Genomic DNA, 144,179 nt, shown 5'->3' with positions numbered 1-144,179 from the left:
TCTGCTCTAATGTTTTCTTCTGGCTTGACCCAGAGATTTCCTTTCCTCCCAATGACTTATTATTGTATTGTATTTTTTAATTTATGTTTTTGTGTAATTACTACTTGAAAAAAAGTCCTATCCCTCTATTGTAGGGCTTCTGGCACAAGGGGAAGCTAAGCATGATTGCAGGCTAAATATGTGATCATATTATAATAAGGGTTTAATAATCAGGAATCCATTATAGATAGAGGTAGAATTTTATCATGATACAGTTAAAAATGTCCTGGTTTCAAAAAAAGCTTAAAAAGCAGACTAAGTTATCTGCTAGAATTTTATTTTGGATAATACTAATTTCCAATACCTCACAGCCAAGATCTACAGGCTCTTTTCATTTTGGGGAGCCATATAATAAAGGCTGCAGCAGTGAGTTATGTGTCCTCTGTGGTGGCAGGCTGTGATTAAGAGGAGCTGGATTTCCTCCTCTCACAACTGAGAGACCAGAAAAAAAGCCAGGCTTCTCACATGGAGCAATCTGATTTCTTGCTGTGCAGCACATTCATGACTAAGTAACCATTCCTGCTGATGCTGCAGTCACAGGGGAAACCCAAAATGAAACCCCAGCCAGCAATCAATGTAGCTAATTTTCTTTTTACTGGTTTTGTTCTTTTTTTTTTCTTCTTTTTGTTTTCCTTTTTTGCAGTGGAAACAAATAATTTTGCCATGGACAGCAGCTTGATCCAAGAGCTATATTTTTTTCTTCCCAATAAAGATAACAGTGAATCCCCTCCTTTTTAAAAAATCTTTTATTGAGCTGCTCTGTGGGAAGTTCTGAATCCTTCATGCAGTATTATGGAATTTATTCTAGTGAAAAATTTACCATTTCTAAGGACCAGAAGCGTAGCATTAAAAATCACTATAGCAGTGCTGTTTACTCAAGACAATGAGTGTAGTCAAGCTTTTCCTTCTCCTGCTGATGAGCAAATTCATGCAGAGAAGATAAGGGGCCTGTCTAGGGAGTCTTCAGTGGGGAACAAAGTCCCATGGACAACTAATTTCCCAAAAATAATGTTGCTCTCTGAAGATATTAATAAACAGGGAAAACTTCTTCATTCTGATGAGGGTTTATTATTATTATTTTTTTTTTTGTTACTGATACTTACTGTGAAAACCTCTATTCAAAGGTTCAGTGCCATTCTAGGCATGGGAAAAAGTTAATGAATGCTTCTAAACTGACTCAACATTTGGTTAAGGCCAGCCTGTCGACCAACAATCTGCCAATCTTTGGTAGGTCATTATCAAGTGATTTTTAAACTGATTTATAGTCTTGGCTCCTCCAGTGCTTGAAGAACTGGAAAATTCAGAACTCAAAGCTGGCTGATGAATCTGGCCTGCTGAGTTACTGAACTTTGAGGAGGATGGCAGTGGAGACTATTTCTTATTGTCATCTCACTAGAGGAGTTATGAGGGGATTTTGTAACAAAAGTCAAAATTACAAGTAGGAGTTTAAAATTAGGCATGAAAATTCAAATATATTATAAAAATGCAAAATTCAAGATAATAACCTGAGTGTAGGTTGGAGAGATTCTTCAATCTAAAAAAAACTGAACAATTTTAGACTGCTAAGGGTCCTTCAAAATAAAATATCTGGAAAAATAGTGGAAAGAATGAGGATGGGTTAAGAAAGGAGGATGGCAGTAAAGCTCAAAGAAAAAGATCATTTAAGCAGCATTTATTTTTTTTAATATCAGATAAGGTATAGAAGATTTATGAGAAGAAAATTGTTCCCTTTATAAGATTTTTCCAAACTCAGAAAATAGAAATGAGCATGAGACTTGTTCCACACAAGTAGCAGAGAACAGATTCCAGCCAGCTGTCCCAGCTGAGGAGCCCAACAGGGCTGTTTCCAAAAAGGAAATGAGAAAGGAAGTCTGAGGCATGATGGGAAAGTTGTATCTGGCAGTTAATTCCTTCAAATATGGCTCAAAAGTTGTTTTCCATAGGACAATATCCCAGACATGAGAATTGCAAATCTATTTTTATTTAAGAGGCAGTGAACTGGTCTGTGTGTAAAGTGTTCTGCCTGTCAGAAGGTAGGTCTGATGACAGAACACCAGGATTGTATTCATAGAGGATGTGGATAATTAGAAATGCAAATCGGGGAGTATCCTGTGTCTTGGGTGAATGCCCTTCCAACTGGCAATTGCCACCTCTGTGGTTTCCCTCTCCCTTTCTTGAATGTCAAATGATTTCTGTCCTAGACTTCAGCAGTGTTGTCAGTGAGTTTCATTAAAACCAATGTTACTGCAACAAGGGTCAGTTTTGACTTGTAATGCTTTTTTTCTTTATGAAAAATTTTTGATAGAAAATTCTCAAACCAGCTCTTATCTCAAATGTCAGTGTCATTCCTTCTATAAAGGAAAAGCTTTGTGGAAGCTGTTTTAACTTTTTGTTTTACCTTTTTCCTCCGAATATGCATTCCCAGAGACAGATCCCTTCAAATGAGAATGCTTATTCTGAGCCACTACAACCTTTATCCTAGATTTTTTTATGGCTGCCTTGTTTTGGAAACACAGAGCAGCTGCTGGTAATGATACATTAAAATTCAGACTTTGGCACAGCTGAACTCTGAGTTTAAAGTCTGAACCACGCTAAGGTAAAACTAAGAAACAGAAGTGCTTCAGGACAAACCCCTTGTATTCCTCTAGACACCGAGAAGGCAAAGAAGTGAGCAACCCTGGACCTCCCCCAGCTGGTACCCTCACATACTCTTCACATGCAGCACCAGGTAAAGAGGGTGTTTGCAGAGGGGTCACATGGATCAGGGTCACCGTGGGCAAATTCTCAAATGAGAGTTTAATCAGGGTTTCAAGACACACACACAAAAAAAAAAAAAAAAAAAAAAAAGCTGCCTGGTAATCTAGGCTTTGTTGGGTCAAATAGCAAATGTGCCTTGCAAGACTCAGCCATGTGGAGAGGTCAAGTGAATGTCTTCAGTGGTTCTCCAGTTTTCTCCTCCTCCTCCTCCTTTGATAACTGGCTTGTCAGCAAACTCACTTGAGCTCAGTGCTTTTCATTTAAAAGCTGACTTTTTGCAATCATCTTGACTTGTAAGGAATGGGATGGGACTTAAGCCTACAGACCTCTAGAAAGTTCATTTCTCCTATGAAATATCCTTTATTCTGGCAGAAATCCCTTGAACTGCTAGTAAAAGCAAACCTGAGAGTGTTGACTGTACAAATATCCTGCTTTAGAGAGAGCCTTGGTATGCAAACACTGTCACTCAGATCTGTAATGATAGTGAACTACTGAGGGGAGAGGTGGACAAAAGAAGATTTTATTAAAGACTGAAATAAAGATTGCTCTGCGTAGCTATCACAGGTAGAAACCTGAATTATTTTCCCCCTGAGTACTACAGCATCAGGTGTCTGACAGAGCACAGGAAGTAGATCTCCACATGGTACTTACATGGAAAACCCACCATGACTTGCAGCAGATGTTCATGTTTAATATAAAAAACCCCAAACAACACATGGCCTTAATATTTGTAATTTAGAGCAAATGTAGACAACAGCCCTAGCAGTTTCACCAATTCAAAGGACAGTGCTTGACTCATGGATGCTGCTGTGAGTGCACTCATAGATATGAAGGTGCCAGTTATATTTTAGGAACAGCTTGGGCAGAAATGGGAACCTGTTGTTGCAATCAGCAAAAGTCTGTCGGCGAATGCTGAAGTTCTGTGTGACAAAACACAATGTTTCAGTCACATATTCTCTTTCTGCTCCATCCTCAGCAATGAATCTGTCCTTAAGAGTGGTGTGTCTGTTTAGCATCCAGTGAATAGGGGTTGAGGAGTTTGGGCTTTTAGAATTTGTAATGTGGAGAACAGAAATAGAAAGCTTGGTAAATATTAAAAAATTTAAATGTACTGACATGTTCAATTGCTTTGAATTATGAAGTGTATCAGTCAGCAGGGTACACAACCAGTTGTTTAAACTTACTTTTTAGGGCAGAAATACAGACTGGAAGAGGAGGAGAATAGATTAAAGAATATTTAGGTAAGATGGATGTACTCCAGTCAGCAGGGACTGATGAAATTCACCCCAGAGTACTCAAAGGTGCTGTCTGAAGCAATCTGAGCCATTAGTGATTATCTTTAAGAACTCACAGAGGAGAGAGGAGGTCCCTGAAGACAAGAGAAGGGCAAACACAGTGTATTACATTTTAAAGAGAGGCAAAAGGAGGATCCAGGGAATTACAGACCTGTCAATCTAACTTAAGGCCTTGAAAGATTCAGGAACAAATCATTAAACAATCAATTTTGAAGTAGCCAGCTGATACAGGAAACCATAGGCTTGTCAGGAACGTTTGATGTCAAATCAATCTAATTTCCTTCTTTGTCACAGTAACATGTCTGTGAATAAAGAGTAAGCAGCAAATGCACTGGTGCTTGATTTTTAGTAATGCTTTTTGACATACATGACAGACTAAAGAATATGGTATAGATATAATTACAATGGGGTAGGTGCACAGCCTGTTGATAAATAGCTCCTCAGCAATAGCTATCACTGGATCGCTGTCAGGGAAGATATTTCAAGAAGGTCATTCAGCAGTTTCCTTATACTCAGTTCTTTTAAATAGTTTTTTTTATTGACAACTGAACAACAAGCAAACAAAGTCCATCTGTGGATGTGAAAACTAGGAGATGATAGAAGTCCTTGGAGGTCAGGATCTGAATTTGAAATGATCTTTACAACTTGGAGAAACTACTCCCAAATATTTAAATTAAATTCCTTCAGGAACAATCCCAAGTTCTGTGGTTGGGAAAGTGAGATGTAGATAGATAGGGGTGGGTGAAATGGGAGGAAATAACCAGGCAGCAGCATATTTGTAGAAGACTTGAGTATTGAAGGGAATAATGAATTAAATGTTCTGTGTTATGGTTCAGAATCATCATCCTCGAGATACAGACAATATTTATTTTCCTCTCTCCACTGGGGTACTGCAACCAGGTGCTCCCTTTCCCTGCAGATGAAGAGAAGGACAAAAAAAATCCAGGTAAATCAGACAGAACACAGGGCAATGAGAAGCACAAGCTGTGAAGAGATGCCAAGGGAATTGGTTTTGTTCACTTTAGCAAAGGGAAGGCTGACAGTAGCATGGCAGCAGATGTCCAGTGCAGAGGTGGGGGCTGTGAACAAAACAGAGAGCAATTGTTCTCCTTGGTCGTGGAGAGGACAGCAAGTAGAAATTGTCTAGATTTACCAGTTGATGTCAGGGGGAGAAGGGCTGGTGCAGTCATGCAAGGATGCTCCTTGCTGCTGTTTTCTTTTCTTTTCCTTAGGAAAAGTCAGACAGTCCCTGTTAGGAACTCCTGGCTTTGTGTCACAGTGGGGAACTCATGCCATGCAGTTTCTCCTACAGCTGCACATTTCTACTCAGAAAAAATATGAAAAAATGTTCTTATCTCTCAAGTTTCCATTTAAATGTTGCTTTGATTATGTGCCAGAAATTGTTTGATTTGATGGTTTTGCATTGCTCACCATGAAAATGTCAACATTTATTCCCCATTACCATCCTCTGCATTGAAGATACTGCAGAATTTAGTTCATAATAAGCCAGCTGGTCCATTACACGTACCCTCTTTGTAACATCAATTACCGCCTGCTTTAGACTCTCCTTCTTTCTCCATGGCAGCATCACTCCAAACCTTATTTCATGGAAGATAAGAGACAAAACAGGCTTATATAAATATTAATTGACAATGTTGTGAAAAAGATTATCTGAGAATCTGTCCCTTGGAGAGAGCAGCAGAGCAGGCTGTTGCATTAAAAAAACATCTTAATGCAGCTCTCCGGCAAAACACAGACACCCCTAATGCCATCACCTATTGCAACCCAGACAGTCCCTTCTTTAAATTATACATAGGCTGTGAGAAGTCCTTGATTATAGGGTACATGAGCAATAACCCCACAGTTAATGTCTGCTGGTTTGTTAAGAGTGGCAAACACCCTCAGATTTGCTTTCAGCTATTAATTAACCAACCAGTCATTAACTGCTACTAACAATTGATTTACAGGGAATTATTGCTTAAATAGCAGGAGGTATTTAAGAGGAAAATAAATTAAAACAAAGAACTGTTGGATCCTTGGGCATAAAAAGGACTCCTTGTAATATAGAGCATGGCTGCTACAGCACTGTAATTACAGAGTGATAAACAGTGATTGGGAAGTACGTTCCTTTCCAGAGACAATGACATTATGTCTCCTGGAAAGAGCCCTTTTGTCTACACTAATTGAATGATCTGAAATGAATGATGTTATCAGAAACCTAACTGAGGCAACTAATGTTATATTTATGGGTTATCAAAAATGTTTAATCGCAGCTGCGGTCTCCAAGATGTGTCATGGACACTGCAGCATCCAAAAATATGATTGAGGGCTGGCGTGGCACATTATCTTAATTAGAAAAGAGAATTACAAGTTCTTCCATTGGTTCTGCCTCCCTCCACACTGGCAGAAAAAATGAGACCTATTAACCTAAGCACAAGAAAACACTGCCTCCTAATGACAATTTTCCTCTCCGTGGACAGGGAGCGAACAAGTGGTGGCATAATTATTTTCCTAGGAAATCGTGACCCAAGTGAATTTACAGAGCTTGTGACACGTGAAACCCCACTCTTGAAACCCCACTGTTGAATTTGCCCGTTTGTGCTGCCAAGGTCAGCGTTTGGGTTGACTGAGCAGGCGCTGCAGAGCAGTTCATGATGCATCTGCCCTTTCCTGGACAAGTTAAACCAGGGCAGTATTTCACTGCCCTCTCCTGGAGTGAGAGGCTGCCTGCTCTGCTGCCATCGAGGCCTTTTTGGTACCCTCACACCAGCAAAAATGTATTTAGTACTGGGGGCAAACGGAGAGCACTGCTGCTTTTCCAGACCTGAGCCTGCGATTTCTCTTGCTCTGAGGCTCTGAGTGAGACAGATGGGAAAGGGATGGGAAGTATCACTGAAAAAATAGATCCTGTGCTTCAACTTTTGGGAATGCTTGCTTTCATTGAATGTATGTTTCTCCTTCACCTGCATTTTTGGGAGTTGGTTTCTTGTAAATAGGCTGGTAAAAGTGTGACCCATCCCATGGGGGCACTGAAGAATAATGCTGAAGGCATTTTGCTTGAGGATTAGGTTACTGAAGTAGATAGGAGCTAAGAAAAATATCTGACTTGCTGTGGTAAGAAAAGGCACATCTTGGTCATTTCTAGAAAATAAATTGGCAAAGCCCTGACTAGAGCCCCTTCTGATACCTCCTGCCAGCAGCTGTGTCCTAACCTGTAGTCTTGCCTCTCTCACTTTCATTTGCCTGGATAAATTAGTGGAAATTCTATACCTAAGATGTGGGGACATGGAATCCCCCCCAGGTTTCAAATCTTCAGTCAAAATCTCAGGTTTTGTATCCAAGGTTCATAAACGCTGCAAGAATTATTTCCTCAGTCCTGAAATGAATGCAGACATTTCTGAATAAAACTTTAAACTCACAAGCTTTCTCTTGTTCAGCTTCAGCTGGTTTGATGAGCATATATATACATTTCTTTTTTGGGTTTAGCTTTGTTATGGATATCCTGGAAAGGAAAATCCATGGTAACCTCTTCCCTTTGACAGCTCCCCTGCCCTTTCATTCAATACATATACCTACAAAAGTATTTCACTTTTTGATTTCCTGTAGGATAGACAGCTGTTTATAAAAGGCTGTAGAGAACAACAAATATTAAGCAGGAAGAGAGGGTTGGGATATTTTGTGTTTCTTCATCCTACCATTCCTGAGTGGCTGCATCTCGGTATGTTTCTGTACCAGGAGGTGGCACTGATAATTGCAGGGATCTGCAGCAGACCCAAACAGAAAACTGCTAAAACCTCTCTGTTGACAAAGTATGACTACAGTCATGGAAATCTTCAAAAAGGATGTACATGTGTGTTTTAGCTTTATTTAGCTGCCTGCAGAAGAATGGGAGACAGCCTGTCTCTAGCCAAAATTCTCAATTCAGCCTCAAAATGGCAGTGCAGGAGTTTTATGAGTTGTCATAGGATGTGCAAAAATGAGTAGCTGCTGACAAGGAGAGTGTCAGTAGCAGGGTTTCCTAATGCATTTACAGTATTTCAAAACCTCATCAAACATATCCAGTCAGACATACTTATTCCTTCCAAAATATGCCTGAGAAAGTTCTGGTGCTCCTGGGGGTGGCAGAAATCATACTGGTATGGGTTTTGGGCTGAAAATTCTTCTGTGATGGTTGTAGAACTAGAGCAAAAACCAGCCTAAATACCTTCAGGCACTGCAGTGCATGACTCCTAGATATCTGGGATAGGGTGTTTTTCATCTTGGTATGAATAAACAGATATCAGAGGAGGGAATCCTACTAAAGGTGTTTCTCAGGCTTTGATCCATGGATGGTGGTATTCTGTAAGATACCAGGAGGCATCCTGTGTAAAAATTGCAAAATTATTTTAAAACTCTCATATATGCGAGCAAGGAAAGGAACAAATTGGAGAATTATAGTAAGAAGTGAACAATCAGATGTCAGCATGCCCAAGTTAGGGTTCTGATTGAAAATGTTACAGTAACACTGCACAGAGTAGTCCTTGGGAAAAACAAATGTTTGGTTTTAATATCTACTATCACTCTTGTTTCCATGGTGTGTTCTCAGGACTGTGAGGAACAACAGCAGCTCCTGCCTCTCCTGAGGATGCAGCTTTCCCCCGCCCTGGGTCTCTGAGAAAGCAGAGAGGGCTTTTCTTGCCTTGCAAAATATGAAGGGGGCTTGTGGTAGCTCTTACTTGAAGGCATTTTGCAGATACTAGAAGTGTGTAATTCAAATCTCCTGCCAGCCTAAGAAATTTTAAAGCTGCACTTGTGATCTCCAAAGAGTTTTGTAATTGCAAAGCTGTAAGCATAAAAAGGGGATGTCTTCCTCAAAACTCATTCTGGAGCTTCCCTATTTAGATTCCTAAGCCTAATGGAAGCATAAGCACAAGGTGCTAAAATACAGCAGCTGTGCAATGCCCAGATATGAACCTCTCCTTGCACAAGACTTGTTTCCAGTTCTTGGCTGGGCATCTCAAGCACAGCCCTCTGAAGGCTTACCCTGGCATGCCTGAGAAAGTAAGGTATAGCGGGAAAACTAAATAAATTGTGCTCTGTTGGAGGACTCAATATTTTTAGGCAGTTGATATGGCTGGTTTTGGTGGGATATAAAGCCCAGTTCCTCTCATTAGACAGCCTGTCCAACTTGAAGTGCAAATTCCCTCAGGCCAGGGAGCAAGCAGACTCTGTTTTCCAATTTTAGCTCTGTGAGTGTGAAGGAGCCAATAAAACTAATAAAACAATGATTGATTTAGTTTGTATAGTGATGGTTGCCTCTGATTGTATCACCAGCTCCTCTCTAAACAGTTACCATAGTAATGAAAAATATCTGTAAGGATTTAGAGATTTTTAGGGACAACAAACGCATAATTTAGTCCAAGAAATATCCAAGAAAGAAGTGATTAGCAGGAGATCATACTGGATTACTTCTCTGGATGGTATTTCTCTGTGCACATCATGACATAGCCACAGTCTCTATCCATTTGCACACCTGTTCTTTGCTCTTATATCTACATCTCCCAAGATCAATAGGGATTGTTTATTGAACAAATTTGCTTCCTTCTTTAACTAGACTTAGACAAACTCAGAAGAAAATGCCTTGCCTAAACAGCACAGTTCACTTTTTATGCTGTAGGAATGAACCTGACATTTATTTAATGTCATCTCTTTTTTTCCACACATTTAATCAATATTAATTGATCTCTAGTGGTCTTAGTTCAACTTAATGAAGTATAGCATGTTTGAAACAACCATAAAGCTGATGAGTTAGATACAGTAACTGCTTTGTTGGGTTTTTTTCTCCCTGTTGTTATCTAATTAATGCTTTTTCTTCTTTTCCTTAATTTCATCTTTCTTTTGGAATACAAATTCAAGGGACTTAATGCAGGTAGAATGAGTCCATTGCTGTGATGTTGAAATAAAGTATTAGAAAAGTTGTTAAAATCCATGCCATTAGTAGCAGCATTTGAAATGAGCTTATTTTATGCTCTCTCCAGTCAAATGGGGTTCTTTTGGTGACTATTAGAGAATTTAGGTCAAACTACAGTAAAACGAGGCTCTGAATAGAGCCTATGAGTGATTTTAAGACCCTGATTAGTTTGTGGGTTTCAGGTACTTGAATGAGCTTTCTGTGAGGTGTTGCCTGCAGTCATGGATAATTCACAGACTGGTCATTATATCATCCCTTCTTATTTTTAAATTTGAGACACAGAAAAGCATTTATTCACCCTCTCAGTTTTTCTTAAAGGCTTGATGTGTCATTAAGTCCCTTTTTAAGAGTCCAGATAAATGTTTCAAGGGTTGAGTGTGAGCAGGAAAGGTCTGCAACAAGGACCCATGAGCGGCTCTAAAATTGCCTACAAAGGCTTTCCTTGCTCCAAGCTATGCAAAATATTTGAGCAGAGGAAAGAGGAGAAGGCTGACATTTGGATTAAGAATTGTTGAGCTCTGAGTGTTTTTGAGACTGAAGATCTGGCAGCAAATAAGGTGAACCGAAGTGCAGCTTATCTGTTTGGCTGGATTTCCAGGGCTAACAAGTCCCTCATCCAGGAAGTGTACAGATTCCCGAGGGAGGAGCAGGGATGGAAAAATATTTTTTCACTGAGAGTACTTTCACAGGTGTTCTTTCCTTTTGACAATTATTCCCAAATAGCTTCTTTCCTTCAGCTGTGTGCAAGGCTCACCTGCACCTGGGTGTCAGAATTTTGCACTTGAAGGGCCATTTCTTGATGAAATATCAGGGCAGGGAGCTTCACAATAGCCTTGAGATTGGTCTGTATCTGTCTGGACCTTTTATCCAGCACTTCTCACCAGAAGTTCATACTGTTTCACCCACAGGATTTTGTTCACATTGATTTAATCCAGAACATTTAAGGTATGACATTTAAGGTATTGACAAATAGTAAAGAATAACCCCATAGAATAGAATAACAACAAAGCACTGACTGAAAGCCTGAAAAAAGAGAAGAGTCTGGAATGACCTTATGGTGTCCTTTCAGGGGGCCTGCTGGAAAGCTTGAGAAGGACTTCTCACAAGGGCATTTAGTGATGTGACAAGGGGGAATGGATTCAAAGTGAGACAGTACATTTAGATTACACATTAGGAAGAAATTCTTTACTGCAAGGGTGGTGAGGCACTGGCACAGGTTGCCCAGAGCAGTTGTGGGTGGCCCCTCCTGGAAGCATTCACAGCCAGGTTGGATGAGGCTTTGAGCAACCTGTTCTAGTGGAAGGTGTCTCTGCCCATGGCGGGGGGTGGAAACTGGATGGTCTTTAAAGTCTCCTCCAATCCAAACCATTCTATGGTTCTGTGAAAGAGGAAATCTTTCTCTCAGCTGGTTTTATCTGAAACATCTGATGTTATTTCTGCTGAAGTTATGAAGAAAATACTTCTTAAAGAAAAAGAAGCATCACATGGCGTGAAAAGGAGCTTTCATTTGGTATCCATGTTGGAAGGAGAGTATAGATAAAAATACTGGCCTCTGTAAACTATTTATAGAAAAGTGCTCCTTAATTTCCTGGGCACAGAATGAAAGGCAGAGAGAAATTCAGATAAAGAGGGTTTAATAGACTGTAAAATATTTGTAGGAATTATTTCAACCTTTCAATCTTATGATATTCAGTTATGATGCTTTGAGGTTTAATTTCTGTATGCAAAAAATACCTTTCTTGGGAATGATAATTTGATTTCTGTAGCTTATTTCCACAATGGCTGAGGAGGTTTGTGACCAATCTGGCCATACCAGGTGAATTTGTTTCAGTTTAAATGGCTCCAAGACCACTGAAGGAATGAGGAGGAGCACCTCTCATGTCTTCCTCTATATCTGAAACCCATTTCCATATACAGGAACCTCTCCTTGGAGAATTAACACTGGCTGTTAAATACATAGAGGGAAAAGAGACCTTTTAAACACGATGTTCACCTCTTTGTGCACATTCTTTTCTCAAGATGTTTTGGCCTTGAGTGCAGGAAGCTTCTCCTGTAACTTTATGAGCAAGCTTAAAGTCCACGTAAATTCAGATGTGCTCCAGGAATGAAATCAAAAATAAAAATATGCAAGTGATAGGAGGCTGATTCAGGATAGGATCTGGGTACCTGCACTGGGACTTGTCTGAAATTGCTTTAATTACTCTAAGACAGTAGCCTGGGTTTCTGGATGGAGCCAGGGAAACTTGAAAGGCATTGTTTTGAAGGGCTGCTGGCTTTTCCTACAGTTCATCACAGATCTTGTTAGGAAATGAAGGAGAGGAAACTGGGCAACTGCACTGCTCAGCCATGAGGAAATGCACAATGAGAGTGATGAGGCCAGCAGCTGCAGGACAATGGGAACAGGCCGGGGCTATTTTTGTTAGATGTGAACAATCAATTGAACGTGTGAGACCTTATCATCTTCCCTTCTCGCCTTCTCCCCCCACTTTTCTTCAACACTGGAAATCTTCCCAAAGAGAAACAGCTTTCCTTTTCTCTTGGCAGAGTTGATTACCGTAATAATTTTCTCTTTCATCTCAGAGCAGGTTTCTTTTGGAAGCCTTTGATGGCTTCCTCTGAGCACAGTTATTGTCTTGCTGTGGCTGAGTGACTTGCAGCTGGGTCATACCTGGCACTGTGAAGCCTGGGAGAGCATTTATCAGTATTTACAAGTGGGTAAGGGTCCCCTCACCTCTCACTTGCTGGATGTAGAGGCTGGAAGCTTTTCTTCCAGAGTTATCTTCAGGGCAGAAATCTGAATTTGAACTGGGCGTAGCTTTCACAGATGGAAAATAAACAGCAAGTGTTTCCATTCTATAAGATGTAATGAGAAAAAATACATAATTAAGATGGTAATCAGTGCTCCAATAGCTGAATTCTGTTATTTTTATGACTCTTTTCTCAGAACAGTCCTTTTAAATGTCACAGCAATATTAGCTCCAACTTACAAAAAGAAAAATAGAAGGACATAAACACATGATTTATGGTGTTAAGTGAAAAATGAAAGAAAAAAAACATATTTTTTGCTCTCTCTAAACAGAATTGCATTCTTACTTTATATTCTGATATAAGTGAACCCTCACGGTATAGTTATGTCTAATTTATATCATTACAACGTTCTATGTACCAATACCAGATACAGTACCCTAGATTCTCATACTTCATAAATATGAAAAGAATATTAATTTGTAAATGAGTTTTTCCAAAATCTTGTGATATTTCAAGCATGCATTGAAGCAGCACTTCAGGTTTGCTAATAATTTTTTTTTAATCTTCAGTTGTTTGCTGTGTAAGACCTTCTCCCTGTGTTAAGCAGCCTATTAGTCATGGAAGATCAATACTTTTTGCTCTTCTATCAATTATCTTGGAATCACTGAGATTTAGCCAGAACTTTGTACCACTGTTCTTGCTACTACTTAAATTTCATTATAATGATATGTTTACATGAGTAACAGTTCGATCAAAATTGGATGTGTTTATAACACTTACCACAGTTTAGATTAACAGCTTACTTCCACTTTCCTACAAGGAAACTGCTAAATTGACTGTAATTCCTAATCAATATAGGTATGATTCTTAGAATTTAAATAGGTTCTTAAGTGTTGCCTGTGCTGCTAAAGGTGACATGGATGTCCTGCAATTTGTCACCCAGCTGCTGCAGAATCCATTTCCAAACAGTCGATTGTTTCATTCCAACTCCACTTACCAAACCCAGCAAGACTTAATTACTTGCTCTTTTTCTTTTTTTTTTTTTTTTCCCATTTCCCAGTGCCTTTCCTTCACCTAGGCTTGGTTTAATGAGCAGCAATGTTATATCATGAAAGAATCTCAAAATGTCTAATGACTCAATCCATCATCATTATAACACATCCATGCCTTCTGCAGAGGAGATACTGCTGGTGGGTACAGCTGTCTGATTCCTTCTTTAACCCCTGAGGATCATAAACTTTATCTTATCATCCCATTAGAGTGATATCTGAGGGTGATAACAACTCCTCACTTCACTACACTTGTCCAAATATTCTTCTCTGTTCCCCATTTATGTCTACCAGTTCACCATGATTTTTTTCAAAACCAAAGCTCAATTTCAGTGGGAAAAGCTGCAGCTCAAACTCAGTTCAGTTCTTAGAATGAAGATCATTCTCAGAGTATTGGAGTTGATTGTCTGCACCTTGAATAATCATTCTTTGTCAGTGTTTGACTGTGTTTCATGGGAAGACCCAAGCGTGTTCCTGAGCGTGTCTCAGGCACATGCTGCTCCCATATTAGAGGGCACCATTCCCTACTCACTATATCCTCCTTGCTCTCTTGTGGGAAGAAAATTCACCCACCTGGTACCAGGACATTTTTGGGATAGGTCACTCAATGAAACTGCCAGGCACTTTCTGAGCATACTGTGGGACTTGGTCACTGCTCAGCCCAAATGGACCCAAAAGAAGTTGGACCAACTTCTCTCCTTCTCACAAACCCTCCCTTGTTGCCTTCACAGCCATCACGTGAGAGGGAGTTTTGGATTCGCATGTTTGAGCAAAACCTTGGATACATAAACACCATGCCACTGATCAGAGGTAAGATGGCATCCTGAGGGAGACCAGCACTGTCGGCTAGGTAAAAGCTCTACTGAAAATAGATGCCTAATTCCTATTAGTTTAATTTCTCTTGCTGCTCAGATCGAGTGATGGAAACCTTAAAGAAGTTGTTGGGTCAAACCCTAACAGAGGTATTTTCTTTCTGGATGTAGCTCTACTGGACCAAACTGATATAATGACTAGGGAATAGGAGTTTCCAGACAAGTTAAGTGTCTAAGTGTTATAGCACCATGCTTTTTATTTCTTGCCTTTTTTATCTCCTGACTGACTCTTTCTGAACAGAATAAAATAAGATTCAGCAAAGCCTTTTAACAGCTTACATGGTTCCATAACTTGATTTCCCTGGTTTCAGGGAAAAAAGTAGCTTAAAAACCTCTTCTCTGAAGCAGCTGGAACTCACCTTATCTCTTGCCCCTGTGGCCCTTCCCTGGAAAGACTGCCACCCTCTGACTTTGGCTCTGAAATGCTCAGAAACTGGAACCAGGTTTGGTCAGTGCTTCTGCTTATTTAAGAGCTCTATCATCAAGACAAGAACTTTCTTTTCAAATCAACTCAGAGGAAAAAAAATACACAAGAGGAACAGAAAAGATAACCTCTCAGCTCACACAACACAAAGCTGATTGCAGTGTCATTGGAGACGGACAATATTTTTAATCTAATTCTCACAAGTGAGTCTGAGTTTAGTGAATCTGGGATCTGTTTCCACTCTCTCAGGTGTAGCAAATCAAAAGCAGTTTCTTAGCAAATCCTGAATACACTGGGCTCTCCATCTTATTGGAGTAAGCAAGACTGATTGACCCCAGCTATGTAACTATCACCAAACCTACTTCAGGGGTTCCATTGTGAGCAGATGGGTCCCTTCAAAAGCACCCATCTCTCTGCACTGCTCACTGCTTTCAGAGGCATGGACTGTGTGGGTATAAACGGTGCTCAGGCTGGGCTGGCTGGATCCTGTCCCATCTTCTAAGCCGCTTTCCTGTATCTAACGATGGAAAAAAATCTTTCCCCATTTCCAGTCCTTCTGCCTGAGATGGTAAATGTGAGTCCTTTTCCCAGTGAAGAAGTTTGACAGGTTAGCAATGGCAGGTTGTTAATACTTAGATGACTTCAAGTACAATATCAGATTTGTTGTCTGGCTTGGGGTTTGGCTAGATGAGTTGTTTTATTAGATAGCAGATGGTTTGGAAATTGTTTGCAGTGACAGGGCCAAGTAGAATTGGAATTCTCTGTTCCCAGATCAGAAGGAATGGGGTTGGGAAAGTGGAGAGCAAAACTCCCACTCAGATTGAAAAATGCATATAGATATAGATTTAGACACAGGTGTGTGTATGTGTGTGTGTTTGCATATTATTGAGGGAAATGAGGTTCACTCTGTTTGTCATGGATCCAACTCTGATAAATCACAGGACGAATTTCCTTGGTACACCCTTAGTGCCAATATTGGTATACGAATTTAAAATCTTTGAGAGTTCTTCCCTTTGACTCATTCTTTTCCTTTCTCCTTTGCCCTTCTCTGTCGTTCTCTGTCCCCATTCCACCCCCTCTGCCCATCTGTCTCTGCCCATTTCCTTTGGCTTTCATTCTCCTCTGCCCTTCTTTTTGTTCTCCCTCCTTTCTCTGCCTCCCTCCTGTCTCTGCCCTTCTTCAGCCTTCTCTGACCTTCTTCCTCCTTCATCAGGATTGTCCTTCTTCCTCCTTCATCTCCACCCCTCTTCTCTGGTGTTCTGTTCCATCTGCCCAGCTCTCTCTGACCTTCTCTGACATTCTTTGAACTTCTCTGCCTTCACTTCTGTTGTTTTCTCTGCCCTTCTTTAACCTCTGCCCATTGCCACTCTTTCTGCTTTTCTGACATTCTTCTCCTCCTTTTTCACCCTTCTTTGCCAATCTTTTGCCCTTTGCTCTTCTTTGCAGCACTCACCCCAGCTCTGCCCTATTTTACCCTTTCTTGACATTCTTTGATTTTATCGCCCTTCTTTCTACTCTTTCCACACCTTTTGGCCCCTTTGGTCACTGCCTGTCCATCTCTACACACTGCTCTCATCCCTTTTTTGTATTTCTCTGTCCTTCTTCACCTCCTCTAGCCTGCTCTCCCCTGTGTTATAAAACCATAACTATAAGCCATACCCCCAACTCCCTTTCCCTTCTTTTCTGCCATCTTCTCTGCTGTTCCCTGCCTTCCTGTGCCCCTCTCCACACCTTTCTTCCCCTTTTCACCTGCCTGTGTCATCAGGATACCTGGAGTTAACACTGTTAATTTATTTAGTGCTATTCCCCAGGATTAATAAATGTATTTTTTTCTGTACACTTGAAGCTAACGCTTGATGATAGCTGCACATCACCATGGAAACCAGGACAGGTTCTTCTGTAAGTCAAAGGTTAATTTATAATTATTTTTAAAATCGTCTTGCTCAGATGCATCAGTGTAGACAGGACTTGTCCAAAACCTTCTTCCTTACTAAATAATCTATCTTTCTATTCTAGCTCTTCCAAAAATACATTAACATGGCTCCTATTTTCTTAAGGCAGAGTCTCCATAAGGTGTTATACAAGAAAAAACTGTCTGGTTCTGAGTGTTTGTAGCTATGTTTGCAACTGACAGAGCTACTGACAGCCCCAGCTCTCTGTGGGATGGCTGTGGACCAGAGCTCAGATGACTCACTGTGTATGATGTTGTTTCACACCAAAGTGTTTGCTCTGTGTACTGAACATGTGTGCGAGTCAATAGCAAAAAGTTTGAGAACAAACACAGCTTAGATGGAAATAAATTCAAATTGACTGAAATCATTATTCCCAAGTCAGAAACAATATAAATGTCTTTTTAAAGGAGAAGTTTTACTTGGCATGGCTCTTGTGTCTTCTACCAGTGTTTGAGGGTTAGGCAGTGTGAAAAGAGGCCTTGGCATTTCCTTGCAGCAAAACTCTTTTCATTCCAGAGATGGGCAGAAGGGAGTTTGGGTCACTGCTCAGATTTCCACCATGCAGCAGCAATGCCCAATAATTGGGTGGTATTTTTCCCTTGGTAACAAAACTGTTTTTCTCCCCCACTTGTCTCCCCAGCTGCCTTTTCAGAGTTCAGCAGATATCTGAATAACAGGTTTTGTATTGGGAGCTATTTACTTGCCTTGCTGCCAATTAACTCTCCCCTAAAGCCCTTGCACATCTATAAGGTGTAGTTAATAAAGTCCTTTTGAAGTGTTAATGTCCTCCTAGGAGCAGCCTCAGTCTCAGGCTGGCTCAGTCACATGGAGGTGTCCCCTCAGCTGCCTCCTCTCTCCCCAGCTGAGCTCATACGGATCTCTGAGAACAGCACATTACCTCAGTCCCTCAGAATGCTTGACTGTACCTCTGGGCCAAATCTCCTTTTATTAAAAAGCCCCTCTACAAGGTATGGAAGATTTCCCATCTGCAGGACACTATACACATATAAAGGCAATCTCTTACTGTAGTGTCCCCTTTATGAAGACGTGGAAAAGGGCACAGGAATAATCCTGCAATCTGGTTGGCAGATAACAAATTGCTTTTGTGCTAGTGTAGGAGATTAAACTGTGTAATTTACTTATAAAGTCATGTTTCTCATGGAGTATGGGTATAAACCCACAAAGACTTCCAGAATCTTTACTGGGCTTTGAATGGGGTCCATAAGAACTTCTTGTGGGTGACAGCCTGGTTCAGAGAGTGCTGTCTCATGGGGATCACTAGGATGAGTCACCCTTACTTATGTGGAGGCTTCTCTATGTGGTAATGTGCTCAGGGAAGTGAGGAGCAAAGGAAATCCTCTCAGTCATTCCCCCAAAGTCTCTGGCAATGTCCCTTCTGCAAAGTATTTCCACAGCCTAGACCTGCTCTTGCAGCCTGTGTGTTTCTGGAGAGCAGTAGCCAATGAATTCAAGTTCACGCCCTCACACCCTCCTGAGACATGGCTGAGCTTTGTCAGCTGCAAGGCTCCAGATATGGCCAGGCTGGGACAGACAGGGAATTCCCATTTTCTTATGCTACAGACAAGCCACAAGGCTGCAGTACCATCCCTTTCTTTTCTGTGCTTTCAGAGGCTGAGCTGCAGTAATGTCAGCTCCACTGCAGGCAAGGAGCCACCTCCTGGGACCAGCCTGGGGGACAAATCCAACCTTGAAAAACAGCCAGCAGGATGACATGCAGATCAAAGGGGTATTGCAGAGCTCAGCTGCAAGAGATCCCTTAAAGAGTTTTTAAAGCATTTTAGCTCACCCTTAACTTCCCTGAAATGGAGCACAGGTTTTCTCTGGAAGAAAAGGAAGAGCAGAGTTTGGTACATGCCCTGAAATGCGCAGGCACCTGAGGAGTATTGCCATTTTCTCTACCTGTTTGCTCAGTGACTGTGTTGTTTGCAAGAGGTTTATTATTGCTGTTTGTACCTTTAGGAAAATTACTCCACAAATCTGAGGCTGGAAAAACTCTGTTTTGGTGGCATTTAAACTTTTTAACTGCCATCACAAAAATTTTAAATGTGATGTGTGTGTGTGTATCCAATGTACCACAAAGTGTGGGCAATGTGTATGGGTGTAAAAGAATTTTCCCAAGAGCAAGAGGTAGAGCAGTTATTTCAGTATTTCATGTGCCTTGGTAAATTTGTCTTTAATGAGAGAAAGTGGGGAGGGAGTTTGTTTTGTTCTCTTTTTTTCCCAGTTTCCGTGCTCTGGTATGATTTATCAGTCCGTCAATAGGCATAAACAGTGCAAGTGCATGAGAGTATCTGCATGCCAGTTCAGGTTTCCAAAAGTGTACAAGCTACAGCGAGCCATCTTACTTTGCAGTTAAATTCCATGTCTCTGATGGATTTCCCCACACTGTTGCTAGGAGATGAAGGTAATGCCTAACAAAGGATATATTGACAAAAAATTTTCCAGAACAAATCTATCTTGTTATGGTAAATAGAGACTCACATAAAATGCATATTGCCGGATTTATTTCCTTAGTGGTGGCACTGGCAAAATTGCATACATCAAGTGAAGGTGAAATTTCCCCATCACAAATGCAGTTTTGTTTTCTTTTGTTGACATAAAGACTTTCAGTGTGTTTAATGCCGAAAGCGCTGCTGCCTTCCAGTGTGTTTTGTTGCTAGGCTAATAGGATGAACACATCCTACATCAGCAATTTTCCTTCTTCCCTTCTCTGCTACTTCTCCCTTTCAGGAAGAAATGTGACTTATCAAACTGGTTCCCCTCTTTTCATTACTCTTCTGGGAAACATGGTTTCCTTCTTTTAAAGCAGGGAAAAAGTGTGCATGACTTGGGACATGTTGAGATTTGGCAAAGAAGCAGCTAAATGCAATGGAAAAGCAGATCAGTCTCTTGCTTTATAGCTCCAGGCACATCTGCATTAAAACAAAACAAAACACAAAGTTAAATGGAAATCTAATAAAGACAGGAACTTCAGGAATTCTCATGGAAAGATTAAATTTCTAGAGAATGACAAATTTTCTCCCTTTCTTCTGGTGACATAATGAACACAAATAGATTTGAACAGCAAAAGCCAACATGACTTGAGCCATATAAAATAAAAATTTTGCTGGAGAAAAAGTTTAGTTCTGATGTGACATTTATATTTTCCCATCCACTGCTATGCCAGCAGTTCCTATGCCACCACAGGAGTCTCTGGCTCTGAACACATGCAAGTAAACAACTTGCTGTCCAGAAAGATGAGGTCAAGGCTGAAAAGTAGATTGCCTCTTTCAGGGTAGGAAAGGAGTCAGGGAGAAACACATTCCCCTTCATTGTCCTATATGCATCATTGCACAGAGGGAACTGAGAATCTGAACTTTTTTGAGTTAAAGCTACTGTGTCCCTGACTCCACAACTGTGCAAATATTGGGCTGGTTTCATCTTGGGTGTGAATCTGTTCACACAGGCATGGCCATCTGCACAGACCAGTGGCAGGTGTGGTCCCCTCCTTCTCTGTTCACAAATAAATGGTGTGGAAGGGAATGAAGGCAGAAATTGTCATTTCTTATCATCTCACTCCTTGGCTGGTCCCCTCTTGGGATGCCTGTTTTCCTTCTGCCTTGCAGGGCACAGTGAAGGTGAACCCACCAGTTGGCCAGAAAAATGCAAGTGGGAAAGGAGGTGACAACATCATGGCTGAAGTCACTCGGTACCATCATTGCCATTCCCTGTTTTGGGGGGAGGGAGGGAAATGTGGTTTTGTGGTATTGATGAGAAAGTCTCAGAGAAGTACTCTTTCCACCACAGTTCTGAATGTCTGTGTCAACTTTTGTAGCACTGGTAATCACAAACAAAAGTTGCCACAAGTCAGAAATGTGCATTAAATTTGTCGATTCGCTTGCACAGGGTTTTAAGTAGACAGGAATGCACTGAGATGTTATCTCTATTTGTTTTTATGGGCAGGAGAGAGGGGACAGCTGGGAAGGGCCTTGCAGCTCCTACTGTTACTGCACTTATCCAGTTTTCTGCTGTAATATCCTGTTTTTAGATGCTTGCATTTTAGCCAAGCATTAACCATTTAGGATGAGACTGACCATGCTGGGATGGTGCAGGCCTGCACCTGTGAAATGTAAGTTTAAAAAAAAAAAGTGATGTAATTTTTTTCCAGATCAAAGCCAAGTGAGGGGGTGGGGGGCAATATTTTATTCTGTATTAAAAGATCACTGCAATTTCTTTGCTTTCAGATTTGGCGCGGTGGTAGCCATTAGGTGAAAAGGCTGTTTGCTGAACATATGGCAAACCAAGCACATTTAGCCAAAGTAAAAAAAATAGCAACAATAAGCCTTTAAAGCACAAGCAGACCACACTTGCATTCAGCAGAGACTTATTTCTCAAGACTGTATTGCTTAAGGATTTGTTTCTTATAGATGTGTCCTGCTGGTTTCCCCCAACTTACAGCTCTGCAGGGTGTGGATCTTTTCCACACAAACCTGTCCTCTGAGCCTGGAGTGCAGTGTAGGAGGCACCACTTGGTTATGTGCAGAGGTACAGCTAGAGAGTGGAAAATAGAGCAGAACTGGGAGCTTGGGCAGCCTCTACCAGAGCTGAAATGTGACTGCTCTGTGCTAGGTAGCGATGCCTCCTCTGAGCTGGGGCTGACTGCAGTGGGATGACAGACTGCAAACAAAGCACTGCACCAGTACAATACACCAGGCAACCGGGAGTGGGAGGTTTGGGAAACAATCTGTTTGGTGGGGAGAGATGGAGAAAAGACAGCAAAGATGACAAAGGAGATTTTGCGAGGAAGGGAGATTTGCTGGGTAAAATCTGAAGGCAGATTGTCAAAATCAGGGGCTCTGAAGAGAGCCAACAAGTTGCATATTAAAATAGGGCCATGGCACAGGGGCAATGACTGCTGGGACACAGTGAAGTAACAACATCAAGAAATTAACAGAACAGGAAAGGAAAAAGAGAAGAGAGAGCTTTTCCTTCTTCTTTTACATTTATGCCAAGTGTTTATTTTCTTTATCCAGCTCAGTGTAGTTCATATCCAAGGGTTGTTCATGGGGATGGTTAAAAATTAGAAGAAAGTTTTCTTCAGCCCTTTGCAGCTTTAGGCTGAGCACAGTACCCACTCTCTTTGCTAGACGCACTGGTGCAATCTTTGTGGCACTGGTGACTTCTTTTTGGAAAGATCAATAGGTAGGGTGTTGTTAAGCTCCCATTCTCCACTGTCTGATGTAGAACAGAAACTTGCAGCTGCTCCTGAAAGCCATACTCATACCATTGCTCAGCTTCAGAGAGCTCCAAGTGCTGTGAAAGGCAACACACTTTGTGACTTTTGGGTGTCAGACAAAAGTTGAACACGGACTTTCAAAGCACTCGAGTCCCTGTTAGTTTAAACAGAGCTTAGACCACCAGGTGTGATGGCCACGAAGTTTTGGGAAAATGTTGGTGACCACGGTGCACCCACAATGGAAAATTTTTGACTACCAAAGAATTCATCTGAAAAATGCTCTTGTGTGGCATTTACTCTGCATCACTGTCATTTGTCAGGTATTTACTGCACTGCAACAAATTGTCGTCAGCAGGCTTGAATCAGCATTCAATAAGTTGGTCAAATGTGACTGAACTCTGTGGCCTCTTAACTGTGAGGACACATTTAAGATGTTAAAGGTATTTTTGCTCCACTGAGTGTTTTTTGAAAAAAAAAAAAGCATTTTCCAGCATGTCCCCACTATTACAGGGGCTGTCATTACCCACATATTTATTTAGCTCATGCACTGGCAAATTAAAATGGAAAAAGCCTTTTCACAGAAGCTACAAATAGAAGAAAATCTTAGCTGTATGAAAAATTCTATTTCTTCTGTGGTCCTGCCCTTACAAGGAGCAGCCACAACTCTTTTCCTATCCATCCAAATTAGATATTTTTCAGTACTTGAACATAATATTCATCTGCCTTGAGTGGCTCCTGACTTTGTGAAGAGCAGATGGCCTGTGATAGCTGTGGGCTGCTGCACTAGGTGTCTCAAAGCTCACCAGAGTGACTTCAACTGGTTTAGTTTAGTTTAGTTCCTACATTCCTAACGCTGCTCTTCCGACATCTTAGTTTATTAAGTGTGCCTTGGGCTGTAGTCTTGTGTCCTTCTCTTCTATTTCCCTCTCTCCTCTGCTCACCTGTGAAGAGCGTTATTAATTCAAATATATTTCAGATACCTCTGTTCACTGAAACCATATATATGTATTATGGGGCTCTTTACAGAAATGGCTGGAGCTGGCTTCAGCTTTGCAGTCTGCTCTCAGAGAGCTGGTATCAAGTTTTCTGGGGTCTGTCCAGGTGTGTAGACATAAGAAAAGATTTCACAAATTTTATGGAATATGTAAAGAATATATAAAGCATAAGACAGGAAAAATCTGGAAACATAAACAATAGTTTATAGTTATCTGTAAACTGTGAAATACCAGATTATTTCCTGATTCAAGTATGAGCATATACACATGGTATGATAATCTTCATACTGAAATGATACTGAACTCTTAAAAAACCATTACAATGTCCCAAATTTTTTTTTTTTTTTTAGGAAAAAGATATCTCTATTAAGGTAACTTTGTTTTCCCTAACAGACATTATGAGTTAATTGCATTGAAAGGAAAATCTTTTCTAGTGTTCCTGCTTCACTCTGCATGAGAGACTGAAATGTTAATAATGATTAATGACTCAAAACAATCAGCCATTTGTGGAGGTGAGTAATTAGCTCACGTATGCTGACCTGAGAGCAGCTGTCATGTCTTAGAAGGGGTTGTAAACCACCAAAGACTCCCAAAGTGCCCACAGACTCCTTGCTGGGGCCTTTCATCCCCACCCCTGATGAATCAGGACTGCAGCCATCACTGTAACCAACAGCTCATCACAGGATCCATGTGTGGTGACATCTTTCTACCCTTATCCTTTCTTTCTCTTTCTTTCCTTTGTTTTTTACACATTTTCTTGTAGTTTCTATGCTCTTATATTGCTGTATTCCTACAGGTAATAACCAAAAAGGCTACAGATCTCCTTTCCATTGCAACCAATTTGTTCTAAAATAAACCCTACATATATTTATTTATGAACACTGATCATTCAGTGTTGTTTCAGTCTAATTCACCCCAAGGGATCTATTAAGGAGAACCTGAGTTACTCTTGCCTTCAGCTCAGGTCATAATGTGAAGATATGGGTTCTTTTTGAAGAAAAATTTATTTATGAGGTAGTAATTAGTTCTTAATTCTTCATTGCAGTTACCTCAGTCAATCTATTTGCATGAACTTCATAATGAATTAAACCTGCCCTGTTTTTCAAAGTACTAAGTCTAAAGACAAAAGTCTAAAAGCTCCTTTTGAAAGAAATATTGGTTGTGTTCAGTCACTAAAAAAATTTATTTGTTATTTTCTCTTCTACATTCAGAATGTCTTAGAAACTGCAAATGTACAGCCTTATTTAATGTAAAAAATAATTTCTAATAGTAGAACCTTAATGAAGACCTTCTAATAGAAGAATACAAATTTAACCTGATTGTGGGACTATATATTGCAAGCAGATGGAATGGGATGTAAAATGAAATTGCAGAGTTTCTTTGACAGCTAAGAAAAGATATTCAAAACCTTAGCAGAACCTTTAATTCTTATTGAGACATAACTGTGATAGCACTGTTGTGGTCTCATTCCAAATAGGGCTTTATAATTAATCACAAAGTCATTCAGATTGTAACAACATCATCATCATCATTATTATTATTATCATCATCATCATCATCTTGCTTTCTGCCTTTCATTTGTGTCCTGATGATGTGGTTTTCCCTCCATACAACTGCTGTTTAACTCATAAAATATACAGGATTAAGTCTTGTTTGGGTCCAAGTATGACATGCAGAGCAATCTAGCTGCAGTGCTGTTAATTAGACTACAGCTATTTTGCATATCAAATATATCTGTTCGAATTTCAGCAGGAGTTGATGTAATTTAGTTACAAAGACTGGAAAGACATGTGGAGGCCTTTGTGTGTAAAGATACCATTTAAATGTAAACCACTGTGCTTTGATACCAACTTCACGGGGTTTGATCAATAAATGGGGCTGGGGAGCACCAGCAGCTCCCAGTGGAGATGAAGTTGCTTGGATCCTCACTGAGGGGGAAGCATCTCTTCTCCTTTCCTCCCCAGGGCTTTGCTCAGGGCGCTGGGCTCAGGTTTCTCAGATCTGAGCAGTCTGGCAAAAGGACCTAAGGGATGAGCTAGTGATTTTTTTTTTTAATTAATTTTCTACTTAGGTTCCTCTCTTTACTTTGCACGCAGCCTTTGGTGTAACAGAAAGAAATCTGCCTTTCCAGCACACTTCCAAGTCCAGCCTTGGACACATCACTCAGTGGGCCCTCACACAAAGCCCCTGCTGCTGCAGCTGTGGCAAACGCTTGCTGTTTACGTAAGTATTAACCATGAGAAGTTTTATTTCTCATTTGCTATTTCCTTGCCAGGTTTTCAAGTGCAGAGACAAAGGATCTGGTGACTACACTCTTTTTAAACCTGCAAAAACTCAGAGGAGGAAAACATATCCACGATTCCAGGTGCACACTTCAGTAGAGCAACATTAAGGGAGAAGGTTTTTCTTACTCACTTGCTTTTCAATTTCTTTAATTTTTCCAAATAGTTTAATTAGTTCAGGTGATTTAATTAACAATTACGCTGCTTGGGTTTGCTCTGAAAAGGTTTGACTGAATCAAGGTTTGGCCTTCCTTTTGCATCACACTAACAATATAAGAATGGTTAAGCAGCAGGGAACTAAGAGCAGTAAGTTCATGGAAAATGAAGCCTGGAATCAGAGTTTGATCACCAGAGCTGCTGGCTTTGGCTCCCTTCACATTGCAAGGGAGAAGACAACATGTAGTCTTTAAAAAAAACCCCAGGATTTTCAGGTATAAGCAATGAATGTTTGGAGGTTTTAGTCTGGTGTGGGTTTTTGGGTTTTTGTTTTGGTTTTTTTTTTTTTGTTTGTTTGTTTGTTAGGTTTTTTGTTGTTGTTGTTGTTGGTTTGTTTTTTTGGGTTTTTTTTTTTGTTTGTTTGTTTGGGTTTTTTGTTGTTGTTGGGGTTTTTGTGGTTTTTTTTTTTTTTGGTTGGTTGGTTTTTTGGTGGGTTTTTGGGTTTGTTTTTGTTTGTTTGTTTGTTTGTTTGTTTGTTTGTTTTTTTAATATTACATTCACTTCAGAAGGCCTCATCGTAGGGCTCAGTGACCAGCGCCGGCTGGCCGCTGGGGCGAGCAGAAGCAGCCCGGCTGGAATCCTGGCTGGATTCCTGGTTGAATCCCGGCTGGAATCCTGGCTGAATCCCGGCTGGAATCCTGGCTGAATCCCGGCTGAATGCTGGTGCCACCTGGTGAGGGCCGGGGAAGTGACAGGGATCTTGTTTGTTAGGTTTTTTGTTGTTGTTGTTGTTGGTTTGTTTTTTTGGGTTTTTTTTTTTGTTTGTTTGTTTGGGTTTTTTGTTGTTGTTGGGGTTTTTGTGGTTTTTTTTTTTTTTGGTTGGTTGGTTTTTTGGTGGGTTTTTGGGTTTGTTTTTGTTTGTTTGTTTGTTTGTTTGTTTGTTTGTTTTTTTAATATTACATTCACTTCAGAAGGCCTCATCGTAGGGCTCAGTGACCAGCGCCGGCTGGCCGCTGGGGCGAGCAGAAGCAGCCCGGCTGGAATCCTGGCTGGATTCCTGGTTGAATCCCGGCTGGAATCCTGGCTGAATCCCGGCTGGAATCCTGGCTGAATCCCGGCTGGAATCCTGGCTGAATCCCGGCTGAATGCTGGTGCCACCTGGTGAGGGCCGGGGAAGTGACAGGGATCTCCCTGCGGGCAGGGATCTCCCTGCGCGCTGCCGTGAGGAGCCAGGAGCATCCCCTGCAGCTCGGCAGCCACGGTGTGTCACCGCCCGGGGTGGTCGCTGTCCCCTCTTCCCTCCCCTGGCAGCACAGGGACGGGGGAACAACGCCAGGCTCAGGCTCCTGGGATGGCTGGAAAGGCAGCAAGGCCTGGGCACTTCTGGTTATTCACAGCTTCCACCAGAGTTAGGGAGCGCTCCAGCACCACTAGGATTTATAACAAGGGTTGTTCTCGACCATGTAGGTATTTTGTGGTTTTGTTTCCCGAGGATTGGCTGAAGGCCGATGGGATGCCGGCTCCCACAGAGCCTTCCTCACCCAGCAGGGTCTGGGGTGAAGTCACCGACACCTGGCAGCGAGAGCAGAGGCCTCAGAGACAGGAACTCCTGAAGCATGAAATGAAAATTGGCGTCTGGAGAGAGGAGGGACATCCCCGAGTTGTGCCTCTGGTAAGGGTTACCCTCAAAGGGAAATTGTCACTATTGACCTGTGTTTTGCCCTCCCCATGGCCTGGCCAGGGCGTGTGCTTGGAAGCTGGGCTGAGGAGAGCAGCCCAGGCAGAAGGTAGTGCTGCTACAAGGGATATATCCTGGGAGCACGTGGGGAGGGGTTGGAATAGGGAAAATGAGAGCGTTCCAAGAGTGGGGGAAAGGAGAGAGAAGAGCTGCTCAAGCTCCTGAAAGACCAGGCTTTGCTAACACATCTCACAGTTTGGTGTGTTGGCTTCTCAGACCCGCACCATCCTCCCCTCTTGCTTGCCTAAATTGAGCATGGCTAAATTCCTGCAGCTGCAAACATGTGGTTATTGTTTAAGCTCCTTTTCCTCTTGACCTCTCTTTATCTCCTCTCTGAAAGTTTACTGGTATATCCACACATTACAGATTTTTGTTTGTTTGTTCTTAGGAATTATCATCCAGACAGTTTGGGATGTACCAGGAAGGCAGGGAGAGGCGTTGCTTTTATTTTGCTGACAGTTGTCATGATGGGTGGTGGCAGCACATTTTCCATCCACTGTGTGGATAGCTTAGTTATTTGAATGTGACATGACCTTCAGATTAGGTAATCATGGGCTGCTGCTTTATCAGATCCTCCAAGAAAAAAGATTACTTCCTTCAAAACTAAATTAGAATTCATTATTTTTCCCAAGGAAACTTCATACTTTTGGGGTAAATAGGGAGGTGGGGTTTTTTTGTGACCAAAATTCTTCTCATGTATGTATGAAGGAAGCAGAATAATAATATGACCTTGACATTTCTTAATGATGCTCTGTGCATGTGATGCTGTGCAAGACAGTGGTTCCTGGGATCCTGGAGCTTTAGATAATGTAGGCACAGGCTTGTACTTCATTTGATTTTTAATCCACTGGGCAGTATTACACAAGGAAAATATTTATTCCACAAAATAACTAAAGACCTGCTATTATTCAGGGATTATTGCAATTCATTCGTATGCAAAGAAAATATTCCAATAGTTGCTGTTCAGTGTTTTTTTGAACAACAGTCTGAAGTCTGTTAAGGTTGTGTGCCTAAGCCTTCTCCCTTCTGTACTGAACATTTTGGTGTAAGATTTGTCAAAAAATAAGAGCTTAGCCAGTTTGTCTGAACACTGAAGTCCCTTGCACATTGGGTTCAAACTATGGCAGGGTTTTCTTTGGGGAATATATGTTAACTGCTGCCAAATATTGTATTTACATCAGGAAGTGAGATTTCCGCCACTGGAAACGTGCATTGCCAAGTACAGCATTCCTAAGTAAATATGGAAGCACAGATCATTGTTTGTGGTCCACCTATTCACCCATCTGAACCTCTGTATCCTGATGTCCCAAAGCAAAAGGCAGTTTCAAAAGTACACAAGACCACTTTTCTCCTCATTTGACTTAGGCCCCGAGCAGACTTCTTGTGAAATCAGTGGGTGGAGATGCTACCCCTCTGTGGCAGGAACCCCTTCCAGAAACTTCATTCCTGATTTGGAAGTGGGATGCGATTTAGCACCAGTCTCAGGGTGACTGCATGAGAGGCAATTTTATATTATCCTAACTAATTCCACCAATTTGAGGCAAGTCACCTGAAAATTCTCAGTGTCATAGTTTTTTGGTCTGAAATTTTATGAAATATGAACCATGACAAAATGACTTGCAATTTTTACATACATCAGTGTGTCTATGCAGTGTGAAAGTCTTATTAATATAAAATTATTGATTTGATAGAACCTGAAACAGAGGAGAGCTTAACTGACTTAGCACTCAACTCAGTTCTTGTCCTGGGAGAAGCTCCCGCTAGCTTTGCTTGAGAAAAGAATGAGAAAGAAAAAAAGGAAAAAGGCTGTGCAAGGTAACACACCTCTAGTTAAACAAATAGCTTCACTGATTGTGAAGCCATGTCCAGTCTGAGACTATGTATTCTAGATTTATTCAGGCATTGTCCACCTGCCTCAATTGCCATAAACACTTCCCTTTAAATATGGAAGGAGCTTAGCCTAAAGAAGCTTATTTATTATATGTAGGGTAATGATTGCACCTGTGTGGGTGCTGTGAGATGCATTTGCTTTATTGATTCAGATGGACCTGTTCCTGCTTATACCTGCCAAGGAGTCCTGTGTTAAAATCTGGTGAAAAGAAGGAGGCATTTTTATATTCAGATGGTTTCTCCTTGCTGTTCTGGCCCATGAGGGCAGTGGGCATTCAGCGTGGTGCAGGGCAATGTCAGAACCACTCCTGCTACTACCAGCCAGCTCTAAGTGAAGGAAACTGTGTTACTGCCAGATTTGCTTGCTTTTCCCACTGTGATATGCACCCAGCACAGCTCTACTGCTCTAAAAGGTCTGGGACGTTATTTCAGTTTCTATCAGTGCCTCACAATTGCTAGCTAACGTCATTTGTTTGTTTGAGGAGATAGAGCATTGTGGCTGCTATGGTGTTTATATCCTTTTCAGGGATGTTGCAGAATGTCTTTAAACAAAAAGCATTGATGCTTTGGTTTTTAATTTGCCTGAAGAATGTATCTCTTGTACATTTAAACCTTGTGCTCACCAATGCTGCTCTTGCATCCACGTACTCATGTGCTTCTGCAAAAAGTGTTTTTCATCCTGTGCCTATTTTAACATGCTTAAATAGCCATGTTTCTATTATATATTTATTGCACCTAAACATATATGTACATAAATATGTAAAGCTATTAATGCCCTTCTCCTTTAGGGGCTGTTACAGTTGGCTTTTCAGTAGACATTTAGTACATTTTAAAGGTCCAATTAACCAGCTTTTTAACAGTCTGGAACTCCACAATGCAGTTATGCCACTCTTTCTGTGCAAAGGTTTGTGAGGGTTGGTGTTGCTGCATTGTGTGACTTGTTAAGTGCAGTTGAGTGTGGTGGGAGCCAGGGAGGCTGCATTTTGATCATTACATTTAATAGTGTCTGCTTGCTTTTCTTTTGGTGGAACTCAGATATATGCAGTCGCTTCTGCTATACATCATGTACCAAACATGTTTAAATCTCCAGTCTGTACTTAATGACAGGATGAAGAATGGTGTTTTTCTGCCTCTCCTAGGAGGAAAGCATATCAAAGATATTACTCGTGGTGGCAGCATGCTTACTATAGACACTATCTTAGAAATGACTTGAGATAATTATTAACTGTGATTTATACTTGTATGACTGGAAAGAAAGAAAATCAATTAGTGCTGGCCATTACATAGCCCTGAGCTAGTAATATATAGGCAACAGATCCTATCTGTTCTTTGGGGATTGCCAATTATCTAGTTTAGACAATACTAATACTATTAGTATTTGGAACACAATTCTGTTAAGAAAGTTCCTTCAGGACAGCTCGGCACCTCTGACTTTGGAATTGGAAGGGTTGCAACAAGAAAAGTGAATGAAAAAGAATGAAGCTTAACCAGCATTTTAAAATTTTTAATTGCCTTTGAAACTGAAAAGAATTACAGTATTTTGTATTTAAACATTAGTTTAATTAAGAATAGATTAACATTATTAAAATGATGCACATCCTCTCTACATGTGTTATAACATCCTGGACCACTTGCAATGAGAAAAGACGTGGATTTGAACATGAGTGAGATTTAAAGTGTGACTCACAACTTGCACCTTTAGGGATAGACAGTGTTGCTACCGGCTTGTTGAACAAGTTTTCCAAGGCTGGTTGTGTCAGTCTGACAGAAGAATAGAGCAAGGCATTCCTTCCCATAAGTGAGGAGTTTCAGCACCTGAAGTTGTGCAGTGCAGTAGGGTCTGTGTGCCCCCTTCAACAGCTCCAGGAGTATTGTCTTAAACCCTGCTGCTCTGCTGGATCCCAGATGGGCAGCAAGCCAGTTGTGAATCTTAGCAGCGGCTCCAATGTCCTGTTGCTGCTGTGTAAAATCCAGGGGTAAATGGCTCTTCCTTGTGTCCTACCCTCCTGTTCAGGCCAGGGCTGTAGCTGCTCTTTAACTTTCACAGCCATGAAAACACCCTCTCATGTATTGCTAATTCAGTATGCAGGATATTGATTTGGAGGAAAATATGAGGATATGATGCTTGTCAGTTTTGTGTGATCTGAAATCCACAGAATTACAGAGGACCAGAGGCACCACTCATGTATCCTGGCTTAGCAATTCCCATCTTCCTGACAACATCATTCCTGAGACCTCTGTTTGCAGAACATTGTGCCAATTTTTTTTTTTTCTCATTCACACTTTGCTCTGTCTAAAGAACCTTGAAGAGGTGCAGAGAGAAAAATCACTTTATCAGTTTTGTTTTGAAAGCTTTGGAAGGAAAAGCAGAGCAAATTCCTGAGAGCCTGTGGGAATTCAAGGCTAAAGAGCAGAGGGGCCGTGGAGGAAACCTCGGAGTTACGAACTTGTGTCTGATTCAGCTTGCAGGATGAAATGGAAATGATTTTACTGATTTTGCTGGGAGCTGAGCCAAGTCCTTTTACAAGATAGGGTGGCATCATGCCACTGCAAACTCGGACAGGACTCTGAAATTGAATATACAGAACTTTGATAGAGGGAAAAGTCTGGACAAGAACAGGTAATGAAATCCTGTTCAAGAGAGAGGAAAATAGAGCAGGTGAATCATTCTTGCAATGCAAAGAGAGAATGTAGGAACCTAATGGCAGCTCTAGCTTCCATTAAAATCTGTAGCTGTTTTGCCATGGCTCTCAATAGAGCAGGAGTTACAGCCATGAGAAATCAGGTTTTGCGCCTTTCCACATTACTGAGAAAACTCCAATTGACTTTAAAAAGTGGGGAATTATGCCACTTTGTTTGTAACACATAAATTATGTTTAGCCTATTTGTTTTGTGCAAAAGTTGCTACAAGAAAAGAGTCAAGATATATGAGGAATGACAAGTTGAAACATCAATTCAGTGAAACTGAAGAGCTGCTTTTAGCATTTTTATGTTAAAACTTCCTTTTGAAATAGTCCCACTGATCTTACATGGGCTCTTTGAAGATAAAAAGAAGACTAAGGATGGCCTTTTCAACAGGGATTTCCTTCTCAAGTCAATTGGATTTTCACACTGGCAGGTCAGGGAAATGCTTTATAGAGAGAACATAACTTAAATCAAAGCCCACTTACAGCCCCTAGTCCAGTGGAAGTCCTTCCCCAATGTCAATTCCTAATGGAAAAAGAAATTAAAGAAGGTTAGCATTTCTATATAAATTGTCTATGGTTGAATGCAGTGGTACATGTAATTACTGCTATTAGTCTGACCAGTAATAAAAACATGCTGCTAGTTAGACCTTACTGTTCAAAAAGCTTGATAAAAGTTATTCCAGCCACCTTGAAAGGCTCTTGACCTTCTTTTTTGAGGTTATCCTATAAAAATCAAGGAATCCCAAAAACACAGGTCAAAACGTAATTTAATTCCCTGCACACAGCTGGACTATCCAGCAGCCATTCAGCTGAGACATGAGGATCCTGGTGTGTTTCATGGTCATGAAATAGGCAAACATAACCTTGTCTGTTTTTTGGGGTGTTTTTTAAGAAGCATTGGGGTACAGTTGGAGAAATCAGTTTATTGCAGGACCTTTCCAGGACCCTTTGGAACACCATGTCCTTTATACCCCTGCAGACATCACAAACTCATGTAAGCCATGCCACACATTTGAGATCCCCCAGATTAAATTACTTATATTTTTAATTTTGGTTTGAAGAAAAAAATCAGGACTGAAGAGCTAATACTTGTACATAGTAACACCCTACCAGATATCTCTGATCTCACTGAAATAGCCAGATCTCTGTGGGAGGGTTTTACTGTGCTTATCTGAATCAGTGCAGCAAAGAGATGCCTTGGAGAAATCCTGCATGACAGCTGAGGGAAGAAAACACCTTCACATTTATTTAAAATTTATGTTTTTCTTATTTTACAACTTGCTTTTGTGGGAGATAGTGTGAGCTGGTGATCAATTCCCTTGTTTCTCAGGCACACAGGACGGAGAGGTCTGTCAGGCCACAAAAGCAAGACAGGGCTGGTGGCCACAGGCATGCTTGCCTGCTGCAGGGCTCACTGAAGGGGACTGCAGGGTACCCCTGGAAGTGAGAATTGTTCCTCAGAGAGCCCAGTGAGTCACCTGGAGACACTGGGAGTGTTTGTGGGACAGTGCTGGTGCTGCCACGGCTCTCCCTTGAAGGCAAGTGAGGAGCTGGTGAGTCTCTCTTGCACTGGGCATGACTTAGTGCAGCACCACACTGGTTACTGTGCAGACTTGTCCAGTGAAACAGTAGCTGGGGATGGAAGGAAGGAAGTCAATGAATCACCAGGAATCTGTGCACAGCCCTTCCTGCTTTCTTTTCATTAGAGACATTTCGTTAAGCCTTTGACTAATGATAGAGCTGAAAATGCATGAGACCCTGTTAATTACTGTGGGGCTATGCATTAAGCAGGTCATAGGTGGGATATTTTCATAATTGTCATAATGTTTGCTCTTATAGCTTCCTTTGCTGCAATACTGAATTACTCTTCAATCACAACCAAATCAGACACTTAGGAAAGAGCAAATCCAATTCTGCATTTCTGTTCCTGCAGATATCTACCACTAAACGGTTCTTATCAGTTTACTAACTTTATTTTACCAGCAAGAATGGTGAAAATAAAGCTAGGATTTGGCCATTCCTGAATTAATGAGCTGAGTCTTGCACACATGGCAGTGCTCCAAGTGGAAGCCCTTGAAAACTGGTCTGCAAAGTTTCTTGACATTGTACTTGAGCACAAGTGTGCACTAAAATCCCTGAAGCAACTGTACCTCGGTGAGCTCTTGAAAGTACAGCTTCGACGAGGCACTGCAATTGTTCACTCAATGTTATCACCCACTGCCACAGTCATAGAATGGTTTGGGTTAGAAGTCTTCTCAAAGATGATCTGTCTCCAACACTCCATCCCCATGGGCAGGGACACCTTCCATTAGACCAGGTTGCTCCAATCTCCATCCAGCCTGGCCTTAAACCTCTCCCAGGGATGGGAAATCCACAACATTTTTGGGCAACCTGTTCTAGTGTCTCGCTACCCTCACAGTAAAGAACTTCTTCCTCATATAAAATCTAAATCTACCCTATTTTAAAGCCATCCCACCTTGTCCTATCCATCCTTACTTAGTTTTTCACCCTGCTTTCTGCCCTTTTTCAGAGGGTTAGCAGTTCTAGAAGATAAACCCAAAGTCATTCTATAAAGTTGGAGATCCTGTAAAAGGATCTCCTGCAAAAATGTTTTCTTCTTTTATCCAGGGAATATTTTTATCCAGAGATTTTTAAGCTCGTCAGATTCACATGGCTTGCCTTTCTGATCTTTGTTTTCTCAGTGCTGTCAGTAAAAACGTTTGCCACCTTGCTCTACTCACTGATTAAGGTGGCTACAGTTTTAAGAAAGCTTCTTATTCATGCTATTTTTAGTGCCTCTTTGGATTAATTCCCTACTTGTATATGACCAGTCAACATTATAATCTTACAGTCTGTGTTGCAGTCCTGCAGAGGATGAGTTCTGTGAATTCATCTTACACTAAATTCAATTAAGAAGTTCAGAAAGATTTTTGCTCTATGTAAAATTATTCAAATGTACTCACTAAAAAAATTCAAAACAGAAAATGTGTAGTATGTGCACTCTGAGCATGTCAGAGACAAAAGCTGCCCTGTAAGGAATAAATTAAGACAAATCAGTGCAAGGTGTTCTGAGGATAACCAAAAGAATATAAAAGGGCTGCACTAATTAAAATAAAAATCAGTTTCTAAAAGGGGTTAGTAAAATGGTTACAGCTTTGTGTATAGGCGAGACACGACAAAATAAGAGCGTAATTACATTTTTATTTGAAAAGAGGACTTTCTAGGAATAGAGCAATATATTTGGTTTTGATTTGTGCCTCTGGTTTGGCTCTGGCTTCTGCTTAAGTTTAGCCTTGGTTTTGATTTCAAGCATACTCTGGAGTTAGGCTTTTTGTGTTCTGGAGGGTTTTGAGAAGGAATACAGAACCTCTTTAAAAAATATCTTATTTTGGGGTTTTTTCTTCCAATTCCTTATAGGGAATCCTGTTACCAGTTGCATAGCAGAGGCAAGTCCACTTCTTCAGCAGAAAAAGGCAGGTCATTTCAGCTGCTGGAGTGTAGGAGGTCCCTGGGACCTCAGGGGTCCCTTGTCCTGCAGAAGGTGGGAATGGTGCCACTGCACGGGCTGGAAGCTACGTGAGAGCCTGTGTAGCCCTGCCGGAGCCCTGGCAGGCAGATAAGCCACGAGTGCCTTTTGCACAGATAATGAGAGGAAAGGGAGGAAGCAACTGGGGCAAACACAGCAAGACCTGAGAGCACTTCACAAGAAGCCAGAAGGAGGAAGGGAAGCAAGGCTGTGGCACCAGAGTTGTTCTGGTGCTCAGTGTTCCTCCACAGGCCCTGCCATCACTCCTCTCGTCCACCTACAGAATATTATGGAAGTGGTGACATTTGGGGTTGTGTCTAAAGTGGAAGTAGACAATTAGCGCCCTTCTGATTTTGTGTCTGACCTGAAAGTAAAACTCTAATAGTAACTGAAAATCCTGGTGCTCTTATTTTAGAAGCTGAAATTAGGTTCAAAACCTGACATTTAGGTGCCTAAACGAGCTACTTTCCCAGAACCTGCTGGGCAATTACCAGTAGCAAAGATCAAACTACTAATCCCGGTGGCTAAGAAGGATTTAGGAGCCTAACATTAGACACTCATTTTTGGAGCATGCTGACACAGAGTTTTAGCTCATTCCTGATTTATGTATTTTTATTTCTGTGAAGTCCGGGGTTTTTTCCAAAATACAAGAAACTCTTTAATGTCTTGTGTTAATAGATAGTGTTGGCAATACATTTGCCCAAACCTATCCCAAAGACCATCACTGAATATTACAGGATTTCAGATTTACTGACTGAAGTCTGCCAGCAGTTCTCCCTGCTTTACAGACCAAGGAAATGCATTTGGCAAAAAGTGAAAACTGCATTAAACTGAAGGAGGATGTCAGCAGTAAAGTAGCCCCAGCTTTTGCACATCTGATATAATTCTCCTTAGTAACTTATGTAGGAATATCAGCCAGCTGCAGAAATGTGAACTCTATCTTCATTTTTTCTATCCTTGCCAATTATTTATCATATTTTCATGACCTCCAAGAGGATAATTTGGCTAGGGAGACCTTAGCTGTGTCAGTCTGCCAGGTAGTCATATGGTCAGAACCTACTCCAGCTGAGTATGAACTGTATTGCCTGTTGTATAAACATGGAAAAATATTGCTTATTTTCAATGCAAGTGCAAAGGGGAGAAGAATGTACAGAGGTGTAACAGAGTAGGGGAAAGCCAACAGAAGTAACATTTGTTACAGGGAAATGGAAAGCATGTCAAAACTGTTGAAAACTGTGAAACAAAACGTTAGAAGTCTTGCAAAAGTCAAAGCAAGAAAAAAGAGGTGTTCAGCCAAAGTTTTAGCTCCATGTTGCTATGGGAGGTATAGAAACCAGGAGAACTGGCCACCTTAGAGTGCTTTCTTTATTACCATGACAAGTCTATGTGCAAGGGGGTATATTTGGTTACATCTGGGCACTCGGGTATCTGCAGGTCACATTAGCAAGGTCACATGAGACAGAGCTGATTCCTGCACAAGGAGCAGCTGAGTTGCAGAAGGGCAATATCAGGTGCTTTATTGAGGTATAGATCACATCTGCCTCACTTTTCCAAGTGAATGGGATGTATGCTTCTCATTCCATGCCCTGATACTTAGAATTGCATATGCTTGCTTTTTTTCATGCCCAGTGAATGTCACAGGCTAATGGTTCATTGAGTTCACAAAAACCTCAGCCCTAGATCTGATTTGATAGAAAATTCCTGTTGTTATAGAAAATTCCTGTTGTTGTTGGTATTGTTTCTAACTTGCAGGTTCCATTCTGTCACATAAACTGGGCTAATGCCCAAAGGAAATAAGGATTATCCCTATTCCATATAATCCCCACCCTGAGTGAAGCCAACCTAGTAATGTGCATGGGAAAGCAATGAGACTGGAGTAGGATTCTGGAGATTTGCAGAAAATAGAAATACGGGACTGCTATTTGCATGCCACTGTTCCTTCTTCAGGGCCTATTTCTATGAACACTTGAATGTTTAACTTTCAGCATTAAGATGTCCAGCTGAATTTAATAGGAATAATGATTACACACTCAAAATATGGATTTGTTAACCTGTCATTGAAGTAAATATAGAATAGGCATGAGAAGATTTTTCCAAAGTAATCAGTCCTATTGCTGCTCACCAAAATTGTTGAAAGGATGGTTCTGGATTTTTTTCATTGATTTCACTGGGAGTACACTCTGGAAGGATCTGATAATTCTTCCCAGTAACTTTATCTAGAGAGCAAATCTGGCCTGGCTTGAGCACAGATCTGGTCTGGTTGGGCACCAGGAAACATTATTTTCAGTTAAATTCCTCAGCAAATACTGCTGTTTACTCCCCAAAACATGCATTGAAAGCATATATATCACCAGCTGTGAAGATGATCAAATATTTAAGGAATCCTTTATCAAACAGATCTTTTAGCAAAACGTAGAAAAACTCACTAAATTTTAAGCTTGATAAATAGTATTCCATCAGCCCTACTGTTTGAAAGGTTTGTGAAAAAAAAAAATCAATTTTAGAAGAGGGAATAAAATAAAAATAGGGTCTGAAAGAAGCATATTTCTAATGCAATTGCAAAAGTTGTCAGCAACCAGCAATCTAGCCTGGATGAAGACACCTCCCAGACACTGCTGTTCTTGAAGAATTTGTGACTCTTCCTGTTGTTTTGTGGTGGGTGGCTCAGTGACTCACCCAAGGGCCTCCCAGCCAAACAACAGGATCCCAGGGAAATGGAAGTACCTCTAACACCAGTTGCTACCAAGAGACCAAAGTGCAGGCGCTCTCCTTTCCCCTTCCCCCTCCAAAAGAACCCAAACAAACAAAGGGAAGGTATGATTGCTATAAAGATGTCCTCAAAAGTAAGGAAACCACAGAGCAGGGGCTGGCTGTGGCTGCAGTGAGGTGTTGCTCCTCTTGCCCCTTGCTCATTGGTGTTCTGCCAGAGCAGCTGGAATGTCTAGAAATTACTTCTCTAACATATATACTTTCCAATGCTTTTTTTGCTTCCAGGTACTGAGCTGATCTAGTCCTAGCTGCAAGCTGATCCAAATATCAGGTTATATAGTGGTTATACAGTGATTTCCAGCAGCTATCAGCTAGGTTGAAACAGTCTCTTCTCATAAAGCTCTGTTGTGCAGTGAGGATGACAGAAAATGGTTATACCAATTAAATGAAATAAAAATCTTAGGTTTCCTCAAAGAGTACTGAACAAGTGCCAATACTTTACAGTTCTCCTAATGCAGATGAAGATACTCTGCAAAAGTGAACTTTCTGTCAGTACAGTAATACTCCTGCAGAGGAGTTTTGTGCAGTCATTATGTCCACTTCAGTAAATGTGACAATACAGGATGTCATGTCACAGGTCTGGGCTGTTTCTACCCATCTTTTGCTAACACATGGATTTGACAGGCCATGTTGAAGGGCAGACAAAGGTAGACTTTGCACTACATCTTGTTACTGTCATGGACTAACCCCCAGGATCCCCAGCTATGGTCTGCAAATGCAGGCTGAAAATGGCTCTGCATATCTGTGGGTGATGACAGAAGTTAGATAAGTAGTGGATTAATAAATTGATAAATGATGCATTTTCCAGACTGAGATTCTACCTCAAGACTCTGAGAATAGCAAGAGCTCTATGGAAATACAAGTCAGATTTCTGCTTGAAACCATGGTGCTTTATCTCAGATAGACACTTAACCTGCTTTTACATGCTCCCAGTGATGGCAATTCTCCATCTTCAGCCAAACAATTCAGACAGCAGAAAGTCAGATGAAAACAATATGCTGTGCTTTTATTGAGTGCTTACTTCCTTCATTAACATGATGAGGGTACTCAGCCTGAAATGATGATTGTATTAATAGCACTGTCAAGGCCTTGACATTGTTCCTCCTTTCTTTGCCCATCCCTCAAGGAACAAAAATAACTGGTCTGCAGAAGTAATTGTTGTCCACCTGCTACTCCCAGCGCCGAACAAAAATGAAAGCTAAGTATTAACTTCAGTGTCCAAAGTGATGAACTTCTGAGTGTAACTCCTGTTTTACCAGAAGTCACTGGGGTTTTGCATTCCAGATGAGCCATAGGAATTAACAGTCTCCTAATCTAATCCAGCTGTAAAGAAAAATAAATTACCTTAACCTGCTGGAGCATAACTTGTAGGTTGTATGTGGTCATGGAGAGATGTAGGCAAGAAGCAATTTCTAAAAACTGTTCTTTGCCTAGCCATCTTCTCATGGTACCCCAAACTAATTTTTATAGGTCTTGACTGTAAATCAGCACTTTTGATTGTTAAATTGAGGTAGGGTGTTGTTGCTGCAAAGACCCATGATGTTAATGTCCCTGAGCATAGTTTTATAACTCCAGATATTTGCCAGTGTATACCAAAAAGTTCATTTTAAAAGGTGATTGGCATAATATATAGTGGTTTATTAACAGCTTTTTTTTACTACAGGCAGTTTTCATTGCTACTGGACAGCCTGAAGTGCAGTATGTGGAAGCACAGCATGCTGGTAATTCATTTATTTCTATTGTTTGGTGTAGGGGTTTTTCCCTTAAAAAAGTTGTATTCTTATCCCAGCTGTCTGGAGCAAAAGTTTAGATGAGTGTAAGCACAGATGAATGTCAGTCAGTGCATTCCTGATGACAAGCTGCCCAGTAGTATAAGAGATTTCCAAGAGCATGGAAGTGTGAAATATTTTTTGTGTGTTTTCCAGATATTTGTGGATGATCTAAAATACCTGCTTCTAGCAGGTGCCCAAGATGCTTTTATTTTCAGTTTGCTACTTACTGCCTAACTCTTAAATGCTGTGGAAAGCATTTATTCCCATCTGAATTGCTGAATGAATTGGAAACTAGAAATGCAGAGAACAGGAAAATATTTGATATCTGTGAAGGGGCAGATATGCAGTCTTCTAGGAAGCTGGAATGCTTTGGGTATATTTTGGCACAGGGATTTTACCTACTTTTCTTGGCAACGTTGTTTCCTTATCAGACCAGGCATGCATTGTATTTTGCATGTGTCAAAAAGTGCTTGCCAGCAGGACTCATTCTGATAGCAACAACAGGAAGTCTGAAATACACCAAAGGAACGAAGGCTTGGGAAGCCAGACGCAGAGGAGCAGCAGTAATAGCTGTTCTGGATAAGGAGGTTAAGCCACAAAGAGTTCAAGCCTATCAATGCTGGAAGTTGGTTGCAGGAGATTGTAGGTAGCTGCACAAAAAAAATACAAACCAAAAAAATTGCACGAGGAAAAATGCCAAGCAGAGAAGAGCTGTCTTAGTTTGAGAGTCTCTGTTAAAAAAAATGTCTGATAGATATTGCCTTGGAGTATAACTTAGATTCATGATATGTGAATTCTGGCTTTTTGCTCTAAGTTCCAGAAGAAGCTGTTCATTATGAAACATCTCTTTACCTCACTTTTTTTGATGGAAGAAGAGATGCAGGAAATGAGCATTCTGGCCCAGCTGTTCCTGCGTACTCTCTATCTGCCCAACATTTAATTCTGTGCAGCTGCCAAATCTCCTGTAACTCTCCCTTTTCCAGTCCCATGACCTGCAGCTCAGAAGCTCCCAGGGTCTTTTAAGTAGCCCAAGCCCTCCAAATCTCACCACATTTATGAACAGGAACAAAACTGAGCAATGGGGAATCTGGACACATTTTTATCAGTGACTCCTATAATGAGTGGATGAAAATTTAGGTATATAATACATGCTGGGATACTAACACAGTAATAGTGTTGGCTGCTAGGAAAGCTCTAAATGCTTGTATTTAAGTACAATAGGCTCTTTATAATCAGATATTTTATAATGTTCCAAGATGTTTCTGATGCTAGTGGCCTAAAAACAAAGCTGATACTGTTAGAAACTGTAGCTTAGACAGACCAGTGCACAGAGAATCCCCTCATAAGACTGATGAGAAATCTGATACATTTTTCCATTGCTTGTGCAGAGGAAACCAAATGGAAAAGAGAAACCACAGAAAGTCAGCTCAGCAGCTTAATGTCTAGCAACATTTTGCACAGTAAAAATGACAAGTACAACTGGAACAGAAAACACATCTTCCTTTTCAGTTCTGGGGTCCACTGCAGTCTCATACCACTGCCTGTTTTTTTAACCAGACTCAAGAGGAATGAGCTCATTGCAGTTTACCACAATAAAGATGAGCTATCTCTCTGGATAGATAGCAGTTGGATTTATCCATCCTTTTGGAAAATTAAGGCATGGCTCAAACACATATTTGTGTTTTGTTTCTTCTGAGACAGCCAGCCATAATAATCACTCCATGCGCTTCGAATAACATGAGAAACTGAGACTGACTCACTGTTTCCCATTTCATTAGCTCAGGACAGGATGCAGATCCTATAAACACATTCTGTGTGAGGCTTTACATGACATGAAGTTCCTTTCTCTAAGTTTGCAAACCTACTGTTTTTCATATCTCTGCAATAACTGTTTATGGTCTCTCTCTTCCAGCTCTTCTGACTGCCCATATCTAAGCATGAAAAATTACTTAGGACTGCAGTAAATTTTCCCTTTGTAACTTATTTCTTTCAGCCACAGTAGTCCTGCTTAAGCTTCCCTCTGACTAACAAAATCAAATATCTACCCACCTGTACCTCACCAATAGCGAAAGAACGGACCTTGGATGGTGCCTTTGGAAGGACCTTGGCTGTTAAGATGCTTATTGCTACTCCATTTCTACAAAATATGGGCCCGAGTTACAACTACTGCAAGTGAATAAACATTGAGCCACATCCTTCAAGCACGTTTTGAGTCCCCGTGGTGAATCAGTAGAGTTCCAGGTGTGTAAGACTGGGAAAGGCATGTAGTAGGAAAGAGCAGGAAAAACACGCTCTGTGGTAACGGATATTGTTACATAGTCTGTTGGTAGAGCAAATAAACAATCCTCTGAGAGCCAGAGATGCAGTAATTCTGTTGGCCTTGAAAAAATCTTTTGTTAAAAAAAAAGCCAACAGACTAAATGTGTTTTTGTCTTTAGTTGCCAACATAAAGGCACTTAGAGATTTAGTAGAATTTTTCACATTAGCAGCTGTCTCTAAATCAAGTCAATGAGATTGAAGCAGTTCCATCCTACAAAAAAAAGGTGACTAGCTTGGGTTTTTAAGCACCTAAATAAATTTATGAGCCTGGTCTTTAATATTTTTAATATTATTTTGTGCAGCAGGATTTGGATACTGACATTTCTAGTCCATGAAATATTCCAATGTTTCCATTAAAAAATTCTGAACAAAATATCTACATTTTAATATGTCCCACAGCATGAATTTTAGAGAAAGTTCTACACATAGCCATTAAAATATCTTGGTTTTCTACTGCTAAATTCAAGTTCTTTGAAGTTCTACTCTTATATAAAAATTTTAATATATGTAATAGGCTAAAACCCAAGTACTTTTAAAAACAATTTTTAAAATTACAGGAAGCATAGCTAAACAAAATATTCCTGCACTGTTACAACTGCATTTTTCAATGCAAATTTACCCTGTTTAGGGAAGTAAGTATAATGAAATATACAGGCAAGTCATAGGTAATTTCTGGTTTTAGCAAATTTCTGTATTTTAGCAAACACACCAAATATTACTTTGGGTGTGTTTGCTAAAATACAGATGGAGTAAAACAATAGAGTTTGTGGTTAGTTTGCTCTTTTTTATCATTCTGCTATAAGAGTCAAAATAACCATCAATGGACAGGATAGCAAGCATCAGTGGGAAAGGCTGAAAAACTTAGTGTGTTTGTTTCTTCACTTTAGTAAAACACCAAAGACTGTGTATTCTTTGTACCTTTTTACTTTTGCTTTTGTAAAGACTTTGACAAATTGACTCTTCACACACACACTGGAAATTGTCAGCAGCCCACAGCAAGGTACCACTTTGCTGTCCACATTATTACCTGTTTAATGCAGTGGTGCTTCAAGGATATTGAACAATATGTAAAATTTTTACTTTCTCTAAATCTGAAGGGGATTATTTGAACCTCATAGGAAAACCATGCATGAAAAGGCAGCTTTATGCTCCAAGCAGTGTGAACTAAGAAAGAATATATAAATACAGCCAGAGACCAATAAAGCTGTAACTGCAAATCCACTGTGGCTGTAAATGGTTTCCCTTCAATAATGGAATACCATACTGGCAAAAATGAATATATAACTCATGCTACCCCAACCCTTATTGGACTACAAAATAATGGTATTTTAAAACAGAGAGTCCTTTCATTCTCTAGAGTGGTCTTTGGTCATGTTTCAAGTTTTCTTCTGCAACTAGGAGGGCTAAAATCTTACATGAAAAGATGTAGAAACTGAGTCATACAGTCACTTGTTCTGGGGCTTGAAGTGAAACTCCAGATATCCCAACACTAGCAGTAACACCACAGCTGGCAGGAGTACCGATGACCAAATTTCTCTGTGAAACAAAGCACTCTGAAGCTAAGTTTAACAGTTTGAGGAAAGAAAGAAAAACATTTATTCAAGAAAGGAAAACTTACTAGCTGATAGGAAGGAAAAAAATAATTCATTTCAGTGAACACATAGAAGAACAGTCTTTTGCTGCAAAGATCTCTAGAAGCTTTTGAAACCTTAAATTATTTCTTGTTGAAGGAAAAAACTGTTTCCATTGACAAGAATTGTGAGAATCTCTTCTGCAGCTCAGATAATCCAAGCCAGAAGCTACAACTCGGTTTTAGCCAGAATTTTTTCTTTTGAGCTGTCCCTCTTCTGTTCCTATTATTTCTTACATGCATGCTCCTGCTGCTGCCCAAGTTTGATCTAGCAGAAGTTAGCTGCCTTTGAAACATGAGTATCTGAGAGGGACATTGTTCTCTCCATGTTCCAGGGAGCAGAAAGTTGTGTTAGGGCTCTCTGACGTAGAACCTGAATTGTATGACATAGAGCCAAGTGTCTTTGCCTCACACTTTCTTTCCCTCCCAACCCCTTGTGTGAGGCTGGGGAGGCTTTGCCACACTTTTACCTACAATATGGGTGGCTGCTGCATGGCTGCAAGACTTTGTGCCCTTTCTGCTTTCAGTGAGGTGCAAGGAACCACCACAGTCACCATCTTAAGCTGCAGCAACTCCTTGTGGTGCTGCTGTTCACATGAACAGCAAACCATTACTCATTTGGGCACTCAGACAGTTTCTCTGGGTCTCAAAACACAGGGAAGCGATTCTGTCCTCATACCTTCTTGCCTCTTAGATCTTGCAGAGATTTCATTTCAGTCAATAAAATAATATCCCTTTCTGTATCTTTCTTCAGCATTAACATTTCAGGTGGTAGCAATAAAAGGTTAGAGTCCCTCTTATTACATTAGGAACAGTACTAACCTGGGATGAATTCACTCTGTGTTCAGATTTGTCATCTTTATTGAAGGCTCTCTGCTGCAGCAGTTATTGCTTTCCTAGCCTGTTCTAACTTGAAGTCCTACGTTGGCAGAAAACGAGCATAAAAAGAGAGCACTGGCACAACTCCCTTGCATAAGCTCTGATGAACTTGGCGAAAGTGTCGTTGTGTGGCCCACCACTCTGTGGGTCAAGTTTTTTATTTCTGTGGGATCCTTTTCAATAATGCTGAGGACACTGTCCAGCTACGGAGAACTTACATGTTTGCGTCTCTCATGGGTGCGAATATGCATGTTTGTCCAAATGAAGGACCAGAAATTAGCTGTCTACCATCAGATTTTTATTGAGCACCAGCTTCTGTCACCTGCAGAGGATGTGTCAGTCTTAAGATGCAGCAATGTAATTTCTTTAAACAGAAGTTATGTCAGTCTTCTCCCAATTAACATGCAATAAGACAAGAGCCCTCAAGTTGTATCAGGGGAGGTTCAGGCTGAATATAAGAAAGATTTCAACACAGAAAGGGTTGTCAAGCATTGAAAAAGACTGCCCAGGGAAGCAGTTGATTCATCATCTCTGGCAATATTTAAAATATGTGTAGATGTGGCACTTTGGGACAGGGTTTAGTGGTGGCCTTGGCAATGTTGGGTTAGTGGTTGGGTGCAATGATCTTAAAGCTCTTTTCCAGCCTAAACAATTCTATGATTCCACACATAATGCCAAGCTGCTACCATTTTCCTCATCCCATGGATAAAACAGCAGTGTGGCTGGAATCACTGTGGATTAGCCCTTGGGAAGTTCCTGCATGTGAAGCTATTCCAAAATTTCCCCTTATAGCTAGAACCTGCAATGAAGAAAAAAAAAAGTTAATTACTGAAACAAGTAGAGTTGACTATTTAATTAGTCAGGCTGTTTATGAGGTCAGTTTTTCCAGAGTTTTTCCTGAGAGCTGACAAGCAGGGAGAATAGCAAACATACTGCGCTTCATTCTCATTGTGGTTGAAGGTTTGTGATTAATTGTCATCAGCTGCATTGAATCTTTAAGGGGCAGAGTACAGGACTATTACAAGATCATGTTTTAATAGCCTTTAACACTGCAGCTCTGCTAAGGTTTCTTCCACAGAAGTTGGAGAAATTGCTGTAAGAAGGAGGAATACCAAAATTTTGCAGTGTCCTGAGGAGAAGAGAGTCTGTGCTGGTTGATCAGACAGCTCAGGTAAGAGGCTTGCTTTGGGAGTCTGTATTCCCATCCCATGGCACAGCAAGTAGCTAAACAGAAGAATAAAAAAATTTTTCCATTAGTAATGGAGTAGATACACTCAAGGCTAGTTGCAGCTTCTCAAATCAAAAAAAAAAAAAAAAAAAAAAAAAAAAAAAAAAAAAAAAAGAAGGAAAATAATAAAAAGAGGGCGATTTTTATGTAAAGGAAACCCCCCCAACCCTTACTCTGCACAGCCCAGAGCCTCTTGCTGCTGGGGCACCTTATTGGAGCCACTTCCTCTCCCTATTCTGGTGGGTCTTGCATCCCGCTGGTTGCAGGATAGCAGCTCTCTCAGGGAGGCTCTCCACCTTTAACATGAAGCAGCTGTGATTTTCAGCAGGGCCACTTCACACAGCCCAGTAAAGAGCCAGATGAGGACTGTTGCTGCTTGTTTTGCTCCTCTGTTCCTTGCTGTGTTATCCCCCTATAACTGGGCTCGCTCACTGCTCACAGACATGTGCTTTAAAAGTATCCTGAGCTCTGGTATGAAAGCTGGTGATGTATAGCATATCCTAAGGAAAGATTTGCCTCTGTTCAGAAACCTTCCTGACCTCATGACTGAAGAAGAACAAAATAATGTATTAACAAAAACATGGTTCACTGCCAAAGAAAAGGAGTTCCTGTAAGGACTGAAACAATAAATCTCCTCTGTACTGAACTCCCAGAGGGAGTATGTTGTGTTTCCTCCTGTTCTTTATCAAAGTCCCCAAAATAAGCAGGAATGGGCAGTGACCAGGCACAGTTACCACACACCTTTTTCCATGGACTAATTAAGGCCTGCCCCAGAGTGAGAGAGCACTCCCTGCCCAGCTGCACAAGGGAGAGCTGGCAGCACTACCACCAAACATGAAGCTCCTGGGGACTGCCTTCTTTTTCCTTGCTGTACTCTGTATTTGCACAGTAGGAGGTAAGTTCTTTGGCTTTTTTGGATAGACTTGTCACATCTCTCAAGTGGTTTGTGAACAAAAGCTGAGCTGTCAGTTGCTGGGTGCTTTTTCTTCATTTCTACTGCAGTGATTGAAAGACTGTGTGTCGGAGGAGAAGGTACTAACTGGCAGCTGAGTTATATGTGTTCTGTGAAAAACTTTCCTGCCATTGTATTTTTGTGACAGCTTTCTTTCTAGGTGTCATGAAGCTTCTAAATCTGAGAGGAGTCAAAAGCAGAGGTGTATTTACAAAAGTTTGCAGTTCTGTTTTTCTTCTACATGTTAAAGCATTTTTTGCAAAGATGGCTTTAAGGGGACAATTGAAATGCCTGAAAGATTTTGCAAGTTTTGCTCTTGTAAATTAGATCTATCCAGATAGATTTCCCTGGCACTATTCCAGCAATAGGTTTGGCCAAGAATGTCTCTAAGAAATTAGTTTAGTTTTGGCCCCAAAGGTACAGGGGCTTACAACATTTGTCAAGTGTCAGATAATGAAGGGTGCAAGCCTAGGGGTCATATTGGTTATTGGGTGCAGTATCTTTTAGATATGGTTCTTAAATGCACAGATTTAATGTAACTTTTGGTGTTCAGGTGGTCACTGAACTGATGTTTTCATTATTCTTCAGTTTAAGAGATCATGCTTTTAAAATGGAATTAACTAGTAAAACCCGAAAAGGTGAAAGAACCTGCAACAAGGGCCAGAATCTGTCATCACCTTTGTCAAAATATATATTTGAAGTAAAATCTGTCTTTTATCTGTACTTTCATTTCCCATCTCTCTGGGCTCCAACGTCCACAAATGCCTATAAATTGCCTTAAAAGGATCTAATAACCAGAATTTTAAAATTTGATAACACTAGATTACCTGATCTAAATGAAGTTAATCAACTTTTGCTCAGGTTATGTGTTGAAATCTAGTCTTTTGTGGTATATCTAATGCTATTGCTTGGGCTGGTTGCTGTGAGGAAAACAAATCAATAAAGGAGATTAAAAATAAGCCTGTGCCACAGAAAGAACTGCTCTTAAAGTTATGTTAAGTAAGTACAAGCCCCAAAAGTCTGTGTTGAAGTACTATTTATTCTCTGTCTGCTACTCCTTGTAAAAATAGTCTTCCTGTCATTGTCAAAGCTTTAATTTCACAATTTCTGAAAAGCAAAGTGGAGTTGCATCAAAAAGAGCATATTTAACACAACAGTCCATAAAGCTTACCAGAAAGCAACATGCAAAGGTGGGAGGAATCCTGCTAATTTTGTACAGTTCTTTCTTTAGAAAGGATTTTTCCTCCTCTGCATGATATGAACATGGCAGAACCGATGACAGTGAATAAGCAGATTTTATATACGATACACTTGTTCTGAACAATTTTTGTTCTGTAAAAACAGAAAAAAATATATTTTTTAACACTTAATTGCAAGGTAGATGTGGTACTGAAATTCTGTTGGCAAATTCACATTAGAAAGTTAGGAAAATCTATGGGGATATTTGGAGTATATATTTTCTTACCTTGTGAAAATTAAGTTATATGCTCTGGTCAAGCTTGCTTCAGGCAGCCCCATGTTAAGACAGAAGTGGTTTTATTGTCTATTTTGCAAAGCTGGACCAAAGTATTTGAATTTCCACTTTTTGTGATCTCTAAAGTGCTCTGGTCATCTGGACTGCAACAGCAGACTCTTATAATCTGAAGCTGGGAAGTGATGGTGAGGACACTCACACTAGTCTTCATTTTTTGAGCATTGGAGACAGCAACAAGACTTCACTCCCGCTGTTTTTAGTATTTTAAAATGATAAATAATAATATAATTATTATGTATAATATAATTTTTAGAAAGGTCAAATCACACCCCAGTGTTTTAATACTCTCTCCCCCAGGTTTTGGAGTAGTTTGCTTTCAAAGCTCACCAAGACAAATGTATGGGCTTCCAACTTTTTCATGTGCTGCACACAAGATATTTGTCTGTGTATTTTTTGTATATCATACAGAAGTGGACTAGGACATTTCCACTGTGGTTAGTAAAGCACATACCTGGTCTCCTGTGGGGCTTTCAAATTTCATCCTTTTTCTTCAGCTGTATGCTCATAGTGGTTTTCTATGCAATTTTCTACCTTGTCTCGGGATCTTTCATCCTCAAAAGCCTGTAATGTTTTGGTGGAGTCTGCCCTCTGTCAGCACAATTCTAGAGGCTCAGTTACATACAGATGTGGGGGCTGATAGCCCCCTGACAACTTGTTCCTCCTACCTAGACTTCTCTCAACCCTCTGGGAGTTAAATGACATGCTTAGAACAGGAGTTCCTTCATGCTCATCTCAAGGTGTTCAGTTCTCCTGGCATATTGCCCTTTATTCTTACCTGCTCCAAAATGTATCTCGAATAAAAATGCTTTCTAGGTCGGTTCCTAGCATTTTCAGCTTTAAACAGGCAGCACTGGGATGTGTCAAAAAATACGATGTCAAATTATAGTAATCAAATATGAATGCTCTTGAGTCTGCCTCAGGATGTAATTACTTTAAAAATGTGTAAAGGTGAACTTGTTTCCTTCTAAAAGATGAGAAGAGAAGCCTTGGCATGTGCTTATAATGTAAGTGCTTAGATGTTGCATTTTCTTGTGCCTTGGTCTTGGAATACAGTGGCTGTGGCTGCACAGCACAGCAAGCATCCTCCACAGAGTGCTGGTAGCACAGCCCTGCATGCTTCTCACTGAGACACGCAGGCTGGCTTCTTGCAGAACTGGTGGCAGAGGGCAGTGGGCAGTGCTCCTCCTGGCATCGGGCTGGACGTGTCCAGGCTGTGCACCTGAGCAGAGAGGCTGGAATGAATCACCTTGTGTTGGACATGTCCAGGGGTGGGGTGAACTCCCGACTGCTGAGCCCTGTTGACAGCCAGAAGTAGCTTTATCCGAGTGCTCTGTCCATGTTGATGGCACTACAAAGAAACAAGGGTGTTTTTATTGTTTGAAAGGCAGGAGCAAATCTTGGCATTTAGAGTTTGGGCCAAATGCCCCTTAAGTAATTTGGAGCTGCTCCATTTCACTGTGGATCAGCCCTAAAATATGAGTTTCCACAGCCCCTTTCCTCATTATGGGGATGCTGTGCAGCATCCCAAACCTACAGCACAGCTGATTAATCCCGACTCCCAGGCTGATAGCTTGAGAAAAGCTCCACTAAGCCAGGACTCCTGTAGTTACTAGATACATTTGCAGCTGTCTGAATGGTGCTCTTGTTGATATAAATTAGAGGAGATGGATAGCCTTTTCCTTTTCCAGCTTCTGTGCTCTCCACTCACAAGCCCTCAAGTATTTTAAAAATTAAATTTTAAAATTAAATACTAACTAAACAGTTTTGAGTGAAAGCTTTTGAGAATGGTCTCACCTCACTCTGGGTTATTATTCATGTTTGTTCTCTGGACAACCAGCAAGGCACAGATGGTCCAAGTTGGATCATTGTCTCATTTCTGAAAATTTGAGAAATGTGAATAAGCTTTAGATATTACTTTCTTACACCTTTAACTTGCTTGAGCCAAAACTTTGAATGTCTTGAGAATTTGCCTGTTGTGAAAAAAAGTAATTGTATTTGGTGTCTTCACTGTTTCTAGGAGTTTGCCAAGATTAGCTTTGTGAAAAATCAAATTATAGTGCTGGAGCTTATGATAGCATTTAATGGAATATTGAATTTTTATTCTTCCTGTGCAGATTTTTTTTGTTCTTTTTTTTTCCCCTGCTGCCACATTCCTTTCATTCATTAGATCCTTTTCCTATTGGGGCAGCTTTTGAGTAATGGAGTTTAAAGGTGTATTTTTTTACTGGACAGAAGAAAACTGCATGTTGTATCCCCAAACCTGAAAGCAAGTTTACTGCATTTACTGAGGATAGAAGCAGATGGCTTGATACCTGCTTGGTTATGATTTACAGCCAAAATAAATGGAAACTGAGGATGAAGGGCAAGTTGCCTACAGCATTCAGCTCCAAACCTGGGAATACATAATGCTGTATAACATGCTCAAAAATTGGTTGTCTTTTCTGAAAATTTACCAGAATGTTTTCTCTTTTCTTTAGCTGACTCTTTTTATCTGTGTTCAAACCTCGAGTTCTTTTTAATCCTCACTAGTTTATAAATTAGGAAAAAAGATCTGCTGAGGTTTGGTTTGGTTTTGTGGGTTTTTTTTTTCCTATTTAGGAAAGTACCTCAAATTTGGACTCAGATTGTTTATACATCTGAGCCCTGTGTGGAAAAACCTGCTAAAGTGCTTGAACTTTTTTTTTTTTGGTACTGTAATTTGTACTGCAAATGTAAAATTGAAAATAACCTTTGAGAATCTCTTAACCTTGGGATGGGAGTACTTTTAACTGGTACTATTTGATAGCCAGACTAAGTTCAACTCGTAAAATTAGTAAAATATTATGGAAAACCATCATTTTTATTTATGGCACTTATGGAGGAGGCAGGTTGGGGGGAGAGGGTGGTGGTGTTTGTAATTTTTGCTGCAGCAGCTTAAGGAAGGCTCATTAATGGGTTTATTTTGCAATTCTGTAAAAAAAGAGACAAAGTTGGATTTGTGTGTATCAGGTGTTATTTCCAAATACAAGTCAAGAATTAAATACCTGGCTCCTTTGGAAGACAAACAACCACTTTTTGTTTCAACTAGCACTCTAAAAATAGGTTTCTCTTTTAAAATAGGTCACCCTTTAAAACAGAAGGGTCAAACCCCTGATTTGCACCACATCCTGCCCTGCAAGTCACTGTCATTGTTCCAGCAGCTGACGTACCAGGTAGCAATACTTTGGCACTCCTCTTGTGAAAATGGATCCTTGGATGCCTTAACAGTGGTATGTGGTATCAGCCACACCTCCCTGCCATAGGAAAAGGGGTGTGGCACAATTTAATATGATCTTATCTCCACACTCTGCCTTCTGGCCCTACTGCCCCATGAGAGAAGACTGAGCTGGTGATCACTTGCTGATATGATGACTTGGAATAAAATTCAGCAAGTGTGATCTGCTGGAGTGTTGTAGGAAGGGGTGGGAAGCCCTTTGCTGCCACCCACATGTGTATTAGAGGTTGGTCTAGAAGGGTCCAAATTAATTTCAAAGTACTTTTTTTCTCAGCAGTCAGAGTAACCAAGAACCCCTTTCAGGCCAGACTAACTAGCTGATTATGTTTCCAAAGGTTGTGTTTCAAACTAGGAACGGGGCAAGGATTTTCTGACTGCTTTTATGTGGAAGGTGGATACTTTCCTTTGGTACAATTCTATATTGTTTATCAGTATAGAAATTCTATACTGTTGATCAGTAGAGTAGTTTTATAACAATTTTGAATCCTTTCTATCCTTTTTTTTTTTTCAATGGCAGTAACGTGCTTCTGGATGTTAGCTGCATGTTGTAGACAGCAGTGCATCTCAGGTTTCTGAAACCACAGAGCAGGTGGCACATAATTTTGCGTCACAATTATCTGCTGTAAGCATTCTGCCTTGTCTAATGACTCTGACAAAATCATGTGTTTTGCTGGGATGGGAGTGCTACACCAGCCTTTCTGTCTGAAGAATTCTACAAGATAAGTAATCATTCTAAAAAGCACTCAGTTTGTCTTAATGGTGTGATTTCTCAGTGTGGTACTTGGTTTGAGGAGTGCCAGTGTAACTTTAGGGTTAAATCAATTAACATTATGATATTAATGAGATGTTTATTCTTCCTCCAGATTTCTTTTTTCATAATCTTTAGCAGGAGATTAATATTGGTTTTGGGCTTGAGAAATTCAGCTATTAAGCAACAACTGATAAGAATGGCAAAAGCTTTGGATTTTAGTTGGTCTGAGGAAAACAGTGCCAGGAGATTTTCTAGCCTTCCTGGGCAATTTGCATTATTTTCCTCTATAAAATACTTATTCGTTGAGGTGTCTTTCCTTTGCATATTAGTTACATGAAATGATCAGAACCCCATCTATTCCTTAATTTTTAATACTTTTCCTACTTTTTCCTCATGCTTAACATTGAGTCTAAGGTTTTATTTGAAATACAGTGTTGATAACCTTCTAAACACTATTATATGGTTTTATCTATCCCATTGTGAGGATAGCTTGAAATCATCTTTCCTAGCCAGATGAATTACTCCTCCTCATCTCAGCACGGGTTATATATCAGAACAATATAGATGATGTAAATATAGGTGTTTGCAAACTCATTTATTCTAGAAGCAAAAATATCACCAAATATTTCTATACAAAATGGCAAAAATAGATGCCTCATTTACCCCTAACTCCTACAGATGCTCATAAAGTCAGAAATGTGTGGTGTATTGAAGGAAGTGTTTGGGACCACTGTGGAATTCCACTGTTGTTACTCATTCTTTCAAAGGACTGTTAAAACCTCTTTCTGAAAACTACTGAATGCTTTGAATTGTGGAGCTTTCTGGACATTCTGTGGAGTCCAGATGGAGTCTGCACATCCTGTGTTTTGACTCAGATCACATAACCCTTGGAAGTTGTGCTAGACCAAAGGCTGGCTGCCCAGAAAGGCTCTTCCAGCAGAGCAATTTTAGGTTCTCTTTAGGACGGTTTTTTTCTTATAAGAGTAGTTTGTAAATATATTTGCTGTTATTCAGAAGATAGCAAATGTATTTAAGAAACTGTTGAGCTTGCAACAACTCACTAGTTTCTAACATGCCAACAACAATAAAAAGGGCTTACTTGAGGTCTATGCCAAATAACCTAGTCCCTGAGATGAGCAAGGGAAGGACATAGCACACATACTAGAGGCAAAAAAATCCTCCCAGTGCATGGCAGTTTTTTGGTTCTCTGCACATTTTATCCTGTCTAGTTCGAATGGCTCCAAAGGATTCTACTGCTTTTGCAAGTCATTCCCAGTGCTAATGGAGTCATGTGGCTGACATGCCTTAATGCTCTTGAATTTAGGTGAACTAGTGCACAATTCTTCTTACTGGCTTTGAGATGCTTTCTTGTAGTGCACTGTCTGCTTCTTCCCTAATTGCTTTCACCTTGCATTTCCAAGAGCTGGCAGAAACTGCTGTTTCCAGATGCAAAATGGAAAGTGGGGATTGATCATTCATGGGAGGAAAGGTTGAAGAAGAGCAGAAAGGTTTGTGTAGGAATGGAACAGCTTATTCACAATTGTAATGTAACAGTTGTAATTGTCATGGAAATACAATTGCTCTAATTGCCAATAAAAGTACAAGGGATGTCTATAGCTTTTCACCAGCATGATTGGGATCAGCTTACCATGGCTTCCCAGTGCACTAACTGGGAGCTGGGTTTTTGGCAGGCCTGAGCATCCTGAATGTGGGCCACTCTGTTCCCCTAGGAAGCTGTTTTTCAGTGGGAGCCGGGTGGCTAATGCACCAGTTCCCACCGCTCTTTGATAGGATAAGTCCTCAGTGCTGACACTCTGTTTCAAGTCCTCTTTGTAGTAACAACTGTGGTTTTAAATGGGAATATTTCGTTACATAAAGCTTGTAAGAAGAGTTTCAGTTTTGCCTCTGACCTTAGAAGTTGCATCAGATTGGTAGAAATTCAGAACAACATGAGTTATAATCAGCTTGGCAAGACAGAGACAGGCAAGAGAAGGTCTTCATCAGCTGTATGTGCCAATTAGAGGAATGAGATATTTTCGAAGTATACTCTTCATCCTTGCATATAAAGCAACTCCAGTGAGGCTGTACTGCACTCAGGGCTTGCAAAGCCCATTTGGGGCCTTCCCTTTGGGATATTCTGTACCATTTAACCTGTGTTCCAGGCAGTGTGGAAAAGATGAAGAGAGTCTCAACGGACCACTGAGCATGGAATTACATTAATTATAGAAGCAATTTACAGTGTTTCCACAGAGTTTTCGGACAGGAACTGCTTTTTGATGTTCCAGAGGCTTTCAGAGCTTTGTCAGGAACAGAGTGGCATGGGCGGGTGTGGCTAAAATGGGTGTCTAGGCTGATCCCGGATGTTCTAAAAATAAATACATCATAGCAGACACTGCAGTGACCCTTTCCTGAATTATACAATTAGTCATGCTGCTGGAGATGCACTTGGGTCACAAACATAGCACAGAGCTATATGACTTTCCTAACTTCTGCAGTATATTGAAAAGGAGAGCTGCTGATTGACCCAGGCTCAGCTTCCGCTCTGGCTGGTTTGTATCTGCCCTACCCAAACGTGCTCTTTCATGGGAAACAAAAATAGGCTTGCCAATAGCATGTTAAGGAAAAAGAATTGTAAGCATTACCATTTTCTCTCTGCCTTCTGGGTGGGAGTGACTTGCACCAGCACTTATTCCTTCCTGTTGCAAGGAAAGGGGCTCTCCTTTTTTTCTTTTTCTTCTGCTCAGCAATGCACAATATGTATAAAGCTTTCTATACAAAATTGCACCCTCTAAGGGAATTTTTCAAATGTATTTAGCTTGACTAGCACAAGGGTGGGGGGGGGCGGGGTGGCAGCAGTTCATTTTCTGTACTATAATACAGTCCTTAGGAACTCCTACCTTTTATCTTACACATGGACAAACAAATATATCACAATCAAAGTGTGGCAATCTGGTGGTTTAAATAGCTTTAAAGGGTTTAATTGCAACCTATTACATACTTTTAACAGGTTGAAATAAAGAAAAGTGCAGAGCTTGGAGACTTAATTCAAGGAAGGCAGAAGTGCTGATGAGCATGCTGGGCACATTTATTGTTCTGTGGAGTGCAAACAATGTACTGATCCCTCTGTAGTACACAGTAATAGAGATATCCACCAACCTTCACGTGAGCAGAAGGTACACTGAGAAAACTTGTGACTAAAAACCTTTCATAGGGAATTTTTTTTCTTCTAAGGCAGTAAAAAAATCCCTTAAAACTGGCTACCTAAGTGCCCAGATTTCTGTGTCCACACATGCAGAGAGGCAAATACTCAGTAACACAGGGGCACTCATCCAACATTTCTCATTAATATTTTGAGGAGGGGAGCCCTCATCAACCTACAGCCACGTTGGCTGTGGCTGGTCCTTGGCATCTGCCTTGTCAATATTTCTCTATGCAGCAGGTCCCTGAGCAGGAGCTGTTTGCTGGGTGCTGTGAGGAGGCTTTGTGGGAGTCTTTTGCTGGGGATTGGTGATTGCCAGGAGCTCTCTGCTAGTGCTTAGAGTTGGGACATGCTAGCCCCATGCCTGGGTGAGCAGGAGGAGCTCTGGGGTAGTGCTGGCACCAAGCTGCATTTCCTGCCTTCTCTCTGTTCCCTGCTGGAAAAATTGTGGCAGCTACCTCCCTTTCCTTCCTTCCCTCAGCTCTTGCTGCCGGCTGCCTCCAGTCCACCCAGTTTATGTTTCCTCTGCAGAAACCAAATCCCACATTGCCCCACTTGCTGCTGCCCATTCCCATGCAATGCAGGAGGAGCCCTGTCCCTGTCTCCTTTTGCAGCTATGGGGCTTTACATTTATGCTCTCCCTTCCCTAATATCCACCTCTTTCAGCTGTTTTAAGGTGCTTTTGCCCTTTGTGGGGAGAATGTTCCATGTCTCTGGCCTGGGAACTTCTCCCTGCCATTGTGTCCTCCCCTATGCTCATGCCTATAAGTTTTCCCCACTCCTGTGCAGCAGGCTGTCTCTGTCATGTGCCTGCAAACCAGGACCAGCAGCTACAGAGAAGAAGTAGAAAGCTGACCTTAAGTGTAAAATCTCCCCACACAGGATTTGTATAGTTTTTTTAGTTTGTTGCTGAAGAGAGACATGACTGGAAGGATGGTAACAGCTTGGCAAACTCCCTAGGCAGTGGGAAGGAATCACAGGCTTCCAGCTGGCTGGCATCAGGCAGCAAAGGATGTGGCCTTTTTCCATGCTTTATGGTTTTAGGATTGCCTGTAGCATCTAAATACACCTCACAGGGATTCACCTTCAGCATGGCCATTGTAACTTTGTTCAGAGTCTGCATTGTCCTTCCAGCTGCCAATGTGAGAATTTCACAGCAGAGGAAATCCTGAGGTGCAAAATGCCTTATGTTGCAGGACGTTGTGTTAAGAGCTCTTGCAGCAGTGCAAAGCCATTGTGAGACCAGGCTGGGAAAACACTGTGCAATTCTGGCTTTTGGTGATAGTGAAGTGGCAGTGACCAGCATGGGGCTGTTACAGGGGACACAGCTTTCCTTTCACCAGGGCTGTCACAGCCTCAGTGGCTGTGCACACCTCCTGTTACACCCAAATGCGGGTGTGAGGCATGCCACACTTTGGGTATTGCTTTGCATACTAAAGAAATATGAAAACACAGAGTTTGTGGGGGTTTTTGAGTTTGCTTCAAATTAATGAAATTTGCAAATGGCTTTGTTTAATTTAGTATCCTTCTGTACACTTATCTGCTGTGTCAGCTGCTATCAGCTTTGGTCATTCACAGGATCACATCAGAACCTTGGTTCCCATTTAAAATCTAGTTCATGTGACTATAGAAGGAAAATCTTAAGTAGGAGTCCTTAAGGATGAAATGCTAGAAACTATTAAATACTAGAAACAGTATTACTGCTGTAAGATTAATTCTCTCAGAAAAAATATCTGGGGGGGGTTATTCCCTTTTTTCTAAAAAATTATTTCTGGAGTATTTAATTAATGGTTTTTTTAATTTTTGATCCTTGAATAACAAGAAAGGAGTTGATGGTTCCAAACAGCGCTGTTAAAATTGCACTTAAACCTCTTCTATTAGTACATCTGTATTTTTGTTCTTTGGATAGTGTATGAACCTTTACACAAAATGCACTACAAACAAAAAATAAATGTATCGCAAGGTTTAGGGTAAATGGTCATGCACTGGAAAGAAAGACAAATGAGTAGTGAAAGCAGAAATAGGGGAAGTGCAAGGACTGTACTGGGCCTGGGGAAAGATCAGATAAGAGAATATAGAGATGAAGCAGCATTAAATGAAAGAGAAAACGTAACAGACAACAGAGCTCCAAGGTAAGAGTAAACAAGTTGTTTACTTGGTGTCAGGCAGCAGCTATTTCTTGGGACCTCTGAGTTCCCAGATCAGTACCAGATTTTCTACAAGGACAGCTATCACTTTTTTTTTTTTTTTTTTTTTTTTTTTAATGAACTATCCAATCTTTACATGGGTACTATTGGAACAGTGGTTACAGGAGGCTCTTGCATGGTCATGAGGGCTGGCAGAATTATCATGGGCTAGAAAGGGATCACTATTTATTCCTGATGGTGTGGGAAAACAGAAATCAAAAAAGCAACTTTGACATCTCTATGACTTGTATATAGTTGCATAGGCCACTCAAAAAACCCATCATATAACATCCTGACAGAGAGTAGGTTTAGATCAGCTATTAGGAAGAATTTTTTACTAGAATTAGAGTAGAATTAGTTAGGATGGTGAGGTATTGGAACAGGTTGCCTGGGGAAGCCGTGGATGCATTTTCCCTGGAAGTGTTCAAGACCAGACTGGATGAGCTCTGAGCAAACTGGTCTAGTGGAAGATATCCCTGCCAACAGCAGGGAGATTGGACCTAGATAATCTTTAAGATCCCTTCCAACCCAAACCATTCTGTGATTCTATAATACATAATAGACAAACATAATATAAACACCTGTAGATTCTGCTTTATAACCTTGAAGAAAGGAATTATCCTGTGCAGGTTTCCTCAGGACACCTCTTTGGTAATTGTTCCCAAGAAGAGCCTATAGAGCATTGGTCAGGTTTTGGGTGGGAATATATCACATCCTCACCAGCAAAATGGTGAAAACACCAGCTGCTGACTATTACACCAACAGTTTGACACAGGCACTGAAACACCTGCAGAGTTTATAGTCCAAATTTCCCTTGTCCATTACCTCTCATTCAGACTTCAGTGGACATATGTTTATTCCTTTGTCTTGGTTGCAGCTCCGCACCTACTGACTGCTGTTGTTGTGCCTTCCATTAATCCTTCCCTCTCTAGGCTGAGCAAATGCAATTTTTGCAATCCTTCCTGAGAGGTCATTTTTCTCTAGACTCCTGATGATTTTTATGGTTCTCCACTAACTCCCCACCTCCAGGAATCCACATTCTTTTTCACACGCTTCTGAACCTGGACCAAGTATTTCATCTGAATGAAAGGATTTTAGCCACGTGGTTTTGTAATGTCAAGTGAAAGAAATATCAAACAGGCCATTTCACTTGTTATCTGTAACAAGAGCGACTTTTCCATAAAAATATTTTCTTTTAAAAGTTAGATACTGATGCCAAACCAGACAGCACTTAAATTTAGTGATTCATGTAATGAATATAATCAATTCTATTTTGAACTAACTATTATCTTTAAACATGTTTTTGCTTTGACATTCAGTTTTGTATTATCTGTTTCATGTGGAGTTTTAAACTTTGTGGTTTGTAACCTGTGGTATCCTGTATGGTGTAAACAGATATATAACAGATATAACATGCAATCGTTCCCTTTTTTTAATATCTTGACTATAGCAATAACAGGCACCTAATTAACATGAGGTCAGAACCTATCTATCTTTCCAGTATAAAGGTAAAAAGAATAAGAGAGAGAGAGAAAAGGTTTTGAGAACTCCAGGCTCAGATCTTAGAGACTGAAGCTGATATCAAAAGCTGCAGTCTGAGGACGACTGTAGCCATCAGTCAGTCCTGTCTAAATTCAAGGACTCCTGAATTTAAAAGAAGAAAGTAAGTTCAGTGTTTTGGTTCATCCATTTCAAAATCTGAAGACCATTGCTTTCCTTTTAGAACAAATATATCATTTAAATCCAACCTAGAAAAGACAATAAATAGAAATTCTATGAACCTGGGGGAAAAAAAAACAAACAAGCCACAACAGTTACTTTCTTTTCAGTTTGATCTTGTGGCCATGTGTCACATGTTCTTGGATCTTAATTCCTTCGTATTTTTCCCAGTGACCCTGTCTTACTGTCTCTAGACCTTTCTACCCATCTCTTCTTCCTCTCTTGTTATGTTTCTCCCAATCTGAATTTCTTCTTGCCCTATTACCTCCTTTAAGACATGGGTTTTTTTGGGGTTTTTTTGGGGTTTTTTTTGTTGTTTTGGTTTTTTGTTTGTTTTTTTTCTTTTTGGATCTTACCACCACCAGCATCCTCTCTTTACTCAGAGCAGTGTTGTGTCTGAGAGCCTTTTAGCTCCCCGTGTGTTCTCCAGACACAAGGGTGCTGCATCACGGGTTGCCCATGCTCCTTTAGCTGGGTTTATTGCCAGCAAACACAGCAAATGACAATGGTTTCTGTGTGGAAACAGTGGCTGAGTAGAGTAGATTTTGGCTACTCCTGTGTCAGAGTACATCCATGTGCTCTCCTATTAAAGGGATCACTGCATTCAAATCTGCTAAAAAACTAGGCTGTTGTAACTTTACTTAATTGTCCATCATCTGAGCCTGCAGCCAACCTGACATGAGCAGAAAAATGAAGATTTCTGTCCCTCTTTTTGTCTATCAGCCATCTCTAATGGTGAAAATTATTTTCCCTATCATGTTTTTGATCTTGCTTTTATCCCTGTAAGATTTTCCTTAGTTACAATTTAACATTGCAAATAAGAGCATAATAAGCCACCAGTTCTATCATATCTTTTAATCAAACAGTTCACCCCACAATCCTGTCAAGTTTTAAACATTTTTTCATGATGTTTTCAACTTATTTTTAAAGTATAGTTAATTATTCACCATTTTAAAAAAACAATTAATTCATAAAACTCTATTGTCCGCTGTTAATTGAATTTATCTTAGTTTATCTCTAACCTGTGATAAAATCAACAAATAGTGAGTCATAATAAAACTATGACTTATATTCACTTTTTTTTTTAGTTTTGAGGAAACCTCGGCCTATCAACACGGTTATTAAATGGAACACCTTTAAAGGATGAATAATCTAAGTATTGCAATGAGCTTCCTACAAAGTCCTGCTGAGTTAGAGGAAGAGTTTTGGGAAGAGTGAGTTTGGGAACGAGCTGATTGGCCAGCTAGTACGTTTAGCTGGCATTACAGACAATGGTAGCTACTGAGATATATTAAAACAAAACCATATGAAATGTAGGCACTGTTGAAAAAACATTCTGTTCTAGTGCTGTGGTCTTGTGGTGTGGGGGATTACAGAAGCTTTGTCAGCAGTACATAATGAGAATGAAGAGATGGAAAAATGCTTGCCATTAGGGCAACGAGATTGCCTTTAGGTCTCTCTGGATAAAATTTGTTTTCCCAGTTTTTCAAGTGTGGGCTATGAAGCATTACTCTGACTGGGTAACCACATGGCAAGAAAACCTGTGTTTTAAATGCAGTCTATGCATGGTGTTGCTGTGTCCACGTGTTCTGGGGAGTAGAGCTGGGGCAGCAGCAGGCCAGCAGGGGACTCATTTAATTCTATATAGGATATGCCCATGTCAAACTGAGCCAGCATGTGCTCTGACAAGGCATTTTGGAGGCAGCAGCATACCTAGAAAAGATGCCCAAGAAAGTGGGGCTCGCTGGGAAAGGTCTGAGACCTGTTAGAAACATGCAGGTGCCAAGAGGACTGATAACACACTGCTTGGAGAGGAATTGTAAGGGCTTATATTGTTGGACCTTAATACATTTCTGCAAAGCCCCTGCAGTAGTATTACGTTGTTTGGGGGGTTTTTTCCAGGTTAGATCTGTGGCTCTCGCAGGCTTCGGGTGGTGCTCATGAAATTTTAATCGGAGTGCAGTACACTGAGCAAAGGGAACAAAACTGACTGTTCTGCCCTGTAGCCAAAAAAGAGAGAATGCCAGCAGATATTACCATGAATGGAGTCACATAGGAATACTGACATGCTGTCCTGACTCAGTTTAGCATGTCTGTATTACAGCATGCTAATGCAGCCTGGCAGGATGTCACGCTTCAAACCTGACAGCACATGGGGATTAGCCTGTGCCATTTTCCTCTCCCATTCAGTTACAGACTTGATCTATTCCTCCACAAATGTACCCATACTTGTCTCATAGCAGTCTAAAATGGTTGAGAAATGCCTGTTTCTGAGTCAGTGCAGCTTTTTGACCCCTTTCAACACCCCCTAACTTCTTTCAGTAGAAAAATATGAACACCGCAGCAATAAGACTGAAAATCTTGTTTTGAAGCCAAAACACTTTTTGAGTTGTGATGTTACCACCTTGCAGCACAGTAAGAAGAGACATTATTTTGCTTTTTGTTTGTTGAGGTTTCTTTTTTGGATTATTTATTTGTTTTGTAATATTGAAGTGCTTTTAAGACTGGCATCATTTATGGCAGTGAAACCCCAATAGCTGGAGCACTGCATTGAGGGCAGCGGGAAAAGTCAGTCTTTCGATGTGGTGCTTCTCGAGCCATGTTCTGGGAATTCTTCTCTTCCTCTCATATTTAGGCATCAGGGTGATGCTGAAAAGCCCTCCTGAAGTGCTTGCACTAGCCAGAGAGCTAGTACAGTTTTGTTACTTAAAGGCAGGAGAAGGGCTGCTTACTCCTGTGGCTAGTTATTTTAGTTAATCCTCCACCCTGAAGACTCAGAGCAAACTGTGGTTGTATTCAAGGAGAGGAGGAGATAGCAAAAACCACTTTGTCTCCATTTCCCCCCTCCCAACTAGTATGGGAAAAGAGCATGCAGTCCAAGATGGGAGGCAGCAGCAGATGCTTCCCATTAGAGTAGTCAGGGCAAAATGAAGATATTTAGGCTATAGCTTGAAAATGTTGCTAGCAGAGTTATATGATTTGGTTGCTTCTGCTGATAAGCTTCTGAACTTGATTTTCCAGGAAGGTCCATGGTGCTCTCTACTATTATGACTATGTGGTGCTAAGTAGATCTGGAAGGTACAGAAGTGATGTGATTCTTTCTGTGTTTCTTTCAGAAGATGGGATTCAAACCACTACTGTCAAGACAACCACTTCTGCAGTAACATCAAAAGCTGGTAAGACTTCCAATTTGCTGTTATCTGGTGTTCTGAAGATCCTGTTGTCTTTCTAGCTTTCAGCTTTTCCAGCTTCTAGGAGAAACCAGCTGAATTATTTCATCCAGTGTGATCATAGAACAATGTATTTCCCCGAATCTCTTATGAAACTCTGTTGCAAAGAAAGGATTGAAGTATCTTAGTATGGAGACGCTTAATTTGAACAGGCTGCACTTTTTGTTTCAGGTGAAAAAGGTTCTCTGAGTTCCTGTGCTCTCAAGGAGTGGTTCAGATGAGATCAGATATTGATAAATTACCAAAGATTTCCAGTTCAAGAGGACTTAATGGAGAAAATACATGCTTCAGATGTTAAAAGTCTGTGATTCTGGTCTACATCTTTGACTGTCACATTCAGTTCTCTTTATTGTGCATCTTTGTTATGAAAATGTATGAAAAATCAATATTGACCATATTTCAATCATGTGAACTCCTTTATTAGTCTGAATATTGAAGACTGCTGCATTTAATTAGTTATACATATGAGAGAAGAAAACATGGACACAGTGTTCTGGTTTTTGATAACTGGGGGTACTAATGAGTCTGCTGTGGAGATGAAAGCACTGAGATTATGAAGTATACACTTGAAGTGCTAGTAATGGAGGTGAATAAATTGCAGCCAGGTGAAATATTTGTATATTATGTTTGTTACAGCAAAGGTTTTGACCTATTCAAATTGTGTTGCAGCTCTTTTATGCAGTTCTCAAAAATCCTAATGTTTATGTCTGTTTAAAAGACACTTCATAAATGTACCTCACAGTGAGTTAATTCTTGGAATGTTTCACTGAAATTTTTCTTGCAGCTTTTTTTCATGGAAGAGAAAGCAGTGCTGATATTTATGCCACTATGAGAAAATCTTTAGAAACCCAATATGAGATTAAAACAATTTGTGAGTGTGGAACAAGGAGGCCCATTCCTTGAGGCATTGCTATTCCAGGTGAACAGCCAGAAAACTGAGAGCACAGAAAGAAAGTATATTTCAAAAGTTCTAGTGTGAACACTGCATTTAGAAATACTTGAGTCTTATGAGAGAAAATTACACAGGGTGCAATGATTTATTCCCATTCTTTCACATATGTCATCCATTAAAAATGCCAGAAGAGGTAGTATGTAGGTAGAGATGGTAGTCAGGTGTTTATTTGAGCTTCCGTAGCTGACAGTAGCACTTCCTGTTTGCATTAGATCACAGAATTGAAAGCTGAACTCATAAATTGGTTGGTTATAGGGTTTTTTAGTCTGGGTTCCCTTGCTGTAATTTGGTAAGTCCATTCCTTTGAGCAAGTGCTGGGGGACCTGCAGTAGGCCATCTATGCACAGCAAGACAAGATGATTTAAACCTTGCTATTGCTTTAGTGATGTTTGGGCAACTCTGCTCCCATCTCTCCAGACCAGCAGTGGCTGGGAAGGGATCCCTGCTGCCTGCAGGAGGCCTTTCCCCTCTCCTTAGCCTCCAACTCTTACTCCTCTTGAGGACAGAACTAGGAGTCACCTTACAAAGGGCACTCAGTTCACCCCAAGGAATATAATTTACTAGAGAATACTATTCATATAATCCACAATGTCCTAAGCTTTACTGTACTCCAAAGAGGAGGGCCTGCTGGGTACTCCTTTTTTTCCCAGAAATCTGGGTGCAGAGGAAGAAGGTCTGGGAAAGCTGGCCAATGAAGAAAACTCAAATGTGTCTCAAAGTGGGCAAACACAGAGAAAAATTGCCCAAAGGCTAGTGGAGTCTGTTCCCATTCAGCTCTTTACCTATGATCTATAAGCTGTGTTCCCGTGTGTCACTCACACTTCTTTATGGGCATTTTACATCCCTCTTCCTCCTAAACAAGTATGCAGCAAAGTGCTGCTCAGAGGGGCAGCACATTGAACCCATCCATCCACACCAGGCTCTGTTCCCCTCACTTCTTCCCTTGGAAGTCAAGCCAAGCACTTCTGTATAATCCCCAAAGACCATGTGCCTCTCCTTTAGGGGCTGCCTGGAAGGTGCAATTGCAGGTTGTTCACAGGCCAAACCTCCCCTCTGAAACCAACCATATGTACTTTGAATCCTCTTTCAAAATGTGTGGGTAATAAAGCCCTGTGAGGGCCAGCTTTTAAACAGAAATTCACTGCCTTGGTAAGAGAACACAGCTAGAGCACTGAGATCTTTATTTAGGCACGATAAAATAAATCCATAATGATGTGAATGCCTTTCTTGCAGAAGGGGAACCTGTGACTACAACAACTTCACAGACAGCAACATTGGCAGCATCAGTGCTGACAACAGCTATAGTCAGAGCTACAAATGAAATCATCACAAGCAGTAAGTGAAAATCTCCAAGTTAATTGATGCTGTTCTGGTGGTCTTTGAGGAAATTAGGCAGCAGTGCCTCTTGGTGTGGGAATTTGTTTTACAGGGAGTATACTCTTTGATGAAACCTTACAGGTGTGTGCAGGAGCTCCCTTCTGGTCAGGCTTAAAAGCAGCTCCGAGCTGTGCCTTCCAACTGCATTGTCACAGGCTTGTCTGCAGTGGGATGACACACCTATGGGAGAGGGAATGGCTTTCCCTGCAGTCAGTGGGGCCCTGCCCCTATTGATCTTGAATTTCAATTAAATATCCTTTTGATAATTTAAAATTAGTCTGCAAGCAGGGCAGTAGATGTATTTTATGAGTGTTCACAAAATCAAGGAAATAAATTGAATGTCTTTCCTGTGTTAGGTCCCACGTCTTCTACACCTAATGCTACATCACAAACAGCACAAGGTACAACAGAAAAACCACAAGCTGTGACTTCAGCAGCAAGTACAAGTCTCAGCACAACAAACAGTAAGTGATGATTTCATTGAACAATTTCTGAGTCATTCTATGCTACATTTCTGTAAAACTCTGCAAAACAGTAAAAGGAGGTCAAAAAGAGTAGTTTAGGGAAGCAGAGCTGTTCATCCTATCATATTATTTATCTTAAATGAAGCTTGCCCTGGAATACTCCACAAAGAATATTATACCTTTAATTTATAATGGAGGTGATCTGAAGCCATTACACAGGATGTTCATCTCCCTGTAACTGGGAGAGATGTATTTGGAAGGGTTTTAATTTTTTACATTGTTCTTTGTTTGGGATTTTTTCAATAAGTATGAAATAAGAAAGAAATTATTTTATGTGATCAGAATGCTATCAGAACAACATCCCTTCGTTTCTTATTTTTGTATGTGTTAGAACACTATGCTTATTATGTTTCATTGCTAGCCATAGTACTGAAAGAGAGGTGATACTAATTATTCTGTATCAATCTAAAGAAATACTTTTATTTTCCATAAATCTTCAGAATAGCATGTGCCTGGAATATCAGATTGGATTTTAGAAAAAAATAATAATAAGGAAAAAAAAACTCTATAAAAACAAAAAACAAAACAAAACAAAAAAAAAACCAAAAAAAACCCCCCAAAAAAAAACAAAACAACAAAAAAAAAAACCAAAACAAACGAAAAAAAACCACAAAACCCTAACCAAACAAAAAATTAAACCCACATATCCAACAAGTAGTTGGGTTAATTTTAAATAGTATAATAACATGCCAAAGGAATTCAGTAAACTTAAGATGAAATTCATTCTCTCTTGCCTATGATATACACTGTAAATATTTGCTCCAGTCTTCTGATGAACCAAAGCTTTGGAACACTCCATTTTTTTATTTTTAATTGACTAAAAAAATAAAATTCTCCAGATATTTACCTCAGCAGTCAGTGATACACCAATGTACTCAGAATTGATCTTTACAGCATACTAAACTGTTATAAATTATTAGACTGTGACTTCTCTTCCTTTGGTGTATTTGTCTGAAAAGGTACTCCTGTGAAGCAGTCTGCATGCTTTTTTTGTGAAAATTTTCCTTTCAAACCACCCCTCATGGATCCAAGCCTGCCAAGCTTCCTGGAGAACTATTCCCCTTTCACTTCATGGTTTCATTTTCTACTGATGCAGCTTTTCCACTGCATGTTGTGTAAGGAGTGATCTGATTGTCAGCCCAAAATCTTTGGGGTTTTGGCTTGGCTTTTAAATGCCACTGTCAATGACTCACAACACAGAATACACACAGCCTGGCCAATGCACGAACTGCTCAAAGTGATGCCAAAGGCCCCAAAAAATCTCTTAAAACTTGCAATTGTGGCACTGCAAGTCTGTCAGAAGCCCACAGCATGGCACATTGCATTATGGATGTAATTCCTGCTCCTTTCAATTTGGCAGAGATTCCTGGCTTGTGGCTACCAGAGCAGCACAGCCACCTGGAACTAAACCTTGGTGACAGGTAGAGCTCCCAGCAGGGGAAGGAAAGCTAATGAGGAAAGGCGTGCCTGCCAGTGCAGCTTAGCTCCAGCCACTGCTCTGCGCTGAAAAACTGCTGCTGGAGGTGTGATGGGCTTGGGCAGGAAGATTTTTTTGCTTCCCTGCCTTTCCTCTTGCATTCTCTTCCCATCAGGTAGAGTTCAGTCCCTAGCTGCTTGTGTTGTGGTTTGGTTTTAAAACTCCTCATTTTAGCTAAGCCCTCGTCCCCCTCCAAACTTGTGGTAAAATTTTTTTTTGGTAAATTAACCTAAAAACACGGCCTTCCTGCCTCTCAGTCCCCTTTGTAAGAAAATCATAGCCTTGGCTTCAGCAGAAAGGAGTGGGAAGGGGCACACGGTGCTGGTGCTGGGACAGGGTGTGGCACCAGGGCTCTGTGTGTGTGACCAGCCTTGCAGAAAACACTCAGACCCCCTGGCCACCATCCAGCTGCTGGCTACAGCCACCCCTGCGTTCCCACCCAGCACGGGCACAGCCGGGTGGCCCTGGCTTCATTCCCTGCATCCTCCCGGCCCCTGCCGCACCCGCGGGGTGAAGCCAGCGCAGGCACAGCAACACTCCTGCTCTCAGAATGGACAGGAGGGAAAAGCTGGCTGCTGTCACTTTTTCTTTTTCACTAGCACTCGTTTCTCCCCGTTTTTGTACTGGGTGTGTGAGGCAGAAATTGGCGGTGCCTTTATGACGCTTGGAAATTTACTTTTGCTACACCTGATTTTTAATAAAAAGCAGGCACCTTTGTCATTTTGTAATGGAAGACATCCCTTTCTCTGCCTCAATCCCTGCTAAAAGCTCCAGCAAACCATTGCATTCACACAACTGAGATTTGACAGGGCTTCCTGTCACTGCTGCAATTTCTGTGGCTGCTGTCACCTTTTATTATAGATTCAGGAAAAGCCCCCAGTGCTCCATGCACTGAAATCATGCAAACATCTTTGTCCTTTATTTTTTTCCAAGACTTCAGTGTTCTTTTCCTCTGCAGGCAACAAGTACAATCTCTCCTGCTTGCCTTCCTGCCCTGTTTATTGCATTAGAAGCCAACATCAGACTGGTCTCCTTAGCCTTCTTATTTATCAATGTAAGGTGTCAAATGCAAGAGTTCACATTTAGTCAGTGACCTCGCTTGTGTGGTTCAGACCCTTAAAACAAGAATTTGTGTGGTGTCACACCATAGAAAATTGCATCTGCAATCAGGATTGCTTATCCTGGGACACTTGAAGTTATCAAATAGAATAAGAAATTAAATGCAACAAAAATTTCTGTTCTTCTTCCCTTGGATATAGAGCAAGTATCTTATGTAATTTCAGTATTCAAGGTGTTATGTGACAAATAGGAGTGGATTTTTGACTGTTGTCTTTCTGAGTTATGCCATTCTCCTGGATGCTGATACATTATGGTGCAGTAGTATAATAAATATTGAAAAGTGACAAAAGGAACCAGTGGAGGCTTTTTTTTTAAAAATCAAACTACTGGTAATTGAAAAATAAGTTTTACCTCAGGAGCACTACCAGAAAAGCATTCTTGTAACAGGTATTGCACAGTTTTCCCCAGTTTGTTAGCACATGCTATAGGTGAACACTGGCTGCTGAGACATTTTATGCAGAGAGAAGTTTAAAAATATGTATTTTGAAATACTATGGGGTTTTGCTTACCAGAAAACAAAACTGCAGACAGCACTTGCAATCAGCTATGGATATAAACATTAAAACTGAGATCTGTTTGGTTACCTCCCTAGCCAGGTTTCATTCCTCTGAATGGGCAAAAATGTCATTGGGATTACTGCAATGGGATTTTTCAAAGCTTTTGTGCACTCACTCATGCAAATGGCTTTTCAGGCCACTGATTATGGGGGCAAGGCCTATATGTGTGTTAATGCTAAAAATACAAGCTCAAAAGAAAAGCTTTAGTTTTCCGTTTTAAAAAGCTTTTGTGTTGGCATTTTAACATGGTTTAGGTGGAGTTCATTTTGCCCCTTCAAAGTGTTTCGTTAATTGATTTATTGGTCAAGGAAGGTTTCAACACACAAAGTGATGTCCATGTTCTTTGCAGAGCACAGAGTATATGCAGGGTGTTTGTGGGTTACTTGAAGCATCTTAAAATGTCAAAACTAATTAGGTAGCAGCTTACTGTAAAGAAAATTTAAAGTACTGTTGGGAAAAGCCAAAATATATGTGGATTATACATAGGTTAAGCAGAAAACCATGCTAAGATCAAGTGAGGATATGTGTCCAATTTCAGCTGGTTAAAGAAAATGAAGGGTTTTCAAAGCATAGAGAGTAAGCAAATTCCTGAAGCTCAGACAGCAGCTTTGCAAGGCAGCTTCAGGTTCCCTGTTGTTGATTATCCCTTTGCCAAATATGTGTTAGCACACTGTCATTTATCTTATGAAAATATCAGCAGGGAGAGTTACATCACCACCAGAGAGTTCTGCCGGCACAGCCATCATCCCCATTTGGACAGCTATTTTACTCTCTGTACTGCTTTACCATTTCTATTCGTAATCAGCTGTTAACAACAAATCCATGAACCGATGATGCGAGCGCTTCTGCAGCAGCAGCAGCCGCCCTTGTGCTGCTTTTCTGCAAGGCCAGGCCTCCCCCTGGCAGCGGGCAGGGATCAGGGATCGGTGCTGCAGCTGGCGGAGGCGAGGCGTGATGGATTGCTGCAGCGATGTGTCAGCGGGGCTGGCAGGGCTGAGTCACCGCGCCGCGTCCCCCGCCTGTCCCCGCGCGGAGCACGGGCACCGCGGCGAGGGCTTGCGCTGTCTCCTGCCGCCGAGACCGAATTAAAGCTCGCAGGGGTATGAGTTAGGGGATTCAGCGAAAAGGCACATCTTTGTTGAGTACACGAGCAGTGGCTGGGTATGGATGCTTCTGTTCCCACAGGCTTTTGGTGCAGAAGCTGTCTCATCTGCTGAATGTGTTGGTGGTAGAGCCTCTGCTGTGCATTAGGCGTGAGGCTTGGATGCTGCTTCAAAGCCGCAAGTCAGCAGAGAATTGGGTTGCTAGGATTTAATCTTGCAGTGGAATTAAGGGAGCCTTACCCGCCAGGTCATGTTTTCCATCTTGGAAGTGGTGAAAACTGGCACACGGATTTTTGCCCTGTAGTACATCTATTTTGCCCCTTGACGTAGGGAGCACTGAGCCTGTTCTGCAGTCTAGCAAAATAAATGCAACAAGCTTTGTGCCAAGCCCTAGGTAAAGGTGTAAGTCATACCTGGTGCTACCTGGGTCACTGGGAGAATCTCATCCTGGCTAAATTTAAAAAATAAAATAAAATGGAAATGCCATCATCCCTCCTCTCCCGATCCCCTGCCAAGGCATATCCAGCGCACAGCCCGTGTTCCTGAGAACAATCTGTTCTCACAGCTCCCAAACACAAGAGGAGCACCCGAGGCTGGGTTGCTGCCAGGACTGATAGGATGTGTGGAACGAGTGATCCCCATGGGAAAACAGCCCTCTGTGGGGTTACAGGGTAACTGGCTGCCTCCCTCCTCCTCTCTCCCACACACCTGATTGTTTCGCAGTGTTCACAAAGCATATTTGTGTTTGAGAATCTCTGCGCTGTTATTCTGAGTTTCTTTTCATTTTCCCATGCAATCCTTTTCTAACCTATGACAAGGGAGCCACAAGATGGTTGCTGGTACTGCTACAAGACTGTGCATCTTATAGGAAGAGGGAGGTAGCTCAGTTTGGGGTTTTTTCCTTTTTTAAAAATTGATCTCAGAATAAAATTCAACATACAAAATTTGAAGCCACGACAATAAGAATCAAATGTGAAAAAAGTTTGCTTCTAAAGATTGATTCAAAGCTGCCATGGAGAGAATGTAGGAATTGTTAATGCTATCAGATCGTTGCACTATACCATAGTATAAAATGAGGTAGAGGGGCTTTTTACACTCCTCTCTACTGCAGGCAGACCTGTGTATTGAAGGGGTACAATGCTGAAGTTCCTCAAAGAAGCTGACATGAAATTCTGCTTCTCCTCACTAGAATCCCAGTGAAAGTTTTAGGCACTAAAGTTATTTTGCATCATTTTCATGCCTCAACCTTGAAAGACACCATCCCTGGCTGCCCAGTTTCTCTCAGTTTCCAGAATTACATGAATCCCCTGACTCCAGTGGCTTTGGCTCACTCTTTCTTTTCTTATTGATTTTTGGAGCTTGCCTTTCTAAAATACTGCACTTGCTGAACAAGAGGGGAAGGGAAAAGCCCAGGTAAAGGTGTATAGTTGTAGAATAAGGAGCTTTGGGTTCTTTGATTACCAAACTGGTAATCAGTTTCTAGATAAAGTGTGTGATGAAGCATTCCTCAAGATTTACATATTGCATGTGTGTGATGTTGCTCACTGACTGAAACATGTCTTAAAGTTGTTTTAGTTCCAGTGTTTAAAATTCATATGAAGAAGCACTAAAAACAATTTACATCTCAGTAGCCTCTCTGATTTATATCAGACAGGAAGTAGAAGGTTACTCTTGGGCACCTCTATGTTTTATTCAGTAAGCACTCTCTTGCCTGGTGTTATTCTGAGGTTTGAGTACAGACGTAGGAATTATGGGCAGTGCTGGAATATCTTACATTTTTTCTGGTCATTCCACGACCTTCAGTTCCATGGGATCATGTCATGTCCTGCACCATTGTCTTGGCCTTAGGCTGCAAATCTTGTGACACAGTAGCCTTGATCTCCTGTTGACTGAGTGAGAGGAGAAATAAGACAATTTATTTTTCATGTGTTAATATTCAGGGATATGTTATTTCCTAGGGCTTAATGGCACAGAATTAAATAATTCATTCTTTTCTTAATTACAATCCCTAAAATTTATACAGTATCACATTATGTGACAGTTGTAACTGAAGCTTGATTGATTGATTTTAAAATGAAGGAAAATATAGAGGGCAGCAAGTTGAGCTTCTCTCTTCTGCTCATGTTGCTTTTTGTGCAACAATGTCTATGCTAGGGTCCCAATTCAGAGCTCTGGGTTGACTTCTACATAGATATGAGGCTGTTTCTCTTGCTACAATGTGCTTTGAAGGTGCCTCAGCTATGCCAGTAGTAACAATTCCATAGGGATGGTTTGTTCCTTGAGAGGCAGTACCAGAACATGTAGTGCTTTCTTACATTTAGTCTTTTCTGTAATGGCCAGGGCATATGTCTGAGGGATGGTCTGCAATCTAAGACAATGCTTGTGCACATGCCTCTTACCTGAACATCTCTCTCATTTCCAGCTACACAAGCAAGTGGAGCACAATCAGCACAAAATGAGAGTTTGGATGCTGCATCTACTACGGGACGCTCTTTTTCTTCTACGGTCTCTCCTAAAACAAACACTTCTGCTTCTGGAACCTCAGGTAAGTCTTGAAAACATGCACTTTCTTCCTCTATACAAGCAGTTGAAAGGATGCAAATAATTTTGAGTGTTTTCTTCATTTGCTGTGCATTGTGATGGAATGAGGACCACATCTCCTTATTCATGCAGGGTACACTGTGTCCATGTCACCTAGCCTTGAAGTCCTGTTGAGTGATGGGTGAACTTCCAAACATTCAGCTGAGATACATGGTGTCATTACAGAAATATTTAAATTTCAAGTGCTAATAGTAATCTTATATGCTGTGTGAGGTCATTGTGTAGCATTGGCTGTCAGAGGAGGTCATCAAGATAAATTCCCTGGCTGCAAGGCAGAGGAGACAAAGGAGAAAACAGCTATAATTTTTACAGGTGTTAAAAAATCTGGAGAAAAATTTTATACGTGTTACCAATTAAATGATGTTGTTCAAAGTACAGCATGGTCGCATGCAAGGTCAAAAATGTATCAATTCTTCTCAACTCCAGTCTGATCTTACTGTTTTTCTGAGTGTGTTTTGGTGTATGTATTCACTAAGAAACACTGTGGCGAATGCAGATGCCTGGTCATATGAATGATAATTTATTATACTTCTAGCTGGCTTAACTTTCCTAGGTTTTGAAGAATCAGTTATTCAGGTTTGCTTAAGGTCTCTTGGGCCTTCCCTTCATTTAGTACATACTCTTAGCTACATGTGTGTAAATCCAACAAGGACACTGTCTTTGTTTGCATATCCCTGTTATTAATAGTAATGCTTAACATCCCCCAAGGGATACAAGACCCTTTTTGCCAACCTTTGAATTGTGTTTGTGGGAGATAAGCACATGTGTGTACTGTGATTTTTCCTCATAAAGGATAGGATTGGATATAAAAGTGGAGCAATATGCTCACTATACACTGAAATGCTTGGGAGCACGCAAAAAAAAAGATTATAAGCATTTTAAGGAAGTTAAAGTCAACCCAAGGCCACTGATTCAGAGAGAAGTCTTTGCAATTAATTCAATAAGCCCATTCCACATAAAGCATACTGTGACCTGTGGTTACTTGACTTTCCTGTTAGGTTTCATGTGTTTTGGCAAATACAGGCATAGTATGGAAACCTCACCATTGCTATACTGCAATAAAACAGTAAATTACAACATTTTTAATGAAAAGGTCTCTCACTCAGGTAAATTCTCCAAGTTAATATTAAATTGTAATGCATATCTGACTGAGCATCATGTGTATTGAATTACCTACTATGCTGTGTATGTAATTACATCTTACACTTAAAATTTGTCAAGAAAGTTTTACAACCTTCCTGGGGTCTGTTTGCAAAAGTCATCATCTTACACAGCTTACTCTGCTGCAAAACCAATAAATCTTCTTGAGCTCAGAGACTACCCAAGATGCCAGAACTATAATTGCCTGGCTGGGACAGAAAGAACCCATCCATCCAGGGGCAGTCAGTCTAGGTATCATTGGCATAGCCAGAGCTCCGAGTTCCCATAAAACTGCCGTTTCAAAATCACTTCTGCCCACACCAGGATTTCCACACTATCACCTTTCCTGTCTCCTCACAGCACCAGCCCCTGGCTTCTTTCTTGAAGGTTGTGTATGCAAGAAATCCCTTCTCACCCTGATGTGTTAGGTAGCTTATCCCAAATGGTTAAGCCTTAGACCACCCTTGCTCCCTTATTCTCTGTATGTGTTAAAAGCTTAAAGAAAAATGTCTTGGTTCCTTCTAAACAGATTTTTTCTCCTCTCTGCTCAGGCCTAGGGAAAGCCATATGCTGCACCCTAATGACTATAAGGCAAAGCAACTGTGAAGCCAGTTGTTTCATCCTGTGCTGAGACTAGAGGAAATGCCACCTCTCTCTCTGCCATTAGGTTATTTATTCCTAGGTCTCCAGAATTTCACATTCAGGGGCTGGGTGCCTTTTGTTCACCAGAGCAGGGGCTGGTGTGTGCCAAGGCTGCAGCCCATGGGGGATAGAATAGCTTGCAAGCTGGAGGTGTCTGAGCCACGTCTTCTGCGTGGGAGCTCAGGGGAAGACAAATTAATGTGAAATGGATGCAAACCAGAACATTTCTATTTGGTATGCCCAACCAAAATAATCCAACTGGCTAAATATGTTTAATTTTGAGACCATTTTCCATTTTTAAAAAAAAATGCCATTTTGGTGAAAGTTTCCTTTCTTGATGCAGAAAAAGAAGAAAGCACATTTTAGAGAAAAATTTCCAATCAGCCATATCAAAAGATCAGGGTGTGGGAGGAGTGCTACAGAGAGCTGGAGAGCGACTGAGATGAGTGGGGGAGCCTGGGAAAGAACGTGTAGGAACATCAGAGAACAGTATTGCTGTATTAAAGGAGATTGAAAGCACCAGCCACAGAGGAGGTGCTGCGTAGTGCTCACCCAGGCTAGAGGAGGCAATGAGGACTGTTTTTAGCAAAGAGAGCCACCTGCATGCGTGCCATTGACACATGCACTTCTTTAACTTTGGCTGTCGTGCAGAATATACCTCCCACTCCTCCTCCACCTCCACAGAGGATTGCTTGCTAATATTTCATTTTCTCCTTTTGTTTAAATAATGAAAAATTGGAGATTAAAGTCTAAATACATCTGAGAAACTGCAAGTATTGTGGCTTTTTATTCTGTGATCTAAACAACGAAAAAATCTATAAAGCAGTATGAGCTTAAGTTCACCCAGCAGGGTGGTAAGATTAAATGATCTATTATAATAAACTGTCAGATGAATCAACCTGCTTCATCTATTGATATCTTTATTGCACTCCTCCAATTATAAATCCTACTCACTTGATTCACAGGAGGCATCTCCCTAAGAAAAATTTGTATGAGTAAGACTGGTAGGGTTTGACTCTTTCTGTACACAAACTGCAGGAACTCTGGATACTGATATTAGATAAAAATTACCCACTGTATCTTCAGCTCTTTCACAAAGAGAGAGACACAAAACCAGAAGTTCCTGGGAGATGGAAAACATAGCAAAGCCTCAGTTAACACTATTACAGATCTATGGTGTGGTCAAGGCAAGAAAGGCTTTTTCAAGTTTTTAATTTTGCTTTGATTTATATTGTGGTATATCCCCTCTGAGTAATCAGCCAAATGTATTCATTTGTTTTGCCAGTGAACACAGTTGGATGTGGCTGCACTCCAAAAAACAGAAGTAGCAAACTGCAGGGTATCCAGGCTGCTTAGGTAGTGGCTGTTGGAGAACAGAATGGGGAGAGTTTAGTTATTGGTCTCTTCCTCCATCTGTCGACCTTCTCACCAGTGCTGAACTGACTCAGACAGGTAATTTCAAATCAAACCGTGGTCATGTGCCAAAATTTTTATCCTTGTCGTCCTTACTGCACAAGGAGGAACCCAGCACAGCCAGTGTTGCACACCTCACTTTTCATGATGAATCTGGAAATCTTCCCAGATTATTTATGCAGAGCATCTTGCTAGCAGCCCCAAAGGAGGTAGCAAGCACTGTACAGGCAGCTAGAGCAACTACAGTAACAGTTACCAAGTGAAATGCTGCTTTTCCTTCTCTTCTCTTTCTGGAGAACAGCAGCAGGTGAGCCCACACCAAAAAGGGCACTGGATGGTTATTTGGAAAATGCAAACTGAAAGCACCTGCTGAATCACTCAGATAAGCACTGCTTTGTTTGTGTGGCAGGACTGATATCTGAACAGAGGGTGAACTGGTGCCTTGCTTACATACTGAAGACAGGGAGAGAGAGGAAGGCATGAGATTTTTCCAATTTAATTTTTCATGCTCTAGCAAAATCTGGGTGAGATACCTTCTGGAAAGATGCTGGTATATTATTGTGTGTAGGTGTGTGCAGTTCTTAAAAAATAACAGAGGCCCAGAAAGAAAGGGCAGGTGGCTGCTGTCATATTTCCCTCCGGGATCATTTCTGCTCTCTGGGTTTATCAAAGAGGCAAGGCCAGGACAGCTACATGGCTTTTAGTTGTGCCAGTGGGTACTGAAGCACATGTCCCCCTGCCCTTCCTGCTTGCAGAGACTAATGTCACCTGTGCTTATGTCACCTGCATTCAGGTTTGAAAAGCTGTTAAATCTTTGAGGTGAATTTGCATATCAGTCTTGGGCTTCATATGCTTTTTCTATTTATTTATTTGTTTTAATTTGAGCCAAGATGTTTGATGCTTCATCTTGTTTGTAAGAGTGAATATAAGGGAAAATGTTCAATTATGTTATAATGTTGGAGCTCTTTCAAAGAAAGCTCCACAGCCTTGAGAGACAAGATTCAAAGTGACTTCATAGAGAAGTGACCTATTTGTAACACTTGACAAAGTCTTCTGCCTTTCTTCAAGAATATGCACACATAGGGCCTTACAGTTTGCTAGTTTGCCCACGTGCTGTGTGATCACATGGTGTTTTTGTCATGGCATCCCACACCAGACTGAAGGAAAGGCAGTATTCTGGTAATAAGCAATCAAATCATATTTGGATGTTTCCTTAATGCCAGGTATGTGTCCTCCTGCATTGTGTACTGTGTGTTGCTCCTTTGACAAGTGATTTATTAACTTCCTGAAGGCATTTGCTTGGTAATGTTGTCCAACCATGCTATAAACATTGCCTAATGATTCATCACAGAGATCCTCTTAGAGCACAGTGATATTGCTGTTTGCAGATGGATTGATGAGACGACAACAAGCTTAGGAAAACAATCTCCTTTGCATTCTAGGAAGCCAGGGTGAGGTAACTGTATACATTTGGGACACTTAGCATTACAAATATTTAGTATGTTCAAGAAGAGCTCTTACTGTTGACTTTTAAGTACTTAGCTTTTCAACCTAAACATACTTTTCATGAACGCTTGTGATTAAAATGCAGTTTAAGTTTTGTCATATGTACCATTAGCAAAAGCGGTTATTTGCAGCCCAGCAGCTGAAGTGATCCATGGTTTTAATTGCATTTAGAGAGAAGGAAAAACAAGAGCAGCATTCTGGTTTTCAAAGAGTATGTTCACAGCAATAGAACAATGTGTGTTACAGCTCTGCTGGTAGGAGGTGTCTTTGTGCGCAGCACAGAAGGTGTAGGGAAGGGTATAAGAATGGATTTGTGCTCCCTGGGGAAACTGATTTAGATGAGCACGGCAACCTGGGCAGGCAGGGGACAGGCTTAATGCCTGCCTGGAGTTACAGCTGCCTTCATGATGTTGCCTCTGTCATCCCCCACCCTGGGCACAGCTGGGACACAGAGGACACAGCCACTCTAATTTCCAAGCCTGCTACAGTCTAAACACGCAGGAACAGCAGCATGGTAACAGCAACAACCAAAAAAAATGTTGTGCACCAAAAACTTCTGAAGTAGCTGGGGGAAGCTGACAGTAGAGCCAGTAAGCATTGTGCCCAGTGCTCTGTAAGGTCAATTTCTTCCTCATTAGCAGTGCCTCTTGCTTCTGCTGCTTGGCAGTCTGCTAACCAAAAGCACCAAGATAATAAACAAAGATTTCTTTTTAAAAGGTTTTGGGACTCTTGAAGATGTATCTCAATTGGGTTTTTTTTTTATTAAAAGACTTACTTGGCAGTTATATGTCAGCTATTCATTCCCAGACTTTTTTTTCAATTTTGGAAGGAGGAATTTTTAAGGAATGTATCAATTAACTCAGGATTTTATTCTCTTGAGCAGAGTAATAACCTAGTATAGACTTTGGATTCTGCTCCCATCTATAAGGGATGGCTGGAGACTTTTACAATTTAGTCTTCCTAGGCTTGGGAACAGTGTTAGCATGTACCTTCTGGGGCAGCATTTGTTGTGGGTGTTACTGAGCATCTTCCTAGAGTCTGCCAGTTTGCATGATATGAAAACTCTGGACATCTAAAACAGATACTAACAAACCTATTTTTCTGTTTCATTGCAGGCCTTCCCACGAGCTCTCCTACAAATTCAGCAAGTAAGAGCAATAGAAGAGGTTGCTTTATACACACTGATGAGAAAGGCTGGTGTGGGGCAGGAGAAGGACAGCCTGAGGAAAGGGAATGTTCAGGGAGCAAGAAGGATCTAGGGGAATAATGTACCTGAAACACAGTACAGAGGAAGAGTGATTTCAGCTTGTAGCATTGAGTAATTTGCTGTGAATTCAGCTGAATACCATGTTGGAGTGGCAGACACTGGAAAGAAAACAGGGTGGGACTGCAGAAAAAATCCGGCCTGGTATATTACATGATGCAATGGTAAGCTGTTGTAAATAGAGTGTTTACGAAGGAGCTTGTTCTTGTCAGTGGCTCTCATTCCTCCTCCTGTAGTGAGAAGCAGCAAGTCCCAGAGTAAGGCAAGTTTCCTGTGCTAATGAACCTGTATTGTCCTATTTTCCTTTCTCCGGGCTCATCAGGAAACAGTCTCTTCTGCACTGGTCCCTGCAGTTCTTGCTGCTGCCTGCAAAATCTTGGCCCTCCTGTTACCATGATGGATGTATTTTTCCAATTCATTTTTATTCTGATCCCAGATTATTCCATAACTGGAAAATACCTTCCAGATCTAGACAAACTAGACAGGAGGGGCTGACTTGTGAGAAACTTTAATGAAAAAAGTGGGGAAATGAGCTTAAGGTTTTAGTTCCTTACTCTGTTTTATTCAGTAATGTTTTTTTCAGCTGTCATATTTCTTACTGATGGTCACAAGTAGTTTAAATGTTAACCTATGGATTTTTTTCTTTCTTTTATTACTCACATCTTGGTCAATTAACAGATAAACAATTAAAAAAACCCAAACAAACAAACAAAAAAAACCCAAAAAAACAAACAAAAAAACAAACAAAACAAAAAAAAAAAAAAGTGGATTTCAGTCCTCAGTTTTTCTCCTGAGGAGAGGCACACATCTCCTGCACAAATGTGGGGATACACATTCCTGTATTTCAGTGCCATTTGTTTCTGTTGACATTTCCAGTCAGTATCCAGGGTAACTCATTGCCGTGATAATTGCCTGCTTGCCCTGGCAATGGGTAGTATACCAGATAAGGTAACAAAAAGGCAGTAGTAGTTCCTTGGGAAATCTGAAGCAATCACATGGAATTAAGAATGCATAGGAAATATTTTAGTCACTTGGTGATGGCTCAGTTTCCAACCTTGTGCTATCACCCCTCAGCAGACAGGCACCAAGGGAAAGAACTTCTGCTTTAAAGAAACAGTGATTTTTCGGAGATAAAGTCTTGGACAATGATTGTTTCCTGCACTCTAGCATCAGAATGTCTCAGCTATGACTGTATTGTTTAGGAACCGCACAAGCACTTAGTAAGTGATCATTTTTCCCCAGGAGGCTTCTGTCTGTGTCCAGACAAATGAAGGTAGAAGAGTGGGGAAGGGAGAAAGAAAACAACCACCAAAACATTTTTGAATAGTGGGTGTGAGTTTAAAATCCATTTTGCGAGGAAGAGGAATTCCTACGTGGTTAGGACAAACAAACCTTATTTGTTACTGTAACTCCATGGATTAGAGTCACAAGTACTGCCTACATAAAAGTTTCTGTAAAAATTGGGACATGTCTTTCAGAGACTTAGTAGAACAAAATTGTATTCTAGACCTCAAAATGGCCATAGGTTATTTGTTTTAATGACTTAACTAATTTCATAGCTTCCACCCTACAATTTGACCCCTCTTCCATTCTTGGGAAGAGAAACCATGTAATCCTACAGGTGTGGATTGTAAGTACCTGACCAACAAAACTTCAGTGATTGCCACCATGTTCTCACTATATATATATGGAGCTATAGCTTCTGCTAGGACCCTTTTTTAACAGATCACTTTCCCCAGACACCTTTGTTTGAGAGCACTTCTGATGTTTAGCCAGTCAATGGAAATGCTTGACCTTGCATCATGTCTGTCCAGCCAGACATCTCCTTCAGAGACAGTGAGCACTTGTCTACTCAAGCCTCCATCCAACATGGAATGCAATCCCATGTGCTATATAATGTACCTAGGGAAATGCCAATGTTTGCATTTTCTGTTTTCTCTCTGGAAGTTCAGTGATTGTTTTTTCATAGGCTGTATGCAGCAAGGTAATAAATATTTTGCGGTGTTGATACCTGACTCAAATTCAGATTAGCACCTGAAGGTAGAAATGCATTCCTTTAAACCTAGCCCTAAAAAGTGCCCCAGAGGCTCACAACATTGCTCGCTCCAAATGGGGCAGAGAACAGGCAGACCCCTCTATAACAACACTCAAGAAAATTTGCTATCTACTAATATAGCACCTCAGACTTCTTCATCTACTATTAGCACTTTTTTTTTTTTTTTTAATTAGCAGTGAAATATTTTGGTCTTTATTCTCTTGGAGACAGGTCTAATTTTCACCCTCTTTCTGGTTTATTTACTTGTTAAAAATTCTCTTGTAATGTTGAACAGTACCATAACCTCCTAAAGTGAAAAAGTTTGTAGCTCATAACCTGTAAGTAGACAAGCAGAGGATCTTAGGGAAATCTGCACCCATACAAAGTGCCTGTTTCTTTAGGCCATGCTAGATGAACTTTTCCACTCCTCTTGCCAAGTTATCCAAGTGTTATTGAGGAGAAATATAGATGGGAAGCACCAAGTGAAGCTCCAGAGCTGGGGACACAGAAGTTGGTTTGTGAGAGTAATTTTTCAGAGGGAGTTGTTTGGGGAATTCTGGCAATGCATTTTTACCTGAAAGGCACTATTTCTTTTGCAGAGCCAACTTCTGAAAGCCCTAAAAGCAGTTCTGGAAACCAGACTCATACAGGGAGTAATATCAGCTATTCTAGTGAGTATTCTTACTTAATTGTCTGGCTTTTGAGTTTTCAGTTGATCAGTTTTGCTTTTGATGAGTGATTGGAGTAGCAGACAAATGAAACTGGCAGTTTTATTTCCAGCCTTACCAGACTTAGGCCCTATTACAAACCAAATATTAATGCTGGTTATAAAACTCCTCTCAAAGAGAAACATAGCTCAATAAGCTGACACTGCTGTCACTGTAGAGCAGCACAATTATTCCCAAGAACTGATTCAAAGTGGTGATATTGAAAAAAAAACCCAAAAATAGTCATCCCCTGTGAGAGAAGACACAAGGGAACATAAGAAAAAGTTGCTCATGTACATGTTGTACATATTATATGAATGTATTGTTGTGAATGTATGATCTGAATATATTATTCATATTGTCATGGGAGAGAAGGCCTAGGAGGCAGTCTTCTGCAGACTCTTTAAGCACTTGATATTTGCATGATGCATGCTGCTTAATCTTTCATTTTAATATTATGCCTCTCTGGGGCAAGAGTGGTGCTGCAGCTTTGCCATTTCCAAGCCGGAGTACTGACTAAGCAAAGTATGTTTGATGTTTTCCCACTGTAAACTGTCTCCCTCTAGTTCCATAGATGCAAGGATGCATCTATATTAACATTAAATATTAATTGCATCAAGAGCCATTGAATACAGCCTCCCCCTGACACAGGGCTTAGGCCAGCAGGCAGGAGGGTGCCTCCTGAATTTGAATGTGGCCAGTTGCTGCCAGAGAAATGATAAAAAGGGAGAAGCTGGACTTATATATTTCCTAAGGAAAGCTGCTCTTCATTACATAATTCTTTCCTTTTTTTGCTTCTTGGCTGGGAAACACCTGTCAGGAAATGACAGATGGTGGGAAATAATAAAAGGAAAGAAATGTCCTCATTTTGAAAGGAGATCTTGCATTTTCTATCCCTGGTTTAAGTGCTGTGGGGAATGTTACTGAATTATGTAATTCCTTGGTGTCTTTCTGGGTGCACAATGTTAAAAGCAAAATAATCGCTTCAGTTGCTGAATTTCAGACTGCTCTTTTTTTTTTTTTTTTTTTTTTTCAAAAAAGAGGAAAAAATAAATTTCATGTTCAAAAAAACTATTTCTAGAACACGAGTTTCTCACAAAACCTTTGGAGGCCATCAGCATTGGGTTGAATGATGAGACAGATTTCAATTTTCATTGAAATTAAGGTGGGCCCAGGGGATCAGGTGCTGAAACCTTGTTCTTTTACTGAAAAATGGGTGAAACCAGTTCCGCAGGGCAGCATGAGTGTTAGGGAAGGAGTAAAGGTGGGAGAAGGAGCAAGCCTGTCTTCCCTCCACAAAGCACCCAAGCCTGAGGCTCAGTGGTTGCAGGAAGAATAGCAGGAGCAGTAGGTTATCCTCTCCAGAAAAATGGGTAATGTTTGGTGAAGTGGAGCTGGAGGTGCCTCTCACCTTAGTGTGTGCAAGCACCTGTACACAGAGGCAATTTAAGTCAGAGGCAGCAGCCAAAATGATGTTCTCCCTCTTTTGCAGATGTTATCTTGCCAATTGTCATCACCCTGATAGTCATTACCCTCTCTGTCTTCTCACTGGTGGCTTTGTACAAAATGTGCCAGAAGAAAACTCCAGGTATTTGGTTTTCTTTCTCTGCAGGGAGCAGGGGGAAATCAATGCGCTTTTTATTATTAAAAGATCTCTTTTGAATTACCTTAACCATCACTGTTGTGCTAGTCTGATGGGAAAGCTTTTTGTATTTTGTGTTTTGCCTGAAGCGGGAAACTAACACTTCATTTTCAAAATCAGTAGGAAGACCAGAGTGAGCCAAAATGATTTTTGGAGAATAAATAATGCTGTAAAGCTTTTTGTTCATGCTTTTGCAGCTACAAAGAGCTAACAAACACCTGTGCTAACACAATCAAACAGATAGAAATGGACAGTGAAAACTAAATTCTAAGATATTCAACAAAATTATTTATTTTATCTTTCTTCTAGATACAGGCAAAGAAATATCAGTGTGGTTTTTAGGGATATATCTGATACATACATACACACACACAGGCACATGATGCATGAGTAACATTTTCCAGTTACAGTAAAATGTGCATGGAGCAAAATCCGTGAGCAAACAGTATTTTCAGAAATAGTCATTTTGACAAAGCAGCTAAAGTCAGTATCTGTTTCTCTGCTGTCCATTAAATACTCAAGATAATGGGTTATAGTCCATCAAAGTCCATTTGCCAAGTGTTTCAGGATCACCCAAGTAGGCCAAAGGTAAGTGTAAATTTCCATTAATTTACAGATCTGATCCAGACTGTGGTTTTTCTTTCCCTGTGAGCTGGCATGAGTTAGGAGACCTGTGCAGAACTGTGAAATCGCCAGGCCTTGGAAATACAAAATCACAACAGGGTGTTGAAGCTGTAAACCAAGACAAACAGTGTGTCACAACCAATTTAGCCAATGACATGGAAAAACAGACCCAGATAAACAGAGGAAGGTGTGATCCTTACTTAGGAAATTACGGAATATTCAGAGTCAGGAGATAAAGACGTGAGATGAAGAACATTTCCTTACTAGCCTCCCCTGTGCACAAATGTCATCAGGCACTCTATTTGCAAATTCATTTGGAAGATAGAATAGATATCTGCAGTGCTTCCTGTAGGATTTGCCCAGGTCTATCCAGTGCACTTCCCCTGTGCTTGGTGCCATGGAGTTGGCTCCATATCTCTGATGTAACCCCCTGGCCCCTTCCATCTGCCCACACTTGCACATAAGCATAAAATACATTCAGCATATGATTTATTTTGGAGACAAACCTGTTCCTCATCGATGGGGATGACAAACTGTTCCCAGACATTGTGCCAGGCTGTACCCCCATGGGGTACAGCCTCAGGAACACCCTTGTTCCCTCAGTCGCCTTACCCTGCATCTTTTAGCTCAGTTATTGTGTACTTGAGAACCATGGCATGCTCACATCCTCTGTGCCAGCTACCCAGGGATTTGGGAGCTGCAGGGAAAAACATGCTTCTGTTGTGCTCTTGGACAAGTCAAATGTCATTCTCTCTGGTTTCCAGAAGTGTTGGTACAAGCAGCATCAGTTCACTTCCATAGATGACCAGAAAAATAACAATTACTATTCAAGCTGGTTGATTGTGTTTATGAACTTAATGCAATACTGCAAAATTACAACTGAACCTCCTGCCAGCAACTGCAATAGCCATATCTAAATATTTGGGGTTTGAGTTCCAGCAATCAAAATGAAATTAACTTCTTTTCTTCTTCCAGAGAGACAAGAGAATGGCTCTGAACAGTAGGTTGAATCTTTTCTTTGCTTTGAGATCTATCAGAGGGCACTTGTAAATGTAACAGATTTTGCATAGGATTTTCTTTGATCTTCTTCTGTTTAAATATCTTAATCAGTTGCCACCCCAAAAAGAAATATCCTGTTGAAAGTGCTGCACTTGCAGTTATTGTAGACCTGTATGCATGATAAGCAGCTCTTCCATCATGGATAGAGACGTGGTGACTCTCAACTGTTTTGCAACTGGTACTTTTGAAATGGATAGACAGCTTCTGCTGTTCCACAGGACTCACTGGTCCAGTCTTTTATCCTTCTTTTTTTACTTTTTACTCCATTGATCCCTCTCCTTTACCCCCTCATCTTTTCCCACTCTGCTTCTTTTGTTCATGTTTTCTCTCTTTTTAACGTGTTTCCTTTTTATTCTGGATCATTTATATCTGTATTTCACTTGTTCCCCATTATATTATGTTCCTCTGTCCCATCTTGTTTCCACTAGACCATTTGCAGAGTTGAAATAGTAGTGGCTTAAGGAGTGTGAGGAGAGGGAAGCTGAGAAAGATCCATTAGAAGATAGAAACTAAAGGCCATTGAGCCTGGCAGTGGCTGCTTGCATGACCAAAAACAACATTTAGGCTGCTGGTTTACTTGGTAGCCCTGACTCCCTGGATGTCTGAAGTGGTCCTTCTTTGCAATTCAACACAGCTAAAAGGTTTGCATGACAGAAAAAAATATTCCTCCTTTTCCCTCCTCTTCTGTGAAGTCCTAGATTAAACCTGGAGTAATGAAACCTGATTTATTACATACTTTAAGAGAAAGATATTTTCAGAGATGTTGTCATATGGTATTTTCCACCACCTGACCCTATGCAAAGCCCATTTTAAGCCTGCCAGTTTAGACTGGAGTAGGTCCTGCCTCCTCAGGACCAAAATCCTAGAGTTTTGTTTGGACATGACCCACATGTGTGCTTAAATGTTTTCTGACTTCAACAGGGCCCAGTCAGATAAAGAAGGAGTCAAACTTCTTTCTGTGAAGACAACTTCTTCTGAGACTGGTGAGTGTTTCATTTGTGTGTATATCTGTTTCCCTGTCTGAGCTCAGAGAAGAGCAGTTTTGGGATGTGATTTCCAATAGCAAAACCATCTTCAGTTCCTGTCAGGTAAAAGTCACTGCAAACAATTCTTCTACAGAGCAAATCCCCAGACTGTGATCCTGTAGAGCTGCTGTTCAGTTGTACTGTGTGTGCTGTCAGTATTTGGGAGTGAGAAGTATGACTGCTTTAGGAAAATGTTTTATTTAAATCATTGATGGTAAGCGATCTAGCTAAGGATGTTCAGGAATAACAGTGACCATGATATTTATCAGCTAGATCTGGCTGTACAAGGAAGTTTGAAGACTGGTAATATCAGAATCACAGCATGTTCTGAGTTGGAAGGGACCCTCAGGTGAACTTAAGTGAATGGCCCATGTGAAGACCAAACCTACAACCTTGGTGTTATTATTACCATGCTCCAAGCAACTGAGCTAATATCCCAGGGATCAAAAGGTTTGGGAGCCAGGGCTGTATGCAATCAGGATTCTGTTGGAGTTGGTGTCAGCAGTGTTCAGTCAGCCCCACACTCAGTCACCCTTTGCATTCAAAATCCTGCTCTCATTGCAAATCCCTCTGTCCTGTGCTTCAGGTTCTTACAAAATCTGTGGTAATAAAGCCTAAAGGAACAAAGGTTACTGGTAACATACACAAAAGAAAGAAAAATCACAAAGCAAAGAGATGGATGCAGTTATAGGTTCTGCAAAAAAATGGAGTGGCACAAAATAAGACTGAGGCAGAACAGAATTCTGACTAAACAACCAAAACCCCTAAATCTCTCATGGTAGAGCTAGTTGTGGTGAAACTTCACACCTTCACCCAATGCTTTCTCAGTCATGTAGGTCCCACCTCACCTGCAAAAGTCCTTCCAGAAAAACTGTCTTACTTTCTACTTTTTAGGTATAATACTCTTAATTTGTTTTTAAGCTTTTTGGCCATCTGTTTCTCCTACTGACATTTCTTAGCCTGACCAATAGCTGCTCTCTCCTTTTGTCCAAATCCTTGGGAAGTCCTCTGAAATACAGCACTTCATCTGAACTATCCTCTGCTCGCTAGAGAGGCACAGTTTGGTCTCTCCAGCCTTCCCTGTAACTCCCAGGAGCTTTGGTGCAATCCAAAACACTCACAGGGCATCTCTGGCATCCCTTGCAGCAAAACAGAGTTGTGCAAGGTCCCCACCCTCTTGACACAGAGCTAGGGGCTAGAGGGGGAGAGGAAGGGCCTGCTCCATCACAGGACACATCAGTTCTGTCCCACTGCTGCTGGGTAAAGGCAAACTACACTTTGGCACTTTAGAGGCTGCTCTTCAGAGCTTCATGATTTGGGATTTTTTTGGTTTTTTTTAGAGAATGTCTTTGGGACTGGACTTTTAGCTTTATTTGGAGTATGCAGTTGTGTGTATGTTTTCTTAAAGTTGCACTTTTTTGTTTGTTTGTTTGTTTTGAAAGCTGAATGAAGTTAGAAACTAATTAATGGACTTTTTTATTGATTCTGCCCTCATGCCATTTCAAAAACAAAGTGACTTCATTGACAGTAGCAGAATTGTTTGTGGTTTAAAGCAAGGTAAATGGGAAAAGACACAGGCTCAGGGTTTTTTTTCCTTTTTCCACAAGATAAGCTCTGTTGCCTGTTAATCAGCTGCTGGTTCACCAAATATCTGAGCATCTTCCATCCAGAGGATGCTTGATATTCTTTTTTACTGAACTATGATGTATGCATGCTATAATTAGAAGGTTTAAGTCATAACCACTTAAAAGGCAAGATTCTTGCCCTCCTCTCATTAATACAATTCATATTTAAACTAGCTGCCATTTTCTCTTGAATTCTTACATCATTAGTGTTTAAAATTAAACATGCTTTCACAGAAATTGAAGTCCTGCTTTTGCCTGGGTTTTTAGAGTCACTTTACTTCTTAAATTAAAAGCACTCTGCCAGAGAGGTCTGTTTCTTCCAGAAATATTTGTCACTCGTACAGGAATTAAAATATGTGAGGATGCCTCTCCATTTGAATCAGATTTGCTTGCTTTATTAAAAGCTCAGGCATAAAGGAGATGCTTCTCATGGTATAGACACAAGAATGTCTGACTCTTGGGCCGTCTCACAACTACTGACAACAATTGCCCTGCATAAAACTTCTTTACAAGTGTTCTTCTTTTTCCTTGGTCCAGTTGTTTAGAAAGTGTATGTTGTGGCTGTCTCTGTACGTACCAACAAAACTACAAAAAGCAGTGAGTAGAAAGGCTGAAATTAGAAAGATCTAAAGAGCAGCCTTAACTTCACAGGCAGGGCTACATCATCCTCTCACTATCAATAGGCAGCTCCTCCCTAAGGTCAAACATATCTACAATGAAGTTCTGCTTTGATATGTATTTAAATTAAGCTTTATTTGAAATATACATTCTATTTTTTCCCTTTCATTTTTGCTTTTCATTCCAAACAGAAGATTTTGAGGTTGTATAATTTTGCAAAATATATGCAGGACAACTAAGGACCTACAAACTTTTAAAGCAAGCAACACTGATCCTGTGTCAGTGCTGTGCATAGATCTTGATCAAAAGTTATGGTGAGTTTAATCTTGCCTTCTTTTATCTGTCTAAAAACATGCTAGCTGCACATAGTTGAAATAGATGTATGTGTCCAGAGGGCTGTTTATCCCATCTGCCTTGGACATCTATCTTGTGCTGGAATGGGCTGACCTGTGGCAGTCCATTGACTCCTGAAGGATCCTATTTTAGGACTTCTAAAATTAGGCTGTGAATTTCAAATGAAAGAAAAAGGAAAGACTCCTTTTTCAGAGGCACAGCTGAATTAAATTTAATCAAGAATATTATTTCAAATACCTACAATTAATGTGAAAGAATGCAGGAAAAGTATAGTTATCAATTAAACCTGGACTAAAGTAATGCTTTTAATGGGGTAGTATCATCAGGAGAACTAGGTGAAATGGAGCTTTAATATTGTCATTTTTTATAACTCTTCTTAGAAAGATGGAATTGCTAATGGCCTTGAGCTCTAAGGCACAACTGGTGTAGATTGGATGTAAAGTATAATACTAGAGAAAACTAAACTAGAAAATTTTTCATGCATGCTTATCAGTGAGCTGCAACACCTGATGCAAGATAAGTGCCTGTTCTTGCATCTTACTTGAAAACTCAGCTAGGATAAAAATCATCTCGAAAGTTTCACACTAATGTACAAATGCAGGATTTTTGGCAGCCATTTCATGTTGATGGTACAGGCAAATTTAGGGTGGCTCCCCCTGGGGAGAATAAATGGTCTTTTACAATACAGCATTCTAGAAAATCTACCTGCAAAAATATTTATTTGTGACTCAACACAGCCCACAGAACTGCACACTTAGCTTGTCAGTGATAGTTATATTTCCTGAGAATATAAGATGAAGGGTTTTAATTGATGACTAAGAGATCAATACCATCAGCCACGAGGTTAAAGTATTGCCTGTCTTGAAAAGGGACCTAACTTTTTCTGTAAGGGTTCTTGTGTATTACACTGAAAAACAGCAAATGTATTGATCACCTCTTTAGGACTCATGAAAAATGTTGAGGGATGAAAATTTCTCAGTTACAGAAAGGTTGGTGAATAGAAATTTGGGTAAGACTTCTACATACAGGTGAATGATGTGTGATAGGAGCATTGATACCTGACTTCAGAATTTTCTTTCATGGCCCTAGCCTGGAATAATTATTTTAGAGCAGGCAAAATGTGTGAAAGGCCTTTTTAGTAGAAGCACACCATTTTCAATAGTCAATGTAAAGTCTCATAGGGATGTTCAGGTGACATAATATCTCAGACATGTTAGGTATAATCATGGCACCTAAGCATAAGCTGATCCAATAAAGCATGATTTATAACCAGACTGAGCTGTTTTGAGGTGAAAGGGTAGGATATGACTTACTTGGCTTGTAGAGATATTGCCTGCTCTGCACTGAATTTGCTGAAAGGGTGTTAAATGTGGCAGAGCTGAGGTAGCTCAGATTTTGGTGAGGCACCTGAAATGGAAGGTGACTGGAGATGGATTTGTAGCACGTGTCTGCATTAGGGCTTCCCGAGATGCCCACTGTGGACAAAAAAAAAAAAAAAAAATAAAAAAAAAAAATTCAAGTGCTGTTGCTAAACAGAAATGGGAAAATGTATCAGGCAAAGATGGGTGTTTGGGAGACACCTAACCTTTTCCATTTGAAACCCCTTTAACTTACTGCAATCACACTGGAGAAAGAGATCAGTAAATACCTAGAGGTGCTCTCTGGTGGCAGTGCAGTGCAAAGATAGCATGAACCAAGGAGGCAGGAAAATTTGCATTCTCCATATGCTCCACATCTCTTCCAAAAGCTGCTGCTGTTCAACAGTAATGATGGCCTTAGAGCTATTACCTGCTGCTTCAGCTGAATGTACCTCAAGACAACCCACTGCAGGGCTAGGGCTTGGACATGGAAAATCCTGTGGTGTTCTGAAACTGTCTGGTCAGATGACAATGTCTTCATCACTGCTTTCCATAACCCTCCAAGTGCTGAGACTAGTTGTTCTGTCTCACTCATCAAACCAGAAATGTGGTTTTGGTACAATGGGACAAATCAGGAGCTGGTGCAGACCTTGTTTGCTGTTATGCAGAGTACGTCTGAGCATGGGCCATGGCATATAAGAAGGTAAGAAATCTTTGGGGTTTACCTCATTAGGAATCCTAGCCCAGGGAAATTTACCTCTGTGAGGGAGCATGACTCCATAGTGGGCCATGAGGTTTCTTAACAGGCACTGGGACTTTGACCCCTTTCTCATTATGTCTAGGATCTGTATGGATGTTTCTAGGAGCAGGTGAAGAATCTGAATCACTAGATGAGTCACTCTGTCAATGGAAATTCCCTTCCCTCTTCCACTTCCTTGCAGGATAAGCAGTGTAGGTCAGTGAAGAGCAGTCTGCTGGCACACTGCATGCTTAGGAGTGGTAAGAGCAGGTGCTCCTGCTAATGTAGGGTATGATACTGATTATTTCTGTTTCCTGGTCTGAGATGTAGTTTCAGGGTCTTATGGGTTTTTTTTTCCCTGCATGTAGAACACCTAGAAGGTGCTTTATAAAAAAGGGTCCCCTTGCAACAAAGTAAGATACTGAGTACCTCCTTCCCTCTCCTTTTCTTTCTCATTTGCTAATACTCTATTTTTTTAGCCTTGTGTTTTATAATAGCCTAAAGTTCTGTTTCTTCTTCACAGGAAGTGTAGAATAAACTTTATTAGCTTGTGGTTGGACTCTGTGTTTGCTCACACCACAAAGTTCTGACTGCACACACTTCCAGCTGAAACTTTTGGACAAAAATATTGTCAAAAATGTAGTCAAACTGTAGTCAAAATAGCATATGTTTCCTTCTGTATTTCTAATTTGGTTTGTGAGCTGTGCATATTTTCAAGGGTTTTTTAATCAGTCTCTTACACTCAGCCTGCTGAGGGTCAGGTGATGTTTTCCCCTGTGAAGCACTTCCTGACTTTCCAGCCTGCAGTTTTCTGAGATGCTCCTTGTGAGGGAGCCACCTCCTGCCTGTTGAGCAGGAATTGCCTTCCCGTCCTTCACCTGAACGTTTCCACACACCCTCTCTGCCATGATGAATTGTTCAGATCCTTCTATCCTGCTGGCAGAGGCGAGGAGCAGTTTGCAGGGAAATGGTGAAGTGTGCGGCAGGGGAGCTGCAGCACATTGCAGGTGCTGGACCCACCAAACCCAGCCACTGGTTCCCACTTAATGCTGCTCTCCAGCATCTTTCTTTTAGTTCAGTGTGGTAAAAACAGACATTTTGATTCCTGTGTCTGCAGAGGTAGTTTTATACTTTTATGAAAGATAGCCTTCTGCAATCAGATTTTATTAAAACCTTGCTTTAATTCTTTGCTCCAAATCTGATTGCCACTTACAAGCAATTTCTCAGATATTACAGTGAAATAACAGCACAACTAATTTCTTCTTACAGACAATGTAATCTGAGATGCAGTACAGCCTATTTTTTATATGAAAGACTGTTTTTACATCCTTCTTCTTTCAGCTTTCCCAGTAATGTCAGAGGTCTTTACCCAGGTCAAAGACTTTCTGTACTCATAGTACTCAGTCTGTACTCTCTTTTATGTCATGATGTTCTGCAGTGTGTGTGTATTCTGAATAATATATTCAGATTCTGAATCAAATGTGGAGGGGCAGGAGGAGAGAGAAAAATGCAGTGAGATTAATACAATATCCTTCTACAACAGTGAGACAAAGTAATGTTTGTTTCAGAGCTTCAAAATTCATCTTATTGCAATCTGTAATTTCAGCTATTGTACCCATTACTTATTCACATATGCTGGCATCAGAATGCAACATTAATGGTTGGAAATGAGTATATTTGTGAGTGAAAAATAAAAACAAATACTGCACAAGTGAAATTTTAATTAGGAAGAAAACACTGCATTTTCACTGCACTACTCTTTCTTTTCTGGTTATCTTTCCGCTTGGAAGAGCCCTCAGTAGCTGGGTAGTAAGTCTACTTTCCATACACTTAAAACAAATATGTTGAAGGATGAGGATTTATGAGTACAATTCTTTTTTTCTTGTACATCTTCCTTGTCTTTATCCTTTTGAACATGACCATGTTTTAGAGGAGGAAGTGTGCAGGGCATATTGGATCAGACCCAGTGCCTACACTGCCAATTTCTTTGGGTGGATCAGTGACTAGGGCTCTGGCAGAAGTGTTCAAAGGGTGCCACATGGAGGCTGTGTGTATGAAAGACCAGTGCTGTATTGTGCAAGCTGTCTCCTTTAGTATTGAGACTAAGGAACCGTCAGCTGAGCCAGCTGTACCTGCTGGAACCCTGGATCTCTGTAGCCTCAAATCCAGTCAAAGAGGATTTGTCAGAAGGTGGATCACATGAGGTGAAATGAAGTGTGACAAACAGGAAAGGGGTCCAATAACATGTCCTACACCATAGTCTTCCAGCAGCATGTGGCTAGGAGACATCCTTAATCAGGCTAGTTATCCTTGGTGTTTCATACTTTTTCAGTAGCTTTTAATTCCACAAATTTATCTTGTTTGCTGTGGTATCTGCAGCCTCCTGCAGCAATAAACCTGACAGTTTAACTACAGATCTGCCTGTTATATGACAGTAATAGAGACTTAATGATGCTTATGTCTTGGTTTTTGCAATCCAATTTCAGACCAAAATCAACAAAGAGATGCAACAGTGGAAGAGTTTACACCCTATATTCTCTTGCAAAGAGAGTATAGGATGTAAAGGCAGGCTTGGCATGTCACCTAAAACTTCCATGTCAGTATCTGATTTTTTCTGATTTTCCTTTTCACAAAAGGGAATGAAATCTTGCAATTTCCATGAGGATCAATTGGGCAAGCTTCAGGCCATATTCCTGCACTTCAGGTCATCCCATTGACTTTCCTTCTTTTCATGTCACATCAGGTTTTGGTTTTTTTCTTTTGAAATTTCAATTCTCTTTCTCTTCTGTCTCTGTGTTTCCCTTTCTTTCCTGATTGTAGGGATTTCAAAGGGAATAATTTGGGCAAGTTTTGGTCCTTTTGCCTGCACCACATTTCATCTCAGTACAATTAGTTGTAGTCACTCAATTTCAAATTTTCTGGATTTTTCAATTCTTCCTTTCAGGAAAGGCATTGAAATCTTGCAATTTCAATGAGGATCAATTGAGCAAGCTTTGGGCCATATTCCTGCACTTCAGGTCATCCCATTGGCTTTCCTTGTTTTCACGTCATATCAGGGGATTTTGGTTTTTTCATTTGAAATTTCGATTATTCTGTTTCTCTTCAATTTCATTTTTGATTGACCACATCTCCTTTCTGGAGTGTTTGTCAACTCTGTCCTCCGATTTCAAGATTTCATTCCCTTTTGGAAATGTATTGCCACAGCAGTCATCAGATTGGATCAACTAGTACCTTATGCAAGATACTGAATGCCTATATCATGAGAAGCTGATGGTTCAAGTTTCTCCTGATATCTTCCATCTCCTGGTGCATAACAATAGAGTTTGTTTGTCATCCTTCTCTAAGTGCATAATCCAGAATAAATAAAATCCCAGTTTTTTATTGATGATGTTGCTTTTGTTGGTATATTTTGCTCTTGTTGATATATTTTGTGGAACTATAGCCTTTCTCTTTCAATGATAGCCTCAGGTTGTGCCAAGGGAGTTTAGACTGGATATTAGGGAATATTTCTTCACAAAAAGGGTTTTTAAGCATTGGAACATCATGTCTAGGACAATGGTAAAGTCATCATTACTGGAAGTGTTCAAAAAATGTGTGCATGTGGCACTTGAGGGCATGGTTCAGTGGTGAACATGGAGATGTTGCTGGGTTGACAGGTGGACTTGATGATCTTAAAGGTCTTTTCCAAACCAAACAATTCTATGATCCTGTGACAGCATTCCAGGCCTTGCAATGTATCTGGACTGGTTGAGCACCTCCACTGCACACTGTATTTTCTCTATCAGAAAAAAAATTCAGTGTGAAATGATTTCTTCAATCTATTAAAATGCCATCTGTTCTAACAAACTACTAAACACAAGTACTTGTTTTCCATTTCCCTTATGGGAGACAAGGTTCAGTCCATTTGTTTTGGTGGGTGATGGTTTGGGGACAAGTTTGCGTCTTGGAATCCCAGTCTTGGAATCTATTTGTGTCAGTTAAGGCTGTTTTGAGATCAAATAAATGTCTTCTTACTTGCAGCTAACCTGAATGTTCTTCTTGGTTTGCCCTTTGAGTTGCAACTGGGTATTCAGCAGAATATCAAACTGCTGAACCATTGAACTCCAAAATGGATCTGGACACTTCTCTGTGCAGTCTCCAGGTGTACTGCAGCCCTGTATCTAAACCTACCCACTACTCTTTTATCTCTTGAACAGAGAGCATCTGTGACCCCTCCTTCTCCAGTGCATCATCATTGTCTCTTCATCATTGAATTGTTGGCTGGCACTAACCATTACAGACCTTACCATGCAATTATCTTCAGGCACTTTTGCAACTATGGAACAGCCATAACTTCCTTTTGTTTCCCAAGGCTTGAAGGCTCCTGCCCTCCTGGAAGTGCAGTAGCAAAGCAACGCAATGCTTGCATCCATCCCTCAGCAGACACTACTGTTGTAGGGGGACATTGCCCCAGGCAATACCTGGGGGCAGTTCACTGTTCCAGGGATAAGGGGTTTAGCACCAGGACATCTGGATAGGGCGTGTGAGTGTGTGTGTGCTGCAGTCCCAGGGTCTGCAGAAGGGCAGAGTCACCCCTCTGGCCCGGCCACCACTGTTGGCAGGTGCCTCTCAAGCACTCTGCCTTCTGCAGCCAGTGCTGCTGCCCCACTCCATACTCTGATCCAAGGTCTATTGGCACAAATGGGATGTTATCCAGGGAGCTGAGTTACTCTGGAGCGTGCCCTTAGACATGTTATTTTCCTGGGTTGCTTCCATGTAAATCTGTCTGCAGAACAGCCAGCTGAGAGTGGAACTGATAACAATGTGTGATATTTATTACTGCTATTGGATTTTATTTTCTGCATCATAATATATTTCACAATTCATTTCTCCAACACCTTCTTTTTTAAACAGTTTTGCTGATTTCTCTCTTCTGTCCCCTATTTAATCTTCTATTTTTGTATATTAAAGAAGGAAAGTAGAAACATGGACAAGGAAAAATAAAGATTTTTAAAAACCAGAGTTCTTGAAAATCTAATTCATTTGCTGGTCTAAAACTGTGCAATATTTGAACTGGTTCAATTTATTTTAACTTTTCAGTACAAGATTTTTATCTAGCAAAAACTATTCACCTACCAAAAATATGTCTTGTTAAGATGTTCCAGTTTTTTCCTAGCAGAAACTTGTGCTTTCTTTGCCCTACCTGAAATTTGACATTATAAGAGCTTCTGAAACTCCATGTTAGCAACACTTCAAAATTATTTTAATTTTTTTTTTCCAAAATTGAACACTTGGGAAGTGAACACCATTCCAGGTCACTATTGTTGAACAATTTTTAGCAGATACCAAATCTTCTACTTATCTTCAAAAAGCTGCACTAAATTAAAGTCTTTTTTTGCTGTGAAGCAAAGCTGTCTGAAAACTATTGATAAGTCTTTTCCATTCTCTTCAGGAGTGCAACTGTTTAATTTGACTGCTAATTATTTAAATGCCTAATCAGTGAATTTTTTTCATAATCCTAATTTGTATTACAATTTGAAACCCTAGGCCATTGATAATTTGTAAGTTTTGAGTACATATTCGCTTCTTCTGGAGTGTAATATATCACTTCCTTGCCTCTCATGTGGGCATGAGGAATTAAATTGTCTCCTGCAGGTGAGCAAGGAGGCAGAAGGAGATATTTGGGTTTTTCTGTCCTCCTGCCTGTTTCCATGTGGCTCTGGCTCCTCCAGGGAAGGAATATTGAGAACTGTGTCAAGTTCTTAAATGTTCATCCTTCTGCTTTGGAGAAATTGAGCTGATGTCAGTGTTACTGGCAAAAATTAATTTTATAGATCTATCTTCTTATTTTTATAATTCAGTGCTCTGATCATAGCTATAAATTAATTAAACTCTTATTCCTCTTCAACCCCCTTGAGAATTGTCTTGAAAAATACTTTGTGGTAGTAACCCAGCCTTAATGAGCAAATCACAGGGGAAATAATCTATAAAATAGGAAGAGTGGTAAAAATCTATTTTGTGGACAGTTTTTGCTGTGAAGTAAATCTGACAAGGAGTCTGGATGGTTTGTACACTGGTCAGTGATGTGTTCCTGCTAGACTCATTTCCATGTTTATCTGATGCAAATGTATTTTCTGTTTCTTAGGAGAGCACTCATCTCACGGGAAGAATAAAACTCGGCAACTCTTCACATCTCAGCAATAAATATGTAAGTTTATAGCCTTTGTTTTCCATCCTGTAACATTAGTGTTTGTTAATCCTTTTAATACTTTTTAGTCTCAGTATTGTGCCATGTAACTAAAAAAAAGGGTTAAAAATGCAAGCCAAAAAGAGAAATTACTTTAGCTGGCAGCAGCCTCAAGGAAAAATGGCTTAAACAAAGCTCAGCTGGAGCACCCCATTGTGACCAGATTCACAGGCAAACTGAGGGGCTGAAGAAGCTGCCAACTCACACAGCTTTATAGGGAAGAGCATGTGACTTTAACTGTTCAGCATTTCCTGGATGTAAACCCCTGGGTGATTTTTTTTTTTCTGTTTGTGTGAGAAATAATAGATTTTTAAGGGCAGATACTTATTTTAAAAAAGAAATTTGGTACCCAGAATTTTTTAATCCTTTTTTTTTTCATCAGAAATCTGAATCTTTTTCACTTCATGCAAAAGCCAGGAGTTTTATTGAGGTGGTTTATTATGGCTTGAAATCCTAGGTGGTTAAATTATAGCAAGTACTGGATGGTATTTTTATGTATGAGAGGGCAGAGACCATCAGAGCACTCTGAAATACAGTTATTGATGTGGGTGCTGAATTTTCCTATGTATATGAAGCTTTCTCAGGCACCACAATATCCACTTCTCACAGAGCTGCTTTTCTCATTTGTGGAGAGCTGTGGAAAGCTGTGGTCCTTTGCTGAGGGTGGGAGAAGGAAGGGCCCTTGTCACCAGGGTGGAGCAGGAGGCAGGGGACAAGGATGTCCTGAGGAACTGGGTGTCACAGCATGCGTGGGATGGACCTGACAGAGGTTCTGGCAAAGCCCAGACTCCCACCAGTGCTGTAGAATAAACCCCCTCTAGAATGGGTCTCACCAGATTCCACTGAGAAATGCCTGGTTGACCAGAAATGTGAAGAACATCTTTGATGGTTTTGACCAATTCTCATTTCCCCTAGGCAGAGACTGAGCTTTCCTGATGCCAATAGTAAGGACAAAATGACCTCCTTTGTTCCTTGAATTAGAGCAGCAGAATACAGTTTTGCCTACATTACTAAAACCCAGAAATGGTTCAATTTGTGTGGACCCAAGACAAGGGCCTGGACAATAAATTTAATCCGTATTGTCTATCCCATACTGGATTTATTCTGTCTTCCATTTTAGCTTACTCTTATGTTCCTGAACAACCTTACCTGGAATAATAATCTTGAGATGCTCTTGTCATTTCAGATGTGAAGCAGCCTGTTTTATCACAATATGGAGGAACATCTCACCAAAGTTGTGTTTCAATGGGAAATGTGGAGAAGCTGAAGCTTTTTACCATCAGAACACTTGTGTTAATGACCAGGTTTTGACTTCTAAATCTCAAGCATCTCCTTTCCCTTCTGGAATGACATGTAATTTTTTTGATGGCTTAATAACTGGTATACCACGTATATTTATTATTTTCACGTATAGTAAAAGCAGGGAAACAAGGTTGAAGAGAATGTAAAAACAAGATGAATGAAGATGATGTAAAAATTTGGTGATGTTTGCATAGTAGCTACTAAAAATGTTTTCTGCACACACAGGAAGGAATATGTCAGCATACTTTGTTGAACTTATGATACCTAGGGATATTTTAGTTGTATGTAGCAGAATACAAACAAGACCAGACCCTTGAAACAGGACTGGGCAAACAGCCACTATGAAAATTAATTCAGTGATTTACATGAGACTCCTCACTGTAGCACATGCTTTGCTTGTCATAAGTGTTTACAGGGTGGGATGCCTGGCTGAGATGCTGAAGTGTGTGCTTCTTTTCTGTGAAGGGAGGAATATACCTTGCACTGAGGCTCTGTGAAATTCTGTAAATTACTGAACATAATCCTTGCAATGCAGCAGGCAATAGCTGGTTTTCACTTGTTCCTTGGCTAATTGGATTATGTGTGCTGCAGATATGACTCCCATATAGCCTGGCAGTTCCAAAATATCAAGTAGTGCTTCTGCCTGCATGTACCCTACCTTTCTAGAGCTATAAATGTTTGAAAGTTGTATTACTGTGAGCATCTGCTCAGTCTCAATCCACTGACTGTAGCATTCCAAGAATTACCTTTTTTAAATTGGGAAATGGAAAGAAGACAACTGGTGGTCTAAGTGCAGGGCCAAGATCTGGGACAATCATCTAAGTTTTGATACCTATTGATACAATGCTTTTGAGAAACTTTTCTCTCCTATTTACTTCTCTGAAATATTAAAACTTGCCTAGCATGATAGTGAGAGATTGAGCAGATTTTTTACTTCATGTCTATAGACAAATCTGAAAAGTGTTTCTTTCCCTGTGCTTGGCTGTTGCTCTTACTTAAGCTTTGGTGGGTCTGATAATCTTCTTTCTTGGTGGCACCATGAGAGACTTTTGGTGAAGCTCAATAAAAGATGGGAAACTAACAAGTGTCCATGCTGCAGCTGAACTTACATGGTTCATTCAGGTATTCCTGGATCGCTTGTGTTCCTCAGGAGCAGAGAAGTCTTGGATGCCTACTTTGGAAAGGTCAGGCCATCTAAAATATGCTAGTTGGCATCTGCAACTATTCTGGTTCCTGACTGATGAGGTTTCCTTCAAAAAAAGCCATTGTGGATTTTCATGTTGTTTAAAAACCTAAGGTATTTTGTAGTGTATTGTATCATAGTGAAAGGACAGTAGAGAAAAGCAGAGAAATATTGTGAAATATGTTTGTGGTTTTGTTCAAAATCTGTTCATAAACTACCATGTTGTGTCAAGAAAAAAAAATTACTGCCTATTAAAATTTATTATCTTTATTAAGTAGCTATCCTTTTCTGTTTACAGAAGTGCAATCCATTGCACATGTCTAGCACAGCTATTGTCCATTGCTGTGCATTCCTGTTTCACAGAATGAGGTGGACCCTTTATGACCAGCCTGGAGAGCAGACATTAGATATTCTGGGCATGGTGGTGGCAGGGGCTCCATGAAACCTTGCAAAAGGCATGCTGGAGGTGGCAAGTGGAAACTCCTCCTCATTACAATCAGTGATGGGGAGAGGACAGGCCTCTCTGCAAATCCTGATACTGGAAAAGTGAAAAACAAAAAAAAACAGGAAAGGTGTTTGGGCTCTTCATGATAAGGGGCATGGCAGACAACTAAGCACTCATCGGAAGGCTGGGAAACATCTCTCAAAGAGACTGGCTGGTGCTGAGCGTGTTTGAAGTAAAAGAGGTGAGTTCACTGGACAGCAGAAATAAGAGCCCGAGATCCTCTTAACTCCTGAAATGACAAAACTTGTGGTAAAGGGAGACAATATGAACTTCCATTCTTGTTAAGAATCACGAGGAAATTGATGTTTGTATGAAGGAGAGAATACAGCTTTGCTTGAAGGGTATCTGTAAAGCACAGAAAGGATTTGGAATATTTGGGGTGCTTTTCTTCTGCAGAGTTGGAGATGCTGGAATTGCCTTTAATGGGAGGTGATGAACTGTCTGCAGAGAGAACTCAGTATTAAAAGAAGTTACATGCAATGGCTTAGGTAGATGAAAAAGAAATGAAAAATCCTTCCAGGTTGTCTGGCTCAACAGCTCCGCTATTAATACGTGTCTAAAAGAGCCACCAGAGTTTTTCTAGTCACTAGTATGTCAAAAAAAAAAAAAAATCCCAAAACTTTAAGTTGATCCTCCACTGTGAGGTTTGTCTATATGAGAATACTAGGAAAATGGATCTACATTTGTAAAAGTCTTCTTACCAAAGTTTGACTAAATCTTCTGTGGACAGTCCCATCTAAATATAATGTTCTTCGATTTTTGTGTCCTAATTTGCTAAAGAAGTGAATGACATCCACTTCACTGTGGAATGAACATGCCCACGGAAATGTAATTAAGCTGGATCTGCTTACAAATTAGTTCAGCTCATGAGTTACTTGTTAAACAAGTTTGTAGGTCGAGTATATGATTCTGATCTACATGTTACAATCCAAGACTACAGAACGTATTTGGCTGGCAAAGACTTTGGGGTATCATTAATCACTGCCAGCAAAGTGTGCAGGGCTCAATTTTGCCAGGAGAAAGTGTTTTCAGCACTGCTTATCTCAGGCTTAACTTGAGAAGGCAAGTCACTGCCTTCAAGCACAGAAAATTTCCCTGAGCTCTTCCCAGAGTCTAATCTGGCTCAGTACAAAGATTTGCAATATTTTGGGAGTGACCAATTGCAGCATGCAAGGGATTTTAGACGCAGTCCCAAACAAGACAAGTGGACACTGAAGAAAAATAGCCAATGAAGGACAAAAAAAGGTGTGCCCAGTCTACTGACAATTGGGTTTCTACTCTAAGATGCTTTATCAAGTAAGTTATTTGACTCACAGAAAGAAAAATACTTTCATCACTGTTTACGGGGAAAAGGTCTAGAAATGAGAAAAACAATGTAGAAAAGTTGAAAATAATTATTTCTAAAAGGTAAATGTTGACAAGGAAGGCATTAAGGGCTTTTCAAGCACAAGCAGCTTATTAGCCTTGTCACACGTTTGGCTGAGGGCCTCATGGTGGCTGCTCATGAATGGGCCAGTCTTTTGGGGTTTATTTTGCTTATTGGATCACAGGAATCATTCTGGCCCTTGACACTCCATTGTCTGTGGACAGAATTGTTTTAGAGGCACTGCTTAGAAAGCAGTTTAAATGAAAAATGTTCCTTGGTCTGTTTGTTGTGGGAAAGTTGTATGGCCTGCTGGCAAGGCTGTTGCAAGGGAGAGCGGTAGCACTGTCAGGATACTTCACCTTCCAAAACCCCCAGAGGCTGTGGTTTTGGAATGACTCCATCCCTGCTGAAGAGGGGCAAATCATTTCACTGCATACCAGTGCACAGTAGACTTAGAGAAAGGCATAAAGCACATCAAGTCTCTGGCTTGGGACAGGGAGGCCATCGGCAGCATCTGTGGGACTCCTTGGTTGTCAGCAGCCCAGGATTTGGCTTTTCTGCTTTGCCCTGTGGTGGCAGCACTGCCATCACAGCCTTCCCTTCAATTTTTGGGCAGAGTGCTGGCTATTGATTTCTGCAGTGCTCCTGGGAGCTCACTCACCAGAGCGTTCCCCAGCCTCAGTGGTGTGCTCCAGCACACTGCCTACAGCAAAGCACTCTCCTCAGGAAGCTTTAAACATATATCTCAGGACCTTTCTGGCACCATTAATTATGACTTCTCAATTTCTTCAAATTAGAACCCTATATCTAATAAAATAAAAGAGCTTAAAGATTACTCTATTGATTTCCAATTGAGGCAGCTTTTCTGCTTATGGCCAAGGGCAATCTATAAAACACAGACTTTAATTAACCCTGGTGAATGCAGCTGACATGAAATGTCAATACCCTCAAGATTTTCAGCATAGACAGCTGGAGGATCTTCTCAGCTCCCTCGCATCCACTTTGCACATTCCCTGGGTGGACAGCCACAGCAGAGACACTTCCCTGTCAGGCTGCACTGGGACAGGGACAGACACCTCTCTGCTGCCACAACCATCTCTATTGCTGGCATCACTGGCTGTACCTGTTGATGTTCCTCTCTCTTTGCCTTGATCTTGAGGGTTGGACTAGACCTTAGAGGTCACTTACAACACAAATTATTCTGTGATCTTCTCCTCCCATGGCTTTGCAGGTAGGCAGGACAAAGACCCATGAGCAGCCTGCTGGTGGCCTACAAGGGACACCCAGCAGGTCCTGCTGTGTCCTGGGGACCCCGTGCCATGGTGGGCAGCTCTAATGCTGTTCTTCAGGCATCCACAGGTAACCTTTCATTCTGTGGCTGTATCGTGCTGGGCCTGTTCCTTGGAACAGTGTCCTGTAGTTTCAGGGTGTTAAGCTGCACAGAGCTTAGTCAGTTATTTGAGGTCAAAGCTACTGAGGTGCCTCAGCAGGGCAAACCCACCGAGAGCTCTGTTACATTTCAGGACCCTCACAGGTGGCAAAATTCCAGAGAGGAGCAGCACTCAGGACCTCTGGCTGGCCAAGGGTGAAACATAAACCTCCTGTGGGAAAGTGCTTCACTGCCTCACATGGCAGGGCTTCTGTAGCAGCAATGCCAGCTTCTGGGGCCACAACACAGCACTCAAGGGAGCAGCACTAAACAGAGCAGCTACAGAACTCACTACCATAAAAAAAAATACACTAAATAAAACTGGAAGGAAAGAAAGGGCTATGTGGGCAAGGAGTATTTCATCAGTTTTCACCTCTGCTTTCCACAGAGCATTTATTTTCTCCAGATTTGGTTCTTTCTGATAGAAAAGCAACTGTGTTACTGTGTTCTTTATTATTATTAACAACTTTCACCTTTCTCATTACATCAGTAGGACGCTTCCCTGGTCAGGGCTGCTGTTTTTCTAATGAATGTGGCTCATTTGTCTGTTTCCCTCCCTCCCTGCTCTGCTTTTTGTCTGCTTGCTCTTTGGGTAGTAATTTGATGTATTGAGCTCTCACCACCTCCGCTGCCCCTGGGGCTGAAGTTCTGACGATGCTAAACAGTTAAAATGCAATGCAATTACAGGCAGTACAGAACAGCAGAGAATAAGCCAGCAAAAATTCAGTCATGCATAACGCTGTGGAGACTGTGTGGCTGTCAGTTTCCAACTCCAGGAGATAATTTGGGCTTTTTAAGAAGCAATAATTGAGCCTTTTGCATATGCTGCGGTTATGAACTAGTCAAAAGCCTGTTTGCTCTGCACCCTGGAGCACCAGATGGATTGGATAGTCCCTGCAGGTCTTTGGGGACTGCCAGCTTTACACTTCAGGACTTTTCTAGCTGCTATACTTGTAAGTTATTCTTTTGACAGCTCTTATGCAAACAGGCACCTTGTCTGAATTTAGCTGGCAAAGTGAGGAAGGAAGGGTGGAGAAGAGCATAAAATCCACATAACTTGGGGGAGTTCAGAGCCAGAGCTGAACTCTGCTGCTCACCTCAGCCCAAGAAAAAACCATTTGAGGGAGAACACCATATCAGACCTTCAGCCCTCAGAGTATGGTAAGTGCTGTGTGCCGCAGGTCAGGCTGTGGCTGCAGGTGTGCCGTGCCAGCCAGTCTGATCACGCTCACTTTCAGTCCTATCTTTACGACTCCCATGTGCAAATTTCCAAAGAAGACTCAGTACTAGGAAGCTCAGCAAAGAGGTGATACTAGAAAAAAAGTAATTGGAGGGAGATGTTTTTTCCCCAGGATTTAGTAGCCAACTGCATTGGAGCACACACCTGATGGAAAGGGCAGAGAGGAGGTGATTGTGGGTACCGGAGCTGCTCTGCTGACCATCAGGGCTTTGCATTGGACTTGCAGGTCAAATTTCAGAGGTGAGCTACAGAAATGTCTAAACGCTCCCCCCTTGCAGTCAGAGCCCCTGCTGATGGAAGAGGGAGCAGGAGGCAGGCTGGGAGTGAAAGCACCTACTGGATACATGCCCCTCATCTGCCCAGTACATTTCAATTCCTGGTCCTTGACATGGGATGTTGATGGGTCTCACTGAGTGGGAAAAATTGTTATTGTCCTGTAGCCATGTTCCTTCCCTTTTGAGATGTGCTGCTTTCCTCTGCTCCCTCAGGCACTCTGGTTTTGCCTTTTCTAAAAACCACGTTGTTCCAAGGGGGAAAACATCCACGTCTCTCCAGACTGTGTCTGCTGCCCCCACACAGCCAGGAAGGTGTCTGCTTGCTGAGAAGAGCCCTTTGTGATGGGCACACCTGGCTCCCTCTACACAGCCAGCATCGAGCTCTGTACTTAAAAACAGAGAGTTCAAAACTCCTTTTTAAGCTCAGTGTTCAAGGTTGGTGCCCAACTCCCTGTTCCCAGTGCCCAGCCTCAAAACCTCTACTAGCTGCAATCTAGAGTGATGCTTGCCCCTTCAAACAGATCCTCACAGCTCATAATTTTTAGACTTCCTTTAAACATCATTTTAGCAATTCTTTGGAAATTTGCTGGCCTGAAGCTATAGCATGCACAGGACCTACAACACAGTGAAGGTGATGGAATTCTTTTCCCTGGATGGAGAAATGTGGAATGAGAAACATAAACAGGAGCTGGGCAGGTAGGGAGGGGTCAGTCTGCTCTGTCATGCAGTGTCTTGGGAGCAAAGATAAGGGATAGGTTTTGATAAATGAAAAGTGCCAATATGCTGCATCTCTGCTTTCTGGGCTTTCAAAGCATTTTTTTCCCTGTGCCTACCGATCAGTGATGAATGAGCTGTTTGGGGATTGTCCTCTTGGTGGGGTGTGCACCATATACTCCTTGGAGGAATTTGCACAGGAGTCATTCCTGTGTCATCTGTATTCTGGAAAACACATCCCTGCCTTTCTCCACGTGGCTTTGTTAAAAACTGCCCTTTTCAACAAAGCAGGGCTGGGTCAGCTGTGGTGGTGCTTTGTGCACATATTCAGCTTTCTACCTCCACACAGATCTTAAATTAAATCCAAAGTATAAGAAGGAGGAATCCTGACACTAAAAATGTCAGTGGGGTTCTTGCATCCCTGGGGTAAGCAGGTGTGAATTTATGTACCTGTGCATCCTCTGGGAGAATAAAATTAAAGCATGTCACCCTCTATTTTCCTGAACTGCACCAGGTGATCTGATAATATTGCAGCTGTCTCTTATGGACTGCAAGGCAGAAGTGTGTATCTGAAGAGGAGAGAATGAGTCTTGTTTTCTTGCACTTGGAAAAACACTTGTTTGAAACAACTGCAGTTTTCTGAGCCTTGCCACGGACTGCAGAATGGAGGTGACTTCTAGATCCAGAAATGTTTGGTTGAAAATATTTCAGACTTTTTTTTATTTCCCTCCTCATTAAATGAGGACACCTAATGTGCTGGTTTACTGTGCCAGTTTAAGGAACAGAATCATTAGGATTCAGCTGCAGTGCAGAGACAATGCACTAACTTTAGCTGAGCCTCAGTCATTAGGCACACACGGTTTTTATTTTCCGTAGCTGTGTCTGACATATTAAATTAGTTATTTTGCCCCTGTGTGTTGGAAGCAGCAGGAATCAGTGTAGAGTATAAACAACATATCTGGTAGAGCAAAATAAAGAAAAGTTAATGACCATAAGTACTGGAGAAATAATTTTAGGTATTCAAGGTGGTGTTCAGGGAAGAAGAAACCCTAACTATTATGGATCAAATAATCTCACAGCTTTTAGACAGCTCTTTGCAATGGAGCACATGAATACTTGGAGCCTGTGTTTTCTAAGAGAAAATTAGTGATATTATTCCCACATTAGCAAGGGGGAAAAAAACGAAATGAAAGAGCTTCACCTTGCCAAGGCATGGCACATGCTTGTGGTGTGGACAGGGACAGCAGCCATCCAAGGCTCACTCCTGTTTTGCTCTGCAGGTTTCATGCCCAGGAAAACACATTTCAGGCCTGAAGTCCTGAAGGTGAAATAGAAACCAAGGGAAATTGCAAGGGCCAATCTTATTAGAAGCTAATATTGGGATAATGTTAACCCATCCTGGTTTTTTTTTGTTGTTGTTGTTTTTATTTAAATTTAAGCTAACTTTTTAATTGTTCACCCCTCCATGGTTTCGTGGCTTACCTGAAGCTATGTGACAGCAGGTGCCTTGCCAGAAATATTTAGGTGGCAAACTTGTTACATCAGCCTCCAAAACTGCCTCTTGCCACCTCAGAGCATCAGTGCCTCGTCAACCACTCCTTTTGCTTGCCATTTGCTTTCATCTTGCATATTAATCCAAACTGGTCTGCTTTTAGCTAAGCTGACTTGCAATGTCCAGCACAACATAGCAAATTACTAGAGAAATAGTGAAAACTTCTGGAGCAGGTGTAAAACAAGCAAAAAAATCAAAGCAGTGGTTTGGATCTGTTGGGAGAAGTAAAAGCACAGCTTCCCAAATATACAACATATGAAATCCATAAACTGCAATAGAGAACTAAAGAATTCCTATCCTAAAAATACCTGTTAAAAAGTTGCTTTACAAAAGGAAGCAGTGCTTTTTGTATTGGACAACTTGCAGTAGGTTTTAATCTTTTAATCCAGAGAGACTGGATTAAAATTAAAATATCAGTGTAACAAGATAAACATATTTCTTGATTTTCTTTCTTCTCAAGCAGCAAGAAATTCAGCATTCTGATTGCAAATGCCCTTAGATGAACCCTGACTGCACCACACTCAGTGGTGGTGGGTAGGTAGCAAAGTCCATGATGGTTTATTTTTCCTTGGGGTTTCCATCCCCAGGAAGTGAAAACTCCACTGATGAAACAGAAGAATTTTTCAAGGGGAAATGAATGACGAGGCCTTAAGGCAGGGCTCTCATGCAGGGAAGGATATTTCAGCAGCTCTTGAGCTGTGAAGTACCATGGCCAGCTGGCAGGTGGAAGTGTTCACCAGCACTGAAACCAGAGCTTGGGAAGTGAAGGTCTTGCTTAGCCCTGCAGGTGGTTAAAGATTTGTGCCTTCAGCACAAACATATGGACAGGTACGTGCCATTGGCATCCACTGGCCATGTCCCATGTAACTCCCTGTGGTGGATGGGGCCACTTGCTGCCAGCCCACGACAGCACCCTGAGTCTAGGAGCTGCTACTAGCTCCTCGCTCCCTCTGGAGACAATTTGCTTTTGCAGTGGGAAAGGTAAATGATGATGGTGATGACGATGATGATTATGATGGTGATGCTCATGGCAGTTGCTTTGTTTCTTTACCTGACTACTTACTTCTGCCTTCTGTTTTGCGGGCTCTGTTGAACACAGCAGTCTGCACATCTATGTTCTTCTGATTGCCCTTAAGCTTACAGGCTGTTTAGAAGGGTGAAGAGCTTCAGAGAAGCTGGCGGTGTTTCTGTCATCAGCTGGCAGTCATCAATGGAATGCTTTAACCACAACATAATGGAGCAGCTTGGACCGTAAACAAGCTGTCTGGATACCTACAAGTTATTCTCAAAGAAAACTGTTTTCTTTGCATCTGTGAACAACTTGCTGTTCTTTCAATCTTCAGAGCACTGAAATCATGACATTTTCACCAAAGCGTCCCCCATAGTCTGCCCTGAGAAACTGAATCCCTCTCCCCCCAAGCAGGCCCTGTTTCTTTTTCCCCATACAACACACGCTGGCCACAAGAACTACAGAGCTTGTGGCTTTAGCACATTGCCCCCAAATCAATGACTGCAGGGAGATGAAAAGAACGACCTTCTGACTGCTCCAACCAAGAGCCTTATTTCCACCTGTTAGGCAACATCTCTGTCTATCAGCACAGTGCAACACAGAAGAGCAGACACACTATATTTAAATCAATCAAAACTTTATTTCAATTGAATTCAGCAAAAATGGAACTATACGCAGGAAGAACTACATCTATGAAGAAATAAGTCTCTATATCGCCTATTCTCCAAGATCCATCTAAGTCTGTCCTGAGAAACAGAAGCACTCATAAGTAAACGGGATGGTATTGTTCTGGACTGAGTTCCATTCTGCAGGTTGGGCACATCTGCATAGCCTCAAGGGCAATAATGATGCATCTGCTGCAGAAGACATGGCCACACATGGTTGACATAAGCTGTTGTCCACGTTGCATAAACTGGAAGAAAGAAAATCACAACATGAATTGGGAGGAAAGAATTTGAGTTTGCTGCTCTATTGGCACCAGGCAAAGGAGACTTAGAGCATCTGGAGTCAGTTAGAATAATGAGAGACCCACAGATCTGCGAGTGCCATCTTGGCAAGGGCTTCTCCCTCTACATTCACCACCTAGGAGGGACTTGTGGAGCTTCACAGCAAGGGCTGTGCTTCCAGCCAGCTGTCCACAGCATCCCACATCATCCAACTGACTTGTGCAGCTCCCCGTCTGGCTTCCTCCTCTCACAAAGCAGAATGGACAAGAACAGGTGGATCCTTACCTCTGAGTAAAATTCCAGGCAAATGGGACACCTAATGACAACTCCTTGCTGCGCCCTAGTGGAAGCAGAGCTAGAGAGAAAGAACATACAGGTGATGAGATCACCACACTTTAATGGTTATTGATACATAAAATCTCACATAATCATGCAACTGCACTGACTAGCCATGACACATTTCCTTTGAAGAACCCTGCTGTCTTTAAGTCTCTGTTTACTGCATTTAATGAGGATTTGGGGTCTCCCTGCCCTGAGGGAGAGGGTGTCCTTGTTTTCACCAGGAGAAAGGTGCTGCCAGTCACCCTGCTCTGGGATTTGAAGAAACAGCAGTCTCTAGCACTGACCAGTTTTTGTATGGCAGCCTTGACTTCCAGCAGGTCATCAGTCACAGCTTTGTAACTACAGCACCCAGCTGTCCTCTGGCAACTATTCATCCCAGAATATTCATTCCAAGAGCCAGTTCTAAACTACAAAGTAACATGGCTCTGGCAAGATCCAGCCCTGGGAAGGAGCCTTTGGTCAATTTTAAATGCTGCAGCACTGAGCTCTTTCAGCCTTTACCGAAACAGATCAGTTACATTCAGTAACTGAGAAACTTGAGACTGAAGGAACAAAATATTCCTTTTTTATATAAACCAAGTGGTGGGATTTGTTCACCTACAGACTTAACAGCCAAAACTTAAACATCTACAAATTCATTGGCAAAATGCATCATGGTTTAGAATAGTAGAAGCCCTTTAATGGCACATTTAAGACCTGACACCTAGAAGTTCCGTACTGAAGTTCTCTCCTATATTGCCTTTACAAAAGGTGTGCTCAAAGCACACCAGTTATATTAAAATTGTGTCTTTCCTCACCTACCCCAAAAAACCACTTTAGAAAACCCTCATGTTCTTTTTCTTCCCTAGTGACACAGACAGCTGCTTTAATTTAATCAGTCTAACGAATTGCATCTTTCTTATCCTGATGGAGTGCTCCTACAGTAGGACTTTCCATTTTCTCTGAAGAATGGGGATTTCACTGTGCAGACACTCAACTTGAACTTCAAGATCTCCATCACAGAAGCAAACAAATCAGGGCTTGTGACCTCCAGCACTGGCCATAAAAGCATGACCTCCACAACTGCCTGTGTGCAAGTCTGCCTTGGGAAGAAGGGCTCCAGCTCCAGGAGAAAGGCAACCAGCTGGCACCATTCCAGCAGGGAATTTCTGCTGGAATTTGCCCAGCTGCTGCCTGCCAGTTCCATGATGCCTAGCCCCACTGATAACAATGGAAGCATTTCCTTATCTAACATCACTAGTAGAGCTTCTCAGAAAAAGCAAATGCAATACTGAGCTATGGCCTGTGACCAATCCCCCTTCCTTGCCATACCCCCACACTCATCTCTAAGGCTCTGTGCAAAGTTGTACATCTGCTCTGGGCTGCCTTTTTCTCCCAAAATGCAAATGATATCATTTGACCATCATGCAGCATGGGAGAGTATGGGAAGGCCTCAAAGATAAACCAGGCATAGCAGTATAACTTAGTCCTTCACAGAAAAGAAAGAAAGGCACAGAATTCTGTGTTTGGAAGGGCATGAGCCATACATACTCTGAATTTCCAGTGTCCTCCTCCTCCGCTCCCTGTCCTGCAGGGGCTGAATCAGCCACAGGTGCATGACTGGCTCCTGTTCCATTACCAGAGCCATGCACCTGTTCACGTCTGTTCAGTGTAACATTTCTCCTTTCTTGTTCACGCACTGTAATTTAATTTTCAGAAGTTAGATCTGTTATTCTCTCTCTTCCTGAAGCTACCCTTGAAATGAGTTATATAAATAGTCAGCAATGGTTCCTATTTTAAATGGACTCTATTCAGCTGGGTTGAAAACAATCTTAAACAAACTACTTTCCCAAATGATAAGGGTGAAACCTTCCAGACATTGTGACTATTCTGTTACAGACTAACACAAAACATTTGCTCTCTTGCTCTGTTAAAGCACTGTCCTTTGCCTTTCGCTAAAGGCACCTTCAATCCCTGCTACTTGAGTTTCTTTAAAAAAAAAAAAAAAAAAAAATATATATATATATATAAAATGTTTAGGACAATTCCATTACCAATTGTAAAACATCAACTCACCTTCAAGAAGCTTCAATCGATACACATGGAAAGGGAGAGAAAAGAAGATACAATTAGATTTGGTGAGCCCCAGGGTGCTGCACACAAACATCAGCTCAGAAAGCAGTTACAGCAGGGAGGTGAGGCAGGGTAGGCTATCACCCTCTGTGTTTAGTTAGGAACATTCAAAGCAGTAGCACAAAGAGCTGCTGCCCTGAATGACAAAGAAGTGGGTGCTGCTGATTCTGCTCTCACTACTGCAATGGGGTAGAAATAGAGGCAGCTTTGGAACCACCTGAACACCCTCCTCCCTCCCGCCCCGTTTCTGTTCCCTAACTGGATTTCGCCTGGACCTGTTTCTTTCCCTTTTTCTCCCTCAAAATGGAAAATTCCAATGTGATATCCATAAACACTCAGTATAAGGTGAACCGCTGCTGAAGAATGGAAATCACAACAGGCATTGGGAGTAAAGAATTCCAGTTTGCTGATGTAATGGCACCAGGAAAACTGGACTTGGAATATGTGCAATCTGTCAGTCAATGCTAGAGCTACAAGGAACACATAGCTCTGCCAGTGCCAGAGCCCTCTGCCAGAGGGCTTCTCCCTCTATGGCCACCTCCAAGGAGGGATTTGGAGGGATGGGCAAGTTGGAGCTTCCCAGCAAGGGCTGTGCTTCCAGCCAGCTGCCCGTGGCACCCACCTAAAGCAACTGAGTTGTCCCCTCCCCTCCCACAAAGTAGAAACTATGAGAACATGTGGATTCCCACCTCTGAGTCCTCATCCTCTCTAGTTGGAGGAGTGGCAGGACCTGCTGGCCGTGCACTAGAGGGAAGAGAACTAGAAAGAACATACAGCCGTTAATTCCACTGTCCATCAAGGGTTATTGATATATAAACTGTAAGTGATTGAAACATCCTCTATTCTGATTTAGCAACATCCCAACTTAGTAACACAATCATTCAAAAAACTTTTATGTACTGCAGTGCAACTCAGGTCATTCTCTAAAAAGCATTCAATATTGTTGAAGAGAGCAGTAAGGTTTCTTCTGGACTTTGGTGTTCGCTTTTCTTAAGTTAGTTTGTTCTCCGCCAGACAGGCCACTATATGCCAAATCAAATTTTTTCACACAGAATCAAGTAGACCCCAAAAGCTTGGGAAAAAAAATGTTTCTACTGTATAGTAAAGATTAGACCTTGAAGAGACATTTTCTGTTACGTACTCATCATTATCTCTTGCTTCCTCTTCATTGTTCCCCATCACTAGCATAGCTGAATTATCTTCTGATCTGAGGACATGTGGCTGGCGCCGCAAATACCACCACTGTTGCATTGGAGTAGAAATGGAGGCAACTTAGAAACCACTTGAACACCCTCCTCCATGCTCCCCCTCTTTCAGTTCCCTAAATGGACTTGGGCTGGAGGTGTGGGTCCTTACCTCTGAGTAATAATGCATCCAAAATCGAGAATCGTGTACACTGTCTGGCCGTCTGCTAAAGAGAACAGAACCAGAAGTACACTCAGCATTAACTTCACTGGGCACCAAGGATTACTGAAACATAAACTGTCAGAAATTGAAACATTCCCTATTCTGATTTAACAACATCCCAACACAACAACACAATCATTCTCATAGCTTTTATGTACTGCAAGTATTTCAGTATATCTCAAGCCTTATTTAAGAAACATTTAACGATGTCTTCATGCACAGAGAAGAATTTTGCTGCTTGGTTTTTTCATTACTTCTCTTTAGCACACTGTATTCCAGGTCTGATGTTTTGACACAGAATCAAGCAGAACCCAAAAGCTTAGCAAAAAATTTGGTTTACCATATATCAGAAATTAAAGAGACAGTTTCTCTCTCCCATACCCTTGATTATCTCTTGGTTCCTCTTCAGTGTCCCTTGCAGGTACCTCAGCTGAATTCTCTAGTAGACTGAAAAAGGATGGGAGCTCCACTTCCTGCAGTGAGATAGAAATGGAGGCACCTAGGAACCACCTCAACACCTTCCTCCTTGCTCCCTTGTTTCAGTTCCCTAATTCAATTTGGCCTGAAGCTGTTTCCCTCATTCTCCCCCAAAAGAGCAAATTCTGCTGTCACAGCTCTAAACACTTCATGCTGGATGAACAAATCAACATGTGGATCCTCACATCTGAGTCCGAGTCCTCCAAGTCCAAGTCCTCCTCAAGTGGACAACTGGCAGGACCTGCTGGCAGTGCACTAGAGAGAACAGAACCAGAAAGAATATGGAGCCATTAATTTCATTGCAAACCGAGAGTTACCAGTACACAAACTCTCAGTTACTGAAATATTTTTTATTCTGATTTTGCAATATCCCATCCTAGCAACACAATCATTCCAAGAACTTGTATGTACTGCAAGAATTTCAGCATGTGTGAAGCCATTCTGCTAAATGGCTTTATGAACAGAGGAGAAAGGATTTTGCTGGATTTTGCAGGTTGGGTTTTTCTTCTTTTTTTTTTTTATTACTACTTTTCCAGACCGACCACTTTATTCCAGGTCTGAAATGTTTTGCACAGAATCAAGAAGAACCCAAAATCTTGGCAAAATATTGGTTTTACCATATATCAGAAATCAGAGTTTAGAGAGACACTTTCTCTCTTGCATACCCATCAACATCCCTTGGCTCCTCTTCATCATCCCTTGCCAGCAGATCAGCTGAATTCCCTGCTGCACTGGAAACAGGTGGGTCCTGCTGGTTCTGCTCCCTGTCCTGCAATGGAGTAGAAATGGAAACAGATTAGGAACACATTCCTCTCCTGTTCCAGCTCCCTAACTGGATTTGGGCCTAGAGCTGTTTCTTTCCCTTTTCTCCCTCAAAAGGGAAAATTCAAATGTGATATCCATAAACACTCAGCATAAGGTGAACCACTGCTGAAGAATGGAAATCACAACAGGCATTGGGAGTAAAGAATTCCAGTTTGCTGCTCTATTGGCACCAGGAAAACTGGACTTGGAATATGTGCAATCTGTCAGTCAATGCTAGAGCTACAAGGAACACATAGCTCTGCCAGTGCCAGAGCCCTCTGCCAGAGGGCTTCTCCCTCTATGGACATCACCAAGGAGGGACTTGAGGGATGGGCAAGTTGGAACTTCCCAGCAAGGGCTGTGCTTCCAGCCAGCTGCCCATGGCACGACATAGAACAACTGAGTTGTGCAGCTCCCCTTTTTTCCCCTTCCCTCCCACAAACCAGAAAGGACAAGAACATGTGGACCCTCACCTCTGAGTCCTCATCCGACCAAAATCGACGATTGAAATCAAATCGTAGCCAATCACTAGAGAGGGCAGAACCAGGAGAACATGCAGTCATTTAAACATGGAGCCATTTATTTCCTGGCACCAAGAGTTATCATCAAACCAAATGTTGATTTTGATTTAGCAATATCTCAGTCCAGCAAAACAATCACTCCCAGAGCTTTTACATACAGCAAGCATTTCAAGCCATGCTGAAGAAACATTCAGTAATGGCTTCATGCACAGAGAAGAATGGTTTCAACTAGATTTTTTTTTTTGCTTGTTTGGTTGGCTTTTTTAAAATTACTTCTGTCAGGCCACTCTATTCCAATTCTGAAGTTTTGGCACAGAATCAAGCAGAACCCAAAAGCTTGGCAAAATCTCCTTCTGCTATGTATCAGAAATTAGATTTTAGAGAGTAAATTTATCTGTCACATACTCATCACTATCGCTTTGTTCTTCTCCATCATCCATTGCCAGTGACTCAGGTGGCTGCTGCTGGCTCTGCTCCCTGTCCTGAAATGGGGTAGAAATGGAGGCACTTAGGAACCACCTGAACAGTCTGCTCCCTGCTCCTCCATTTCAGTTTCCTAATTGCATTTGGGCCTGGAGCTGTTTATTTCCCTCTCTTACCCCCAAACTGGCAAATGCACTGTGGTATCCAAAAATATTTTGTATTTGATTAAAAGTTGCTGATGAAAGAACCCCAAATCCAAACCCACTCCTGCTTTTGGTGGAACTGGAACTGGGTCATGCAGGTTCTGTTGTAAAGTTTGAGGCTTTCCTTTGCAAAGGCTCAAGAATAATGCTGCTTTATGTTATACCTGCTGCATATTCTGCTCTGCATGGCAACAGTGACATCCCAAAACTGAGGGAATAAACTACACTGTGGGCTGGATCAAGGGCTATTCTTTCAAATAGCAGGAAAAATGGAAAGAAAAAAAAAAAGGTTACATTTTTAAAGACTCCTTGGAGTAATAAAAATACAACTAGTTTGTACCCCAGTCAGCTGCAGTTGCACTTGACACCTCAGTGATAAGAGCACCTTAAACTGATGTTTCAGTGAAAACACTTCTTATTTGGGAAGTCAAAGACTTCCGGTCCTCTCCGTTGCTTTTTCTTTAAATCACTAAAGCAACAAGCTCTTTTAGATTATTCTTCCACTCTCTGCAAGTAATGCTCAAAGGGATAGATGCCAGAAGACAGGCCCAGGACCTCAAGAGAAACTAATTTGAATGCAAAATTGAGAGGAGTGTGCCAGTCACTACTTACCAAAGGAGACTCATCGTCACTGATAGTGATGACTTCAGGCTCAGAAGATTCACCAGTGAGATCAATGATGTCATCTTCACGTGTGAGATCGATGATGTCGTCTTTGCCTGTGAGATTGATGATGTCATCTTCACGTGTGAGATCGATGATGTCGTCTTTGCCTGTGAGATTGATGATGTCATCTTCACGTGTAAGATCAATGATGTCGTCTTTGCGTGTGAGATCGGTGATGTCGTCTTCACGTGTGAGATCGATGATGTCGTCTTCACGTGTGAGATCGATGATGTCGTCCTTGCGTGTGAGATCGGTGATGTCGTCTTCACGTGTGAGATCAAAGATGTCGTCTTCACGTGTGAGATCGATGATGTTGTCTTTGCCTGTGAGATCGATGATGTCATCTTTGCCTGTGAGATCAATGATGTCATCTTCACGTGTGAGATCGATGATGTCTTCACGTGTGAGATCGATGTTATCTTCACCTGTGAGATCTATGACTTCTTCAAAAGTTGAAAAGAGAACATTAGAGTCAAGATCAGAGATTGCAGAGGAATGAAATGGGCTGCCACTGTGGAATAGGCTGAGGTTGCATTTACTGTGTTCTAGGTCTCTTTTTATCAGGAATGTGTCCAACATTTCACTCAAGCTTTTCCCTCAACAGTCCACAGGGAGCACTGCCAGCCCTGTCCCTCTGAAGGGGCAAAACAAGAGGAAGAGCAGCTGCACTCCTCACAACTTCTGTTGGATGACAACAGATTACAGGAGGTTCACATCAACAGATGATTCATTTCATATAGGGGAATGTTTAGTACACAGGGAAAACAAAGCCCCACCAAAACTGTAATCATAGAGGGGATCCTAATTTTAAAGTATCATGCTGTACATGTTCCCCTGAAGGATGGGCCACAGCTAATGACAGGTCCCACCTCAAAACGCACCGCAACAACCCTCGGTTTTGCAAACCAATAACAGCCCACAAGGATACAGAAAACTCTGTAAAAAAGGGTGGAATACACACCAAATGGCCCAAATGGGCCATTCCCACCTGAGCACATCACATCAGGGAAAAGACATCACCCCTGATCTCCCACAAGCTGCCCCCTCAAAAGCCTGTCCCAATGGCTTGAGAATGAGGAGACCGGGTCCCAATTCCAGCAGGTTGCTGCTCACACTGTAAGCATTTCTGCACTACTGCTGACACCCACAGAGATTCAAAAACTTTCATTATTCCAAAAAGTCAAGTTACATGACATGTTCAAAAGTTTCTGTTCCTCTGCATTTGCTACAAACTCTTGAAATCCTTTCTAGAAGTGCCCTGGAAACTGTTTCAAGAATCAGATTTGCATTGAGTAGCAAAGTACTTACTGAGCTCATGGTGTTCTGTGACCAAAAACCACCAGCAAAATAAGTGGGGCAAACACCAAAAAAGGAATGTCAGGGATGTGATCAATCCCTACTCTTCCTTTAGGTAGCCCAGTGCAGATTTTTCAGTTCCTGTCCAAAGCTAGAGGGGAAGTCCATGACTCTGGTACTTGAGCCCATGTGCAGCCCACCCTGCAGCCCAGCCCAGCCCCTGAGCATCAGAAGCCTTTCCAAGAGTCGTCTGCACTCACCTGTACAGTCAGTCCAGAGTTTGGCTCGCAAATGTCAGCAAATCGCTCTCTATTCCCAGCCGGGATGGAGAGGACGGATGCTCCACGTCTGCTGCGCAGCAGAGAGTCCGTCAACTGGCCCAACAGACTCCGTGCCAACAGAACCTTGGGACCAGGAGTGCCCTGGCAACCGGTGACAACATTCCATGCCCAGGAAAGGGGCGTCTGTTGTGCTCACAATTGGAGTTCCACAGCGCCCTGGAGGCGCCTCAACATCACCTGCTGCTGCTGCCACCTGCCAGATCGGGGTGCTCAGGGCCCTGCCCAGCCTGACCTGGAACGTTCCAGGGACAGGGCATCCACAGCTCCTCTGGGCAGCCCGTTTGCTGCTGCTGCCACCTGCCAGATCGGGGTGCTCAGGGCCCTGCCCAGCCTGGCCTGGAACGTTCCAGGGACAGGGCATCCACAGCTTCTCTGGGCAGCCTGTTCCAATGTCTCACCGCCCTCACAGCCCTTCCAAACATCTGTTCCCATCTCCCCCTTCTCGTCCAAAACGCCTCCCTTCCCCCATCGCTCTCTGCCCCTTTGGGCACTGCAAGGCCGCACTGAGGCCTCCCCGGACCCTGCTCCTCCCCAGGCTGGACAGCCCCGGCTCTCCCAGCCTGGCCGCAGGGGACAGCTGCTCCAGGCCCCCACACATCCCCACGGCCTCCTCCGGCCCCGCTCCACAGGCACATCCTGCTGGTGCCGGGCTCAGCCGGGCATGGCTCCACACCTGGGGCCTCAGGGCCAGGGCAGGGCAGAGCTGCAGCTCCCGCCGCCCTCAGCCTGAGCAAGCCGAGCACCACTGGAGCCTTTCTGCGGCTAAAGAAACCCCACCAAACACACCTCCCACATCAGAAAGAAATTTAAACCCTTCCTCAACCCTCCTCTGACAGGTTTATTAGTCTGTTGCTCTTTTAACTTTAACCCCAGTAAATAGCAACTAAAATAAAATTGGAAGTTTTTGGGGTTTTTATTTCCTAAACTGTTAAAAGGATCTAACCGTTCAGATCCTTATTTCAAGTCTCTGAGGTCTTGACATTTTCAGATGTTCAGCTATTCCCCTGACAGCAGTTCACAACAGGATTGAGGAGTTTTGCTCTGCTCCCAGAAATAGTACCTTCCTCCTAAGGCCCTGCTCTGCTATGAAAGATGAAACAGCAAAAAAAGCTGAATTAATAATTGGTTTTCCTTCTAGACATGCTGCCACTGGACCTCTTGACTGGGCTGGGGCTCCTGAGAGCAGCAGGGAATCCATCTTAGCCCTGCAAGATGCAGGGATGTTCCTATTGGTTGCTCTCTGGTGTGGGAAGAGACATGGAAATTCATCCAATGCTGAATAAGAGCATTTTCAGCTCATGCTTTACATGAGAAAGATATTTTTTTACGACAAATTTTCAGTTATTACAGTTGTTGCTTTTAGGTAATTTGCAACATGTTGAGTGTTTAAGAATGGGTGGGGATGACTCTCCCAATATTTTGAGTCTTGTGTCTGGGAATTGAAGCAAAGTCTTGCTCTGGTCATCACATCCACATCATTTCTCATACACTTTATTTATTAATTAATTGCATATTTGGAATTGCTTTAGCATCTTAGCATATGAAGTGTTAAACCTCCTTTAGTATTTTTCTTATCTAATCCTCTGCCCTTTGGACCCAATGTTTTTGGAAAGCAGAAGTGTTTAAACTGAGATGAAGTGGATTTACAGGAGTCTGAGAGAGATCTCATGTGTTAAAGCAGAGAGCCTGTCCAGTCATGGTCCAGGTGCAGCTGAGGTTGTCTGAGTGGACTCAGCACCACGTGTGTTTTGGGGCAGCACTGGATGGATTTTAGCAAAAATGTGTCATCATGGGTAAGGGACAGGGGAGCACTGAGGAAGAGGGGCAGATTTTAGTAAGTCAAGCATTTGAAGGCTCTAATCTCCCTCATCCCTGGTGGACAGTGGCAGCAGGGGCTGGGAGACCTTTACTGTAAAGCCCAACACTTTTTAATTAAAGCAGCTATTGAAAATATTCATTGCTCAGTGGTGAGAGGGAGAGAAACTTCCTGCCCCTTCACTGCACATCCCCGGGAAGCTGCAAAGACCATGTTCCTGTTTCATCTCCTCCCACGTGGGTCACCTTTGAAGCAAGGTGCAAGATTTTGAAACACCCAATGCTCTTCCATTTTGGGAAGGAAGAAGTTTGCATATATTAACTTCCAAAAAAATAAAATCTAACAGCCTAAACTAAGCCCAGATTGAGCTGGCTTGGTATATTAAACACCTGGAGTCAGAGCATTGGTGTTTTCACATGATTAGCTATGGTTTGCCATGAATTTTTAGAGAGAAAAGGAGATTGAGGAGAAGACACCTCAGGGAGTGAGAAAGCCAGGGTTCACTGGGCAGGGGTTGTCAGCTCTGTACTCTCCCAAATCAGGGCTACCCTGAGGATCAGAGCAAGGGCTATGAAGTAATTTAAGAAGGGTGAATATAGTGTAGGATGTTGTATACCAAAGCACTGCAGGGTGATCACTGATGACAAGCAAACCTACAATGACATGACAAAACCCATTTTCCACCCTAGCTGGATCAGTGCTGCCTCTCTCCATCTCACCGTCTTTAATAACCAAAATGATTTTAATCTGAGGGTAGACAAACAACTGGATTCCACAAGGCAGCAAAGGTCCAGCAACCAGCCCAGCGCTTCAGGCCCATGATCTTGGCTGTGGTTGCCCACAGGAGTCCTGCCCATGGGCAAGTTGGTTTCACTACTGGGCAACCCAAGCAAAAAAGGGCTGTATCGTCCTCAGGGGCTGACAGGGAGATGTTATTGGTGGGAGGCAGCCAGACACCCAGATTCCCACACATTTTGGCACCAGGGTAGGTCTGCAATTCCTAGAGCAATCCTGCAGACCAGTCTCTCTAAATCCGCCACAGGGATACGGAGGAATAGGCAACGATTACCAAAAGATGCCCCAAAAAGATGACAGTCTTGACAAATGACAACTTGTACTGGTCTCACTGAGGATTGCATTTCACTCCTTGTGTCAAAATGTGCCTTTGCTTGACTCTAGCAATGGCTGTGATTTCAGAGTATGTGTCCTCGAAGACAGTTTAAAGTAAAAACATTTTTTACCCTCCCTGATGGTGGGCAGTAGGCGTGGCTTGTTCTGCAGAACAAATATGGCTCTGATTTCCTTCTCTCATTTTTTTCTAATACTCCACAAAGGTTTGAAATTCCTCCACAGAGTCTACATGGTCTTGAAAGCTGAGCAAGATTTGTATCTTGCTCTGAATCTGAGGCAACACCTATGAGTGTGCTTGCAGGGAAATGTGCATATAGGGCTTTTCAGGCAGTAACAAAACGGAAAATGTTTTTCCATATATAGCTTACATTGCTAGTTCATACCCCAGACCTAACACTAGGAAAACTCGTCTTCATAAACTGCTTTCTTGTGAAGGCAGGTATCATATAGTGTTTTACACAGTGTTAGGCAAAAATTATCTCTAAGAACTGGGTCACTATGGTAACCACTTCTCATCTCAAAATCAAATAGCTGTTATGGCTGTAATTAAACAATATATTATTTCTACCAATAATTATTCTGAATTATAATTCATTTTCTGTCATAAGCTGGAATTATTTTTATTGCCCCCAAAGGCATCAGCATTTGATCTAATTCAGCAGTACAAAACTTCACAGAGAGAGACTATATAGCCTGTCAGAATTCATGGTCAATGACTTCAATCTCTTAAATACGTAGAGACTCGACAAAATATCAGTAATAGTTTTTGAGGAAGGCACAAGATAAACAAGATATCCTGAAACTTGTGTTCTATTGCAGCTAGCCACATTCCTGAGCCCAGTGGGTTGCTGTACACAGGGAGTGCAGGTCACAAATTGGGATTTTCCTTTGGTTTAAGCAGAAACTTTATTTTAAAACAAGCAAGGAAAAAAAAATTGAAAAAAGAAGAAAATCTCTGAGCTTTTCTTCCTTGGGCACTTCTGCCTATCACTTCTGTTCTCAGGATCAAGGACATGCACAGAAACCTTGGCAGACTAGTGGGACAAAGTGAACATCATTCACAGGTCAGTCACTGTGACTGCCTTTAAAACAACAGCATAAGTAAAAGCAGCAAAATGCTCCACGTGGGCCCAATCAAGCCAGTTGCAAAGCTGGTTTCCAAATAAAGGAGAACAAACCCAGCCTTGTGATTAGGTGAGCTGCACCAGCTCTGATGGAGTTGTCCACAGGTGGCTTCAGGGAGGAGCAGAACCCCCAGTGCTAATATGAACCACTTCCAAGGGAGTAGCAGTAGGGTGGTTTTATTCTTCTTGGCTTGGGGCCGTACTAGCTCAGGAGACTTTTAGCAGGACTTTTTGGTGCTTGCACATGGGAGTTTTTCTGTTTGTTTTTTTTTTTTTTTCTTTGTGGGAGGGAAGGCTGCAGATGGTTCGTTCTCTAGCTAACACACTGTAGAGCAAATATACACCTATGTTCTACGTAAATATTAATAGAATTATTTGCCAGAATGTTTCCTTTTTTATTTTTCTCTCTCTAAGAGGGAGGCAAAACAAACATTTATTTTTCTAAAAACCTGTAAATTTTTGAGGCACTCGTTTCTCCATACAGTTGTGAATCCCTGTGGACTCTTGAGTGTTTTCTCCTGGAAGTGATTTTACTGCTCAGTGGCTGCAGTTATTCCAGCAGGAAAGCATGGAAAGCCTTTTGGTGCCTAAAATAAGGAGTTTTCTCTTCCTGGTCTGGATGAGCAGTAATACTAGCTTAATGAACCATGGTCTAATGTTTTTTTTAAATTCTTTTGGAGCTGTTCTGGCCACCCATCCACCCCAATGGCTCTTAGTGGAATAAGATTTATGAATCATCGAGTTGCCTAAAGACTTTTGGGAAGAGACCCTGTAAAAAACCGGAACTCCAGTATGTGTGTGAAGCCTGAGCATTGTACCCAGGACAGAGGCAAGCCTGCCTGCAGTGGCAGAGCCACTGCATATGTTTGGGTCTTGCACAGGGATGCTCGCAGCACTGACTACAGCTTCCTCACCACAAGTATAGTGCTGTAGGCTTTCCAGGTAAACCTTCTGAGTGGTGAATAGCTTCCTGAAGCATGGAGTAATAAACAGTTTAAGCTGCTGAAGCACATCTCACCCAAGTGCAGCTCAGAGGTGAGTTAGCTCGGGCATGCCGGGCAGGGGCCGGGGAAGGATGCTGGCAGTGGGAGGATGCTGGCAGTGGGAGGGCTCTGCAGATTCCTGCTGCGGTGCTTCCCCAGGCAGGGAGCGACCCTGAACGGGAGGGGCAGCAGCAGAGGAATGCCCTTAGAGAGAGGGGCTTTCCTGACCCTGCAATCTGCCCTGTCACTGCACAGGGACAGGACTAAGTGAAAGGCAGCTCCTGTGGCAGAGGGACTGAACCTTCTGGCCTTGAGGCTTTTCTGTGGTTTTGCCCTGGGCATCCATCCCTTAGCTCCACTGTGGAGCATCAGTCTTTTGGCCTTTCCTCTGCTGGCTTTTTCCAGAGCCTCCCTGCTGGTTTCTCTGCTCTTCTCTGGCAGCTCAAGCTAATGGTCTTTTCCCCAAACCCCAGGCTGGTGTCTGCTTTTTTTGTCTTCTCTCTTCAGTTTTTGAAATATCCAGCAATTCTCCTTTTTTTTTTTTTTTTTTTTTTTTTTTTCCAGAGCTGCTGCAAAAGAGTCACAATGAGCTGTGGTTCAAGCTGTGAGAAAATATCCTGTGCCCACCCCCCACCCCAGCCCCCAGTGCAAGCAGGTTTTGCACTCATGATGGGTTTAATGTCAAGCAGTGTCTTCAAGTGGGATGTCATTTGCAGGGGCTGGATCTTTGCAGTGCCATGAATTGTTAGCCTCCTCTGCCACCCTCATCTTTCCAGTTTTCATGAAGGCAGTTGCTGGCATAGCCCTACCCTTAAACTCAAGAAATGAACTTGTCTGTGTTGACACTCAAGACTATGCCTTTAGTTTTAAACAGAGGGTGTCTGCAGTGTGAAATCCTGCTCACCACCAAGGACGTGCTTTATAGTCCCAGCCGGTGGGGACCACATCTCCTCCCTTGATGAGTTACTCCATGAACAGCGGAGATGTGCTCTGAGCAGCAGGAAAAAATGGTGTGTTTAGTGCTGCACCCTTGAAACTGAAGAAAGGAGGCCTTCTTTCTTTACCTGGCCCTCTTACTTTGAACTGACCTTCCCTTCCCAACTCTCCCAGCAGCACTTGGGGTCAGAAACACAAGAGACCATCAGAAGGAGTTTTGGGTGAGGGGACTCCTCTGCAGCACTGCAATTTCAGAGGTCCTTGTGCTGAACTCTGAGGAGCCCTTGGCAATGATAATTACTCAAGATTGCAGAGGCTCTGCAATCAGAGCCATGCTAAGCTTGGAGGAGCCCACTTCGGTTTGAAGTACATTAGCCTGCTCAGTACTGGAGAGCAGAAACCAGCATGGTGCACCCTCAGGCCGTGAAGGGAGAAACAAATCCTGCTGTTTGAGCTGGCTACCAGGATGAGGTGGCCCTTCATCTGTCTTCTCACACTGAATTAAATTCCACATCCTCTGGAGAGAGTAGGACAAGACGGTCCTTGCCCTTGGGGTATCAGAAAGAAGGGAGATTTGCTCACAAACTTACTGCCCTCATGGAGCCAGGTGTAAAGGCAGTCAGGAAAGGACCAGCTGCACCAGCAATGTTGTGCCAGTCCTCAGGGGCAGGGGGGCCTTACCTCCCCCTCTCTGCTGAACACTCATCCTTTGGGTGATGAAAATACATTTTAGTCAGTTTTTTCTAAATGTTGGAGTGTTCACATAAGGCTTTTCATTCTACAGTTTTTCAGCCATTATATTATATATATAGGGGGAAAAAATGTCCTAAATCATATCTTTCAATGGCTACAGGAAACTACTTGCTAGTCTGGTTCCTATGTCTTGTAAGAAGGAAAATGTGTGCAAGTGGGTTTTCCCCTCATCACTGAAAAGGTGAGCTGTGTTACAGTTGTTACCACTGGTTTGTGACTAAGCTTTGGGCAAACAGCCTGGGAACTGCTGAACATGCTGAGACCTAAGGCCCTGACTCATTTGTTCATCCCACTTTATGAAATAATTTAATAGAAAATAATTTAAGTGTGGACTTAATTGTGTTGCTGAATTGGGACTTTGGAGTAAAGTCCCTGCTGGATTCAGCTCATCTCAAGCAGATATTTATTAGAGCTTGAGCAAAGCCACTGACATTTTACTAAAAGTGTTTCATAAAAAATGCTGTTGGTGATAACTTGGACACCACCACACAGGCATTTTGGGAAACAAATGAGTACCAACCAGTGTTGTGCTGAATGAGTCATATGAGAAACGGGGAAATTTGGCTGATTTTGCTATTCTTAAGGCAGTCAGCCATATTGATGTGATTGGCAAACAGGAGAGCCAGGGAAAAGTCAGCTATGGCAGATTCCATGATAGCCTGCTATTCATTTTAGAGGAAAACTGGCAGTAAAAAGGATCTGGTCATCATTAAGCTCCAGCAGAGTTTATTCTAATTTTGTCAAGCTCACTCCTTAATTAAATGGTTGTTTTATGGGGAATTGGAGAAGAATTGCAGGGGAAGTAGCAACAGGTAGAGGCTGTCATCCCAATTCATCTATTTTCTCTGAACTCTGAGAAAATATTTTCCACCTCTGAGAGTCTCTTCTCCCAGAATCTACCAATACTTCCCAGGGCAGAGAAGATGAAAGTTGGAAGTGGGGTGGGAGGGAATCCCCTTGTTTCTGTCATAGCCACCTGCTGCTATATCCCAGCTGTAGAGGATAATTTTGCTTTTATTTTCCAAACAGTGCCCAGGCATTTGTCTTTTCCTAAGGGACAACTTAATTCCTTTAGTGAACTCATTTTGGATTACAATGTGACTATATTTCAATGCCTCTTATTAATCCCATATTGAAGGCAAGCACAGTAAAGATGGGAGAAAAAGAACTACAGTTTGTTTTCCTTTTTTTTTTTCTTTTGAAGGTCTTTTTTTCCTTCTCCCCATTCCCAGGGATTTCTCTGGGTTTCAACCCAGTAGCCCCTCCATCTTATAGTGCTCCTCTAAAAGAGCCACAGGACACGCACCAGGGCACTTGGTGGAGCAGCAAGAGATGGGCTGGATTTTTGCATTGTGCTGCTTTTCTTCCCTGTGCATCCAGGGCAGGGGGTGAGGCCAGACACACCTCGGGGTTTGCTTCTAAGGCTGGGTTTGTGCTGTGGGTTTGTGATGCAAAGCTGTGCTGGGGCTGACAGTGCACTGCCAGCTCTTGCGAGCTGCAGCACCTCCTGCAGCACTCAGCCCTGTGCCAAGCTGTGCTCCCAGGGAGGCCTGAGGGCTCACACCCACCTTTAATGAACACCTTCCCATCCAGGCTTTGGATAACCTCGAGCAGCTTCAGGGCTTTGTGACTTCTGCCAAAAAAAAAAAAAAAAAAAAAAAAAAGGAGTTTGCCAATGGAGAGGGGATGTTGCTAGGTGCTGTCCCAGCTGTACCCACTGTGTGGCAGAGATGGCTTTGCAAAAGGTCCAAATTCTTCTGGGAACAGCTGCCAGGGAGTATTCCATGCAAAGCATGAACCGAGTAGGAATGCAAAGCTCATCCTGCATCTGTCTTACCTTAAGAAATCCTTAGCACTCTAAGGACACTTGTATTACAGTATTAGAGTACTTGTACCTTTTCAGTTCATGAGAGAAAGCGGTGTGGAGTATCATGTGATAGTGTCTGAGAACTGAATGACAGAGCTGTCAGCTGTGGGACACTGCAATGACAGCCCTTTAAAGAGCTGTCAGCTCTTGTCGGATACTTTTATCATAATGCTTATTTTAGCCTCAGGAAGACAAATCCATTGTGTCTTCCCTTTCTGGGGGTCTCCTCAAAATACTGCTATTCAGTAGTGGGATGTTTAACAAAATGGTTTTCTTGAAGTTGTCTGCACTGTGGGGAAGATCTCCTCCCTTCCCAGAGATGGGAACCACACCAATGCCACAGCCAGGGGCTTTGAGCAGGGTTCCCAAGACACAGAACTCTTCCAGGCCTTGTGGACCTTTCCCTTTCAACATCTGATGGATTAAAAAAGTGCAAATGATCTGCTTAACCCCACTGCCGGCTCCTCTCCCACGGGAAGAGCCCAGCTCTTTCCCAGCTGGAGGAGGTTTGGTGCAGTGTGGCAGTGCCACAGCAGAGCTTCCCCTAAACCCACCCACAACCATTAAGTCTCCATTACAGGACGCTGAATTCACTCTGCAAATGAATTATAATATCTCCTGAGGAAAATAAACTAAAAGCAGGGAAGGGGATTGGCACAACAAAAACAACCCTTCCCAGTGCAATAGCACTTTCAATTAAGAACAAAAAGGAGTAGGAAGCTTTGAAGCTTGACTTTGGGCAGAAAGAAAAGGCCCTTTCTGAGAGCCCTGGGTTTCTGTAGGCACAGCACAGCAGCTGCTGTCTTCTTTTTACGTCAGAGCATTAATGCTGTTGTTTCGCCCCTGGTATCAACAGAGCTTGCCTGGTAGGTGGGTGGGGTATTGGGATTTATATTGTAGACAAATTCAGGAAAGCTTCAGTCTTTTTTTTTTTTTTTTTTTTTTTTTTTTTTTTTTTTTCCCAACAAAGCTTTTGAAAGTCCACTGGGGACCCCTAATGTTCAGCTACTGCTGAAGCAAGCACTTCAAAGCCAGAGCTGCTCAGCTTCTTTAGCCATCTATGGGTTTGATCATTCTGGTAGGCTTTTATTACAGGCAATCACACTCCCTTCCCCCTACTAAAAGTCATATTTCTGGGGAGTTCTGAGAGCTCCTCAAAACGTTTGGTAAAACAACACTTCTATGGCCAGAAAATATGCTAGCCAAATCAAACTGAGACGGTCCTGGGGATGCTTTGGGAGGCACAAACCTTTTTACCACCTGCACAGCAGGCAGGATCCTTCCCTGCCCTGAGCTGTGGCAGCAGACACACCTAACATGGCCAACAGAAATGTCTCCAGGAGAAAAGTGGGTAGAAGAAGTGGTTAAAGGGGTTGTAAAATGTAAAAGGGGTTGGGAGGAGTAATCCTGTAGGGATCTTAAGGATGTCAGTGACAGACTGTGTTAGCCCTCCATAAACTCCCACTGCCTAGTCCCTATTCCCACACTTCTCCCCATGGCTGCCTCATTTGCCCCGCCTCCCAAAAAAAATCTCCACTGCTCACCTTCTACAGCCTTTACCAAGCTGGGCAGTCTCCATGACCAAAACCTACAGTCTTCCCACTGCCTTCAGCCAGAGCAGATGGGAATTGCTGTTATCATGGGGTTTATCCCAGTTTCATGGTGCCTCTGCTGGTGGGGCTAAACAGGACACACAAACACCTCCAGAACAGCCAGGTTTAGGATTTTTTCAGCCAGATTCCTGGCGTCAGCTTTTCTCTCTCTTACGACAGGCATGTGTTTTCTCTCCTAGACTAGCATTAAAATAATTCTAACTTTCCCCCACAGCCAAAGGCAACAGAGTGGTCAGTTACTGGGACAGCCACACCAAAAGCACTTGAAAGTCTGGGCAGAAAAATGTTAGAAATGCAGCTGGAGTAAGTTACCTTCCTCTTTCATATCTCCATCTCCAATCCCAAGTAAATAAAAAAAAATCGTGCTTTCTAAGTGGTTTCTAACATAATGAAAGTCAATTAGAGTGATGCAAACAGAGCTTATAACTGCAGGTTTTCATCATTGACTCTGTGCTAAATATCTGCACTGTGTGGTTTGCAAGGAAGTAAGGGTGCATGGAGAGGAAAGGGGGTTTTAAAAGCACTTAAATTACCTCTAATTAGCAACACAACTGTAGTCAAAACATAATGTGAGGATAATAAATTTATATTTGCATAATGGAAAGGCTACCAAACTGTACTTCAAATAAGATGAATTAGATTATAATTAGAGCTGTGTTTTGGGAAAGAAAATCCTTCTAATTGCCTGAGTACAGGCAGTGCCAAGGAAGGGAGAGCTGGCAGCAGTTGGGGAGCCAGTGCTGTGTGGGACAAGTGCCCCGCAAGTGGAGCCATTCCCTGAGAGGGAACAGGGTGCCCACATCTACCAGAACAGCCATGGCAAGGCAGGTCTGGGGAGAAAAAGGGAAAAAATAGGAGGAAGGGGAATGTGTGCACTGCCAGCCTCAAGCGCAAAATCATGAACTGAAAGAAAATCCAGGACGAAATGGTATGGACAGCAATTAGGGTAGGAGACCCCTGTGTTTCAAGGGGAGGTGTGTATGGGTAAAAATGCAAGCACTAATTCTGTAAATTGCAGGAAAACAGTGAACATCTTTTTCTGGTAAAATCTCGTCATCACCTTGAGTTCCAATGGCTTCCTCCTGCTGCTGTTTGACAAGTGACTTTATTAAACCAACAATTGTTTTCATTCTGTTGAATCATATGCAAAGTTGTTTGCAAAGATTTATTGTCCAGCTCTTGCTACTTTTTTTTAGTAAAGAGGGTCACCTGGACAGCACTGGATGATAGGTCACTTAGCCATTATGCAAGACCATGTATACCAGTAAAGAAATTACTGCAGATATATTATATTCCAAAACTTTTTTTTTTTTTTTGATAAAGCAAACAGAATAATTACACCCTGTCACTGTAGTGAAGGCAAAATGAACCTTGAGGCTGACTTGTTGCCTGGTAGCTGCAGAATCTTATGGGGGTTGGTGCTAATGCCCATTTTGTTGTTGGGCAATGACATGGCTCAGGTGGAAAAAATTGATCAGCATAAAAAACCTGCTCTCTCATTTTGGCTGGGGGACTGAAAAAGGTGATTTCTTAAGTCCTGTGTGGCCATATTTTGATAGTGAGGGGGGGTATGGGATGGTTTCTGTGAGAAGCTGCCAGAAATTTCCCCCATGCCTGACAGAGCCAATGCCAGCTGGTTGCAAGGCATATGTGCTGCTGGCTAAGGCTGGCCTAGTCAGGAATAAGAGTAATGCCTTTGTGGTAACATATTTAAGAAGGGGAAAAAAGTTATTGCACAGATAACTTTTTGTAATTGTGGCCAAAGAAGAGCAGAACGCACCTCATGAAAAGTGACCTACGTTGGAGCAGTCACTGGAGAACCACGTCCTCTGGGAGGGACCCCACACTGGAGCAGAAGGACTCCTCTCTCTAAGGTGACAGCAGTGGTAGAAACAGCTCTGGGGAACTGACCATAACCCCCATTCCCCATCTTTCTGCACTGCTGGGAGGAGAGGAAGTAGAGCCATGGAAGGAGGGAGGGATGAGGAGGAAGTTGGTTTTAAACTTTATATTATTTTTAATTATTCTGCTCTGTTTTTTTTTAGTAATAGATTTAATTAATATCCCCAAGTTCAGTCTGTTTTGCCTGTGACAGTATTTGATGAGTGATGTCTCCCAATCCTTATCTCAACTCATGAGCATTTAGCTATATTTTCTCTCCCCAGTCCAGTTGCAGAGGAGAAGTGAGAGAAGGGTTTTGATGGGTGTCTGGCATCCAGCCAGGGGCAATTCAGCAATTTACTGTGAAATGCAATGACCCTGCTCACCAGGCCCTCAGTGTATTTGCTCCTCACATCCCCAGGTGAGTACACCTTAGCTCACTGAGCTTATGTCATATCTGGGCCACCAACAGCGTCACCCTGGGCCCAGTGGCAATAGGAAAGGTGTGAAAGGTGCCTGAGTTTGGCCATCACTGGTTGGCAGAAGTGTGCAGCAGGATATGGCTCTCTGCAACCACGCATGGATGTCCCTCTGACATTGGCTGCTGTGGTTAGGGAGGAGGGAGAAAACAAGGAGGGTGATTTTGGGGGTAGATGAATAGCAGTAGACTCTGGTTCTGGGTTTCAGTGGGGTTTTGGAGACAGCTCCTCATGTTACTCGCCCATTGGGTGCTGTTTTGAGGACACAAAGACAAGGTTTTCCTGCTCACAGGCACAGAAAGGAGGGTACCACAGGCCTGGAAAGGATGCCTGTTGCACTTAATTGGTGCATCTCTCTATTTATGAGATGAAAAGCATAGGTCTGGTTTCTAAATCAGGAGCTACTGCTCGTACATGTTTACTCTGTGAGAAAAAAAGGGCAGGGTATGAGATGTGATGCTGCACAAGCTCACATCAAGGGAAATATTCCCCTGCCATCAAAGGGTCCTGGCTCAGGGCATGGACCAGAGAGACCATGGATATAAGCTCCTTTTTGAGTTGGCAAATGGTGTCTTGCTTTTCCGCTTGAGCAGGAAACAGAGAAACTCACCTGGAGCTCTGCTCTTTTGTGCAGTTTGTGGTACCAGATTTAATAAAGAGCTGTGTGGGAGGGAGCACAGAAGGGAAGGAGAAGGGAGACGAGTGTGGGGAGCAGGCAGCTGCAGTGCACCAGTGAGCACTGGTATGCAGCATGCTGACAGGGACGAGCTGAGGGAGGTAGGACAGCCAGGCCACAGCTCTCCTCTCTCTCCTCTCCTGTTGGGAGCAGGATAGAGAGCTGGCCCTGAGGAGCCCAGCCTGGGGACAGCCAGGTGGAGAAGAGGCAAAGCCCAGCCATCCCTTCCTTAATATGTGGCCACCACACAGCCTCCACCAGTCTCCAGTGTGCAGGGTGCTGGCATGCTGTGCCTGCAGGATGCCCCCCAGGATCACCTAGACCACCTGGGGCTTGCCAGAATCATCTAGAAAGATACTGAGGCTGACATCCAAGAGGGGAGAGGAAAATGGAAACCTGGATAAAATCCTACATGCCTTTGCCTACAAGTCATGGCACAATAGCAATTCCCAGAAACCAAAGCTTGGACTTGCTGTCCCGTTTGTTCCCTCGGAGGCAGCCCCTTGTTCTCAGGCTCACCAGTGTGGCCTCATGCACCCAGGGGACTGCAGGACCTTGTGTTATGCAACAAGTGAGCTGAATAATCATGGTAGGAAGAAGGGAAACAGTGCACACCAACAAAAGCCCTGGGAAACAATTTTATTGCTAGCAAAACTCTGCAGGTCTTTGTTTAGTGAGTGCACTTCCCGTGAAATGCAATTGCTCACTGTGGTTTTAAACTGCGACCACCCTGAAAATGAAGGCAGTTTCCATTAAATTGAATTACTTTTCCCCAGAACTGGCATGACAATGGTAATGCTGATAAGGAACAATAGCTGTTAAGTGAGAGCATCATTTATATTTTCTATTAAATCACTGTCATTTCCAGTACAAATGGATCATGCGTGCATGTCATGCTGATTTACAGTGATAAAGCCTTAGTTGTGATCAGTTATCACAATGCTTAAGCAGAGCATGAAAGGTGGCACAAACATGCAAGCAACACTGCACCAAGTCCAGATCAATATTTGGATCTAACTTAGCATTAGCAGATGAGTTGGTGCAACAGTGATGGGAATTTTTTCAAAAATATTAATGTTTGTCATCAGTACAACTTTAAAGGCTATTGATCTCCTCCACCTCACCTTTCCAGTGGTCTTCAGGGGCAAGCCAGGAAGCAAATGGAAGGAGCAGCAGCACATGACTGCTATAGGCCTGACCATGGAGATGCAGCACAAAGTGAATGTAATGTGCAGTGAATTACTCAAATTCCTGAAGACCAGACACTCAGCAGGGTAGCTGAGTGCAGAAGAAGGCAAGGTTGGATGAGTACTGGTGTTGCAGCAGTCACTCAGGGAAGGTTTCTGCTCTTGAAGATGTTTTCCAAAAGTTGCTGAGCTTCTAGGAGCCCATGGGCTGCTGCCACACTGAGGAGCTTCTCCACTTCCCTGAAGGACATGAAACCTTCCTCAAGAAAATATAGGAGCAAGTCCTAAATTCATTCCTAGCTAAATTTTAATTACACAGGTTTTTTGAAGAGGAACACAGCTACTGAATGTGAAAACATCTGTAAAGTTAACTCTCCCCTATTCAGAAAATGATCTGATTTTCCTTCTGCTTTTTCCTGTGGTCTGAGCACATATGCTCTAGGTTTGGTGATTTTGTCATCTTAATTGAAGGAGAAATGGTTTTGGAGTTCTTGAAATATCACCCAATATGTGAGTCTGATCATGCAATATGAAGTGGAGACTCAAACAAAATGCACTGGCTTCATATCACAAGGTGTCTAAACAATGCTTTTTTAGCTTCATTTAGTGTACAACTGCTCTATCCAACCTCAATTCTAATTTTCAGGCTTGAAGCAAATGAAAACAGTCAAAATTAAACAATACATGAAATCAAAAAAGAGCTGGGTTTCACTGTGATGGGATCAGTTTCTTCAGCTTCACTTAGCCCTAGGACAAGTTGCCACAGTGGCTGTATGAAGCACAAGGCAAGTTTTCTCAATCTGTGGGCCTTGCTGGGAACACTGGTGTACAAAGTGCACTTGCACATCAGGGAGAGAAGCTCATCCCAGGAAGTTCCAACCAAACCCCCAGGCAGTCAACAGGAAAGCTTCTCATTGACCCCACTGGGTGGAAGGAGAGTGAAAAGGGAACTCAAAGGAGAAAGACAGGTCTTTATAGCAAAAAATCCACGTCACTTCAACAGCTCTTTCTATACCAGTACAGGTCTTGTCCCTTGCCTTCATTGGGAAATCATAATGGAAAAACATATGTAATCAGACCATGGGCATTTTAGGTACTGTGACACCCAAGTTTTAAAATGTCATTGTTTCCATTTCCCTGCTGCAGGTAGGGCTGCACAGTACAAAAAGAGGGCATTAGAAATGCTGGAGTGGCTTTGTGCATGGAGGACCTACAGCACCAGGTTTCCCCCCCTCCCCAAGAGGAGCTGAGAATGAAGCTGTAGTAGGAAGGAAGAGGATTATCTCAGGTTACCCTTCTTCAAGTGGCACGGTCATGTTTCGGAGTGTCCCCAGCGCCAGGTTGAAGGAGGAGTGGGGATGGCCCTGCCCCGCAGCCTGCCTACAGCCAGGAAGAGACAAGCACAGAAAATGGTAAGAGAAGTACAGGGGAAGAAAACCGGAGTTTGAGTGTTTTCAAGCAAGGTAAGAGTTGGTTTTGGCTGAGTCACTTTTCTTCCTAGCAGCTGGTACCGTGCAGTGCTTTGGATTCAGTATGAGACTAATGCTGGTAACACACTGATACTTTGGCTGTTGCTGAGCAGCGCTTACCCAAAATCCAGAATTTCCAGTTTCCCACACTCTGGCAGTGAGCAGGGGCACAAGAAGCAGGGAGGGAGCACGGCCAGGACAGCAAACCTGAATGTGCCAAAGGGCAATTCCATCCCATGGAGCATCTCAAGGTCAGTGTATGAACTGGGGGCCTGGTCAGGAGCTGCTGACTGCTCGTCAGGGACAGGCTGGGCACGGGTCAGAGTGTGGTGAGCAATTGTGTTGTGCATCACTTCTGTTTCTTGGGGTTTATTCCTCTCTTTTGTTACTATTGTTATATTTTACTTTATTTCAATTATCAGGCTGCTATTATCTCAACCCACGGATTTTACGTTTTTCTAATTCTCCTCCCACAGGAATGGGAGATGAGAGGAGAAACCAGTGAGCACAGTACTTAGTTGCTAGCTGAGATTAAAGCAAGACAGAGCAAATAAGGGAAAAGTTATGTATAATTCAATTTTTGAAATGTGACTCCTTTGAAATTTCAGGCCCTGATTTGGGAAATATCTTTCTTTAGAAAAGCATGAAGTCTTCAGCATTTCTCTTGGTATGGACGTCTTTAATGATTCCTCCTTGATTTACATCTCCTGATGTAACACAGTTCTTTCAACCCTAAAAGTCCTGCAGTTTGAGTGCTGATCAGTGTCCTGATCAGTGAGTGCTGATCAGTCTCTCTGTGCTGCTCTGTGCTGAAAGAAACCATGTTGATGGTGTGGGATCTGCAGGAGCTGGTGGTATCCACCAGTGACAAGTGCTGTTCTATGCCTTGGGCAGGCAGAGGTACCGTCCAACATGCCTACCTCTCTCCCCTTGTTTTTTGGGTAGCACAGTAAATTTCCCTGTCCTTAATCCTTCCCATTTCTCACCAAGAATGGTAGGATTTCAGGGGACACAGCCCAGGTTCCCACCACAGGTATAACTACTATGGGTACCACAGCAAATGCACACCCAGGCATGGCTGTGTCACTCATGTGGCAGAAGCCTCTTGGGAGAGTGTGCTGAGAGCAGGAAAATAACACACTGCTGTAACTTGATTTCCCATTGCCTCAGCAGCTCCTGGCTCACTCCCTTCCTGCACCTGTGCATTCTTCCTGCTGCCCACCTGCAGCTCAAACCGCTCCAAAAAGCCATACAGCAGCACCAGCATCCCTCTGCACTCCCAGTGTCAAGATACTTCCTTTCTTCCCACTGATTAAAAACAACAGCAGTAGCAGGTGGGGAAAGTGGAGCAAAGCATAGTGCAACCCACAGTGAGAAGCCAGGAGCTGCCACTGTCCCTGCTGCCAGCTGTGAACCTCCTTCCCACCAGCACAGGACAGCTCAGTGCAGGTTTCCCCCCAAAGCACTGCCAGCTTTTTCTTCCTCCCATACCACAAGTAGCCTTTCCCCAGAAGAAGCCAATTTCCCATGACAGGAATTGCTTGGGGGATTTTTTTGAGCCTCACCTGAACCAGTGCATGGCCATGTCCTCATTTTTTTCCACTCCAGCTCCTGGGTGTGAGACAAAGTAGCAAAGTCACAGACAGGTTAGAAGATAGTGTCCAAAATCCAGCAGTGTGTTGGTACCACCAAGCCACGTTTGTGGTTCTGGCTTATAAGCATGCACACTCTGGCAGCAAATTAGCCACAGACTGGAGAAACATTACCTTGCAAATACCTCTGTCCCAGGATGTGCTGGGCATTGGGGTACCCCAGGCGAGCATACACATGAGCCACGTGGAAATGGAAATCTTCGTAGCACAGCAGGATGTAGAGCAGGAGGAGGCCAGCAGTGATTACAGCTGCCAGCTATAAAAGAGAGGAACAGCCATGATGCAAGGAAGAAAATAAGCTCAGGGCTAGCTACAGCAAATATTTCATCTGAACTCTGAAGCCTCCCAAAGCTATTCCCCACAGAGAAATAGGAGGAAAGGCCCACACAACCGCAGAAAATCAAAGTCACCTTTGATAGAGAGCCGGTTCCAGAACTTCCACTGAAGCTGGCAGGAAAGGTCCTGCTGAATTCAGTGAGCAGTGTATGAGCTCCCAAGTTAATTTCCCCTTTAAGCTCTGCTACAGCAAAGGAAAGTACAATTATTTAATTGTCTAGTGGTCCTCTTGAAGTAAAGGGGAAAAAATAAACCCTAAGGTGCCATCAGCCTTTTAGAAACAATTAATCAAAGACACTTACCAGAAGGAGCCTCATTCTCCAGGCACCTGGGGACCTGTGGCCCACCACTGCCCACATAATTGTCATACAGATGTGAACACTCACATAACCACAAAATGGGTCAGGCTGGGAGGGACCACAGCGGCTCATCTGGTCCGACCTCCCTGCTCAAGCAGGGTCAGCCTAGAGCACACGGCACAGGATTGCATCCAGACAGTTCTTTCCCTCCTCTTTCCAGGGAGGGAAACTCCATGCCCGCTCTGGGCAATCTGTTCCAGCGCTCAGTCACCTGCACAGTAAAAATCTTCCTCATGTTCAGGTGGGAGTTCCTGTGCATCAGTTTGTGCCCATTGCCTTTTGGCCTATTGCATGGCACCAGTGACAAGTGCCTGGCTCCATCCTCTTGACATCCTTCCTTCAGATGCTTATAAATGTTGGTGACTTCCCCTCTCAGTTGTCTCTTCTTGAGGCTGAACAGGCCCAGCTCCCTCAGCCTGTCATCCTCCCTGAATCATCTTCATTGCCCTGCACTGGACCTGCTCCAGGATCTCCATGTCTCATTCCCTTTGAACATCCACAGCTCATAAACCCTTTCATTCTGTGTTATAGCAAGGACATGCCTACACCTGACAGGAGAATAACCTTGAGTATGAAACTCTTCTTGCATCCAAGGTATAAATCAGTGAAAAGTCTGATGAACTGCACCAGCAGTGAAAAAAATATGAGAGACCAGAATAAGACTGTTTGCTTTTTTTGCCAAATTGGATTTTCTTTGTTCAGTGAGCTAGCTATTAGCTTCCAGTGAAAGGAGCTGGCAACTTATGCATCCACATCTTGGCAGAGTCAGATGTTCCTGGCTGGGGGAAGAAGAACATACTTAGGAAAAGGCTGAAGGAAGCCCACGTGGAGCCTCCTGCCTGCACTGGTTACCAGAAGCCCTTTGCCTCCCTGAAGGGGAATGCAGCCTGTCTCGCCGGTGATGCCAGCCCTGCAGAAGGTAAAACCCTTCCCTACTGCTGAGGAAGATGGACCAGGTACAGTCCTGAGTGGAAGACATGGCTTTTTGAAAACATCGAGGGGGTGAGTGCTGATCAGTCTCTCTGTGCTGCTCTGTGCTGAAAGAAACCATGTTGATGGTGTGGGATCTGCAGGAGGTGGTGGTATCCACTAATACCTCGTCCTTAGCTCTGTAGCTTTGGTGAAACAGTGATGGACTCTTGGAGCTGATGTTCACGGGGACGTGCTGAAGTGCCTGCAGGTGCTCTGCACGCCAGTGTCCCTCCCTTGTGTGTGAGGAAGCACAGCAGACACAAGTAGCCCTTTTTAACAGCCAAGTCAGAATCAAGTCCCAAGGTCTGTCCATTTGAGCACAGCTGTTGCAGAATAAGCTCACTTTTTAATCTGGGCATAATTTCTTGCTTCAGTTACCTGTGCATAGTGGCTACATCATGTGTGTGCATTTGTCATGAAGTCACGTTCAGAATGAACCAAGGGGACAAGAAGCAGGCTGCAAAGGATGATGAGATAAAAGAGTTTTAATAGTCAGGGGCTCTTCTGGCCACCATGGATGGTTTGATGCAACTGACACAGACATGTACAAAAACCAACTCGCTTTCACTCTTTTGGGGGGGCAGGAGGAGAGGGTGTAGTGCTCAAGATACATGCAGACCACTGCAAAGCAAAATTACACATTTAGATCTGCTGCTCGGTTGTCTTTAAAGCTTGAGCACAGAGATTATGTGGGTCTGCAATTCCTTGCTGTTTCATGGGGGCTCCTGCACTCCCACACATCACTATCAGCTGCAGGGATTGCTGGAGGCAGGGGATTGCCAAGAGCTTATCTCCTAATTGGGACCCAGGTCCTGGTTTGGGCCCATCTCTAATTGGGATTAGTGAATGCTGAGGATTAAATGAGCCTAGTTAGCTAATTAGGCTAAATGATAAAATAGGTAAGCAATAATGACATGCAAGTGCCCCAACATTTGATTTTCTGACTGATAAGTTTAGAGATGTAGGAAACTTGGACACACACACATTCCCCCGTCCAGCCTGTGTGATGCTGTTCTGAAAGTGCTGATGGGTATGTAAATCCCTGTAAGCCAGTGGCAAGTCCAAGAGGAAATGCAAGTCATAGGTCAAACTGGTTATTGTTGAAAGATTTTGATCTTATTTAAGAGGAGGAAATGATACTCCTGGCAAAAAGTGCTTCTTGCTGGAGATGTAGCTGATGTTAAAGGTCCAGCTCGGGCAAAGCTGAGTACAGATCTGTGATGAAGGGAAGGACAGCATTCCTGAAGCAGTGCAAAAGCTGATGAGTAAGACCCTGGCTTCACACAGCGCCTGTGGGCTTTTACTGTGCTGGTTTGTCACTTTTGCAGTGGCTGGGGCTGGAACACCTCAGGGAACACTTTATGTGACTGCAGGAGACAGAGTGCACCAAACTGCAAAGAGGCAATGGCAGTGCTTTTGTAGATGCAGATCTGTGACCTGCAAGGTGCTCACAGCTGTGGTGTGTCCTTTGTGCTCCATGACAGCTTGCCTGAAGCCTCAGGAAAGGAGTAGAAAATGTAGCATTTTGGAGGAGCTGTTCCTATTGCAAGTCTGGAACATCCAATACATGTAACAGCAAACAAATAACCACAAAGGTGAAAGGGGAAAGGATATGGTCAGAAGCAAGGTCACAGGGGAAACCTCTGTGACCATGCACCAGTGCCATGGGGATACATCCTGGCATATATGCTCTCTGTGGGACACCACCTTTCCACAATAATGTCCATAGTGATCAGCCATGCCCTGCTGGCAGCCTCCACCCTCGCTACTGCAGAGATGCTGTGCCTGGCTCTTCTAAGGCAGGTGGTGCTGGAACCTCTGGATGTTCACTTTTTGTCCCAAGATGTTTTTTGAGGGGAGGCCTTCAGCTTCTTGCAGTTGTGTAGGCACTGACATGTATGGCAAGTTCACATTTCACAGGGAGTTCCATTAGAAGTCGATCACTGAGCATCCCTAATCTGATTTGCTCAATTGTTTATTTGGGGGGTTTTGTATTTGTGTGGGAGTTTTTTTCTGTTTTCTTTTCCTAAACAGCGAGAAGAAAGGAGACCTATGCATGACAAAAGGCAGGCACAAAGTGCTGGAGTGCACTGATCCCAGCTCCAGAAGATGGTACCACAGCTGTTGCTTGGCTGCCCACCATCTGAAAATGCATCTACAAGCATCTACATCTAGTCCTACACAAGCAGAGACATTAGCAAAAATGCTCCTTTGTCCTCCACTGTGGTTACATCTGAATTCAGGTAAATATTGTGTTATTTTAAGTGTCTCCAAGACCAAGACAGGAGGCAAACACAGCTGCTGGTGGATGGGGGGTTGCTTTGAAGTAAGGTCTGCCTGGAGAAGGGATGAAGGAAGGAGATGCAAGTCCCCTGGGCTTCTTCCTTCTGCAGCCCTTTGCGCTCACAGCCAGCAGCAGGGACTACAGGCACCAAGAGATCCTCAGGGACCCCAGCTGGGCAACAAATATTAGTCTACTTCAAATGGGGAGCCTGTTGCATTGCATGCAGAGCTGTGAAGTAGATCTGCTCTGAAACAACCTTTGTAGTCTTGGGTGGCACCTCTCAGTTGCTCATCACACCCTTTTCTGCTGTGACTCATCAGAAACTACTTTGCATGCTTGGAACCCTGCATCCTTGGGGCAGCTCTAAAGCATGGGGAAGCCCAATGCTGTTGTTGGGGCTCTGCTGGGGAAGCAGGCAGTGGGGGAAACAAATCAGGCTGTGCATATGTATTTATGCAACCCAGTTCCTATATACCACCCATGTGCCAAAGCCAGGTGAACAGGACCAAAATGATGACCGAGAGGAATGCCTAAAAATCCCACCCATAATCACTGCATGTGAAGATGCCACATTACTGTGTGCCAGCAAAAGCCTCTGCTCCCCAAGCTGAGAAAGGCACTGCAAGCCTTGCACTTTGGAGAAGCTGCTGTAAGCAAGCAGCTCCCGTGGCTTGGACCCACTCTGGCACCAGCGGCTTTCAGAGGCAGGGTGGGACATAACACCTGCTGCCAGCACTCCCACCCTGAGCCCATCCCCACGCTTACCTCCCAGCTGCTCCATGCCAAGCTCGGGGGCTGGGGGTTCCCAGCTCCCAGAGGAGGATTTGCCCCACAGGTATCAGTTCTGCCCCTTCCCTGCCGTCGCCACCGCGCTGCAGGCTTCATGTCCCCCATCTCTCCCTCCCGCAGGAAGTCCAAGCACCTCGTTTTAAGCTGCTCTCTCCCTCTCAGAAGGCACCACCACTGCCCTGCCATAACTCTTACCCATCACCGGCCCTTGGTTTTGCTCCTGATTTACAGCAGCAGTAGCCCACCTGCTTCACTGAGATAAGAGGGATGGATACACATCCCCTTGAAGAGTCACAGAAAGTTGGCCCTGACGAAAGCCTTTCAAACCACCAATGTTTAACTCTCCCTGTGCTGAATATTTCTCTTCTTTCAGACTGCTGCCAGGTGTTGCAAGGCCTTACCAGTAAATCGTTGTTTACATTTTTTTTTTCTGCTTTTTACATGCATGGATATGGGACAAATGCAAGACCACGCAGGCCCAGGCCAAGGTGAGAAAATTAGAAAAGATGCCATGATGTACAATTAAAAGTTATCAGAACATACAATGCCAACCCCCCCCCCCCACCAAATTTGACAGGATGGGAGGGGTTTTTTAAGCCACAAAAGAGCTCACTTGTTAAAGTCAGTCATTTTATAGCTGTGCAATTATGCCTCTATTCATCCGCAGTAACTTCACCCAGTGAATTTCACATGCTAAATTTTGTTTTGTTTTCACAACAAAATAAAAAAAACCCTTTTTAACACAAGATCTCTAAAGTATGTTATCTTTCCTGCTCTGAAGACTTAGCAGAGGATCTTAACCAGATGGCAGCCAGGCAAGGTTCATCTCGTGTGAAATGCTGACCTTGCCTGGTGTCCTGACCACAAAAAATAAAATGTTTTTCTTTTCCAGTTTTTCAGCAAGATAAGTGCTGTGCTTTGGTTTTAATGGCCCCACCCCCAGAGAACAAGGATACCACTTTGGTGATGATGACTCAGCCTAAAAAGCCTTACTGAAGAAGAAACCCTTTATATTTTCGTATTTTATTTCTTATGTTATGCTGCCACCATTGGGACAATTTCATTTGGTCAGTCACAGCTCCTTTGCAGTTGAAGAGATTCATCTTTATAGCCCTGGCCAAAGTGTGACTCATTTTCACAGTATATCAAATTTAATTGGGCAGTAATAGTCATACTGCAAGATCAAATGCTTCCAAGTACAAATGTCTGCATTAAGGACACTTGGAAATTTCCAAAACAAGTCCATCACAAAAGGCCCTTCACTGCAGCAAACAGTAAAGAAGAGATGAAACAAGGTGAGGAGTCTATTTACCTACGTACCTTTTTTTTTTCTTCTTTAGGGGCAATTTAAAAATAAATGAAAAAAAAAAACCAACAACAACAACAACAACACCACCAAAGCCAACGTCTCTGGGAGTTACTGTTCTTGGGAATGAGATGTCCTTAGCTAGAATCACAAATTTTGGCAGAAGTGAACTCCTGAGTTAATCTTGCTGTTGTTTGTAAAGGTATGTCAGTAACAATTATATTTTCCCCCTTGACCTCTGACCTATGACCCTTCACCTTTGATCCTTGACCCTTACCCTTTCTCCTTGGCCCCCAGCTTTTACCCCTGGCTCAGGAGCCTGTACCCTGACCCTGGGCCCTATCCTGGTCCCCAGCTCTCTGCCCTGTCTGTACAGAGACCTGCTGCTGTGTGCTGTAACCCCAAACCCCGGTGTGTAACCTCAGCCCCCACCCCCTGCCTGTCACTGCACCTGTAGGTGCCATCCCTGCCTTTCTGGCCCAAGTCTGGGCACTCCCTGCCTTTCTGGGGTGCTCTTGTCCTCCTGTGAGGGTTCTGGTGTTGGCCTGGAGTTATGATTGCTCCTGCTGCTGCTGCTGCCACGAGGGAGAAAATGGCATCCTTAGGGCAGTACCACTTTCTACTGCTGTTTTTTAATTTTATACTACAGAGAAAAATTACAATCTGGTTTAAACACAGAAGAGCAGAGGAGACGAGGTCTTGGCAATAAAAGCAGATCAAATGCAGAAAGGTTTGAAATATACCCAAAAAACGTGATTAAAACCAAAAGGTTAGATGTTGGTGCCAAACATAGATATGTTTTATTTAATAAAGAGGGAGGAAGGAAAGGAGGGAGTGACAGGGGCTAGGTAGAAAGGTATCACCCTTCTGGGGGTCCCAACAACATCTCGTTTCTCCACTCCATCTGGTCTTCTTGGTGGTGAGGGTCCCCCACTGCCAGGGCCATGCTGAAAAGTACAGAATCCAGTTTTGTGCTGACACCTTGACTCACTCTGTGAGTCTGGCAAGTTCTCAGTAGAAAACAGGCCCTGGAGCTTGCAGTTCTTTGTTGCAGATGACTAAAAATGAGAACGTGTTATTATTAATTTTGTGCTATTCAGTGAGGGCTAGGCTGTCTGTGTCACAAATTAGGTGTGGTACAGGATCTCATTCCAGTTGTGATCTTCAGTTACTTCTCTACAAAACCCAACTTACACCATGAGGAAGAAAAGATAGCTGTAATAGCTGCCTCCTACCACCTAAGAAGAGCTGGATCCTTTCTACTTGCAATGACTTCAGCAATGAAAGAGTTAAGCCGCCCAGTGAATTTTCTCTCCAGACTTCCAAAGGGCAGGCAGCATTTCTTTTTTCCTTTCATTTTCACAGAAAGTTGTGTAGAACCATTTCCAGCTCCTGCAAGGGAGCATTTTGTTTGAAAACCTGAAAAAAGCCATCTTCAAGAAAATACCATTTTCTTCCCTGTTTTGTTTGGTTTTTTGTTGTTTTTTGGTTTTTTTTCATGTTTTCCACGTCGCTTTCTTAGGCAAAGAAACTGGTATAAGGAATCTTCTAGAGCTGGCAAAAGCCTATTTGATTACAATGCCCTCGGGATATAGGTATCACAAGGCAAATTAGATTCATCCAGAGCTCCCCAACCTGAACACAATTGGAGTAAGTGCTTGCAAATTACTTCGTAGCCAACACAAAATACCATGTAAATACAGCTTCAATTACTATACTGAACAGAGTTCAGATAGGAGGAAGCCGGAGGATCAAAGCAAACCGCAAAAAGAGTGTTGAGGGGTAAGTTTCTGTGTAAGACAGTGGGAAGGATGAGGTCAAGGAGTTCTGGCTGTCATCATCTCTCACAGACTGTCATTTCACCTTGCCTAACTAACTGTAGTTTCCTTTCAGAGCTGGCTAAACAAGAACAAGATAAAAATCGATACAGACTAGTCATTGTGACACTATTAATAGTGAATACAAGGGTGTACCATGAACAACAACGTGGGTATAGGGGTAGTTCAAGTCTTTCTGAAATCAGTATGCAAGTGTTATCTGCACAACTATTACAGAGACTTGTGTTTTGTTACAAGTATAGAAATTAATCAGAAAATAAACCCTCATGCTTTCCAGTTGGCCCTCAGAGGGTCTGGGTGCAGCTAGGTATACATTTTTTATTACAACCAATTCAGCACTGTAAGTTCAGTTGCATTCATTAAGATCCCAGAGGCACACATACTGTGGGTCTCATTCACAATCAGAAATTCAGAAATAGTGCAGCTTACCAATGAGACACTGTAAGTCTGGTTGGGTTCAGAAGAACTTGCATGAACACAGACTTACCAAAAGTGCAGTTTATTGGAACAACAGATTGTAGATTGGCAGTGATGGATTCACTAGATGAGCAAAGTATAAATATGTAGTACTATGTACAACTGTTTCCTGATATGTTCTAGAGGTGCAAATCTTACCAAAGAGGCATCCCAGCTTTGGGGAAGAAGAGAGGAGTAAACCCTTTGACTTGTCTGCAAAGTGGTTGTATTCTTACATTCTGCCACAGAGGATTTCAAATACCAAATCACATTTTTTTGAGAAGTGGAAGTGAGAATGTAGTCAAATATTCTGTTAGCTGCTATCACAAAGAGGAGGGGTAGACATTTTATACCTAAATCAGGAATATTGAGAGTTACAAAAAGAGAGATCACACAGGCTGTATGTCTCCGGCAAGGGCAGAACAGGACTGTGAGAACAGGACTGTGACACTGAGGACTGTGACACCTCCCTCTTCCAGCTGGATTGCAGCGATGAGAATCACCTACAACCCATAGATAAGATAACCTATCACCCCTATGGCAGGTCACCGTGCCCCTTCACCACATATCTCACACCACATCTCATTCCTACAAAGTGTGAAGCTGTTTAGAGATAACAGATTAATAGATATATCTGTTAAGCTGAACAATTGAATCCATTCATCACTACAAACAATGCAGCAGTGCAGCCACAGAGGGTGGGATTTTCCTGAACCAAATACAGCAGCCAGCAGGGAGACCCAGCAGAGCAGGACCCTGTTATTTGATAGAGATCCTGGAAAAGGGAACATGGGAAGCCCTCTGCAAAGGGAAAGAACCCTGGGGGCAAATACAAGTCATACAGGAATTCATCTCACCACAAACACTAGAGCCTAAATAATTTAAGTGGTGTCAAAAAAAAAAAACCCCATATGACCTATATTACTCACCTAAGGGGAGTTGGTTCAAAGTTCAGCATACTAAAACCTCTGACTAAAAACCGTGTACTAAAAACTGAACTGCTTAGCTGTCACCTAAAAAAATTAACTTCTCAAATGCTCTCTGCTGCCTGGCTGTTGAAGTTCCACAGATATCCAGATTTGTATCCTGGGAATACCACAGCAGAGGTGAGCACCTTGACATGCATCTCCCACTTAAGCTTATGCAGGATCCAAAAACTGTAAAGTTCTGAAGGCTGTGGTACAAAGAGCTTTCTGGGAATGCTTCATCAGCCCACTAAAGATGATCTCCACCACTTCTGCAGAAACTAAAATCCTGCAAAAAATGAATTCAAGGAAGTCCAAACATTATCATGTTCGTAGCCCAGTACTTACTGAGGGGGAAGAAGTAGTACCCACTATAGAGAACTTGTTTATATTTTTGAGGCAATTGGAAATAATAAGGAAATAATACCAAGTAGTAGGCAGAGTAGAAAAGAAAGCAACACTGCACCCCGATTCTCCTAAAGCCCTGAG

The 144,179-nt window shown here is 42.1% G+C and overlaps 1 protein-coding gene across 1 annotated transcript; it reads left to right on the top strand.

Moving 5' to 3' along the window:
- Positions 1 to 46,940: 46,940 nt before the first annotated feature.
- On the top strand, positions 46,941 to 99,463 carry EMCN (endomucin). The gene is made up of 12 exons (XM_041424542.1): positions 46,941 to 47,088; positions 62,904 to 62,963; positions 65,203 to 65,304; positions 65,703 to 65,810; positions 72,549 to 72,671; positions 78,544 to 78,576; positions 81,327 to 81,398; positions 82,927 to 83,022; positions 84,676 to 84,700; positions 85,681 to 85,742; positions 96,603 to 96,665; positions 97,891 to 99,463. The coding sequence occupies exons 1-11, from the start codon at positions 47,028 to 47,030 to the stop codon at positions 96,659 to 96,661; spliced, it is 801 nt and encodes a 266-aa protein (XP_041280476.1). The 5' UTR covers positions 46,941 to 47,027; the 3' UTR covers positions 96,662 to 96,665; positions 97,891 to 99,463.
- The last annotated feature ends 44,716 nt before the right edge of the window (positions 99,464 to 144,179 follow it).

This window comes from Onychostruthus taczanowskii, unplaced genomic scaffold, assembly GCF_017590055.1.
Source record: "Onychostruthus taczanowskii isolate IOZ18803 unplaced genomic scaffold, ASM1759005v1 scaffold82, whole genome shotgun sequence".
NCBI lineage: Eukaryota > Metazoa > Chordata > Aves > Passeriformes > Passeridae > Onychostruthus > Onychostruthus taczanowskii.
The sequence above is the reverse complement of the archived record's forward strand: the minus strand, read 5'-3'. Positions and strand labels throughout refer to the sequence as shown.

What these genes read in the sequence shown, in the direction of transcription:
- EMCN (XM_041424542.1), top strand. Translation starts at nt 47,028, where the DNA reads ATGAAGCTCCTGGGGACTGCCTTCTTTTTCCTTGCTGTACTCTGTATT. An exon ending in CTGTATTTGCACAGTAGGAG is followed by an intron (nt 47,089 to 62,903) that starts GTAAGTTCTTTG and finishes TGTTTCTTTCAG; the next exon opens with AAGATGGGATTCAAACCACT. An exon ending in CAAGAGAATGGCTCTGAACA is followed by an intron (nt 84,701 to 85,680) that starts GTAGGTTGAATC and finishes TGACTTCAACAG; the next exon opens with GGCCCAGTCAGATAAAGAAG.